Source organism: Meles meles, chromosome 18 (genome assembly GCF_922984935.1).
Source record: "Meles meles chromosome 18, mMelMel3.1 paternal haplotype, whole genome shotgun sequence".
NCBI lineage: Eukaryota > Metazoa > Chordata > Mammalia > Carnivora > Mustelidae > Meles > Meles meles.
Window position 1 is genome coordinate 14090562 of NC_060083.1, and position 139630 is coordinate 14230191.

Genomic DNA, 139630 nt, shown 5'->3' on the forward strand with positions numbered 1-139630 from the left:
TATTTGCCTTGCATTTTTTAAAGACTCACACTCACTTTCTTCAACTTGCTTTAGAAACTTTATATTCTACCGTATAAGTAGCAAATGCAGCACAAACAACCATTAAAATCTGGAGACCTCCAGCTGGCTGGCAGAGGCTGGGTGGGAGGTCCAGCTGGTCTGAGGAGGTTGGCACGATCAGAGAGGTATGACAGATGCACTCGCACCGCACAGATGCTTTTCGGCCTCAGAAACTAGGGAGAGGACTGAGGGCCAGTGACCTCAGTGCTCCTTAAAGTCCACGTGGCCATTGGGCCTCCTGTCACGCCGGGCAGGCAAAGGTGGGGCTTACTGGGCCTGCTGGAGCGGGAGCTCCGTGGACTGGGAGGGCAGCCGCAGCCCTTCCCTGAGGGTGAGCCTCCCCCTCCCCAACACTGTGCCCTGGCCAGGACCCACTCTTGCTTTCAAAGCAGTGTTTGGATACATCTGCCACCAGGGGCAGTGGTGGTCCTGCTGTTCCAGATTCTCTGTCCTGTCCTCAAGGGTTTCTTTTCCCCCATCTCTCTCCTCCGCGGAGTGGGGATAGGTCAGAAAGCCGCACTCTGGATGGGTTCTGCCTGCAGATACAGTTCAAAGGCACTTCATGCTTTGCTCCGTAGGCCTCCTGGAGCTTTCCCCAGCCCCAGCGCAGAAGCAGGCGCACTTGTGCTGTGAGCCCACACCAGAGTCAGGAAAGCGTAACCGAGTGAGTTTCCAGACAGCAGCGCTGCACATCTGGCCGCTGCGGAGTGGCTCGCGAGTGATTAGATGGACCAGTGAGTGCACAGCTGCCTGGGCACACTGCCCGGCACCCAGCAGGCTCCAAGGACAGTTTCCCTTCCCTTCTTCATGGGGGACAACAGCTGCAGAACCAGATGTGAACACTTTGGAGGGAGCTCATAGGCCAAGGAGAGAGACAGTCCATGTTTGCTGGGGTCTGTTCCTCTCCATTTGTCGATGAGCTGACCTTTCCGAAGGCTCTTTGCTCTTCTCTGAAATTGGGGCGAGAGCGGGCAGTTCAAACAAGACTGCTGTGATTAGGGGGCTGGCATGATGCACAGACGGACGTGGACACACACAGGACTCACATGTGTGTGGACTTCGCAGGCAAGGGCCCAGCTGACTTGGCCTTTGTTTTGACTGTTCTTCGAGGCTCTTCTTTCGGGAGCACTGTGGCCCGTCACCGAGGAGCATAACCCGCTAGTCAGTAACGTCTAAGTACGAAGGCGGCAGAAACAGGAGCCAGGGCCAAGAGAGGGGAAGACCTTCCAGGCACAGGAGGTGCAGTCCTGCCTTTCCCCTTCCTGGCCAATTTGGGGCGCAGGTCACGCAGAGAGGCCTAGAACACCCAAGTCCTGCCCTGCACTCCACGGCAGGCCAGAGTCCTCACCTTGGCCAGGGCCATGCAACTGAGGCGGCACCGCAGAATCTGGGCTAGTCCACCTGACAAGAATCGCTTTGTTTAGCGCAGCTGGAGCCAGCCTGTTTGCACTTGGCTTCTATTTCTGGTGAGGACTTCAGCTCAGCTGACCCGACGGAGACGGCTACTGCTTGTCAGCTTCCAGCCACCTCCCCTGTGAAATCTGATTTGCAAGCAGAGAGCATGGGGCTCCGTTCCCAAATCTGCACCGTTTATTACGAAGACACCTACCATTCATGGCAGCCAGCCTCGCAGCCGGCAGTCAAGACACCCACAGGCTTGTGGGCCCTGCACGTCGAGACCCGCTCTGTGTCTGGGATCACTACCAATCGACCACGGTTGCAGATGGCCAGGCTGCTGCGTAAACTCTAGTGTGCCCCCACCATCTTGCCACCCAGTCTTCAACTGAGTCATGAGTATTTCTAGGCCCCTGAAATTAAAGTTATTCCAACTCTTTGTGGACCAGAGTCCACTTTGAAGTCCTTTAAAAACTCTGGATCTCCCCTTATAATAAACGGACCAGTGGCCCACTTGAGCTCCTCGACGCCTTCCCACATACCCCTTCATTATTCTCTGGTATCAGATCTTCCTGATGTGGCCTTTAAAACTAGTTTGCTTCTTAAAGACAGACCCTTCAGGAGGAAGTGTCATGTAGCTCTTCAGGGAGGACTGAGGGCAGGTCTCAGGAAGGTTGTGGAAGAAAAGAACTTTCATTTATCCAACACCTTAGGGGGATGTGAAGGACGGCGTGCGATAGGCCTTCTGCTGGGAGGAAGGGGCGCGGGACAGGCTCATGTGGAAGGGGAGCGGTGGGAGGGGCACTGGGCTTGAACTCAGGGTCCACATCAGAACAGCTTCGATGCTTTGAAAAAAATGCGGCTGTTCCCCTGTGGGGCCTTCTAAATCCAAATCTGCACAGGAGGTTCCAGGCCCGAGTCTTCCACGTGGCCTCACACGGAAACCCAATGACCTCTAGGCCTCATCACGGGATCCTACCATGGCCCCAAACGGCATTTAGCAGTGCTAGCCTTGAAAACGAGGCCAGAGTGACTGCTCTGGTGGTGGTGGTGGGGGGTGTTCGTGCCGACCTCACTCAAAGGCCTGCTCCTGCTGCAGGCAGTCACGGAAAGAGAAGACACCTGAGGTTGAAATTCTCATAATTTTAATGGTCAATAGCTGTGGTTGGCTCTGGATGGTACAGTTAAACAACAGACTTAAAGATCTCCCCCCCCCCAACCCCGCAAGCGCATTCATACCCCCTCCGGAGCGTTGCTGCCATCAACATTCCGCCGCCTGCTCAGACTCCCACAGCTCAGACCCCCTGAGGGTTACGGGAATCCACATCTTAGTGTAATGAGCTGAAAACCCTTGGTACGCCTGTGATCTGTGTTATTTATTTTTTTTTTTTTTAAATAACAACTATTAAACCAAACCCCTTCCCAGGCTCCGCCGCCTCACAGAGCAAAAACTATTACTGTGGCCATCTGACTCCTCGGGTCGTCTCTCGTGGGCTGGGTCGTTTGCTTCTCTCCCCATCCTACCGCAATCATACGGCGTAGAGTTCGTAAATCTTCTTTACACAGTACACCAGGGCGGCCAGTGCTATCGTGTTGTGCAGTCTCTTTCTGTGCAAGTCGTCCTTCCGGACCAGCACCACCGGGGTGGAGGAAGTGAGTGTGTGCAGGGGCAGGCGGGACAGTTTGTAGGCGTCGTACTCCACCTGGTACTTGCAGCAGGGGTCAAACTGCCAGGAGATGCCGTAGAGGGTGCAGCAGGCCAGGCTGAGCACACCGGCGGGCAGCGAGATGTAGTGGGAGTAATCCAAGGGCAGGGCCAGTGGGGTGAAGAGGCAGGCAGTGCCCGCCAGCACGGTGGTCTTGTGCAGGCAGTTGCCCACGGTGATCCAGCGGGCCGTCTCGTCGCCGATGCGCGTGGGCTCGATCACGATGTACTTGTACTGCGCTTCCAGCGCCTGCTCCAGCTCGTACTCGAACTGGTCTTGGGCGTTCTCCCCGTTGTAGATCTCATGCACGATGTAACAGTCTGTGGCCGACAAGCTCACCCTTGGGGAAGAGGGGGAAAGAGGAGACAGTGAAACTGCTGAGAAGCACGTGCCCTGCTTCCGTGCCGAGACACTGGGGACAAGTCTGTGGCCAGAGCCTGGGCGCCCGGCTCAGCAGACAGCCCGAGCTCTCGAGGCCACCACATCTCGCTTATGGTCTTATCGTCCCTGGAACCCAATATACAAGGTAGTCACTGAAGAATTTTTTTTCTCCTGAGAGAAAATGGCAAAATGTAGAGAGACACAGGAGGAGGAGTACCCAGATCTCTAAGGGGATGGCCGCCGGCGACATGCACCGGGCCTGGCAGGCAGCCCAACACAGTGGACTGAGTGGACAGAGCTAAGTCTGCACAGAAGCCCCAAGGAAGAAAGAGTGTTTTGGCCCAAAATCACATGCACGCAGAGGCCCAAGGCCAGCAGGATGAAACGTGCTCTTGGTTAACCAGAGCAATGGAGGGAGGAGGCTTCTTCAACGGAAACCAACAGACCCGAGGCCAACAGTGCCAAACACCCTGCCCTCTGCAAGGTTCAAAAGCAGTCATCCCTGCCCCACAGAACAAAAGACCGATAGGGTCGTCCTTGCCTCAGATGACTGAGAACAAAACAACTCTGGCTGTCACGGGAGGACAAGCTGCACAAAGCACCGCCGGCCAGCAGCCCCAAGAACACCAGCACACAGCTTAGAAAAAGCAGCCCTCTGATCTCATCAGGAAAAAACAAGGCCTCAAGAAGAGTGATAATGAAATTCAGTGTAAGGGGGACACACGAAGGACCCCCAGAGGTTCCTGGCCATTCTGACCCTGTGCCTCCAGGACTCTGTATTTATCACCAGGAAACGCTCCTCCCACTCACATAAGAAATACTGTTCACAGGGTACCTGGGTGGCTCAGTGGTTAAGCCTCTGCCTTCAGCTCAGGTCATGGTCTCAGGGTCCTGGGATCGAGCCACACATCGGGCTCTCTGCTCAGTAGGGAGCCTTCTTCCCCCCCTCCTCTGCCTATTGGTGATCTCTCTGTCAAATAAATAAAATCTTAAGAATGAAAGAAACACTGTTCACAAAGACCCACATCGAGTGGCTGAGCTGATCCAACTTCCCCCCCTGGGACTCGGGATGGGTGACCTTACCCTCACTGGTGGAAGACAAATCTGGAGGCTCAGGGACGACTCGGCTGTGAATCAAGGCCACAGAGCTGGCCCGTGGGCCACGGGGGGCATTTGAGGTGGTTTCGGGATTCTGTCTGACGTCTCTCCAGTGCAAACTTTGCATCCAAAGCAGAATCTTTCCACACCCCTGATGGGCTAACCTAAATATAGACCCGTACACGCCTTGTCATTTCCATTTGGCTTGTTTCAGCCTGCCCAGATCTTTCTGAATTTCCATACCACCTTCCAGTGTATACCGTTTCTCTTAGTTTTCTGTTCTCAGTTCATCTAGTAAAAAGCCTTCTTTATATCAGCCTCCGGGGGACACTGGTAGACACATCTCTGGAAGCTGGATCAAGTCACTTAACCCTGTTACTAGGCAGCACAGAGCATCTTTCACGTGCTTCAGCAAAAGCAGCTCCTTGTCCCTGGGCTGGTCAGACCATCACAAACAAGAGAAGGTCCAGGGACCCCCATCTGGTTCCTGTTCCCCCAACCTGAGCCCATGCCCTTCTAATTGGGGCTCTGGACCAGTGTACTGAGCCCATCTTCCTGAGCTCTACTTGTCCAATGAGTCGCACAGCCCTACGTGCTCAAGGACACAAGGTCCACCGGCCCCCACATCCCGGAGCGCACACCCAACGGCCACTCTGAGGAAAGCAACAGGGGAGCCAAGCTCATAGCGTTGTCAGGGACCGGGCACATTAAGAACAAGTGAAGGCTTTTAAAACAAGGTCACCCCCAGAACCTCTAGGTCCCAGTCCTCCTTCAGAGATGACATGTTAAGTGTGGTGAAAACTGGATTGTCAGGGGTACACTTCAAGAAAAAAGGACAGGTGATGAGAGAGTGGGACTATTGAGCACACCCTCTCCTTACTCCCAGGCAGGATTCAGCACAATAAAAACTAATTTTAGCCAACAAATAAGCAAACCTAAGAGGCAAAGAGTGTCACCCTGTTAGAAAAACAAGTGCTCAGTACTCTCCTGCGGTCCCATCAGAAATGAAAAGTCACTGGTAATGGCCTGATCACCCCCGAGTGCAGGGGGAGGGGCATCCTCCAGGAGGGGCCTCCACTCCCAGGTGGGAACCACTTTAGCAAAAGGCACTGGCTGGGACTTGGGCAGAGGGAACTCTTTATTCTGAAAAAGTAACTGTAATTAAGTTGGGCTCAGGGGAGCCTCCTAATTAAATCATAGGCCCTAATTAAACAGTGCGCACTGGGGAGAAGTTGTGCACTGAGGGGGTCAGACAAGCAGCCTCCTAAACATGGGCCATTGCCGGAGCAGCTCACTGTGGCGAGCCAGTACTTGGGGCTGCCTCTCTGGGAGGAGTTAATGAGCTGTTTCGGAAGAATCCACCGGAAGTAGATGAGACGGGAAAAGGAGGGTTTCCCTGTTCAAGGCCTCCATTTGGTTTGAATTCAGGGAGGGGAGACGGAGCTCGTTTCAGTTCTTACTCCCAGGCAGGATTCCGCACTTTAGAATTCACCTGGAGCAAACACGCACACCTAAGAGGCAGAGTCTCACGCTGGCTGGAGACATCCCAGCAGAAATGGAAGTCACTGGTCACGGGATGACTGGCCCCGTGTGCGCAGGACCCAGGAGAGAGGCTCCCAGGCAGCCCCAACTTCCCTTGTGTTCTCAAGCTGTGAAGAGGAGGCACTTCAACTCACTGTGCATCCCACTATCAAAGCGAGGCCGGGGATGCCTTTCCGGCCCCAAAATCCTTCCAGAACGTTTAAGGCAAAACGTGGGTGTCAAGGTTGGGACTATAGAATGTTCCTGCCCAAACCGCAAATCTACCTTAGCATACAGTGCCCTCTCTGCCCAGCAGACCGTAGCCATCCTGAACAAGCCAAGCGCAGAACAGTGATTATAGTATGTGATCTTTAGTGTACTTTAAAGAAGGTATACGTTTTTTTAGGGGCTTTTAGGTGGCTCAGTTGGTTAAGCATCTGCCTTGGGCTCAGGTCATGATCCCAGGGTCCTGGGATCCAGTCCTGCATTGAACCCCTGCTCAGTGGGGAGCCTGCTTCTCCCTTTGCCCCTCACCCCGCTTGTGTTCTCTCACTCTCTCTCAAATAAATAAAATCTTAAAAAAAAAAAAAAAAGTGTATGTTTGCTTTTAAACACGCAGAACCTTTCTGGATACACAAAGACCTGGGTTGTACGACCATCACTGGGGAGAGGAATGGAGTGGCTCCAGAGAGAAAAGAGGAGCCCTTTTACCAAGTAACTTTAGAACCTTTTGCGTCTAACACAATCCATGGTACTTAGGGTACATGGTCGTGCTCCTAAACCCCCTGTGCCAGTGCTGACATCAGTTTGCTCGGTGAGCCCTAAACTGGCAGGCAGAGCAGAGCATGAATCTGTCCAAGCTGGAAGGGCTGCTGTGGGCGCTGCCCCAGGGTCATGGGCCCTTGTGCCTGGGGCTCTCCAATCAGCCTCCCTCACTCTCCCTTCACCCAGTGTGGGCCTGAGACCCTCCCCTCTCCTCCTCTGAATGTGCCCTGGCGGTGGTCAAGATAGGGTCTTCAGCAGAATTCCCAGAGAACACTGACTTTCCAGTGAGAAGGGGGCCATAATGAAGAACCAGGCCACCGAACTCCACTACCCGGACGTGGGCACCCTCTCTGCACCTGGCAGCCTGCCCAGCATGCGGCCCCACGGTCCCCTCCACTGTCAGGAAGCCGGTCTCGGAGGACTCTGGAATTATCAGAGTAGTCTCAAACCCAGGATCCCCAAAGTCTGGAGATACCTCCCCAAAAGTCAGAGCTGTGCAAAAATGTTCCAAGCAGCACCGTGTGGGGAGAGCAGCACTGCTGCGAAGAGACCGCTAATCGGGCTGCTCCTCCACCGGGAGGGGAACGTACAGCCGAATGCCTCACTGGTCAGGTGGGGGAGAAAGCAGGGACACATGCGGACATTCAGAACGCGCACAGGGCTGCCGGAGATGCTGCTGCTGAGGAGGGTCCTCATGTGTGCTAACTGCGAAGCAAAGCAAGGAAACATCATGAGCGAGGGGCCCTCTGCCTGCGGCAAGGGACACATGGGCCAGGATGACGCTAGTTTTCTACTTAAGCTGAGCGCTGAGCACATGGGTTTACTGTCTCCAAATCACGGTGGGACACACATGTAAAATATACCGTCCTGACCATTTGTAAGCGTACAGTTCAGTAGCGTTCAGTACCTTCCTGCTGTGGTGCAAACAAGCTCCAGTATGGTTTCTGCCTGCACGACAACTCTGCCCCCGCGAAACAACAGCTCCCACCTCCACCCCCACCGTTTGACTTTGTGTCCCTCTGAGCCAGACAACGTCGGGTACCACACGCAAGTCAAATCATACAGTAGCTGTCCTTCTGCAACCGGCTTACTCAACTTGACACCACGTTTTCAAGGGTCACTCATGTTATACGCCGTGAGTCAGGAGTTCCTTTCCCTTTAAGGATGAATAAAGAATATTCCATCAAGTGTCTATACACCTGTTCATCCCCCGCTCACGCCTGGGCTACTTCCTCCACCTCCCAGCTATTGGGAATAATGCTTCTGTGAATACAGTATAAAACAATGTGCTCAAGTCTCCGCTTTTCATTCTTTTGGATCTATGCCTGGAGGCCAAATTGTTTTCCTGAGGAACCGCTGCACTGCCCCCCACCACAGCTGCATCCCTTTACGTTGCCCCCAAAAGGGCATGAGGGGTCCAACTGCTCCACATCCTCACCAACGCTTAACACCTCTCTGTTTTGTTTTTAACAGCAGGCATCCCGATGGGTGGTTTTGATTTATACTTTTTAAATAACAGCTTTATTGAGACAGAAGCCACCCATTTGGAGTGTACAATCCGGTGGCTTACCGCCTTCACTGTGTTGTGCAACAGACACCATGATCAATTCTGGAGTATTTCCATCACCCCAAAAAGAAATTCCATCGTTCCCCCTTTCCTCCAACCCTCCCCAGCCCCTGGCAAGCACCAATCCACTCACTGACTGGATGGACTCACTTGTTCTGGACGTTCTGTATAAACCCCATCGTGCCTGTGGCCGCCTGGGCCTGCCTGCTTTTGTTTAGAACAATATTTTCAAGGGTCAGACATACGGTAGCAAGTTTATGACTTTCACATGTTAGAAACATACTTTTGATGTGTTTAACATACAGTTTTTAAAAATCCAAGATAAAATATCTGGAGGGAAGTATCAAAGATGCTGGACATGAAGAAAAGTCAACAGGGGTTTTCTTTGGAGGGTGGCCTAACAGGTGACTGACATTTTCCTTCATAGGTTTCTGTACTTTTCAAAAACAGAAAACAAATACACATGTGCTTCTTTTATAATGTGGAAATGAATCGCCAGCTTTCTGTCAAAAAGAAAACTCTTGTTTGACAGCCCTGTATCCCTCGGGGTAACGAGACTGCACAGCCGAGGCGAGCGGAAGGGGCCCAGTCCAGCCCCAGCAGTGACCCCGTGCAGGCAGAGGAGTGTGTGCTGCCGGGGAACAAGCCCACCACCACGGGTCTGAGAACAGGCAGCATCTCATGGCTGGGGTATCCTGCTGGTCTCAGCCCTCTGCAGTCCTGCCAGTGAGCAGGAGGAAAATTCCATTTCCGTCGCCTCAAGAGAGCACTGGCCAAGGCGCCGTGCAGGCCACCATCACTTGCTGGTCCTGGCAGAACCGGAAGAGGCTAATCTAACAGCAGCGGAAGCGCTTGCTTTGGGCTCACTTCCTGGGGCAGGCCCTGGGCTCCAGGAGGGCCTGGGCTGGGAGCTCTGGTCTGAAACACAAAGGATGTCACCTCAGAGCTCTGGGAGGCAGACTGTGTCTTCACCTGGCCCAGTGTGACAGGTCACCAACACACAGTAGTGGAAGCGCATTTGAAATGAGGGGCAGGAGAAGAACAATTACAGTAATTAAGACAACGCATGGGGGGGAAATTAAACTAGGTCCATATGTCAGGTTGCTTTCCACCCAGTAAGCATGTGGCCACTTCATTACCTGAGCTCTGGGAGGTGCTGGACTTTACCTCGACCCCCAGATCTAGAATGCACTTCTGGCTAACCAAAAAGTGCCTCCTTGGGAGCCAAAGAAAGTGGCAGGATTCTGTGTTGTGGCTTTAAAGGCCAATCTGGACAGCAAGGCACAGGCATGTAGCCCCGAATGTTGAGGATGATTCCAAACAGGCTGAGGAACGTGCACAGGCACCCGACATGTTCATGTGGTTCAGAGAGAGCCCTGCGCACGGACATACGTTCCTCCCCGGAGCTCGGGGAGCCACGCAGCGCTCTGCTGCGGGAGTAAGAGCACCGTACACCGAGGCGGGGGTGTCCGGAGACCTGGATTCTAGTTCCCGCGTGGTAACTCGCTGGCTCTGTCACCAAGCGCAAAAGCCCTTGCTGCTCTAAGCCACGCTGCCTGGGGTCAAACAGGGCAAAGGCTCTAGCTCTTCCCAAGTGAGTGCCACAGCGAGGGCGGAATGGGGTCGGCTCTGCCAACCCAGGTGACAGCTGCAAAACACCCCCCAGTGTAAGGCCCACGCAGCTGTTTGTAAATTTAAATTGACTACAACTGTCAAGTACAAAATGCACTTCCTTAGATGCAGTGGCCATACCTCGAACCATCCGTGGCCACCTGTGGCTAATGGCTACAGCACAGAGCCAGGACATTTCTGTTATGGCAGAAAATCCTATGGATCAGCCTTGAGCTAAAGGACTCCTGTGACTCTACTAAGCTTACTGGCTCTCCCCAGAACTCCGTGGCCCATAACGCCACTGCTGGCGGCAGGGACAGAACACAGTGGCAGCTGGGAGGTGCCCGAGGGTTTGCTCTGTGGAGGACCTCCCACCTCCTCCCACTGCCCCCACTCACCAAGGCCCTGGACAGAGAGGCCTGGCCTCGGCCTCACCCCCCCATACAAAAGCATCCTGCCCTTTGCAAAGCTGGGCCCGGGCCGGAATGGGACCTAAAGCACGGAATCCCTGAGGCGCAAGGTATTTCTGCTGGAACCAGACCCTCCAGTCAATCCAGGAAGATGGGAAGTTGTGCCTTAAGAGGATGAACCCAGCAGATGTCTTTAACTTGAAATATCCAATTTCTGGGATCAGAACCTGTGGCCGAATGCGCTGACTCCACCTTCTGGTAGGCAGCTGGGGAGGACCCACACACTCAGACTCGGGCGTGGATGCCTACCTGTGCGCCTCGGCCACGGCCAGAAGAAACAAACATTTTTTACCACACACTGGAGCAAGAGAGGCAGTTTTCCAAGAGAAAAAAAAAAAAAGGACCCCAGGCCACTAAGGGTCCTCAGCTCTAGAAGGAAAAGCTCAGATCAGAATGAGGAGAATGTCACTCCCAGAAAGTGAGCCACCTGCCCTCATGGCTTGTGGCCCATCTGTTCAACTGGACCAGGACTAAACCCTCCACCAGCCATCCAGGACCACAACTCTCCGACTCACATATTAAAGCCACGCTGTCAGAACAGCACGACCGAGTCCTGGGAAAGAAGGTATCTGGTACAGAAAGAGGAAGACACAATCCCACAGACCTGGCTGCCTAAAAACACGGGCAGGCAGCCACACAAGCCAGGGGTTCCCCCGAACACCTGAGCATCTAGTCCAGTATGCCGGCCCTCTGGACACCCCAGGTCTCTGAGCAGCACTGCTGCCTTGCATCACGAGGAGTATCAGATCAAGCACATGTTCACGATGGGAAGAGCGGGAGCTGAGAGTACGTGGCTATACTCACATTCCAACCATCACGGAGAGCTCAGGGACGCTCAGAGGCCCTGAGGGAGTGAAGACAAACGGCCCAAGTAGGACAGGCAGGACCGTCTGGGAGCTGGTCCGGGACGGCACCCAAGTGGCAGAATACACAGATACCTGCACTGTGCCTTCCTAGATGGGCAAGTGTGTCTCAAAGACGCCGACAGGCCAAGTGGCAATCTGTTTCGTGTGCTCGCTGCCAGTGTGCTGAATTCTGGACAAGAATTCAGGTTACAGCTCAGAGTCTGATGTTCTTCATTACAAACACTGTTGAGTCCCTGGATTTAATGGAGTGGAGAGAAAAATCAACAGGCGAGCAGCTAGCATTTTGCTATTTCCACCCCTCTCCTCTTTTAGTCTAGACCAGTGCTGTCGCATCAGTAGAACTTTCTGCAGTGACGGAGGTGTTCTAAATCTGCCCTACCCAATGTGGTAGCCACCCAATCCCCATGTGGCTACTGAGCACTTGAAATGGGACTGACTCGTATGATTGAGAAGCTGAATTTTTTCATCTTATTTTTATTTAATTAATTTTTTAAGATTTTTTTAAAGTAATCTCTATACCAATGTGGGGCTCAAACTCACAACCCCAAGGTCAAGAGTCACATGCTCTACTGACTGAACCAGCCAGGCGCCCCTATTTTTAATTAATTCAAATTTAACTGTCACATGTGACTAGTGGCTACTGAATGAACACAGCTCTTGACTCAAGAACCAGGTAAAGAATTCACACATCGTGTATTCTGAAGCGGACCACCATTAATACACAGCTGATGTCAGAAACTGTGGTGGACGGTACAGTCCTGGGCAGAGCCTTTAAATACAAGTCATGCTTGGGAGTTTGCAGCCACTTGGCAAATCTGGAAAGTGTGCCCAAAGTGCTGCTCTGCTCCAGTTCCTGCCCCAAACCAGGCAAAGTGTCCTTTGCTTTCAGCATAAAGCAGACTCCAACTGGGTGTGTCAAGTAATTCTGGAAAGTGGTCTTCCAATGTGAAGCTGAGATTTGGGTCAGCACAGATGTGACATGGAACAAACTCATTTAAGAGAGCCATAAACACCCTATTTCAGTCCTAAGAGCCAATAATATGCTTGGGCCTCTTAATCTACGGTGCTGGGCAATCAATTAATCCAGCCCGCCCCTCCCGAACAGTCTTTCCACCCACTGAGCAGGAATGGAGGTGTGCCCAGAAGTTAGCTAGCTGGCCTGGCAGCGGGTTATGTTTCCATCCCCTGCTCAGCGTGGGAGGATCTTAGGGAAACTGGGCTCCTGACGAACGACTCCTGCAACAGAGCCAGGCTAGGGCCTCCCAACAAAGGCAACTAGAAAAGTTCCCCAGCCACACACCATGATATCTGAAGGAAGAGAGATGGGGCCACCCGAACCATAAAATCTGCTGCCCCATTCCTGGGGCATCTGCATGTGCGAGCAGAGCCTTCGGCTCCAGGCCAAAGGTTGCAACCTGCACGCCTAGGAGACTAGGCAGGTAACTGCAGTGAGTCAAGCTGTCAGGTGAGTAATGAACTAGAGAGCACTTGCCCTGACCAAAAGCAGTCCGCCACCACTCAGCTTTTCAAGGAGAGTTTTACGCAAAATCTTCCAACTTTTAAGTATTGGCAATTGATTTAAATTCTTTTTAAAACCTGAGGATCGACAGTCAAGGGCTGCATTCAGCCGATGGGCTGCTAGTCTGCAAACTCAGTTTTGAATTAATGTCTGTCTCCAACCAAGGAGATAAGATCCCCAGTATCTGATTTCTTAGATCAATAAAAGCTTAACTTGTGTTGGCACAGCCCTTGTATGGTGTCTGGGGCATTCCCATTTGGCCCTTCCAGCTGTTTTTATCCCGTAAGGAGAAATGCTTTTCTCTCAACTACTCTGGCTTTTCTAAGCAGGATTAATGGTCGCATTTAAGATCCCGAAAACATCTGCCAGGTTTAAAGGCCATCGAGGTCACTTCTTTAACTTCTTCCTATGGTCTGATCTAAGAAATACCACATGGGAGTCGGAAAAACAAAAATATCTGCTTGCCATTCACTGCTTTTCCACGGAAGAGGAAATGCAGAGCAGACAACACTGGATAACTCCGAGCTTAAGATAGCTGGCCTACCACAACTACCGAACAGGAAGACTCTTCCAAGCTGAGAAAACCATCTGCAGGCAACAGCAATGCATACGTGATGGAATCAACGAAAAGGAATAATGAGGAAAGCTGGGCGGGGGGGGGGGGGGGGGGGGGGGGGGGGGGACTATTCTGTTTAATAAGCCTCTCCAAAGAGACAAAACACACAAACACAAAACTTTCTTGCTGACCTCGGCTATACCAAGCAAGCCATAACAAAATGGACAGAGCAGCTGAATTCAGGCGACTCCACCAATACATATCCTTCCCCAAATTTCTAGTAGCTGAACAGCTTCTAGTGGCTTCTAGCTGAAACTGCTTTCTCGAAGAACTGTTAACTTCAACCCGAAACACAGAAACTCTAACAATCTCATCTTCTAGAAATCAGTTCTCCAAATCGAGATCCACTTCGGAAGAAACAAGCCCCTAGCTCCCTACCCACTCATCATTCATTAAGAAAGGTCACTTTAAAGGACTTCCACGGCAGGAGCGCTTGCAGAGAACCCTCGAAAAGTCGCAAGAATCGGAGGGTTCGAGGAAGCGCCCGGCTCTCGGCCCGGGAGACACACCGGGGAAGATTAAAGCTATCCTGATAAACGTGCAGACCGCACTACCCTCCCGCAGCTGGCCCACTCCGTGCAGGCTTCCCTTCCTTTTCCTTCCTGGGAGCCATCCCTCATCACGTCAGGGGTCGCGGCCGAAATGGCCACGCTCGTGGCCAGGCAGGACGGGAGCTTCGGACGCTGCCCGACCGCGGGATGCTAGGCGGGTCCCTTGGGCCTGCGCGGGGCTCTCGGTCCTTCCCGCGTGGCCCCGCCCCGGCCCCTGTATGGCCGCGGCCCACTTCTCCCGGCCCCGCATCGTCACCTCCGCGGAGGTCGCTTCAGCCGGGCTAGAGCGGGCGCCGGATCCCACCCAGAGCCTGGATCGGCCAGAGCAGGAACCCCGCGTGCCTCGCAGGAGTACGAGGAGGGCGGGTGGGCGAGAAAGGGGAGCCCGGGGACGAAGGCAGGAACAGCGGTGCAGCCCCAGGAGACCTCCCTGGCTTCCAGGCACCTGACCCACTCGCCCTGGGAAAACAACAGGCCCCCGGATCTCACCTCTCTCGGGCGCTGCCGCCACTGCTGCCCGGGCCAAGACGCCTCCTTCCCCAAGCGGCCATCTTGGAGACACTCAGCTCGCAAATGTCTCGCGCCAAGGCGGCCTCGGGATCGTGGGCGGACTGAAGGGAAATGTAGTCCGGGCCAACAGCCCCAGACTGCACAGAAGGCAGAAATCGAGCCCCCTCAGGACTACAATGTCCACAATGCGCCGCGCGCGCCGGAAGCCCCGCCTCTTTGAGGTTGCCTGGGAAGTGTAGTCCTCAAGCCAGGCGGAGTGGAAGGAAGTACCCTGGGAAGGGTCCTATTCAGGGCACCCTTTTAGAGTTTAAGTTTCCAGAGTTCACAGCTTAGGAGTCACAGGCGCCCGCCCGCTTGTACGGCCTTGGGCTTCAAGAGCAAAGAGCTGAAGGAGAATAGAAAGAAAGTGCCTACAACTCCCAGACCTCCGCGCGGGAGGCGTCCGGCGGCTGCCCGCTGCAGTGGCCGAGGGGAGCCGCGTTTTCTGCGGGGCCTGCCCTCCGCTTCCCTGTCCTACCTGCGCTCGCCGCCCTCGTGCCCGCCCAGCTGCCGGCGTCTCCTGCCGGCACCTTTGTCTCGCCTTCCGCGAAGGCGGCCCGATGTGCCCTTCACAGCGGCCTCTGCCCCCTAAGGTCACCGAGGGGCCGGAGGCGCCACGGGCCTTTCTCAGAGGCCCTCGCTACTCCCGCTCCATTCCCCCGAGTTCCCTGGACTCCGAGGATGCTTTGGGGACCAGACAGACGCGGTCCATTCGGGAACTCACGAAAGTTCCCGCTTATACCCTGTTGGATTCGAGAGTCTCAACGCAAAGAAGAGAAAGAACTACAACAGAACTACAACATGTGATCATTGCTACGAAAGAAACGGTCCTGTGTAGAGAACCCCCCCTTTTTTTATATTTTATTTATTTGACAGAGAGAAATCATAACTAGGCAGAGAGGCAGGCAGAGAGAGGAGAAAGCAGGCTCCCTGCGGACCAGAGAACCCGATGCAGGGCTCAATCCCAGAACCCCGGGATCATGACCCGAGCCGAAGGCAGAGGCTTTAACCCACTGAGCCACCCAGGCGCCCTGAGAAAAACCCATTTTAGATGCGGCCCATGAGACCCTTGAGTCTCCACCCCACAGCCCACTCCTGTCTTGGTGCGGGGACGTGAACATCATCTCCTAATTCGGTGTCTTTGAGGGTATATGGTGGGCCAATCACCCCGCCTGAGCCTGGCTCAGAACCTGGCATTTCCCTGCCTGGACCCTGCCGGGGACCCAGTGATTTGTAGTTGCTGCTCCCACAGACCTTCGGGCTATTTGGAGGAGGAGCGTTTCGCAGTGTTGGAGCTTGTAGTCCCTCTCCTGCTTTCCACAGACAACGTTACAACACGTTAGTTGGTTCCATAAATATTTGAGCAACTCTTCTATGGCAAAATCGGCTCCAGATTCCCAGACAGGAAAAAGCACGGCGCCTGCTGTCAGCATCCAGGCCTGGCGGAACTCAGCACGCCCGGGCACAGGGCTGTCAGGTGTTGATGGCACTCTTAGCATCAAGGAGAGGATTCATCTGTATCTTCTTCCAGCTCACGGTCCACAGTAGATTTAAATGCTTGAACTCTCACAGCCCCTCATTACCTGTATGATGAAATTCAAGCTCCTTAGCACAATCTAGAGGCCCCTCCGTGGTTTGGAGTTTGCCCAGCTTGCCAGCTTCAACTGCCTCTCCTTCCTGCCTGGAAACTGCCAGGCTAGCGAATCCAGAGCAAATCCATGTTTTCCCGAAAATATCTTTCTCTCCCAGCCAACTAGCCTTTAGACTTTGGGCCTGACTGGTACCTCGGAAGTGCCCGCTCAGGTCACACAACCCTGCCTCGTGGTGCCAGTGTGCATGCAACGTGTCGGTAGAGACCGTTGGACAAGTACCATGCTGCTTGGTCACTACCTACAGACGGGCCCATTTTCTCTGGACCAGTGTGGGGATGCAGAGGGTCTCTCGGGATTTTAGAGCAGCTGGGTGTGAAGCCTGGCGCCACACTCTGCTTCTAGGGCTGCTTCTACAACTACTTGCTCAGTTTCCTTGTTTGTCAAGCGGGAGCGATATTAGTGCCTTGCCTCACAGGACTGCTCTGAGCATTACATATGATACACGTATAGAACTTGTACATACGTGTTACACCGGTACCAGTAACAACGGGTGGTGAGGTCCCGCCAAGACCTGTTCTAAACATGTTAAGTGATTTAACTATTGATCTTTACACCAACCCAGTGAAAGCGATGCTCTTATCAATGTTCTCATTGTGTAAATGAGGAAACTGAGTCGCAGAGGACCTGAGTGACTTTCTGAGTCACCCTGTCGGTCGGGAATGGTGCCAGGAGTTGAACCGGAGCTGTCTGGTTGCGGAGATTACACTGTGCTGTGGTGCCCCTCAGGAGGAGCTCTGGAAATGTCATTGTCTTTGTCAATGAGGACAGGTCTCACACCCATGTCAACTGCACAGAGGAGATGTAAGGCCTCCAATGACTGTTGCAGGCCATCTGCTTCCAGTCTGCTGACTTGAGCTGAGACACAGCCCCCTCACCCACCAGGGTTGCCTCTTGATCCCTCTTAGTGCTCACACGCCTTCTGGAAGCTTCACAGTTCATAGGCAGGTTAGTTCCCTGGGAATGTAGTAACTGAGCACCCGCTGAGGGCACAGGCCGGATGGTGGAAACCGGAATTCCTGTGGTCTCCCAGGCAGTGGGACGCCCCCTGAAAGACTCCTGGGCGGCTAGCGGCCAGCCAGCCAGTAGGACAGGCCGGTCCTAGCTGGGGCTCACAAGTAATTGAGCACCCTTTCCGTTCATTCATTCTTAGAGCAAATAAGTATGGCGTGCACTCTGTGTCCCACTCTTGGCCCCAAAGACACAGCATTTAGTAAGACGAACACTGTGCCTGGCCTCGTGGGCTTTTCAGTCCTAGTGAGATAACAACCAAGTAAATGCTTGCAGAGGTTTTCTAAGAAGAAATGAAGCAGGATGATGTAGTAGAGTGACTTGGAGACTATGGGGGGCTAGAGGAGATGTCTTTCCAGAGGGAGCATTTGCACGGGCCCCGAGTGGAGAGTGTGCACAGGCAGAGCTGGAGGCGGAATGTTCTGCAGAGAGAATCCCAGTGAAGGCTCCGGAGCGTGCGTGAGCTCGAGGTGCTCCAGAAATGGGACTGGGGTGACTAGCACATGGTGAGGGAGGAGAGGTGGTGGCTTTGCCTTTGGTTAAGTCACTTCCTCGCTCCGAGTTTCAACTCTCTCATCTGTAAAAGGGGTAAGTTTCTCTGCGTGTCAGTCAGTGTCTGTTGGGGGGAAAAGCCCCCGTAGGTATTTCAAGCAGAAGGAGTTTACTACAGAGCATTGTTGACAGAGGTGTTGGGAGGACAGGAGAAGCAAGGGGACAATAAGGACAGCCACTCGATTCCCACTTGCTGGAGCAGGAGCTGAGCACCACAATGCTGGAGGTGTCTGCTGTCACCACTGCGGCCTGAGGTGCCACAGTACCCTGGCCTGGGATGACTCCTCCCTCCTTCCCGTCTCCAGGACACCTGCCGTGCCTCCCGTAGGCCCTGTCACCTGCCGGGGCGTCTGGGAAGTGTGCTTTGCAGGCTTCCAGTCCTGGCTGCTGGGAAGAGTAAAAAGGCACATGTGGGATGGAACGAGCGGACAACACTGACACATGGCTACGGCGCGTGGCTCCTGCGAGGAGGAGCGACGAGTGTGCGTCTGTCCAGCAAATTCGGCCAGCTCAGACCCCTCCCTGCACATCGTAGGCATCCGGGAGGCAAACAAAGACATCTTTGCGTGTTTTCATAGGAAGGTTTGGACTTACGACTAAAAGCATCAAAAGTGAGCACCTTAAAAATAGAACTTTGATTCTGAATGGCTAAAATATTCACGTGGCATCATGTTCAAATTACAAAACAATATGCAGGGACGGTGAGTTTCTCACATCCTGGTCTTCCCATTACTTCGTCCTTAACACCTTCTAGAACTATCGCTTGTGCCTTTCTGCTGTGTCCTTTGCGGCTGACCCAGACATAGGCAAATGTCCCCATCTGCTAACAGCTGTGTCCTTTCACCCCCACAGTGCATACTGGACACGGGCTGGTGGCTTGTCGGTGTCACCTTCAGCGTATCCTGGGGGTCACTCTGGGCACGCTCGGGATTCCACAGGACGCCGCATGCCATGGTTAGCTCTGCCCTGCTTTTCTTAGGCAGCCTCCCAGAAGTCTTTCACTGTTTCGAAGAGGGCTGCAATCCGTGTGCTTGCACCACTTCCTGGTGCCCGTGTGCACACCTTCCTGTGGGATAATTTCCCGAAGACAACTTGCGGGCTCAGAGGGCGTGAGCACTTGCCGTGTTGACAACCGTCACCCAAGCGTCCTCCACTCCCACCACCACCAGGGGCTGTTTCCCCACAGCTTCACCAGCACAGTCTTCTCGACATCCCCACTGAGGCCCCACACATCGAGAGTGAGCGATAAACCCTCCCTGCTGTGCCCCGTCTAGACTCCTGACCCATGGACTCCGTGAGCAGCCAGAAATGAGCCTTGTTTTCCGCGACCGTGTTTGGCGGTGGCTTGTTCCACAGGCGTAGATGCCTGAAACAAGCCCTTCCTGAAATCCTGTATTGGCAAATGCTTTCCAGTCGGAGGGACAAGGCTGGCCTCCCAGTGCTCCATGGCACCCAAGCCCAGTCATGAGACCAGCCACGAGCAGCCAGGTGTCCTTCCAGGATGTTCCTGGGGAGCCTCAATCCTTCCTCCTGGCAGCACCCCACCTCAGACATGGAAAAGGCCCGGGTGTGAGCACAAACCACGTTTCCGGGGAACCCCAAGCTCATGCCTGTGTAAAGATAAAGCAACTGGCCCAGTTTCACAGTGTGAGTGTGGGAAGGGCACAGATTGCCCTGACTGATCTCCGTGTACTCCTTGCTAGAGACTGGCGGCCATGGCGTGAGAGAGAGGCCGCTCAGCAGTCGTGGAGCTTTGGAGAAGGTGTGTGACTCGCTCATGTGCCACCAAACCCTGCTCTGTGCCAGGGTGTGGGAAAGCCCGGTGACAGAGGAGGACATGGACGAGGCCGCTGCCTTCCATTCGCGCCTGGCCAGCTCCTAAGTCAGGGCTGGGCCACACAGAGCCAGGGGCCTGGAGGGTGACATGGGAGTTCCGGTTTTAATATGAGGAGCTCCTGCCCAAACTGGGTCAGGACGGTTTGATGATAAAAGTGCCTTTTTATAGTTCGTGCTCGAGCAGGTGCCTCCCTTAGGAATGTCAAGTAGGTGAGACATCTACTCAGAGGCCAATCTCACGAACAAGGGCTGGGGGACCTCGGGGCCAGTGGGGCACGCTTCTGCCGTCACACACAAAGTGCTACAGACTGGGGGGCTGACACTACACACATTTTTATTTTCATGCCTCTGGGACCTAGAAGTTGAAGATGAAGAAACCAGGGCTGGTTTCTCCTGAGGCCTCTCTCCTCGGCTTATAGCAGCCACATTCTCGGGGTGCCCTCACATATCTCCCTGTGTGCGCGTGCGCACACACACACACACACACACACACACACACACACACCCGCCCAGGGTCTCCTTGTGTGTCCAGATTTCCTCTTCTTGTGAACTCACCAGTCAGACTAGATCAGGGCCCTCCCATCTGACCTCATTTCACCCTACTCACATTTTTTTTTTTTTTAAGTTTTATTTATTTATTTGTCAGAGCGAGCAGAAGCAGGGGGAATGGCAGGCAGAGGGAGAAGCAGGTTCCCCGCCGAGCAGGGAGCCTGCTGCTTGAGCTCGAGCGCAGGACCTCTCTCTGCATCCAGGCCGGCAAACACAGGCTTCTTGTTCGTAGGCCCACAACCTGCACACGGATGGGGCAACTCCCCCGACTTTCTGGCTTCCTCACACACAGGGTCCCAGGGACTCTCTGTGAAATGTCCAGGCCCATGAGCTGAGCAGTCTGATTTGGAGTCCTGACTCTGGCACCAAGCTAACTAGAGGACTCCAGTGTTCATTCATTCAATAAATATCCCTGTGTTTCTGGCACTGGGCCACAGCCGCGGATGAGCAATGAACATGATGGGTGTAGTCCTGCTTTTTGGGCTTCTGTTTCAGGGCAAGAGTGGATCAACCAGCAAGGAAACAAGAAGAGTCCAAGGAGTGATAGAGGATCAGAATAAGATGGGGTAGTGAGGTAAAGAGCGCCTGGGGAGACAATATTAGGCGGGACGGTCAGGAAAGGCAGTATCCACTTTTCCTCTTGCCTGGACTATGGCTGTGATACCTGGGGGCACAGGAGCCATTTTGTGACCATGAGGCAACAGCAGGAGGGGGAAAGCCAACATACTAAGGAGATGGAGAGGAGGATGAAAAGAGCTTGGGCCTTCAGTGACATCATAATACCTCAGCACCAGCCCTGGGCCTTCATCCTCCAGACTTCATAATACATAGAATAAAGGAAATGCTGCTGTGAGTTGGGTTTTCCTAGCAGCTGAACACGTGTCTAATTAAAACAGATCTAAATGACAAGGAAGGTGAAATTATGGTAATATTTGGAGGAAGACAACTTCAGGTAGAGGGGGCAGGAGTGCAAAGGCCCTGAGGCAGGAACAAGCTCAAAGAATTGGGAGAACAGAAACAAGGTCAGTTTTGGTGAAGTGTGATGAAGCCGAGGGACACAGGTGCTGCTTCAGGTCCCTTGGATTATACCCTCAGTTCAGTGGGAGGGCACTGCACATAGTCTGACCAAAGTTTTAGGCAGATTTTTCTGGCTACTGTGTGGAGAGCAGCCCACAGGGTATAAGAGATTGGTTGGGAGACCAGAAGGTCAGATGAGGGAGGGATATGGGGCCCTGGCCTGGGCTGGCTGTAGTGGAGATGGTAGCTGGGGCCGTATGTATACACACACACACACACACACACACACACACACACACACACACCCACACACCCACCTCCCTCAACTCATAGGGACATCTTCCACCCAGACAGACTCTGGGTTGTGTCCTGACCCTGCCACTTGTCAGCTGTGGACTCGGGGACACCTCAAACCTAACCCATTTCTCTATCTTACTCCCCGATTGTGGTCTAGGACTCTGGGGATCTGCCCTGACTTCCTAAGCTGCCTTCCTACCCCAAACCTTCACCTTGCAATCCTCTCTCCACACTCTAGCGGCCATAATTCCTTTAAAACAAATATGAACTTGGCACTTCCCTGCTTACAAGCCTTCAATGAGTCCCCAGAAGCCTCAGCAACAATCGAGATGTCTGACCAACCTGTGTGTTTGTTAAGTTATTGTTGGCCTGACAAATAGACTGAACAATGCTTCAGAGATCAGACGCAATGCTGGGCTCTCCCTCTCCAGGAGGCCACCACTTCCTGAAGGGGACAGAGACATGGGAGGAGGGGAGGCACCACTTTCAGAAAGCTTCTGTTCACTTCTGCTGCCAATTAACGACCAGGGAGGCTGGGAGATGCCATCTGTCTGTCCAGGAAGGACAGGACATGGAGTTTTGGTGACTTCCCGAGTCCCCGCGACAATCTCTCCTCTGGCCACCCAATGGTAGTGCTCCCCTTTCTTCACTGGCACCCTCTGCCGGAGGGACTGCCCACCCCACACCTCATTTCGGTTTGAGTCCTCCTGTCTCTCAGAGAGGGAGAATGTTCTCCACTAGCCTGTGATCTGGTAATAAAATCTAAGTTACTGCCCGTTCCCAACCAGCATGAGATGGTGGGATGGGGACAGGATCACCGCAGGTGCAACTCTCGTCTGACACAGGGAGGGCAGGAGACAGCCCACCTAGTGGCAGCACCAGGCCAGTGACAACGGGATCCTGAGGGGCAGGTGTCACGGGGTCCCCCTCCCTGACCAGGGCCCGACTCTGTTCTCTGGAAGGACCATCCCCATCCTGTTTTCTCCGTGGCTGCCTCTGAGGAGGGGTCTGCATGCTCTCTGCCACGTGCCCACATGGGCATGGCCTCGGGCCAAGCCGCGGGCCCCTTCTTCGTTGGCAGTACGGTTCCCTCCAAAACCGAGGGGAGGTCTCCTTTCGGGAAGTTCCGGAGGACTGCTCCCGTCACTCTGTCCTAATTGAGCTTTCAAGAAGCTCCATTTCATTGCTTTCTAATCACAGCATCTGTCTCTGCCTCAGTTTACCGAAGCTGAACCTCTGGAGCAGCTCAGACCCTGAGCTGGCGGGCCCAGGGGACACTGCCCCCGATCTCGCAGGTGCCAAAGCTTTGTCTACAGAAGCAGAGAAGCCGTGATGGGCCGCTGCTGTCTCGGGCACGGTCAGGTCGAGTCCCTGCTGTTCGCGGCCAGTAGCAGTGGCCTTGTCCAATCCCGCGGGCCTCCCGTCTTTCACCACCTGCCTTCCGGGGGCAGACGGCCATCTCACACACACCTGTTCCTCAGCTTCGTTGCAGACTGAAGGAACCGCTGGCACGCACTGTGGACTTCACTTGCCTCCGTGCCCCCCAAAAGCCCCAGGCCGGGTAGTGGCGGGCTCTGGCCTCCAGGGCCTGGCAGGGGTGGGGGTCCCGAACATTCAGCCCCTGTGCAACGTGAGTCTCCACCTTTCCGCTCTGCAGAGTCTGTGTCCATGGCCCTGCGCCTGACTGCTAAGCTGGCGCTCGCTGTGTCCTGTGTTCAGTAACGGAAGCGCGAGGCTCCAGGTAGAGTTAGCATCCTGTCTGGTGTAACCCACGCCCAGAGGCTGGATGCTGAAAACACTGCAGAGATGTATTTCTCAGTCATGGAGCAAGCCTAAAGGGGAGCTTGCTCTTGGCAGGGGCCTTGTGCCCAGGCAGCAGCCCGGGAACCTGCATTCTTTCCCAGGAGATTGACCAGCAGCATAGCCTTGCCGTCACCAGCAGCCGTGATGGAACGGGACAGACGGAGCCTGGAAGGAGCCCCCCGCACTTCCACACACAGTCTGTCGGCTGGAACTCAGACCCAGGGCACGTCAGCTATGGGGAGGCTGCCAGGAGGAGCTGTGTATCCCCACATTGTGAGCAAACGCTACTATGCCTCCTGGCTGTCCTTCATCCGGCTCCGCACTCCTCTCCAGGCTCATTTCCTGCCGCCCTCACTTCCAGACACAGGTAACCTCAAAAGATGCCGTCAGCTCCCTCTCGGCTGGGCCTTTGCTTGTGCCGTTGAGTCTACCCAGAGCTTTCGTTCCCTTCATTGCTCCATCCATTCATCTATCTGTCCGTTGGTCTGGCCATCCACCCAAGAAACACTGCTGAGCATGAAATCTGTGTTAGGCACTGCTCTGGTCTGGGGATATCAAAATGAGCAAAATGGAACATAAACAAACTACTGTCCTCATGGGGCTTGTATCCTAGGAGTGCGAGGCAGACAACAAATAATAAACAAGCTAAAATAAACCAGTTATATATAAAGTAAGAAGAAAGCAATGATTGGAAAAACTAGAGCAGAGTAAGGGAATCAGGAGGGGTGGGTCGAAACTTAAAGGCAGGGAAAGGAGGCCTCCCTGAGAAGGTGACAGCTGGGCACAGACCTGAAGGAGGCCAGGTAGGGAGACACAAGGATGGCTGGGAGAAGAGCATTCTGCGCAGATGGAGCTGCATGTGCGAAGGCCCTGAGGTGGGAGTGATTTTGCGGGTCTGAGGAACAGCAGGGAGGCCTGTGTGGCCGCAGCGTGGTGGGAGATGAAGTCAGAGACTATGGGGGCCACCTCCTATGGGGCCTGTAAGCTGACCCCTTCACAATGTCCACCTGTCTTTAGCTTTCCACTTAGATATTCCTTCTGCAAGAGAGCCTTCCAGGGCACTCTGCACTGGGTACGTGCCTTGCCCATGAACGCCAGCAGCCCTGTCCCAGCCTTCCTCCTGAGTGTGTGCTTTCCACTCCTGCCCTGCCCTGCCAGGTCCCCTGAAGATGGACTCCCTCTGCCTTGCTCACCCTCACATCCTCACTGGATACATACTGGGTACTCCACAGGGGAATGGGACTGGCTCCTGAACGCAGGGTCTCCACATGTGAAAGGAGGAAGGCTCTCCCTTCACAGGCAAATTCAGCTTGGGAGCTAGGAATGAAGGGACGTGATTCTCTGACCTAGTTCGTCCCTTTAGTTGGCCTTTTTGTCTTAACAGATAAAACACCCATAAATTCTTTTTTCCCTGACTCTCCTTATTCTAGATTCCAGAATGACCCTGCAGAGGCGTATACTCCTGTCCGGTCTCAGCGTCTTTCCTCATCTGACCTGTGACTTCATCATGAAGTGCCTTTAGAAAGAAGCCTCTTTTTTTTTTTTTTTAAGATTTTATTTATTTATTTGACAGAGAGACAGAGATCACAAGTAGGCAGAGAGGCAGGCAGAGAGAGTGGGGGAAGCAGGCTCCCTACTAAGCAGAGAGCCCGACGTGGGGCTTGATCCCAGGATCCTGGGACCATGACCTGAGCTGAAAGCAGAGGCTTAACCCACTGAGCCACCCAGACACCCCAAAAAGAAGCCTCTTGAAGGACCCTCCCCTGACCTCATGAGTTCGACCCTCTCCCAAATTCAGAGGATTGCTGAATCTCACTCATAGATCTCCCACCCAAACCCCTGACCCACAGCCTGCAAGGGCCCCGTCACCTACGACAAGCTCATGACACAGCAGCCCATGACGCACCTGCACCGTGGTGACTGAGCGCCTCCAAATGTCAGGGGCCATTCTGACAGCCACCGGGAGGCGGCCCGGCACTGGGAGCTGTCATTCTCCATCACGCCGGCTTCCGCCATTGGTGTAGATGGATTGGCATGGTATCAGATGCCCTGCCCCTCGCTGGCAAGGATATTCCATCCTGGCCACTCATCCGAGGGCATCCGCATCCCTTCCTCCCCTGGATCGCACCTGCACCCACACCTCCCAGAGCCCTCGGCAGCGGGCAGCCTGTTCACGTCTGCCCAAGGGAGCACTGGCACGAACCTAGAGGATAGTGAAGGCGAGTTTCTGGATCTGGGGTGTTTTTGGCAGTGGTGGCAGCAGGCACGGGTAGGCACCCACTCCGAGATTTGGTTCAGGTAGCGGAGTCCTGGCAGTGGGCCAGCGATCACGGCTTTCAGGAACACCTCGTGCCCCAGCTCATGGCCCCGCAGCCTCCCACAGGTACTACATCTGGGTCATCTCATACTTGCTCCTCTCATCCTTCCAACAGTGTGGTGGCCAGTCCCCCGCACTAAATCCCCTTGGTTTGCCGCACCTGAGGTGGTCTCTGTTCTCCTGCCTCTACACAGACTGCTGTCGTTCTCGGTCAGAGCCTCGGCCTCCGAGGAACGGTCCCTTGAACACAGGAACCCAAGCTCGCTTGTGTGACCAGATTGGACTGGGGCACAGCCATGACCTTGTTGCTCCTGGGGGGAAGGGGACCCCAGAAGGTGAAAACTGCTGTTTGACATCTCTGCTAGTTTCGGGGAGGGGTGGAGGTGCCTCCTGAAGGCGGGGCCTGGAGACCCACCGGCTGCGGTCCCCAGTCAGTGACGGGGATGACTGCGACAAACACTCCGGTGTGGGCTGGATGCTGGGGCTGCAGCGGGGTCAGCAGAGACAAAGCTGTAGATTCAGTTCCAAGCGCGGGCACAAGACTGCAGAGCGTCCTCGGCAGCTGGGAACAGTCCGGCAGCTGCGGGATGCGACAAAGGACCATGGAGCCTGGAGCTCGATCTGCTGGGGGAGCGGGACAATGAGCCTCCACAGCCCCACCAGACTCCAATGGGGAGCTTAGGCCACTGCTTTGGAAGGAGCAGGACCCTGACAATAGTTGGGGGGACATTTGTGTGGACTTGAGCAAATCTGAGAAGCCGGCCCCAAGGAAGGAATGATGTGAGCGAATGAGTGGTTGCACGCTCCTTCCTAAGCCCCACCGCGCTCCAGGTGCACACGCGCCATCATCCTCTCGTGCCCAGCAGGCCCCCCTGCTCAGCTGTGTATCTTGTAGCTCAAGACAGAACCTACCTAACCTTCCAAATGAGCAGAGAAGTTGCCAGAAGAGTTATGTATGTATTTTTCTTGGAGACCATCTGTCACGTAGGGTAGATAGTACGACCTAGAACCCTCCAGCCCAGCATCATCTTACAGAGAGAGCAGGGACTGGGTGTGGATCCTGGTGCTCTTGCTGTCCAACTCTGTGGGCTGTAGCCTAGTGACTCCCCCATTGTGGGCCTCAGTTTCCTCATCTGTAAAACAGGCCTAAGAACTGGGATCTCATGGCATGGCCACGGCAATCAAGCTAGACAAGATTCTGAAGGGCCTTCCTCTTCTTCAGGGTAGCCCTGTAATCCCGAGTGGGAACTAGGAAAACTCCCAATCAGGGATCCCTCCCTCCTGGGCCATAGGGTGGGGGGCAGGGAGCGGGACAGACACGAGGTGGCCACGTGGCCCTTGAGCGCAGCGCCTGGCTTCCCCCACGGGAGCATGCCTCCCTCCCCGGAACTAGAAACCCCAGGGGAAGGCTCTTCAGTGGGGACAGGGCCATGTCTAAGATCAGTAGCTGAGGAGACGTGACAGGACATCACAGTCTCTTCCCGGCAAACTCCGTCCCGCTGCTCCGCCGGCCCCATGCTGAGCGCATGGCCGTGGCCTCAGGAAGCAGGAGCTGTGACGTGGGAAAAGATGGCAAAGTCCCCAGATCCTGACGCCACTGAGCTCTTGCTGAGAGACCTCAGCTAGGCCCCGGGTGCCTGTCAGAGCCTCGCCTTCCCCACCAGAAAGTGGGGGCTTTGCTGCCCATTAAATAAGAGGCTGAACACCAGGGACCGGGACCGACTGGAGCACGCCTGCCAAGCCTGCCTCCTCCCCTCCTTCTCACACCCATGGCTCCTTAACCTGAACTTCTTTCCTCGTCAGTAAAATGGGGACCAATGATCTGACTGGAGCGGGACGGGGGCGGGGGGGGAACAGTTGCCCCCCGCCCCATCCCACCCAGGCCCAAGAGCCCGCTGCACAGCTTCTAGAAGCAGTCCTGGAGCCCGCACACTAGGTCACATCTTTTATTGAAATGTATGCCATGCAATCTGTTCAAGAGTTTGAAAAATAACAGAGGGAGCAGATGTGGAGACCGGCCTCGGCCCAGACACCCCCTGGAACAGGTCCTGAGTAGGAAAGGCACATGACTTACCACCTGGCTTGACTGGGCAAGAGAAAGAAAGCCCCCAAGCAAGACATGGCAGGAGAGCGCAGGGCCCGTGGGGCAATCTGCTTGCAGCGGGGCCGGGTGGCATTCCCACGCGTCCCCCTGCCCCTGCGGGTGGAAGCGGCCTACGTGACCTGCCTGCCGAGGAGGGGCTCCTGGAGCACCCAGGATGGGTGCGGGCAAGATGGGAGCGCCACAGAGTAGCACCGGGGTGAGGGGGGAGGCGGGACAGGCCGGTGGAGGTGGGCTGGGGGCCCTAGGGTCTGTGTCTGCTGCAGACCAGGGTCCCAGCCTTGGAGAGCAGGCTCTGCTGAACACTGGGGCCAGGCAGGCCGCTGCAGTGGGGCGGCGGGACTTAAGGCAGCCAGAGGTGAGGAGGCTCCAGGTGGCTCCTGCAGGAACTGGGGACAAGCTGTTCCCGGACCCAGGGCTGAGCCAGGTCCCCCAAGACCCTGCATGTCCCCTGGTTCAAGTACTGTTTTGTGTGCATGCTGGCCAGGTGTGGCATGTCACCTGTGGTTAAGAACACAGGTGCCGGCTGGGACCCATGGAGGACTGGGACAGGGCTGCTCTCTCTATGCCAGCTGGCTGTCTGCTCTGGTTGGCCCTGCTTGCCCTGGGGGCCTCCCTGGGGTCCCGTGTGCTACTGCTGTGGGGCACCCTCCTGTGGCCTGACCAGGAGCGCCCTGGGGCCAAGTGCCCTCCCGGAGCTGGTTTGTGTCACCCTATAGGCCATGGAAGGAAAAAGCACCGGTTTTCTCGGCTACTGGGCAGTTTTCATGACTGAGTCTATATTTGGCCTTGGGAAGGCTTGTGTGGATGGGGAGGGGGAGGGGAAGGGGCCCCATAAGACCTCTGCCCCAGGAGTCAGGGAGAGAAGGCCCGGGGCCACTCTTGGGCCTACAACCCACTCTTTCCTTGAGCTGCACCAGGGATGGGACACCCCCAGCCTTTTGGAGGGGACTCAGCAACTGAGTCCCAGAGTTCTTCCTGGCTGCTGGCTACCAGCACAGCAGAGGCCCAGGGACGTTTGTGGCTCCTCTCTGTAGTTCTGTGCAAACAGAACTGAGGAGCATGGTGGGCAAGGCGAGGCATGCCTTCAGCCCTTGGGGATGGGAATTCTTAGAGGCCAGAGTGGGGCTGGGAGCGAGCACACAGGAGGCCATGAGGGTGCTGAGGATACTGCCTCTCCAGGGCTCAGGGACCCCTGTGGGTGGGCTGCAGGCACAGCCTGATCCAGCTGTTCCTGCCACTGGGTGGGAAGGGCTCTGTGCAAATGTCTGCTGAGGGGCTGCCGAGCTGCTGCGGAGGTCACGGGGAGCTCGGTGCCGAGAGTGGGAGCGAAGAGGTGAACGAAAAGTCAGAAAGGGAGGGGTCACTGTGGCAACCAGTGCCCCCCAGCACACACACCTTCCCAAGCCCACCCCCAGCCAGAGGCCTGGAGGGGACACGGTACCCCTGGGGATATGCTGTGTACTGATGCCTCAGCCCCTAAGGGACTCTGATTCCAGGGTCGCCCTCCAGCCCCACTGAGAGGCAGGCATGGATTGGAAGGAGGGCACAGGAGGTCAGGACCCTGAGCCCTCACCAGCTCACAAAGCCTGCGGAAGGAGGGGTGCTGGTGTGCACCTCCCAGGCCATGGCCAGGAGAGCTGTCTGGGAGGGACCCTAGGATCCCAGCCAGGCAACAGAACATGTCGGGCCAGAAGCTAGCCACGAGAGAGAAAGGTGCTCCGACGTCCGATGTCTACAAAGGAAATCCCACCACATCACTGTTTCTTCCCCTTGGAGGTGAGGACGGTTTTGTGAGGACAAGATGCCTCCCTCCCACCTGAGCTCCAAAGGGACCTCTGTGAGAAAGCCCACCCTCGGGGGACCAAGAGGCTGGTAAAAGGTGGGGGGGGGGGGCGGGGCTTGGTGCTCCGGTCATGCCTGGGGCTGGCTCCAGGCAGACGGGGCAAACAGGGATGGCGGCCACAGGGCATGGGGACCTCGACTTCCTGCACAGCTGACAGACGAGGGGGCAAGGAATTAAGGGAACAGGTACTGAGGAGAGAACACCCAGTGCTCCCTCCACTGGCCCCTCCACTGATGCATAGACCTGCACCGTGTTCCGTGCATGTGCATGTGTGCGCGCACGTGTGCTCGTGTGTGCACGGGCGAGCCGCGGGGGTGCGCAGTCCACGCATTCCAGGCTTTGCCCCTGAAGGAGGGCTGCCCCTCACCTGGGCCCACCCCCCAGTGCCGGGGTGCAGGAGCTGGGGGAAGGGAAGGGGCTGGTGGCAGCCCTGGGAAGTTGGCACGCGAGGTTTCTTATTGCTCCTCTCCACTCAGGCAATCCCCTCCTCGCCTACACAAAGGACACAGCCCTAGGTGGTGGCAGAGGGGGCCCCAAATCAGCCCCCTGCCGATCACAGAGCTGGGAACAGCAGGCAGGATCCAGACCGGCCAGAGGGACAGCCCTGGCCACTCTCCGGTCCTGGCTGCTGGCCCCCGCTGGCCTGCCCACGAGAGGTGGGGGTGGCCCCGTGAGGAGCCAGCCAGTGTCTGCGGAGTGGGGTCCGCCGGGACCTCCGCTGCCCGGCTTCCCCTTCACCGCGGTAGCTGGACCACTGCCCGTCGTCGGCCGGCAGCCTCTGGGGGCCACTGAGGAGCGTCCTTACAAAAATAACTCTGAGTCCATCCCCGGTGGGGAGCAGGTTTCCTGAGAGCACACGGAGGGCCGGGGTGAAGGCCGCAAGGAGAGGTCCGGCATGGAGGGTCCTGCCCCGCAGGGCCAGGGCTACGGCTGGAGGCGCTCCAGGTACTGTGGCAGGGGGTTCTCCTTGACGTACTTCTGGATGTACCAGCACGTGAGATGCGCCTTCAGGTCCTCCTCCACTACAAAGTCCAGAGCAGCCTGGCGGCCGGGGCAGAGAGAACAGCGGTCAGTGCCTGCAGCCCGCAGCCTGGCCCCCACACTCTCCCTGGTGTTCCCCTCCAAGGGCGGGAGCTGGCGCCCGCAGGCCGAGGGACGTGCTGCCACCACCCTCCTTTTGCAGTGGGGGAAACCAAGGCACAAAGCTGGGATACATTGCCCGTGGCCACACGACACCGAAGTGGACCAGGGGTCTGGGGAGGGCAGTCTACACACAGGCAGCCCAGTGAACCCAGCAGCAGTGTGGGCTCTGTGCGTCTTGAAAGGCATCAAGCAGACACTAAACCAAAGAAGCCCCAGCCCTGCACCACATCTGGTCTGTCCTGCACCCCACCCGCGAGGCCTAGCAGCCAGCACTCCCGCCCCGTCCGATCTCAGGGCCTCTGTGCTCACAAGGCCTACAACTCCGTTGCCTTCACCCTCCCGTGGCCACTCCTTCGATGCCTTGTCCTGGAACCTTACCCTTTGGCTGGGTCAGGGGTGCCCCAGGGCTCCCCGCACCTAGCAGAGGTCACATTTGGGTATGACAGGGCTCGCACAGCCGCTCAGGGGCGGTGGGCCGCGAGGAGGGTGCCACTAAGTGGCCTTCATCATGCCTGTGGCTGTTCTCACCGTGGACAGCGAGGGCAAGCTCGGGGTACCCCCTGCCCCGGTGCCTTGCAGGATGCCCTGCACATAGTTGGCGTTTAGTAAGTGCTTACTGAAACAAAGTGGAGGATGGCCTGGGTGAGGTTGGCTGGTCTGATGAGAGGGAGCAGCATTTACTGAGCACCTACCGGGGACCCTGTGCTTACATGCCGGCCAGTTTGAACCTCCAGCTCCACACGCCCGAGCAGGCCTTGTTGCGTCTCACCATCCACACCCCAACTCAGGGCTCACAACCTGAGACCCTCAAAAGACAAGATTCCAGGCTATTCTCCCATTTTCACAGAAGAAATGGAAGGCCCCAGGAGGCAGCAGAGGCCACACGGTGAATGCCATCGCGCCCTCGGCAGGCAGGACTCAGGGGAGACATGGATGGGGTGTCTGGTAGATCCCACAGCTGACCAAGGCTCCCCAGAGTCAGGGAGGGGTGCACCCAGCTTCACGGCCCACCTCCCCTCTCCCCAGGTCAGTAACTCTCAGAGTTTCCTGAGGTACAATCCCCAGAGAGCAGCACAGAGGCTGGGCCCTGTTTCAAGGAAGAGGACAGCTATGTCTGCCATAGCCCCGCAGCCTGGGGGCACAGCTACAGGAGGGCAGAGGAGGGACGAGGCCCAAAGTGGGGGTGGAGGTGGGAAGAGCAGGCAGAGGGAAGAACAGGGGCCTGGAGCAGCCCTCAGAGCCATGCACGGAAGGCCATTCTCTGTCACCTTCCCCGCATGAAGCCCACATCTGTTCTCCAGCCAGCCTGGGTTTGGGGGATGGAGGGCTCAGGAGCGAGGAACGGGGCGCAAGCCACTGTACTCGGACATTCCCTTATGCGGTCGTTCTATTGGGGTTTACTGAGCACCTATTACTCACGTACCAAGGCCTGGCCAGTGAGCTCCTGATATCCAGCGGTGTCTGCAGCCCTGGAGGCTTAGCCCTATGGAACCCAAGGCCTGGGCCCACATGGGCTGCCCCCTGCCGCAGAGGAGCAGGGGTGGGGAGGGCAGAGTGTGCCGCCAGCAGCTCCCCATTCGCAGCTGTAACATATGGCTGAGCTGGCACCGTCGTCAGCACTCTGGCCATGACACAGACCCGGGTCAGCCCCCAGGGCCATGGTTTTGCCACGTGCAGGGGCAGCCCCCTCCCCCCAGCCTACCTTAGCCAGGTGCTTGGCGATGCCACGCCCGCGGTAGGCATCGGGGACCTCGGTGTGCTGCAGGTCCACGATCCGCTTGCCCACATACTCGTAGAGCAGGACGGCCCGGTCATGACATCCTGCGGGGGGGGGGACCGTGGTGAACAGGTGAGGCCCCGCACATGCTCGGGGCTTAAGGCAGGCAAATAGAGGGATGGGTGTTTGGGGCCAGGCTGCCAGTGTTGGACCTAGAATGACCTCTCTGTGCCTCAATTTCCTCATCTGTAAAGTGGGGGATATAATAATGCATCCTCCATTGTGTTTAGAACACTGAGGTCATCTCTGCACAATGTTAAGATTAGTGCCTGGAGCACGTTGGCCTTTCCCGTTGTAATTACCATCAGCACACATCACCCCCCCCAACCCTCTGGTTGTCCTATCTGTCCATCTGTCCCTTCACCCCTGTATCCAACCATTCCTTTCAACAGATGTTTACGGAGCCCCAGGCACTGTTTCTGATACTGGGACTCGGAGGCAAACAAGCCAGACAAAGAGCCTTGCTCTCATGGAACTGACTAGAAGGGGAGATAGAGGACAAACAAGAAAAGCAAGTTACTGTGCAGTGTGGCAAGGGGCGGGGCGGGGCGGAGGGAGTGCTGGCTGCAAACAGGAAGGAGCCGAGGGAGTCAGCCCTGGGATGTCTGGGAGAACCGTGTTTTGTCAGGGGAACAGCCAGTGCAAAGGCCCTGAGGCAGGAGTGGGTCAGATGTGTTTGAGGGACAGGGAGGAGGCTGGGGTGGCTGGAGAATCATGGGCAAAGGGGAAGGCGGGGGTGAGGAGGGCAGGGAGGTGATAGGAGCAGGTGCTGTAGAGATGGTAAGTCATTGTGAGCAGGGAGCCAGAGGAGGGCCCTGGGCAGGGGAGGGACAGAAGGTGACTCAGGATTTCATGGGATCCCTCTGGCTGCCCTGAGGGCAGACCCAGGGCAGGCACAGGAAGACCAATGAGACGGTTGCTACACTAGCCCAGGTGAGTGATGACAGGAACCCAGTCGCAGGCAGAAGCACTGGGGCTCAGGCAGGCATCAGACTCGGATGGTGCTGTGATGGTGTAGCTGGCAGGATCTGCCAGGGACCTGGACGTGGCAAATGAGAAAGAGCTCAGGACAACTCCCCGGTTTACCACTGTAGGCCACTATAAGTGTTGAAGGAAAAAGTAAAGTGGGTTGGGGGCGACACAGGGCCATTTAGCCAGAGGCAGTCCAGGGAGATCCCTCCAAGAAAACCTCGGAGTTGGGGGTGCCTGAGGGAGGGGCAGGCTGAGGACAGGGTTAGTGGAAAGGCCCTGAGGTTAGAAAACACAATTCACTGGCTCTAAAAGAAAACATGGCAATGCCAAGTATCTTTAATTTTTAAAAGCAAATAGTCTTTCAGGTGTTTTGACTTTAAAGCTTCCTAGAGTTTGCTCCTGAGTGCTGCCTGGGCTCCCAGCCTACAGCGAGCATGGAAGGCTGACAGGCCAAGAGAGATCAATGACCAGACCAGGGTCTTACAGCAAATCGGTCACGGCAACAGGCTCCCATCCCATGTGGGAGGCTTTCTGTCTCTCCCCAAAGCTCCAGGAACAGGCTACAATTCATCTTCCCATTTCCAGATGGGAAACTGAGCTCCAGAGATCCAAGGGCGACTACGAGTCCCAGGTGAAGCTGGTACCCAGGCCTCCCGACCCTCAGCCTGGTCCTTTCTGCCCCACTTCAACAAGCCTCCTCTCCCCTGCCTCCAGGCCTTTGCCTCCACGGTTTCTTCTGCCTGGGAGAAGGGAATGCCGTTTCCCTTCCTTGGCCCCAATCCTGCCTCCTCCCCACACCTCTGGATCCCCAACGTTTCCTCCAGACGTCCCCACTGTGGCTCTGCATTGGCCTCCGCAGCCACCTGTCCAGCTGTGTTGCATGGGACTTGGCTCCCGCATCTGTACCAGGGCACGAATTCAGCTCACCCAGCACAGGAGAGCAGAGATCAGGAGGCTATTTTGGGCCTGAGCTGGTCACCGGTCCCAGAAGGAGCTGCTGCATGACTGGCCTGGCCATTTAAGGACCCCCAAGCCCAGGGAGGGCCTACTGGGTGGCAGGCAGGGTTCAGAGTGCTGTGCCTGCAGTCCATGAAGAAAATGGCCTCCCCTTTCTTAATGGAGGAAGCCAGTTAAACAATACCCTCCTAATAACAGAACCTTGGAGGTGTTAGGCTGGAATAGAGCAGAGAAGGCAAATCCCATCTTCAATGGAGTCTACAGGGAGGCCTTTTTTGAGCAAAGACCTGGAGGAGGTGAATGAGCCGATCTCAAAGGAGATGTGGGGGATGACCTGTCCAGGTGCCAAGGACAGCATGTGCAAAGGCCCTGAGGTGGAATGTTGGAGGATCAGTGAATGGGTGGGGCTGAACCCAAATGAGGGCGGGAGAGCAGTAGGAAGCCACGCTGGGATCCTGGCTTTCCCGGGCTGGCCTTTGGGGAGATGACAGGCAGCTCACACCTGTGGGGTCCTGCCACACTGTCCTGTGCTCAGCTCTCTGCACACGTTATCTTCTCACCACAATCTTACAAAGTGGGTATGATTCTTACAGCCCTGTTTACAGATGGGGAAACTGAGGCCCTAAGAGGCAGTTGTACATCCTGGCAGCACGTGGGGCTGAGCTCACTTAGAGCTTTCTGGCCGAAAGAAAGACAAAAAGGCATCTGGGGTCACCGGGATGGACGTGGCCTATTTGTGAGGGGAAAAGCTCTCTAGTGAACCCTGCCAGTGGCCAGGTCACAGCACTCTACATGGGGAGACACCAGACCCTTAGTGGACTATCTTGGCGTACCTGGCCTATGGTCCCATACCCATTTCGGCCTTAGAAGGGTAGCAAAAGTCACCTTGCCCCAATCACCCACATCTGACATGGCCCAGTCCACCCCCATCCACATGCAAGGGGCCCGAGCCAGCACGGCTGGGAGGCACCGAGGGCAGAGCCTGGGGGTTTACCCGGGCAAGTCCATCCCCACATGGAGCGAGGCCCCTCACTGCACCATGCATCCTCTCCCACCCTCCCTGCTCAGGAACACTGCTCTAGGCAGGCATCATTGGGGCACTATGGGGTGGCGACATGGGGTCATGTAGGGGCGTTGTATCCAGGACTGGGATCTGAAAGCCACGAAATTGGTGCCTTGCTTTCAGTCCTGCTGCCTTTGGGGATGCCGAAGGAGGTCAGAAGTAACTACTAACTCTCTGGGGCCTCAGTCTTCCCATCTGCAACATGGGGACAGAGAGGATGCGGAAAGCACCCCTAGGACCTCCAGATGACCCTCCTCCCTGCAGCACATGGGACAGTCAGCCCTGGCTGGGAAGGGAGAGGAAAGGCCAAGGAAGGGCCCTCCCGGGGATGGGGGCTCAATTCTGGCTTAGATGCCTCCTGGCTGTGTGCCCTGCTTTCCCCACCTATGACATGGCAAGGCACAAGCTAGTGTTTTAGAATGTGGGTGTAGGCAACAAGCCTGGGCTCCAGCATTGTCTCACACTCCACGTCAGTAAAAGCCATCCACACTTCCTTCTCCATCTATCCAGGACTGGGACATTTCTCCCCAGCCCTGCTCACGATGTCCGGACTTCTGCAGTAGTTACCTCCCTGCTCTGTCTTGCCTCACACAGTCTGCTCCCCTGGGAGCAGTCAGAAGGACCCTGGGACATCCCCGTCCAGCCTCTGCTCAGGACCTTCCCAGGCACCCACCTCACTGGGAGTCAAAGCCAAGTCCTCACTACGGCTTTTGTGGCCCCATACCACCAGCCCCCCCATGACCTCTTAACCTTATCTGCTGCGATCGTTGGATCCTCTCTTCTCCATTACTCCACTCTCTGTTGCTCTGGATACACACCAGGCAATGGAGGGCCTTTGGTCCCACTGCTTCTTCCTCGTGGCATGCGCTTCCCGCTGGAGCCTCCCCTCCTTGCCTCTTTTAGGTCTTTACTTAACTGGCACCTTCCCAGAGTGACCCTCCCCAACACCTAATTCTAAATAGCAGCACTTTCCCGGCATGCTTTCTGCTGCCCTGCTTTATTCTCACCAGGCCCTGGCTTTCTAGGACACTTTACACTTTATTTAGTGTCTGTCACCCCTCTGGACTGTCAGTCCGAGTATTCAGCACCAAGGGCAATGCTTGGCACGTAGTAGGTGCTCAGTAAGGACTGGTGGCATGAACCCCAGTTCATGTACCTCCAAGGTACAAGACCCTGAGCAACTGGGTCACTTTCCTGTGTCTCAGTACCCTCATCTGTAGAACAGGAAGAACAGTTTCCCCTCACCCCACCCCACCCATATGCCCACAGCCTGCCTGGAACACAAGGACTTCAACCCAGCTGCTCCAACCCTGCCCTCACTCACAACCAGAACTTGCTGGAAGCTTATCAGCACAGCCCTGCCAGGGGGATGCCCCAGGGCCCACCCTGGGAGTCTTGGGGCTGCTCTGGCTCTTAGCTGAAGCATTTACCTCTCTCCATGGGTACAATGAGCCTGTCTTTAGGGCCTGCCCTGCGGTTCAGGAGACACTATGACACACTGTTCCCCTCTCCAGCTGAGGCAGAAGGGGGCCCAGACACCGATGAGCTCCCCCTGACTCCCCAAATACACATCCAGACCCCACCTTCCAGGCTGGAGAGAAGTTGGTGGCCTCCCACTCCTCCCTAGGCTTGGGTGGGGGATCCCCAGTCCATTTTATAGGTAGCCATTTGGGGAAGGGAAGGACACAAGTTTAGAAATATCGTGAGACAAGTCCAGCCTTGGCCACAGACAATTCCAGAGGGGGGCTGTCCTTTGGCTATACTGATTTGCCAAAAAAAAAAAAAAAAAAAGAAAAAAGAAAAAAAAAGGAAAACCCCAAACATTCCCATTTTCTTCTGTCTCTGTGAATGTATGGAGGAGCCTCTTGAGCCACGAAGGGAACCAGAGGCCTCTCTGGAACCTCAGAAAGTAAGATGGGAAAAACTACAAGGACCCTCCACACAAGAATGGCCAGCCCTGAGTGTTAAGGTCAGTAGTGCCACGGTGAGCACCACGGTGGTGGAAGGACTTTCGTTCACATGGAAGAACGCTGTGTAGGCTCTGTTGGGCCCAGGTTTGAGCTCTGGCACTTTGTGATACAGGGCAAGTCACTACTTCCCTCTGGTTCAAACCTCAGTTTGCTCATCTGTAATGGGGGGTGAAAATGCCCTCAATCACAGGGATGTTTTAAGAGGGAGATGGTGGGGCCTGAGAAACATCCGTGCCCCAAACCCAGCCCCTCCTGACTACGTCCAAGGGCAGGCTGGACAAGCCCAGTTCCAGGGGTCAGACCAGGTGGGATCCTGACCCACCTCTGTCCTAACTCACTGCCTGACCTCCCGCAAGCCCTTGCCTTTCCTGAGGCTCTGCTTTCCCTTCTCAGAAATGGGTACGATGGCCTCTAAGGGGACAGTCCGGCTTGGACACTGCCACTGGGGGCCCAGCTGGGAAGGAAGAAAAAGTTATTTATGTGGAGGGGGACGCACAGGGAGTTCTTGATCCTGGATTTTATAATTCTGTTTTTTTATCCCCCGGACCTCTTAGGGGGGAGGGGGTATGCGTTAGTAAGTGCTGGAAACTTTCTTTACAGGAAATGAAGACTTGACTCTGCTTTCTGGTTTTAAAAACAATCCCCGGTCCATGCTGAGTAGCACTTGCTGTGCGCCACCGCACTCTTCTAAGCCTTCTCTACTCTCACTTCGTCCCTACAACCGGGACAGGTGTGCACTACTCTCCCATTGCCGAGATGGAGAAACTGGGGCACACAGAGATGAGGCAACTTGTCCAACGGGGCTGATGGGGACACCTTCCCCTCCACAGTGCCCACCCACTGAGGCAGACACCCCTCTCTCCCTCTGCCCCAGGTCTGCCCAGAAGATTTCCCCAACCAGCTCGGCGCAGAAAAGCCAAAGTTCCCAGAGACGGCAAGAAGCCATTTAGCACCCGGGGAAAGGGAGGAGATCACCGTTGACCTACTCTCCAGGATCTCCCTCAGGGGATGTCCAACACCGGAAAACTGCCCCGCTTGAGCAGGTGCGGGTCCCCTGTGGCTTGAAGCCGGGAGCTGGAGGCAGAGGACCCGAGCTGGCCCCACTTCTACCTCCGCCTTCCCCGGGGGTCCCCTGCCCACCAGCCAGGGGTGCCCCGCGTGGGCGCGCCTCTCCCAGGCAGCCCGCTCCTCCCAGACCCTCCAGTCGGCCGCGCCCCCTCCTAGCCCGCAAGCGCAGCCCCGGGCCTGCTCCCGGAGCGCGGGGCAGAACAGCAGCGGAGCCGCGGCCGCTCGAGGCCACCCCGCGGCGCGCGCTCGCGACGCCCCTCCCGGGCTGCGGACCGGGGGCGCGCGCCCCAGCTAGGGGGCGGCCTCGGCGGGCCCGGCTCGCTCGCAGACAAAAGGCGGGGGCGGGCCGGACGCCGCGTTACCGTTGAGCCGGACGGTGAACTGGCGGCGCCGCCGGTCGTGTTCCACGCGGATGGGGCAGCCCTGCTCCAGCGCGCCCAGCGGCACGGCGGCCGCCGAGTGCGCCATCTGCGCGCCGGGCAGCGCCGGGCAGTGGCCGCTGGGACCCCCCGCCCGCGCCGGCTCGGCGGGGGCAGGGCGCGCGGAGAGGTGTTCGGGCCCGCGGCGGCTGCGGTGGCGGCGGCGGGGATGGGGGCGCGAGGCGGCGGGCAGCTGACCGCCGGGAGACCGCAGGCGGCGGCGCAGAAACTGACACTCGGCGGCGGCCTCGGCGGCGGCAGCAACAAAAAAAGGAGGGGGGCCAGGAAATCAGCTGTGAGGTCACGTGCAGCGCGCAGCCAGTGGGCGCGCGACCTTTTTGTTTTGATACATTCCATTCGACTCTTAAAGGGGCCGTGCGCCTCCCGGGCCGCGTTCCCCTCGTCGGCTCCAAACAAAACAACGCGAGCCGCTTCCGCGCCTGGGACAGTTTTCCCTCTTGTGTTTGACTCACAGGCAACTTTGCCCCCCCCCCCCCCGCCCCGACACGGAGCCGTTCTCAAAAAGATGTAACGACCTATAGGGAATTATAATCTTCCCCTCGAAGCCCGCATTTATTAAGCGCTTGCTGTGTGCACAGCGTGTGCAGAGCAAAGCCCTGGTAAGCTACCGGAGTGCTCAGTAACTCAGTGAAAATTCTTACCACGAACTTGAGAAATAGGTATGCTTGACTCCATTATACAGATGAGGAATAGAGGCCCAAAACGCACTGCTGTGATTCGTAAGCAGCGATAGGAGGATTGGTGCCGAGGATCCCACCCCTATGCAGGTGTGAGTGGTGAAGAGGAAAATTCCTGAGAAGCCTTGTTTGGGAGAGGGGTGAAATGCCAGCTCGCCCCAAAAGAGGTGGAAGTGTAGGAAGAAGCCTTGGAGATCCCTGGATCCATCCCACAGATGGCGAAACTGAGTCTCAGGAAACGGGCAGGGACTTAGTCTAGGACTCCCAGGACTGTGGTGGTGGTGGTGGGGGGGGGGTGGTTTGAAGGTTGTGGTGCTGCCTGACTTCTTTTTCTTTCGAAAGGGGACTTCCCTTCCCTCCAACCTCATCTGGTTCACACCTAAAGCAGCGCTCCCTCCCACCCATTTCTACTTATGAAACACATGACTACAGGTTACCATTTACAAGTTTGTTTCTTAAGATGTTAAGTTTGAAGTTCATTCCCACGTTGACCACCACTCAAGTCACAGTAGAGAACACTGTGGTGGTTTCCTCACTCCCTTCCAGTGCCCCACCCTTTGAGAGAACCACTGTCTTTGACTAATTTGATTTTCCTAGAAGTTCTCATAAACAGAATCATATAGTATGCACTTTTTAGTGTTCAGTTTCTTTTGTTCAACATTTTTATCTATAAGATTCATCCATCTTGTATCTTTTTCATTGCGGAATGGCATTGCATTGTATGCACGTACCATAATTATTTTTATTACTTTTATTTATTTAATTTGTTTAAGTAGGCTCCACACCTAACATGGGGCTTGAACTCAAGGCCCTGAGATCAAGAGTCACATGCTCTAGGGACTGAACCAGCCACCTGAACTAACTTGGGTTCTTTTAATGGACGATTTGAAGGAGGTAAGAAAGTGAGTCAGGGGATGTTGTAGGGAAAAGCAGTCCAGACAGAGACAACCACAGCCAGTGCAAAAGCCCTGTGGTGCGTTTAAAGAACACAGAGGCCAGTGGGACTGGCACAGCGTAAGCCGGGGAGAATGGTGAGCTGAGGGGTCTGGGGGATAGATTGAGGGTTATCGCTGGCCACAGTAGGGCTTTTGGCTTTTACTCTGAGCCAGGAGGGAGCTATGAGAAGGTTTTGAGCAGATCAGGGATGCAATGTTAGGGTTTTTTTTTTTCTTTTTAATACTGGAAAATTTCAAACATATAGTATGTGTAAATACATTAAATGTAAAATGAAGTCAACCTCATGGCTGAGGTTTTCATTTTTTTTAATTTAAAACATTTCAGTTCATGTTTACATACAGTAGAAATGACCTCTTTCAGCGTATAGCTTTGACAAATGTATACCTTCCTGTAGCTAGCACCACAACCAAGTTATGAAAATTTTATCATCCCTCCAAGTCACCTGAGCCCCTTTTAAGCTCTCCCCCCCCACCTCTGATTTGTTTTCCGCCTATTGTTGACATGTTGCCTTTTCCAGCATGTCATAGAAATGGAGTCATGCAGCATGTGGCTGTCTGTGTCTGCCTCCTTCATCCAGCACTGGGTCGTCGTGACGCGCCCGTCAGCAGTCTGCTCCTTTCCATGGTTCCATAGCATTCCATGGAACTATGTAATGACCTTGGCTATAGGCTCCCTCTGCCTCCTTAGATGGGTGGGGGGTGGGACCATGGAAAGGAAAGCCTAGAAGCAAGAGACCCGTGCGCTGCTCCAGACAAGCAGGGACATTAGTGGCCAGTGCCCATTCTCCCGGGCTCTGCGGCTGCCACACAAATGCAATGTGGAAGGTAGCTCGTGGGCATGGCCCCCACACTGCCACCACCTGAGATAGGAGAGGGGTACTGAAGCTTCATGAGGAGGATGTTCCCAGGGGAGGAAAGTGACGGATTTAGAATCTGTCTCCAGACCTGGGCTCCTCGCCCCTCTAGCTCTGTACCCCTGGGCCTCAGTTTCCTTATCTGTGAAATGGAGTTAAAGGATACGCATGACCTCATCAAGCACCCTAAGTTCCTGCTGCTGGAGGCTGAGATCCAAGCAGGCCTGGCTCGTCCATCCTGACTCTGCTGTGAAACCCCAAGCCAGTGACATGCCTTCTCCGGGCCTCGTCTTCCCTCCTGCAGCCCTGGCTTGCCCTCCAGGGTCTCAGCTCTGCCAGGCCCATGTGGGATGACTGCCCTGCTCACCAGCCCAACATTCTTCCAAGGGAGCCGCCACACCCTCACCTCATCTGGACCCGGGCCACCCCCACGCCCATGGACAGAGGCTTCGCTTTTCCTTTTAATGCCTTTACTGTTCTTCTGTCCCGTTACTCGATTAGATGCACAAGGGGTGCTCATTAAAAAGTTTCAGAACAAACAAGAAAATATCAACAGGACAAAAACCCTGCAGAGACCCACCTCCAAAGTCCAGCACTGTTCTCAGGTTGGCTGTGTGTCCTTCTAGATGGACACACTAGCCCTCACTCATTCCCTCACTCGTTCATTCAGTGTTTGTTGAGCCGCCGCTGTGTGTTCTGGTCCTGAGAACACAGCTGAGAATGAGGCAGACGGAGCTCCTGCTCGCCTGGAGCTCTCTACACAGACTGTTTTTTCTAGCACGAATGGAATCAAATCATATTCACTGTTTCGTAGTGGGTTTTTTTTTTTTTAACAATATACTGTGAGTATTTTCCCTTGTTAATATATGGAAATCACAGCTCATTCTTGAAGAGCTTTTTCCCCCCCGAATTTTATTTATTTATTTGAGAGAGAGAGTGTGGGAGAGAGAGCATGAGTGGCGGGGGAGGGGCAGAGGGAGAGGGAGAAGCAGGCTCCCCGCTGAGCAGGGAGACCCAGGCTGGACTCCAGGCAGACCCTGAACTGACTGAGCCACCCATGCACCTTGAGAACATTTTTACATCTACTTCTTGACAAGGCAATATGTTCACATGTGTGAAAAACTAAAGCAAAATATATCCAGGCACCCAGCAGCACCTACCTGCTGCCCGTGTCTTCCCGGCTCCCCGCCACACACGCGCAAGCAGTTTTACTTGTTTCTTATGAATCTGCCCAGACTTTCCACACATACACCTGGGTACATACAAGTAGATAATCCTTCCTCCCATTTTTAATCCAGGTTAGCATAGAACCCCCCAAGTGTGGCATAGCGCCTGCTGGGACGCCCCTGTGGGGAGCTCTGTTGGCCCCGCGTGGTGTCCCCACCACACAGCTGTGCGGTCTTTCATTGATGGAATCGCATGATGTCACTAACAGATGACAAGACCCTAACCATTCTCTTAGACACAGCCCTTTGCTGATGGCTATTTGGGTCATTTCTAAATATAGCATCTTTGTCTCTACCACAGATTCTCCCATCTTATGGATACAGTAACCAACCAGTTCTCTGTTGTTGGGCATTTAGGTCAACTTTGTACTTTTCACTGCATTGACGTGAATGTTCGCACAGATGTCTTTGCCCATCTTTCCAGTTGTCTTCACAAGAGCACACCAGCTACGAACGACTGCTCCCTAGTGCTCCTACGCCAGGCACCGCTGTGCTGAGTGCCTCACGTGTGTGATCCCATTAAATCGATTAAATCCTTACACTCACCGGAGGCAGCAGAGGTTATACAGGTGAGGGGACCAGACTTTGGAGAGGCTGAGAACTGTCCGTAGTCTCCTCGGTGGTAGGTATTGAGCTGGGATCCGAACCTGGGTAAGGCTGAGTCCAGCGTCTGACATCCCAAACAGGACAAGCCACCAGCTGGCCCAACAGATGGGACCTTCCCAAGGGCAAGGACGGCTCCCTCCTGACAAGACCCAGTCTCCCAGAGATCATCTGGAGTACATGAGGGGTCCAACATGTAGGGGCTGCGGGGCCCAGGCATTCTGTGATTCGGGGAGCCCGGGTGGGTGTCAGACAAAAGGGAGTGGTGTGGAGTACGGCAGAGTGCCGATCTCCTGCCCCGTGCAAAGGGGCAGGGACTGCTCACTCCAGCCGCACTGACTGTCCCACGTGGGAAACCTGTCTTGATTTTTCAACCGGAGTTGGAAATCAAATAATATAGTGAGGTCTTCTTACGTACCAGTGATGGCAGCTGATTAGAAAACACAATTGCGTGTGTCTGCTGCTAATACTTAAATGGTTGGTGAGGAGAGAGAGGATCTGGAGAGCTTAGCTAGCAATGTATCTGGGTGAAGGCCATGTGCACATTCATCGTGGAGCTCCGGCCACCTTTCTTCTGGAGATGTCAACTTTAAAAAAACAAACAAAAAACAGAAAACGGGGAAAAGAAGAGACAAAACCAAATAGAATAAGTGATTCTGGGCTAGATCCTGGTTCAAACAAAAAATCCAGCCATAAAAGATGCTTTGGAGACAATGGGGTGACATGGAATATGGATCATGGATCAGAGTTACAGCTTTTTCCTCTGATGGGAAAACCATCTTGCAGTTATAAGTGAGAATGCTCTTGTTCTTTGTCCCGAAGGGCTAGGAGCCAAAGGTTATGATGGCAGTAACTTACCCTCAAATGATTCAGAAAATAATGTATACCTACATGTGGGACAGCGAGAGAGGCGGAGAGAGAGGAAAACATGCGGGCTAAGCATCAGCAATGGCCATCCCAGCCTTCAAATTCTTGTGTCCTTGAAATTTTTCATAATTAAAAATTGTGTATGTGGGGGGCACCTGGATGGCTTAGTTGGTTAAACAACTGCCTTCAGCTCAGGTCATGATCCTGGAGTCCTTGGGTGGAGTCCCGCGTCGGGCTCCCTCTCAGCGGGGAGCCTGCTTCTCCCTCTGACCCCTTCCGTCATTCTCTCTCTCTCTCTCTCTCTCTCTCGCTCAAAGAAATAAAATCTTTAAAATAAAGTGTACATGGGTGATCGAAATGACCCCTTTTTGCCACCTATCATGTAGCTCAATTAACCCCTATGCCAAATGGGGAAACTGAGTTCCAGGGAGAAGGAAGAAGCCTCTTTTTTTTTTTTTTTTCTTTTTTACTGCTGATTTACCTTCCTAATTCATTTCCCTCATCCAGTGTGAGAGTGGGTGTTCGGGCTGATGGTGAGAGGGCACTTCCTGTCCCTTGGTCTTTTCTTTCTCCCCCACCAGAGCTCTACAAGAATGGTTCTGTTAGAGCCTCATTTTACAGAGGTGGAGACCTAGAGAAAGGAAGAGACTTGACTGAGTTGCACATCAAGTTGGGGAGGGAAAGGGGTCCTCAGGGATTCCTGTCTTCCTTTCTAAACCTAGAGAAAGAAGCTGGCTTTGGGGTCAATAAGCCAGGTCTGCCACCAGCTTTGCTGTGTGACCTGGGAGCCTGACCTAACCTCTCTGAGCTATAGTTTGCGGTGAGGAATTAATGAGGTGAGGTGTGAGAAAGCTCCTGACCCACTGCCTTGTGAACAGTTGGAACCGTCCCACATCCCTCTGTCCCAGCAGTCCCCGAAATCTCAGAAATCTCCAGCTCTTACACACACCCAGCCTGCCCCAAAGAGCCATGGCTCCGGCCTCCAGCCCTTCTCTTCTCTAATCCCAGACCCACCTGGCTGCTATTGGCCCCCAGTCTCGCCCTAGTCTCTGTGTGTCTCCTCCTATCAGGGTCGCCACAAGGCTTGGACCCGTGACATCACCCTTCTGAGCATCGGGTCCCCTGTACCCTCCCTCCATACTCTCCCCCCTCGTGCTGCTCAGGGCTTTTTTTCTCTTTATTGAACTGGCTTCCCTCCTCCTCCCCAAGCTTTTAAGATATAGTTTATATACAATAAAATTCACACAGTATGATTTTGATGACTTTGGACACAAATCTGCAGCCCCGTAACCACCATCACAAGCATCCTATAGAATATTTTTTTCGGGGCGCCTGGGTGGCTCAGTGGGTTAAAGCCTTTGCCTTCAGCTCAGGTCATGATCTCAGGGTCCTGGGATCGAGCCCCACATCGAGCTCTCTGCTCAGCAGGGGGCCTGCCCCCCTCCAGTCTCTGCCTGCCTCTCTGCCTACTTGTGATCTCTGTCAAATAAATAAATAAAATCTTTAAAAAAAAAAAAGAATATTTTCTTCACTCTCAAATTTTCCTTGTGCCCTGTTGCAGTTAAGCCTCCCACCCCAAGTCCCTGGCAACCACTGATCTCTTTGTGCCACTGTAGTTTTGCTTTTCCAGGTGGCATACAAAGGGAATCATATCTGATGTCACCTTTTTTAGTGTGGCTTCTGTGACTCAGCGTAAGGCACCTGAGAGTCATCCGTGGTGTTGCCTGGATCAGCAGCTCAGCCCTTTTTCATTGCCAAGTAGTAGTCCATGGACAGATATACCAAAATTTTTTTTCTATTCACAAGTTCATGGACATTTGCGTTCTTTCCTGGTTTTAGGTCTAATGAAAAAACCACTATTAATATTTGCATACAGGTTTTTTTTCTTTTTTTAAAGTAGGCTCCATTCCCAGCGTGGAGCCCAACATTGGGCTGAAACTCATGACCCCATGAGTTTCAGCCCAAGACCTGAGCTGAGATCAGCAGTCGGACACTTAACCAACTGAACCATCCAGGTGCCCCTACATAGAGGTTGTATATGTATGTGTGTGTGTGTGTGTGTGTGTGTGTGTGTGTGTGTGTAAACACAGGTTTTCACTTCTCTTGGGAGTGGAATGGATCATAGACAGGTGTATAATTTTATAAGAGACAGCCAAGCTCTTTCCCAGACTGGTCATACCATTTTGCATTCCCACCAGCAAGATTTCTCCACCTCTTGGCCAACACTTGGAATTGTCAGTCTTTGAAATTTTAGTCATCCTAATAGGTGTGTAGTAAACCTCGTTGTGGTTTTAATTTGCATTCCTCTAATGACTAATGATGCTGATTGTCTTTTCACGTGCTTATTTGCCATTTGTATATCTTCTTGATGAGCTGTCTGTTCAGATCTTTTGCACATTTTTTATTGGGTTGTTTGTTTTCTTATTTTTGCGTTGTAAGATTTCTGTGTATATTCTGGGTACAAGCCCTTTATCAGAGATGTGTTTTGCAAATATTTTCCTTTGGGCTTGTTTTGAGGATTCAATAACATCATAAACGTTCAAGAAGTGGGTGTTTTTATCGTTATTATTCTCATTACTGCTCTTGTGTTATTACTCTGTTTTGTCTTTGTGAGTTGAACAAAACTTCATGCCTCCTAGTGGCACCTGCTAACAGAGGCTCCCCTGGGCCTCCAAGCCTGGTACCCAGGTCCCTCCAGGCTGGAATTCTCTGAGGGAGACACAGCCTTCTCTGGAGCCCAGGATATCTCTGTGTTGTTTGTCATTTCTTTCTTTCTTTTTTTTTTTTATTTGACAGAGAGAAATCACAACTAGGCAGAGAGGCAGACAGAGAGAGAGGAGGAAGCAGGCTCCATGCGGAGCAGAGAGCCCGATGTGGGGCTCGATCCCAGGACCCTGGGATCATGACCTGAGCCGAAAGAAGAGGCTTTAACCCACTGAGCCACCCAGGTGCCCCTTGTCATTTCTAATATTCACTTATCAAAACCAACCAGCTGGCCCAGGCTGCTTGGCTGGGCTGCTGCTGGGAGGGAAGGCTAGCCCAGAGGAGACCTCGGAGATGAGCTCGCCCTCCCTGCCCTGCCCTGCCCTCCCCCCCCCCCCCCCCCCCCGCCCTGACTCTGGCTTGCTGGGCATGCATGGACGTGCTCTCTCCTTTAAACCTCACCACAGCACTCAGGATTTGATTGCTGTCTGCCCGAAGAGACTCCCGAGGTTTGGAGAGCCGATTTGGCTGCCCCAACTCTCACAATGGGTGGCTCTGAGGGAGAATGGCGGGTTTCTCCTTCGCGCCCTGGGCGCATGCGCACATGCTCATGGAGCACCGCCCAGCTGGTGCTCTAGGCCCGGCTGAAGGCAGGACAACAGAAGGCAAACAGCGGCTGTGTACAGAGCGCCTCCTCCGTGCAAGCACTGGGCCCGCAGGAATTATGCCACTCGGGGGAGTAGCTGTAAAATTGTCCCATTTTCCAGATGAGAAAACTGAGGCTTGCAGAGACCCATGCGGTAGTGACAGGGCAGGCTTTGCACGCCAGGCACGCCGTCTTCTCAGACCAGGTGCCTGACCGCCCTGACACACTGGACCCACAGCCTTTGTCCCTTCTGCGAGGCCTACCCAACCTGTGGGGCCAACTGTTGCGTGCTCCCAGGCACAGTGTGTGCGCAGCCTCACCGGCCACTGCAGTGCCGCTGGGACATCCGTCATGCCCTCCCCACTTCACCTGTCCCAGGCCCCTTCCCCTTTCCCTTCAAGCTCGCTGCCTCTCCATCTCTGCACCCTCTTCCATTCGCAGCTGCTTCTCTGACTGCCGTCTCGCTCCCAAGCATCGCCCTCCATCGATCCTTAAAGCCTGCCTGGGGGGATAGGCTGGCTCAGACAGCGTGGGGAGGGCCCTGTGGCGGGACCTGGCTACGTTAGGATGCGGGACCCCTTCACCCCGGCCCTCCCCTTTCTGGGACTCCCTTCTTCAAATCCCCCGGCATGGTGGGGAAGGAGTTTGCCCCGGAATATTCACTGTAGACGCGAAATACACGCAACTACCTCGCAACAGGGGACCTGCTAAATCCTGATGGCAGAGTCGCTCGGATTATTGTAGTTGCAGAAAGAATGCGGATGCCCTCCGCGTGCGGAGATGAGAGGGCTCGCAGGGTCTTACCGCGGTGTTTAGTGACGAAGATATGTGTAGGGCGGTGAGGAAAGAACAGGTGTGGCCTTGTCCTTCCTAGGACACTGGACGGGCTGAGTTCTGGGTGGGCACCAAGGTGGCAGGTGGAGTGGGGGGCGGGCGGTGGCGGCATAGAGACATTTTTCGCTCTCATACCTTGTCACTTTTCACTGTGGAACTGAAATTTCCTCCTCTGATTCTGCCACCCCAGGGGTTTCTCTAAGGAGTAATTGAGAGGTCAGGGAGAGGCCCGCCCTTCTCTACCACTGGCTCCCCACCAGCCCCTGGTAGGCACCTTCCACCTGCCATTGCTTGTCTGTCTTTGGGTCAGACTGGGCGCCCCTGAAGGAAGGGCCTGGGTGAGGCATCTCCTTCAGGGGAGCCCCCACATCAGCTCAAGACCTAGGAGGCCTCTGAGTTGGCCCAGATCCTGAGGCCTCCTCCTGCCCCAAGGCCTCAGGAGGGGGCTGATTTCACAACCAAGCCCTGGTTGAGCTCTGACTGTGTGCTAAGCACATCCTAGGCCTCCCTTTTTAAAGTACCAGTGAAACCTCGTCTTTATACAGGAGTAAACTGAGGCTCTTGGAGCAGTTAGGAAATCCTGTAACTTGCCTGGTGTCATGCACTAGTAAACAGAGGAGGCAGAATTCTATCCCAGAGGCTCTTGGCAGCCTTTTGAGGGATACGGGCCATCTGTGGTTTTCCCGCCCCCTGGAAGGCCGATCCGCCTGGAGGGGCCTTTGTCTTGCCCTTGGATGAGGCCGGGGACCCAGAGACGTGTTAGGTCGGGGCTTATGGGTTCCCATCTAGTTTGACGATGACAGCACAGAGCAGCAGGGAGAGCCTTTTAGGGGACGTGGTGTGGCACTCTGCCTTGAAAGATGAGGAGGGTGTCCAACCCTTCCACTCCACGCGTTCCCCAGCAAGCTCGCTATCTTCCCTCCCCACACCTACTGCCTTATCTTCGTGGTTGGCACTTTTCTCCTGAACCCATGGGAGACTTGAAGCCTCATCCCTCTGGCCTCCTCCCTTGGCCTCCACCCTCTCCCCTGCTCTAAGAGATGCTGACACCCTGGGAAGTAGGGGAGGTGGCTCTTCGAAGGGCCCCTGTCCCCGAGGAATTGCCGAAGGACTGTAGAGCTTTTAAAGAAATGGTTGCAAGTTCTCCAGTGTTCTTCCCGTTGTGAGGCAGAGTCTGTCTCCTGTCCTGAAAACTGGGTGGGTTGCACCCACTTCTGAGTAAGGCAGAAGTGATACTGTGTGACTTCTGACACAGCATCAGAAAAGGCCAGGGAGCTTCCACCCCGTTCTCCGCTTGCCAGACCGAGGAAGCCCAGGTCGCAGGCGGAGGCTGTGTGCGGGTGCCCCAGTCCACAGACCCAGCTGCGCCCAGCCCTGCGGTCCTCTGTGCCCCGGGACCCAACACTGAATGAGGGGGTCTCCAGGTGACTCCAACTGAGGCCGCAGATGTTCTGGGTCAGAGCCAGGCCGCCTCTGCTGCAAGCATGACGAAATAGTTACTTTACACTACTGAGTTTAGGGGGGTTCGAGACTCAGCAAGAAACAAGGTGTGTGGGGGGCTATTTTGTGACTTTCCCTGTTCTGACTATCGTTCTTTTCTCAACGTGTATCTGTTGGGACCTAGGAGGGGCGGGGAGCTGTGGAGGACCTCGGCCCAGGGTCAGACCCTAGAGGTGCTGTTTACCCCTCCTCTGTGAAACAGCCGTGCCAGGTTAGAACCAGGGAACTTGGGCTCCCTGCCTCCCCAAACCACCGTACACACCCCAGCCCCCGACACGCCTAGAGCCTGGAGTTTTGAGTCACTGGATGGTGTCAAGTCCCGTAAGTCTCACAGCTTGGATATTTGAGGAAGACTGCGCAGAAGAGGCAAGAATGAGATGTAAAGCAGAGGCTGAGTTAAAAATAATGATGACATTTTGTTTGTTTACATTAAAATGTCAAATAGGGGTGCTTGGGTGGCTCACTTGGTTAAGTGTTGGACGCTTGAGTCCGGCTCAGGTCGTGATCTCGGGGTGTGAGATCAAGCCACAGGTCAGGCTCCACTTAAGACTCTCCCTTCCTGGGGTACCTGCGTGGCTCAGTGGGTTAGAGCCTCTGCCTTCAGCTCAGGTCATGATCTCAGGGTCCTGGGATTGAGCCTTGCATCGGGCTCTCTGCTCAATGGGGACCCTGCTTCCTCCTCTCTCTCTGCCTGCTTCTCTGCCTACTTGTGATCTCTGTCTGTCAAATAAATAAATAAAATCTTAAAAAAAAAAAAGACTCTCCCTTCCTCTCTGTCTGCACCACCAGCCTCCCTTCTGCTCTCATGCTCTCTCTCTAAAATTTTTTTAAAAAATAAAATAAATAGTAATTATATTACTGGGATTTATTAACACACCAAACTACTACATATTTAATATATATTAAAAATAACACATGGTTCTTACAGAAAGAAACGTTTGACAGAAAAACCTAAAGAAGACAAACACATTCCTTGTGATCTCTTTGCCCAGAAATCACCCTGGCTGACCTGTTGGGAGTATGTCCTACATTCTCACCAAGCAACTTGGTCTAGGCAGCTACTTTTAGCAAAATTTCCCCATGGTTCAAGCAAGGCAGAGACCAGCTGGCTGAAGGGAGGTTCCTACCACAACAGAAGAGGCCATATTTGGAGCATGAAGCTCGGTGCCCTCCTTCCCCTCCCCTGCCCCTAAGGACAAGGTCATCACAGCAGCACCCCCTGCAGTGGCCCCAGATCTGAGTCATTGGTGGGGGGGCCCCTCTCAGTGTGCAAGACGGGAAGCTCCTTCCCACTACTTCTTGGCTCTCTGATCCCCAAGCACAAGCAGTATCCTCCGTGGCCAGGACAGTGGAAATCTCTTCCTAGGAGGGGGGCAGAGCCAGCCACTTGTCTAAGCAAGTCAGGGGCATCATGACTGCCTGCCCATCAGATGCCTGAATCAATCTCAGTTCTCCGCTGGGGCCTCCCCCAAGGATGGATTCTCTCCACCCAAGAACGTTTGCAACCCTCCAAATGACAGTTTCCCCAAGACGGATAACCTGAACACCTTTGTCCCCTTATAGCAGGAAAATCTGTGGTTGCTGGACAGGGTCTGCCCACAGAGCATTTCGAGGGATGGGATGGCTGAGCCTTTGACTCTGAGCAGGAGCAGACTGGGGGGGTGGTAGCCAAGGGCATTTCACTCAGGAGAGCTTCCCCAGGGCTGGGCTGTGGGTAGCGCGCTGGCTCTAGGCCTGGACAGGGCATACCTGGGCCAGAGGAGGCTTCCTCTGGGGCCTCTCTGTGGCGCGGTGGGCAATGCTCAGTGCCATGGGGGTGCTGGCTGGGACAGATCTCGGGCCTGCCTTTGGGCAGGATGGCTGTACTGCTCCAGTTTCCTCCTGGCAGGAGGCCCGCACATTGGTCTCTCCCACCCAGGGGACCCTGGGTGGGCACCTGTGTCCCTTTCTGGCCTCTCCTGCAGCTCACCATGGCCTGGAGTCTCTCCAATGCATCCCCTGCCTCCAGGGCAGAGCCACCTCCCCTGGAGATACCGGACACCAGCAGCCCCTGGTGCCCCGTGGCCCAGGGCACAGCCCCAGAAGACGGCCGGTGTGGACTCACTGAGCACAGGCAGCGGGAGAACGGTGGCGCTGAGCTCTTCAGTGGTGGGCATGGCTGCAGCATGGACCCAGCCCCCAAGGCCCCCGAGTTCCCCGTGGGGTCTGCAAGCACAGGGCTCTGGGGAGGGACCTGTGGCTTTTCTGGGGAGTGTGCGGTGGGCCAGCCAGAGTGTCCTGAAATGACTGAGGGTCCTCGACACCGTTTCCATCATGGCCTTCCACGACCTGGGCCTGCTGACAATCTAACCTCATGGCCCTCTTCTCCTCTCCGCCCCTCCTGCTGGAACAACGCTCTAGACGACCAGCCTGTTTATTTCCCCCTCAAGTCGACTTTTAGTTCTTCTTAAAGCAATGCACGTCCCCAGTGTGGAAAGGCAAACAGCACGACAAGTCCTGCAAGAAGTACAAGGATACTCCAGCAGCCCCCTGTTCCCAACCCCTGGGACAAACAGGAATGGAGCATCTGGTGTGTGCCGGGCTCTGTTCTGGGCACTGGGGACACCACAATGTCCTCAAAAGAGCAAGTCTCCCCCCGCTCCCACAATTGAGATTCTAGTGGGACTGACTGCAACCCCTTTAGCTTTTCCTTCCTTATTTCTCCATCACATGCTTTGATGGCCATTCCTGTCTTTCTTTTTGGTTTTAGACAGTATCTGATAGCTTCCTGGTTTGGAGGATGAGGGTTCAGTTCTCTTACACGTGGACCTCTGTGGCTCTCCTCCCCCAGGAGCCCAATCTCATGGCCCCAAACTGTGGGGCTACATCAGTCTTTGGTGTTTACAGTATTGTGATTATGGAAATGCTGTTTCCAGCTGAGCTGCGCAGTACTTTATGACTACGTTCTCTATTGTGTGTGTTTTGTTTTGCAGGAGCTTACCTACTGACTTTTGTCCTTTTGGTGTCAAGGTGGGCACTCAGGGGATCCTTTCAAGCTGGAGGCTCATGACCTTTGTGTCTGGGAAGTTTGGGAGGCATAGCTCACTGCTCCTTTTACAAACTATTAACTCATTTTGTTTCCATGCCCACCTGCCCCACCCTCCAGGGGGACCTGGTGCCTCCCAGCTGAGAGTTTCTAAGGGTCTGCCAGGTCGGTGGTCTGGCCTGGGGTTGACCCCTCCTCCTCCAGACCTGATTTCACCTTTCTCCACTCTCTAAGTTGGTCACTGTTTGTCTGTTGATTTGCTGGCTTATTGTGTTGTGGATTCATCTTATCCTGTCCTTGTCTTTTTGTCCTTGTGTGTGTCCTAAAGATTTATTTTATTTATGTCATTTTAGAGGGGTTTTGGGAGGGAAGGGAGAAAAATGTCCCCATTCAGTTCATGGTTAACTCCAAATCCCCTTTACCTTTTCCTCTGAGCATCTATTGTGTACCATGGACTATTTTAGTTCAGCTCCTACCCCCTTTCATCCAAATCTGAGCTCAGACGATACTTCCTCCAGGAAGGCCTCCTTGACTACCCTGTTTAATGATGCCTGTCTGCAACATCACCATACTTTACTTTTGTTCATAGCCCTGACATTTTTGAAATTATTCTATGGATTTACTTCGCGGATGTACTGCCTTCCTTCTCAACCTCCCCCAGAGCTTTGCTCCATGTTCCTCAGTACTTAACACAGAGTCAGGCCAAAGTAGATGCTCAGGAAATAAACGTTGAAGGACGGATGGATTTGAGCTTGGGATCTCTAAGAGGCAAGCTTCAGCATGACTTCAGGAAGAAGCTGGTAATGGTCAGAATTCCCTGGGAATGGAAGACTCTTCTAGTGAAGGAATGAGACCCTTATCATGGGATGGATGGAAGTTGAGGCTTGGGGATGGCTGAAAGGGTATAGAAGCACCGAAGAGAACGGATGCGGGAATTTCCGAGGCCTTGGCTCCAGGTCACTCAGCTACTTCCTAGGGAAGCCAGGTCGCCTTTCGATCCGAAAACAGCTCTGCAGGCGGGTATCAGGGTGAGCTCCGGTCACGGAGTCAGTGCGATCTTGACTCACTTCCGCCTCTTTTCTCTGTGGTCTGGCTGGCGACTTGTTTGTCTCCGTCATTGCACTTGGTGCAAACACCATATGACAGTGATAAGGACAAGTCTGAGGTCCTGGGTTCGTGATGACAAGCGTGAGCCCTATAGTGAAGTACTTGATACACCGTAGGCTGTTCTGATGATGTGGGTTAACACTCTGGTTTCATTCTTCCCGGCAGTGAGAACTTGGCTTGGGCCTCAGTTTCCTTGTCCGTGAGATGAGGGTCTGACCATGCTGACCTGACTGGGTCATGTGAAGTCTCAGCCTTGGAGTGTGACAGGTGTCAATCAACACCCATCCCTGCCTCTCTGGCAGGCAGGACCATGTGTGAGGACCTGGAGACAGACAGCCTCTGGACTGGGCCCTAGACGTGTTCCTGGGGCAGCCTAGGGTTTCTGAGCATATCCTTGCAGAATATTGGGCTGGACAGACCCAGGGGCTCTGTCCAAAACAAGGGCTTGGCATTGTTCCAGAAAGCAGTGGAGGGAGCGCAAGGACAGCTTGTTCTGCTCCGGGAAAGGATGTTGCAGACCATTTAATGGAAGCTCGGCAGAAAAAGGCAGGGAAAACTCTGTCTCCATCTGACAGTTTCAACAATAGTTCTGCCATGATTCGCTGCTTTAGACATCTTTTTGGGCCTCAGTTTTCTTCTCTGTTAAATGGACACGGTAATATTGTTATGCCTCTTGCTGGGCTGCCGTGAGCCTTTCTCCACTCCACAACTGTGGAGTGCTGGGGACACTGCAGGGACAAAGTGGTTACCTTCCTCATGCACCTTGTATCACAGGGAATCCCCAAGATGATGTGTTTAGAGTAGGTGCCCTGCTTTGCTGGCAGAGTCATCAAGCTTGTATGAATTCACCCTTTGATACTTGAGAATGGTGGCAATTTAAGTAAGGCAGGCAAGCCCCTGCCTTCCCTCTCGGTTTTCACCTCTGCACACCATGCCCTTGGAGCCAGAGCCCTAGGAGGAGGCGCCCACTGGCTGCCATACTCTTCCCCGCGTGCCCTCCTGTAGCCTTGGTCCATGGCTTCCTGCTGGTCCAGTGCTGGGCCCGAAGAAACCAGCTCCAGCTCTGGCTTTGCAGGAGTACAAGTTAGACGGAGAGGCAGATGGGGGTGCAGCCGCCGGCAGAGCCGGGGTCCTTGATGTGAGGGCTGGGGTGAAGGAGCTGAGATTGTTTGTCACGGAAAGACTCCCCATTTTATTTTAGAACCGGGCCTTGAAGGAGGATAGGACTGAGTCAGGTGGAGAAGGCAGGGAGGGCATTTCCAGTTAAGGGAATGGCCTTTGCAAACAAAGGTTCAGGGAGGAAAGCTTGGGCTGGGAGTGGCTGCAGTGGGATGACGCCTGGGGAAGTTTCCCGCTTAGGGAGCCCTGGCAGGGTTTGGAGTGTGGCCAGTGCTGTATTTTGGAAGGCTCTCTCTGGCTGCAGTGTGGAGGAACTGGGGGCAGGAAGCAGAGAGAGGAGGGGGAAGGAGTAGAGAGAGGATGGCTGATTCTGCCCGGCCCTAAAGTGTCCCGCTCACGTCCAGCCACCATGCCAGAGATGGTCACCAGAGGGCGTTGTGTGTCAGCAAGCCACGGAGGTCCCTGCCGGTGTCAGGGTGGTGCCGGACACAGTGTGCACGTGGATTGAATCTGTGAATGTGTCTACACCATCTGCCCATTCCACGTGCGTGTTCACACTTGTGAACCCTGCTGTGTTCCTGTGCACATATGTGTTTGGGCTCTGTGGACTTACAATGGTGTGAAAGGGGGCTTGTGGGGTTTTGATCGTGAAGGTGGGTGTGCTGGAGATGTGCCAGAGGTACATATAGGTGAGAACAGCACCCCCCCCCACCATCTCCCATTACTCCAGCCACAGTTATTCCACTAGAAGCCACCTACCTCAGGGCCTTTGCACATGCTGTTCCCTCTGTCTTCATGCTCTTCCACCACATATCTTCTTGACTCCTTCCTCACCTCCCCAGCTCTGCTTAAGTCACCTTCCAGTGAGCCTTTTCTTGACCTCCATCTTTAAAAGTATAGTCCCCACACCCAGTCACACTCCCAGTCCCATCCTTTGTCCCATAGCACTTGCCATCTGACAGAGTATAATGATGTAACCTACACATTTTGTTTGCCTGGCTTGCTCACCAGACCATCATCTCCCTGAGGGAGTTGTGTCTGTCTTGTTCAGTCTTGCACTCTCAGTACTAGGTACACAGTAAGTGCTCAACAAATAGTTGTTGAATGAATGAATGAATGAATGAGCTTCCCCAATCCTGGGTTCTGACCATCCTCTCTTTCCAGTTTCCTGGCTCCCTCCCACCTCCTCTCATGCCCATATCCAAACTTTGGCCACACCCTCTTCCTTCTTGTGTCTCAGTTTCCCCAAGTCTACAGAGAGTGGTGTTACGAATGTTCCTTCTCAGAGTCCGGGCAAGCTGCTGGTACCCTGTCAAACTCCCCTTCTGGTTTCTGAGTGATGATGGAGTTGCTCAGCTGTCCCGTGCTCCAGAGAGGCAGAAGGTGGCCAGCAGATGCTGCTGCACCTCGCTCGGGGGAGAAAGAGAAGCTCCGGGGTGGGGCTTCCTCCCCGGGCAGCAAGGCAGCCCTTCATCCCAGACTGGCCCTCACACGGGGCCCCTTTCCCAACTCCAGCCCTTTGCAGGGAGACTCTCTCTGCTTTTCTACTGACCAGCTCCTACTGATTCTTCAAGGGCCAATCTCAAAGTCACTTCCTCCGAGGAGCCTTCCCTGAGCTCATGCAGGTGGTGTCTGGTTCCTTCCTGAGGCTCTTGCTCATGAATCTATTTATAGCACCCCACATGGAGTTTTGTGATTCTTGGGCTGTCTGTCAGGCTGCCTGCCTAACCGTCAACTCCTCCAACTGAAGGGCCTTGTCTGAGTCACGGGGGTGCCTGGGAGATTGGCACGAGACTAGAGTCACTCCATCGATGTCTGTGGCATGCTTTTCATGCTTCCTTTGTTCATTCCTCACGTACTTACGAGGCACCTACTATGCACCAGGCCCCGGGCTGTGCATCAGGACTGTAGCAGGGACTGAGCTGGCAAGATTCCTGCCCGGGAAGGGCTGACGGTGTAGAGAGAGAGCTGGATAAAAAAACAGAACAGATAGGAAAGGCATCGGTGGCATGAGTTCTGTGCAGAGAATTAAAACTGATTTGGGGACATGACCAGGAAGGCCTTTTAGAAGAGTTCATTTAAGTGGAGGCCTGCAGGCTGGAAGGGAACCGCCACAGGAATCCTGGGAGGAAAGGGGTTCCAGGCAGAGGAAACAGGGCGGAGGGCCCAAGGCAGGATGGGTATTGACAATGTTCAAGGGGCAGCACTGAGACCCTCAAACATAGCAAGGAACAGAGAAGGGGAGGGGGTGCGTGGGAAGTGTGGAAGTCTGAGCGGATGGCAGGAGTCTGAGCCTAGAAAACCTGTAGGATCAGGATTACATTCCTGGTTGGGAGGTAGCTGCTGCTGGGTGCCCATTTTACAGATGGGTAAGCAGCAGGTCCTGAGGTGAAATGACTAGCCCATGGTCACATGTCCCATTGGGAACAGAGCATTCCACCCACCCAAGGAGTGGTAAGGCTGAGATGGCTTCCTGGAGGAGGGGGCCTGCAGCGTATTTGCAAATATTTCCTGGGCATTTAGGAAGTGCCAGGCCCTAAGCCGGGGACTCCCAAGCCCGAGCTCACGAGCTAATTTCAGAGAGGCCTCACAGTCCCCATGGGACAGGTCAATAAACTGAGGCATGGAGCTGCTCCATGACTGCTAGTAAGTGGCAAGCTGGCATTTAAATCCATACCTGTCTGAGTCCATAGATCATGACTTTCCACTCACTGCCTGGAAAGGGTGAGCCAGAGACGCAGGAAGAGAAAAATGATGATATAAATAACATATCCCCCTTCCTTATCTCATCAGGCCCTCTCCATCATCGCGTGGGTGGGGCCCTGCAGGGATCACCTCCTTTTACGAATGGGCAAGCAGAGGTCAGCACCCCGCTCCAAGCATTTCTAGCAGGAGGTAGAATCTGCTTCCCTCATGTGAGGTCCCTGGCAGACCGCACACTCATGCCTGCCCAGAGGGGAAGGGTTGACCCCTTGACCTTTGCCAGGCCCCTTCCCGCCCTCCCTAGCCCGGAGCTTTCCATCTGAGTCACCTGATCGCAGGGCCAGATTGGTCAGAGGCTCCTAAAATCCCCCTACCTCCACATGGGAGCAGAAGAGAGGACTGGCCTATGTGGCCATTATATACTCTAGACAGTGCGTACACAGACGGAGGCCCCAAGAGCAGAGGAGAAGATAACCAACGGCCCACCTTACTCCCTCCGAGACTGTTTCACCGTGTGGGGAAGGAGAGGCAGTGAAGACACCCCCACGAACAGGAGCCACAAAGCTCACCACCGTGACCCAACGGGTTCCCGGTGCCCTACACTCGGCGGTGGGCGCTCAGTGGATGTTGCAGAGCCGGGAAAAAATGTGCGCACGCTGGGCATTGTGCTTAAGGCTTGTACAACGTTTGGTCAGCCAGGATGGACCATCTGCTAAAGCCCGGGAGGCAGGGCTCTTGCGCAGCGCCGGGAGGCAGGGCTGTCAGGGTCGCTTTTTCACAGAGGCGAAAACTGAGGCTCAGGGGTCACCAGACTTGTCCAAGGTCACCGCCTCTGGAAAGTAGCCACATAGAGGTCTGAACCCCCGTCTCGGCCCGGGGGCGCACTGTAACCCCTCCACAGCACCCCGCCTTCCCGCTCCCGCCATCCCAGGATACCTGGGGTTTTCCCAGGTTACGCACTCCAGGCGGGTGCAAGGAGCGCACTGGAGGGGGGCGCCGCCGGGCTGGGAGAGTGCGGGGGCGGGGCCTAGTGCCTGACAGGCGCGAGGCGGGCTCCGCGAGTCCCGGGCAGGGGGCGGGGCTTGCGTCTGGACAGGCGGCGGGAGGGACCCGGCTCTCGCCAGGGGGGGACCGAGCCGGAGTGGGCCCGGGTTTCCCGGGTGGAAGGCGGGGCTTGACAGACACGGGAGGAGCCGGATTTGGGGCCAGCAGGGGCGAGGCTTGTGCTTGACAGGCAGGGCAGGTCGGTGTTTGATAGGCAGGGGACGGGCCCCGGAGACTGACGGGCCAGTCGGCGTGCAGGGGCGGGGCTTACGTCGGCGCCGTCCGGCCGGGGCCCCCGCGGCGCTGCCCAGTCTGGCTCCGGCACCGCCCGTCCTGGACGCGTATTTGCCGCCGCCGCCGCCGCCTCAGCTCCGCCGCCGCGCCCAGGCCCCCTGCCCGCAGCCATGAGCGCTCTCCGCCCGGGTAGAGCCCGCCGACCTCTAGATTAGTTCTGCCGCCGCCCCTGGACCCGCCTGCACCATGGAATCGCCCGCCTCCAGTCAGCCCGCCAGCATGCCCCAGACCAAAGGTAGGAACGCCTGATAGGGAGCGCAGCTTGATCCCCCACCCCCTACCGCCCCGCGCCCATTCGGGCCCGGACTGCGGACCCCGACCTCGGTCTGTGTGATCCCATTCCAGCCCGTCCCGGACGGAGGCAGCATTCCGGTCCAGAATCCTTCCCTCTTCGGGTCTCCGTCTCAGCCCAGACCTCACCTGGACCCTAGTTTAGGCCTTGGAACTGCTCTCGGCCCGAATTCAGGCTAGGATCTCGTTGTGATCACCCCGCTCCAGATCAGAAACCTCACTCTGACCTCCTCATTTAGGCCTTAACTGCCCCTAGAACAGGAATTCTCCCAACCTGAGTCCCTCAGGTGGATGCAGGTGGGATTCACTCTGATCTGCACCCCGCCCCCACTTCCACTCCCTAGTCTCAGGGCTGTGTCCACACTGGGATTTAAAGGACTCCCCATCAGAGCCCCAGCAGTGCTGCCCTGCTGGGGAATCTCACTGTAACCCCCACCTCCCCCCCATGTGGGTGCCCTGGCTATACTCCAGCTAAGAACTCGCTCCTCTCCCCCAACTCTGTCCATCCTTGTAGGCCCCTCATTGCTCCTTCCCTGTCAGGCCTGCAGCCCTGCAGCCTGGTCCCCCAGGAACCTCTCTTGGCCTCCCACCCCGCCCTAACACACGGCCCCCCTCTCCATCAGCTCCTCCTTGTCTTGACTTGCAAGCTTCTCTCTGCAGTTGGAGAGCTCACCGCCTTTTGCTCCTCGGTATCTCCAGGATTGATCCGTACGGGGCTTGTGCCTGCTGCCTCTGGGTTCAGGGCCAGCCGCTAGGCCAGGGTGCTGGCTGTGCAATGGGCTCACTCTTGTCTTCTCCAAGTAGCCAGCCTTCCTGGAAATTTTTGTGAGGTGGCGGCTGCGGCGGCAAGGCGGCAGGATTTGTCATGCGGGGCGGGGGTGGGGGGGTGAAACTTGGAGGGTGAAAGGGGGATTTTGTGTGTGTGTGTGTGTGTGTGTGTGTGTGCGCGCGCGCACGGAAGAGGGAAGGATGTTTTTGGCATGTTCAAGCCTCAGCAGGCTAGGCTGTGTGAGGTTTCCAAACCGGACATAGCTGTAATGAATGGGCTGCCTCCTTGCTCTCCAAACCTGCTGCTGCCTCGTGCCAGCAGCAGGAGTATCTCTGGACCTCAGTTTCCTTGTCTGTAAAATGGGAGTAATCACACACAGCTTGTGTGGTTTTCTGGGTGTGATACGAGGCAGCAAATCCTGAAGAGTTTCCAGCAGGCTTGGGTGAGGAGGGGAGCGCGGCAGGGTGCCTAGCACACAGTAGGTGCTGAGGCAGGCACAGTTGCCCACACCTTGTTACCGTTTTCCTTGTTCGGAAGGCCTTAGCATGTGGGGTCAAGGCCTTGCCTCTGTCTGGGTTGCAGCTGCATAGTGAGGTGGAGAAAGGTAACAGATGTCACTCAGTGGGCCTCTGCTCAGGGGCTGATCCTACCTCTCTTTCTCAGGAGGGGCCCAGGCACCAGAAGGGCCTGTGGGGTCCTGGGGAGGGTGTGGGTCCATCTCCGCCCCTGCGGCCAGCAGCTGCGGTGGCTGGGGGCCAGAGCCCGGCTGGCCCGGTGGGCAGGGTAATTACGTCTTACGTAAGTGGGAGGCCGGATCCCTGACCATTGCCCAACCACTGTGAGTAACTCAGGAGGCACTCAAGGGGGGAGGCGGCTGGGGAGGGACTTGCACTGCACAGACCTCGTGGAGCTTGGGAGCTGGGAAATCATATGCTTCTCCATTCTGGAGAACCAGGAAATCAGACCCTTCTTTTCTCTAGCTTGGGGTCTGTGCCTGGCTTGGTCAGTGCTGTGGGACTTAGGGCAGGTCCCTCGGCTTCCCTGGGCCACAGTGTTTTCACAGGCAGAAGGAAGAGGATGGAAGTGATGTTTGTCTTCAAATGCTCTTTCAGCTTTTCCAGGCAGGCAATACCTCATCCCAATAAAAGTTTGAGTTGTAGAGTTGTGAAGGGAGAGGGGTCCTAGGTGTGAAGGGAAAAGGGAATTTGGGGAGGCACTGTTTGATTCCCATGTGCTGTGTGATTTGAATCCTGGTATTGCCCTCTCTGAGCCTCTCTGCAGAGAGAGAACCAAGGTGAATTTCCAGTTTGTGGGTCCAGGTAATAGATGGTGCTGGGTGGGTTAGATGGAGGTTCAGGAGGTTCAGGCAAGGCTCAGGGACCTCGTCTGCCTCTTTGGGGTCTGTGGAAGGATATGGTGGGGAACCATAATACCCCCTCACCAAAATCCTGAGACTTGCCACTTATCAAGCTTTTTTTCATGTTCTATGTTCTCTCCCATTCATTCCTCCCAGCCCCATTTCTAGATGTGGAAATTGAGGCTTGGAGGTGGTTAGTGCCTTGCGTAGGGGTCATACAGTTGTAACAGGTGTAGCTGGGGCTCTGTCAACGACTGTATATCTCCAAAGGTCTCCCCAGTGCTCCTTTATGTTCCATTTCTGTGCTGAGCTGGTGGGACCCACCCTCCCCGCACCCCATCATCCTAGCCATTGGGATGCTCTGTTATGCCTTGAATCTGGGTCCTCTCCAGGGCCAGCCTGACCTGGAGCAGGGCCTGAGCTGGAGGTGATGCCTCTTGCGTGCACAGCCCTTTAGAGTTCGGACATTTTCTATTCACTCAGCCTGACCCATTTGACAGATGAAAACCTGGGGCCAGACAGGGCGAGTGGCTGGACTGAGTCCACAGAGCTGGGATTCTCAGCAGGGCCCTCCCCATCCTGGGCATCGGGCCTTCCAGCATTGTGCTCTTCTCCACCTTCTCAGAGGAATCTGAACAAAACAGGGCGTGGTTGGTACTTGACCTTAAGGGAGATTTACCTTTGAGCTTCACCTTTGAGCTTCCTGCCTCGCAGCTGGTGTCCTGCTCTGTGCTCTATGCCACAGGCCTGGGGAGTTTTCCATGAGTGCATGAGGCCCCAGGTCCCACAGCCCTGCGGGTTTTCCCCCAGACTCCTTGCCCACATGCCATCTTTGGCTGGAGTCAGAGGCCAACGGCAGCTGGCCCTGGGGCCAGTGGTCAGGGGCACATTTGCGTGGCGTGGTTTGGGTCTGCTGCTTCAAGCCACATGTGTCCTTGGGGGTACCATATGCTTTCTGTCACCGCCCGCACTGCACTATGAGTGCCGCCCGTGCAAGCGCATCATGGTTGATCTTTGCATGGCTCCCCAGTGGGGACACTGAGGCTTCAGGAGCACTGTCTGTGTCCTGGCCCTGCCTGCCGTGGCCACTGTTCCCCCCTCAACCCCCCGTCCAGTCCTGTTCCTGCTGTCGGAAAGACTGGAGGGTGACACCTTGGGGACTTCCCCCACCCCTGGTGTGACGCACAGGAAACTCTCTATCAGCCAGCCCATGGCTCCAGGCCTGAAAGGAGCAAAGTTCTCAGTTGCCTGTGTGGGGAGAAGGCTCGGGCAGCGGGAGGCTTCCGGTGGGTGAGTCAGCGGGCACTGGGTGCTGACTCACCCGCTGGGCATGCCAGCCCAACTGGCTGCTGCTTAAAGGGGCGATGCCTGCTGGCTGGTGGGTTGGGAGGGGGGGCTCACAGCTGACCTTGCAGGTCAGCATCGAGTCCTCAGATGGGCATCAGAGGTGGGCCCCTTCCTGGACCTCAGACTAGGTTGGGACCTCTGGGCAGGCCCTCCCGGCTCTGCTCCCGCCCCGCCCAGGAACTTCCTCTGTTAGGCAAGAGCCCTGCTTCCTCTTGTTCACAGAACAGAAGCAGGTGGCGGTGGCCGTGCACTGCCTTTGCCCAGGGAATCCTCTGGTCTGCCGGGGGCTCTGGGAGGCTGGGGAGGAGAGGTGGTATGGGGTCGGCCTGAGCTCCTGGGATGGAGAGGTGACCGTGGTCCAATTTCAGGGCAGGCTCGTTTGCTGTGTGATGTTGGCAAAGTTACATTCACTGCGCTCTGTGAATGATTGCAGTGCCCTGGGCATGGCCCACCTTTCCCGTGAGAGGCCTCAGCTTCCTCACCTGCAGACTGGGAATAAGAACTTTTCCTGCCTGGTTGGCTGGCTGGCAGCCACAAGGATGGATGCAGACAGCCTCCTTCCAGTCTTGCTAAGTGTTAGGTAGTGGGCTGGCCAGACTGGCCTCAGTCCCCAAAGAACCTCAACTAGACAGGACGGAGGTGCAGAGCTTGGCTCAGGGAGTAGACAGGCCTGTGTTCAAATTTTTTTTTTTTTTTTAAAGATTTTGTTTATTTATTTGTCAGAGAGAGAGAGGGAGAAAGAGTGAGCAAGCACTGGCAGGCAGAGGCAGAGGGAGAAGCAGGCTCCCTGCTGAGCAAAGAGCCCGATGTGGGACTCGATCCCAGGACCCTGGGATCATGACCTGAGCCGAAGGCAGCCGCTTAACCAACTGAGCCACCCAGGCGTCCCCCTGTGCTCAAATTTTGACTCACTTCACTGCATCCTGACTTCCTCTTGTGCCCTCTCTGACCTTCGGTCTCCTTTTCTGTAACGTGGGAGTAAACACTCTTCCCTTGGAGGATGGTGGTAGAGATTGGAGACAGTGTCTGTCTAATGTGTGGCATCTGTTATTATGTTCTTATTGTTATGGTCATGGCTGGTATTTGGTGATGGGTGAGTAAACAGAACCCTGGACTCTGGAGATGGGCTCGTAAGTCCTGTGACATGAGGAGTCTGACGCTGGCTGCAGGGGCCTGTAATGCCAGCTACAAGGTACCAGGCTCTTTCCCCACTGGTCCACAGGCTGGAGCTGGGGCCTCCCATTGCCTCTTGGGCCTTCCTGGGGAGGGCCTGTGGGGAACAGAGGGGACTGGGGCAGGCTTCTTTGCAGGTCTGCCTCTCCTGAGTACAGGGAAGTGTGGGATGGGGAATCAGGGGATGGGCCAGCCCCTCAGTTGGTAGAACTTCATGTGCCAGGTACAGTGCTGGCTGTGGGGATATTGGGGGTGAGCAAGGAGCACCCTGACTCTCAAAGAGCTCTGCCTAAGGAGCAGGAAGAAGCCTTGGAATCCAGATCCAAGGTCAGGTGTGTCTGTGGATGGGGGTCAGGGTGAGAGGGAGCAGTTGAGCCATGGGGCTAGGTGCAGGGTCTTAGTGGCCATGCAGAGTATTGTCAGGGTCTCAGGAGGGGTGCTGTGTGTCCCTGTTTGTCCCAGAGAAAGAACGCTGGGGGGGGGGGGGTGGCACAGAAAACGCTGTGCAGAGAGCCCTACCCCGGCCAGATGGGGTGATGAGGCAGGCCTGCCTTGAGCTCAGCTCTTGAGATTGGGGCTTACAGCCCTCTGGGGACCATCCTTCTCCACATAGCCCACATGAGTCAGGGTTGCTTGCCCGGCTGCTTCTGTCGATGCCCTCCCTAGTACTGAGCATGGAAACCCCAAAAAGCTTCATATAAAAGGCATGAAAAACTTACAGGGCTGGGCAGTGGCAGCCTGGTAGGTCGTCTGCAGCTCACAGACAGCAAGCCTGGGGGCTGTGTCCAACTCGGGAGAGGGTCACCAGGCTCACCCTGAAGGGCTTTTGTCCCCCTTTCCCTCCTGAGAGGTCCCTGTTACCCTCTCCCTTCCCCAAGGGTCCCTTTCTGGGGTGTCTTGGCTGAGCTGGCATTCCAGGGATTGTCCTGGCTTCTCTGCCCTTCTCCCAACTGGTGCCCTGCTCCTGGGTGGCTCAGCATTAACCCTGTTGACGTCTCCGGGCTGAACCCCAACCTGGCAGATGGGGTCTTCCATTCCTTTTAAACTTTTAAATTGAACTATATCACAGACACCAAAAGGATATATAAAATGTACTTCTGTATTTTAATGAGTAAAAGTAAAATGAAATCTGTGTACCTAATACCCAGCTAAAGAAATCAAACATTACTGTACCCCAAAACCCCCCCCAGAATTGTGCCTCCCTAACAACTGCCCTGACTTTTGTATTGAACTTTTTAAAAAGATTTTATTTGAAAGAGAGAGGGTAGGGAGAGTGAGAGAGCACAAGCAAAGGGAAGGAGCAAAGGGAGAGGAAGAGGCTGACTCCCCGCTGGGCAGGGAACCCGATGTGGGATTCGACTCCAGGACCCTGGGACCATGACCTGATCCGAAGGCAGATGCTTCACCGACTGAGCCACCCAGGCGCCCCTGTATTAATCACTTCTTTATTGTTTTTTGAAATTGAGTTCTAGTGTACGAGGGGCATAGTGACGCTCACCATCCTTCAGAAGGGGGCCTACACTGCCTTGGTGGTGGGGAGAGGCTGCAGCCTGCTGGCTGGGTTCACCGCCATCTTCTGCACTCATGAGCTGTGGGGTCTCAATCTGTATCATGGGGACGATCCTAGAACCTAAATGGCAGGGTCACAGCGAGGCCTCAATGCACTGGTGTATGCAAGTGCTGAGTACGGGGCTGGCTCAGAGCTAGTGTGGCTGAGTGTGGACAGCTGTCCTTGTTGCTTCAAGTGGGTCTGAAACTCCTGGGCCGACTGTGCGGGGCTCAGCCTGTGTAACAGGAACCTGGCAGCTCTTGACTTTCCTCCTCCGCGTCACTGTGCTATTGCCACCAGCTTCCATGGTGCGTCCTCAGGATCGTGCAAGCCAGTGGGTGGGAGGTGACCCGTGAGGGGCCTTGGGTGTCAGGGGAGATGTGGAGAGCTGAGGAGCGTTTCTGTGCACCACTAAGTAGGGGCTGGTGGTCAGAGACCTGCACAAGACTGCTGTGGGTGTGGGGTTGGGGAGATGTTCCCTGACCTCCCTGTCCTTCAGCGTGTCTTCCACTTCACCTCCTGCCTCCATACTAGTGGCACAGCCTGCTCTGGCCCATTGCCTGGGGCAGACCCCAGGATGGTGCGGGGGGGGGGGGGGGGGCCCTCGCTGGGTGAGCCTGTGTGTACTTCCAGGTGGGAGGGGCTGCTTCGAGGCCCAGCTCTGTGCCACCTCCCTCTGTGACCTCCTGGGCCAGTGTTCTCATCTGAACGGAGGGAATGAAACACCTCTGCTGTTGAGAGTGGGGACTGATGAGATCTCTCCAGTTCAGGGACGCCTTGGGTGCTCATTTAATGCTGAATTGGAACCTGAGCTACGTATTGGCCTTTTTACTATCAAGAATACATTTTAGGTCTTCTACACATCGAACCCAGGTTTCATAAGATTTTGTTTCAATGCAAATGATGATAAAAGCAAGAATGGCCTTGGTTAAGGAAAGGGGCTTTTACCATTTTGCAGGAGCAGGAGCATGGGGCCCAGCAGTGCCTCCTGGTGGCCTGGGTGACCTCCCAGTGGCCCCAAGTGGAGACCTGTGAGAGCTCAGCCCACTAGCCAGAGCAAGAGGAGTGCCCCGTCTCCCCGAGGCCCTGGGAAGGTCAGATGTCGCTCTGGGAATGTCCCTCCCTAGTCATAGGCTCTTGAAGCCCGGGATCTGCAGTCTGGGGGTTCACTCGGCAGTCTGGGGCCCACCTTGGCAATGGAAGGCCTTGCAGCCAGGGTGGCCACTGATCCGACCCGTTTTGTGCCAGACATTTCATGCGCAGTGTCTCATTCAGCTGTTGTGGTTACCCAGCAACATGGGGTGTTGTCAGCTCTAAGTCTGACAAGTATACCAGCCTCAAGGGGGGGAGTGACTTGCCCAAGGTCACACAGGTCTGTCTTAGGTCTGTCTTAACAACTCCTGACTCGGGCTCACCTGTCCTGAAGATCAAGGCCATTGGACTCCCCAGGACATCTGGGAGGAAACAGGCTCAGGGAGGAGGTGTGCTTGCCGGTGGTCACACAGCAGCTCAGCAGCTCAGGTCTCCTGGTGCCACAGCCTGTCCTTCTGCACTCACTGCCTATTGGCCTTTGCCACTGGGGCGTGGCAGATGGTCTCGTGGGTGCAGATGAGAGGTATGTGGAGCCAGGATCAGGGGGCCTGTGAGGTTGGGGTCTGTGTTTGAGTGCTGGCATGGGACCCTGCTCAAGTCTCCAGGCCCCTGGCCCCCAAGTCTGCAGTGGCTGGCCTCTGGGGCACCATCCAGGGCTGAGCAAGTCTTGCTGAGCGCCCCCAGGAGGGATGCCAGCGAGCCTGGCTCCCCATTTCTCCCCCAAGGCCCAAACCTGCAGCGGCCCCAGGCACAAGTTTCCACAGGGCTTCTTTCTTCCTTGTTCTTCAATTTAAATTCCTTCCGTGGACCCAGCTGACACTGCATGTGGTTAGGAAAATCTCAAAGGTGCAGGAAGGCGGTCTGTTGCTCCTTGGACTCCTCTGTGAAGAGACCGTCGCTCTCTCTCTCTTAAAATCTGCACGCCGCCTCCTGCATGGAGAGTGCTCAGCACATCATCCTGCCCAGGGGCCCGCTGGACCCTTGCCGGTTCCCTGGGCCAGTCTCTTCATTTTACAAACCCCGCCTCAGTGCTGTCTTCTGGAGAGTGGAGAGCCTGTTCGTCCCCGTGGCTTGGGGCTGCTGCAGGGGTCCACCGAGACGGGATCCGAGGCTTAGCACTGGCCAGGCACACGACAGGTGCGCACAGATGTTGGCGGTGCTGTGTTCTCTCTCTCTGGTGGGAGTTCCCCGAGGTGGGCTTCCGGGTCAGTGGGTGCTTCGATAGGGCCGAGTTGCCTTCACACTGTGAGCTCACGCAAGCACCGGCCCCACAGGGCCAGACTCTGTGCCCTCAGGGTCTTGCCCCCCAACTAGGAGCGGGCCTCCCGCCCCACACCCTCTAGTCGCGCACCACCCCCCACCACCCCACCAGTGCGCTTCTCCCCTGCGCCTGACCCTCTTGGCACTAGAACTTTCCTCCTCCTCGCCCGCTGTGTGTCAGCCTCAGCTCAAATCCCACCTCAGAAAGGTCCCCATCCCTGGCTTGTAAACAATACACACACTGGCTTTGTCTGTTAGTTGCTGTTGCCTGTGGTCCTGGCTCTCCCGTCAGCCCTGGGTTTGGCCCTGGCGCAGCTGCCATCTTGGGAAGGCACGTTCTCGGCCGTTGGGGCTGTGGAGTAGCGTCTCCGGCCCGGGCCTCCTGGGTACCAGCGGCACTGCCAGCAGTCACTGCCGCTTGTCCACGGTTGGAGCCTAACGGTGGGGCAGGGGGCAGCGGCCCGGCTGCTCATTGCCGAAGGGGTGGGCGCTGGGAGGGGGGCAGGCGCAGAGTCCTCCCCACCTGCTCTGTGGATGAGGAAGGCCCTGAGAGGTGGAGGGAAGGGGGTTGCCAAGGGCCTCAGATGCCAGGGCCTGCTCGGGGGCCAGCACTCAGCCAGAGAGAGGGCAGGGCCAGGGGGCTGAGGGGCTCACCTGTCGCTCACCTGTGGGGTGGAGCCCACAGCGCCCTTGGCAGGTGCCACATATATGGTGTTCAGTAAATGACAGAGCCCTTCATCTGCTCTAGGACCTTGCGGACAGGGTGCCGCAGTGCTAGGGATCCAGCTGGCCCCCTGCCTGGGGGAGCCAGGTCTGTCCTCGCTCCCCGCCAACACTTGGTGGCGGTAGCCCCTGAAAACTGCCCAGGGGCCTCCTGTGGGAGGGATGCCACGGGGTAGAGACTCCAGCCTCAGACATATGTGGGCCTGAGTGCCCGGCCCTGCCGTTCGGTTTACCATCTCTGAGCCTCAGTGGTACTGTCTGTGAACTGGGTGCGCTGAGCGCTTCACCCGGACTCGCGCACAGAGCAGTAGCTGGGGCTGGTGTGAGGTCTGCAGTGAGCGGAGATCACTGGGGTCAAAGTGGGGGTGTGGGCTTTGGCTCACGAGAGCCCCTGACACCAGCCGTTTGTTAGCTGCCTGTGTGGCGGGAGCAGGTTGGCCCAGTTGATCTTTCTCTGAGGGACCCGCATAGGATAGAGGTGACGAGCCAAGTGCGGCAGGGGCTGGGAGGAGGCATGGCGGCCTCGAGCCATCAGGCCTCCCACCTCTGCAGGGCGGGCCCGGACACTCAGGGCCTAGGACTTCTCCAGTGGACAGCTCAGGAAGCACCCAAAATACCCCAAAGGTGTGTGGGGGGGTAATACATTGGGAGCAGTCGGTGTTGCTTTTGTCATTGGAAATCAGGGGTTGCAACCCAACATGACGATGTATGGGGGGCTCCCTGTGTGTGTGGAGGCCCCTGCAGCATCCATGGTGAGGGACGCTCCACCCCTCCCCCTCCCACCGTGGATGGACCCTGAGAGCAGGTGGTACCATCCAGCCTATTTCCGCTCTCCCAAGGCCTCAGGGCAGGGGTGACACAGGGGGTGGGGAGACCCCTCTCTCAGGCTTTCTGTTGATGTTTGATCTTTGGAGCTACACAGACCTGTCTTTGTGTCTGCTCCCTACCAGACACTAACTGTCACCTTGGTCAAGCCACATCTCTTCTCTGATCCCCTTGGTATCACAGGTATAAGAAAACATTTTCCTGTACAGAGCAGCTGTCTGGGGCCGAGGGCCTAGTGTTATTTGGGGTCCTGTTGGTTTCCAGATGGCTCCGTCTAATCTTTGCCTGTCAGGCACCACTGCAGTGTGGCCCTGATAACTTCGGAGGACACGCCTGGTAACCCCGAGGCTCACCATGGGTCATTATCCCCATTGCACAGTTGATCTCCGATGTCCAGAGAAGTTAAGGCACTTGCTTGAGGGCATACGGCTAGGAAGAGGCAGAGCTGCAATTTAAACCCAGGCTGCCTGATTCGAGTCAGTGCCCATAAGCGTTTTCCTAGTTGCCCCTGAAGTAGTAACTGTAGAACCATGACTTGTGAGACGTGACAGGAGCGAAGCCAGCAGGACACAGGGAGAAGCAGGGACAAGGGAGCTTAGCTGGAGTGATCAGAAAAGCCGCTTTGACTAGGCGAAAGGTGAGGATCATATACCAGCCAGGACAGAGCTGCAGGGAAGAGTGCTCTAGGCGGAGGGAACAGAATGTGCAAAGGCACTGCGATGGAAAAGAAGGGGCTTATTTAAGGAATGGTGAGTGGGAGGAGATGAGAGCAGGGCCAGGCAGAGGTAGGAGTTGTGGGAGTCCGGGGTGTCTCTCTTTGTGGTCTTGTCCTATCAGCCAGTGGCCGAATTCCTTATTCTCTGCCTGCGGGGGTGCTGAGAGGCTGGAGAGGGCTGAGGACACACTGAAGCCTGGCACTGTGCCCACCGGTGCCAGAGGCCCCGCAGGCTGAGGCTGGCAGGCTTGTTGTGGTTTGCTGGTGCCCGCCCGTCAACCTCTGTTTGTTGTGGTGACGGTCGTCATATTGGGCCCACACCTGGGCAGCCCTGGGCCGCCTGGCCATCTGGGCCCGGCACTGACGTGAATGGCAGACAGTGGTGGTGGCTGGTGGCCTGTGGCCTCTTTCTGAGCTGTCTCCAAGGTGGCCTCACCCACTCCCTCTGACAGCTGGGGAGCTGCTGCACAGAGCCCGTGTCCCTGGTGGGCAGATAGGTGAGAAGGCCAGGACCCTACTCCTTCTTCCCACCCGGCCCATGTGCTTGGAGCAGCCTGTGTCCCGCCCCAAGCCCAGAAGGAGGGGCATGTGGGAGCTCTCATATACTGAGGGCCTCTTTCCTCTTTCACCCACCCGGCCTGTCCACAGGCATAGAGGCTCCCTTGACTGCTAGGGAAACTGAGGCCTGGTGAAGAGGGGCCTGTCTCATGACATTTGCAGATCCCAGGGTGGGAGATGGGTGTGCAGGTTAGGGCCAGAGGAAGGTTAGGTAAGGCCAAGAGCCGGTAGTACAGGGGGGATCTGCTGTGAGCCCCAGGAGACCCCCTAGTGGGTTGTTCTTTTTTTTTTTTTTTAGGGTTTTATTTATTTATTTGACAGAGAGAAGGAGAGAGATCACATGACCGCACAAGCAGGGGGAGCAGCACAGGGAGAGAGAGAAGCAGGCTGCCTGCTGAGCAGGGAGCCCGATGTGGGGCTCCGTCCCAGGACCGAGCTCCTGCCCACGCCACCAGAGGTCAGTGATGACTTAGTCTGACCCAGGGGGAGCACGGATGTGGCCTCAGGAGCCCGCGAGCCTGGATACCTTGCCTTTTCTGTTTTACTCTTTCCATGTAGAATATGCTGGGCCTTGGGAAACTCAGGGAAGCGTCTGGGTCCCTGTTACAGATGTCACAGAGCTCTCTGTGGGGAGTACAGCAGGCCGGTCCCTCCCCCTACAGGGAGAAGCTCCCAGCAGGAGAGGGTGCTGGGAGCGGCTGGCCTGGCCAGTGTGGTCTCGGAGTCACCAGATCTGGGAGCAGCTCCCCCTGAGTCACTGTGCAGCATCTTAGTTCCCTCCAGTAAAGTAAGGCTAAGAACTCCTCCCTCCAGGGTTGTTGGAACAGCTGAAATAGAGGGGAAGGGCCATTTGTGTGGCCAGCAGGCCGTTGCTGGATGAGAGAGAGACCCACTCGGCCTCTGACAGCTGGCCATGTTGTCTCATCTGTAAAATGGGATGAAAACACCTCACACGAGGGCACCTGAGTGGTGTGGTTGGTTAAGCGCACCCTCTCTCTCTTTCAAATAAATGAATAACTCTTTAAAAAATCCAAACAATGGCCACATGCCTCACACGGGAGCTCATGATTAGGCAGCTGGTCTGCCCCGGCGCCGGGCAAGCGATGGTGGCACCCAGTGGGTATTATGTGTGGAAACTTGTTTCGTGCGGCCCCTGGGTTGTTCCCGGACAGGCCTGGGCTTGGGGCAAGTCGCGCTGATGCAGCAGGGTGCTGTTCTAAGTTCTCTAATGATCACTACCATGTAGGTGCTGTTTCGATCCGCTTTGTCTGGTTGAGGATACGGGGGTTTAGAGAAGAATGGGGACTTGCTGAAGGGCACCCGGCCTCTAAGGGGCAAAGGTGGGATTTGAATTTGGGGCAGAGAAAGCACATGATTCGTCTGGGGCCGGCGTGGAGAGAGCAGGGCTCCCACTGGCTCTGGGGTCGAGGACGGTGCCGTCGTGGCCCTGACTTGGCAGTGGGCATGGGGCCAAGTGGGTCAGGCCAGTCCTGAACCCGGGGGCTAGGCAGACCTCCCTCAGAGCAGGCATCTGGGGCCTTGGGTGGCTTCCGTGGGGAGGCTGCAGGTGCCCGGCTGCACCAACCCCGATGCAGATCCGGGACTCTCTTCCCACCAGGGCTCTTCCATTCTGTGGCAAGTCATCTAGCTCTGAGGACAGCTGGGGCCAGGCCTCATCTCCCCAGCAGCAATAACAACCCTATCCCATCCCCTGACGGTGGTGTCAGGCCCTGCCTGGCTGCTGGGTCCAAGTACGTGGGCCTCCCGGCCAGGGACACATGGGGCACTGAGGCCACACAGCGGGATGTGGTGGAAGCTGGATCTGAACCCAGTTCAGAGGTGGCTTCCGGGGCTCGTGTCTCCCAGTGTGCTGTGTACACCCATGGCTGGTGGTGCGGGGCCCCGGGCAGCTCCCACTTCCCCGGGTAGCCGGTGCTTCATCAGGGGCGGCGTGTGAGGTGGCCGGGGAGGGCAGAGCACATAGCGGGGCTATGCCTGGGAGGTGGGAAGGACACTCCCGCAGGGGCTGGCAAGTGGTCTGCATGACTTTGGGGACTCAGGGTCAAGTCCCACCTCTGCCATCTGCATTCTCAGTGACCTGGGAAAATCATGTCCTCTGGACATTGGAGCTCCAGTCCCGGTGGCTAGGAGCGGGGGCCATGGACTCAAGCCGGCCTTGGTCTTCCCCCGTGGGCCCAGATGTGTCCTGCTCTTGCTCTCCTGCCTGTGAGGTGCCGTGGTGGCCTCTCCGGAGGGCATCCCCCATGGAAGCTCCCTCCGCCGTGCCCAGCGCCACCGTGTCCAGCGCTCTGGGACATGCACTCTCTGCTAGCATGGGCCGCACGCTGGGCTCCTGGCCGCCGCTCTCAGCCAGCCCAGGAGCTGTGGTCTTGGAGAGGCGCAGCCCCTCTCCCGTCCTTAGGAGACTGTCTGGTGCCCTGGGGAGGGAAGTGCCTTCCCATGGTGCTCCTGGAAGGGGCGGCAAAGGCGAGAACTTTGCTGGTGGTGGTCCGGGGGCGGGGGGGGGGGGCGAGCAATAGGCAGTTCGCTTCGGTCAGCAGCTCCGCAACCTGCATCTGGTCCAGACTTCCCAGCCGCCCCTGAGAGGGGCCTCTGTGGTCCCAGTGACAGATGGGGAAAGGGAAGCTCAGAAGAGGGGCGGGCAGCAGAGCTGGGACCTGAGAGGAGCTCTGTCTGCCACCGAGGCCCCCCAGGTAGGTTAGCGCCACAAGTGGGAGCAGGAGCTGGGTCAGTTTGCTAGCACTGTGGGCTGGGGGCTCACAGACGCTTCCTGCCTGATGGTCCCAGAGTTCCCTCAAGGTGCTAGTGGGCTGGTTCCCTCTGAGGCTGTGACGGAGGGGCCCCTTCCAGGCCTTTCTCCTAGCTTCTGGATTCCTTAGGGACTCCCTGGCTTCCAGATGGCCTGGCCATCTTCCCCTGTTCTTCTCACATTCTCCTCCATCTGTGCGTATCTGTGTCTGTGTCCAGCTTTCTCCTTTTCTAAAGTCGCCAGTCCTGCTGGACTAGAGCCCACCCTCATGACCTCACTTTAACTTGATCGTCTCTGTAAAGAACCCATCTCCAAACAGGGTAACACTCTGCGGTACCGGGGCTTAGGACTTTAACACGTGGGTTTTTTAGGGGCACAGTTCAGCCCTTACCAGGCACTTAGGACACAGGGCTTCTGCAGGGGGTGGGAGCAGAGGCCCTGGTGAGCACTTTGGCTGCTGGGATGTGGCCCTACTCCCTCGGGGGGTGTCCAGTGGTAGCCTGATGTGTGCCCCGTGGGGGCAGATCTGTGACGGAGTGACCTTCCTTGGAGGTGTGCTCTGGAGGCATCTTGGGTAGCTGTGGGGTGACTGCCTGAGGCCAGCTGCCGGGAGGCCCTGTGGGGCTGGAGCAGGAGATGTCCCTGTGCCCAGAGGCACCAGGACCCCTCAGAGCATTGCCCACCCTGACTGACCCTCAGCATCTGTAACTGTGCTTGGGGCCCCTGATGGCAGGGGGCCCGAGTCATCTCTGTCCCCAGGTCTGTCCCCAAGGGGTGTTGACAGACTGAGCGTTGACCAGGTGCCTCACCTCTTTGTTTTAGGGAAAGCCAAAAGGAAGAAGGACTTACGGATATCCTGCATGTCCAAGCCGCTCGTGCCCAACCCCACGTGAGTCTCAGTTTCTCCCCTGGCTCGGCCTGGAGAGGCTTCCTGGAGGGGGTCGAAAGGAGGGGAGCAGGCAGGGGATGGCGTGTCCCGGAGAGCACCTCGTATGAACTGGGAGCTGGGGGCGTGGTCACAGGGGCTCACAGGCGTCACACCTCCATTCTCCCTTCTCGCCCATCTTGGAGATGGAAGGGTGAGCTCTGGCCATGTCTGTGTGACCGCACCTTGTATGTGACACCGCGGGTGCTTGATGACAGACTGGGTGCCGTGAGGAACACCATTGCCCGCAGGCTGCCTCCCGGGGACAGGACGCGTCTTGGGCTCCTGGGCCAGGCTGGTTTGCTCCTTCTCTCGGGCAAGGATATGCTGCTTTCTGAGGCTCACGGGGTCCTGCTTTTTCCCCCACAGACCCCCCCGGAACCTTGACTCCCGGACCTTCATTACCATCGGAGACAGGGTAGGTGCCGGCTGCACACCTGGGGCGGGGCCTTCATGGGTTGGAACCTCAGCGTTTTCATCTGACAAGTGGGCCCAAGCTGACCCTGTAGGGCCACTGGGAGGAGGCTGTGGGCGATGGGAAGAACTGGGCTTTGGAGAGGAACCTCGCTCCCCAGACGTTAGCTGTGTGGCCCTGGGCTGCCCACCCTTAGACCCTCTCACCTGGAATGGGGAGAGTTGGCCTGCCTCATGGGGCTGGAGAGCCAGAGCTGGCATGAAGTTTCCTGATCTCAGAGTTTGGGTCCTGGGGCTGCCAGTGCCCATGTCACCTGTGGGAATGGTGCATCAAACATGGGGACTCCTGGCTCTAGCCTCAGAAGCGGCATCTGGGAACCTGCCTTGCACACGTACCTGCTGATGGCTTGCTCACCAGCGATTGGGATCCTGTCTGGGGACTGTGCTTCCCCCACAGGCAGAGACCCACTGTGGAGGCCTCTCCGTGGCTGACCGCCCCTCCCAGGCTCATTCCCTCCTGACACTTGTCAGTGGGCGGCGTCCAGCTTTCTTGTCTGCCGGACAGCAGAGGGCATGAGGGAGAGCAGGAGGCCCAGGGCCATACTGCCCGCTGTGAAAGCAAGAGCTTCATTCTGTTCTGTCTGTCTCTAGTGCCTGAAACAGGAACGCGCACGTAGTGGGGACTCCACAAATACCGGGTGAATGAATGATTCTGTCCCAACCCCTGAATGGGGTGGGAGGCAAGAGGGAAGGGGCCTCTCTGGAGTTCCCTGCGCCACCTGGGGGTGTTTTGTAGGCGGTCATATTTAGCCGTGCAATAGTCCTGAACGCCGGGCTGTGCCCGTTTTACGGAGAGTGGTGTGAGTCTGAGAGGTGGCGTGACTTGGCCCAGGTCACACCGCAGAGGGTGGTTGGTGTAAGATTTGAGCTCAGATCCAACTGACTGACTGTTTCCTCTCTGCTGCCCCTGCGCTCTCCTGACTTGTGGCCTCTCTTTCTTCTGTCCCCAAGAACTTCGAGGTGGAGGCCGATGACCTGGTGACCATCTCGGAGCTGGGCCGCGGAGCCTATGGGGTGGTGGAGAAGGTGCGGCACGCCCAGAGTGGCACCATCATGGCCGTCAAGGTACACAAGGGCTCCACACCGTCCTGCCCCACGCAGCCCGGGAGCTTGGGGACACTTGGGAGGCTTCCTGGAGGAGGCACGGGGGCTGAGCCTGTAGTACAGCCTGTGGGTACCCCTTGGAGCTCCTAGTCCTCCTGCGAGGGATGGGGGGTGGTCGCCCTCTGCCGCGTGGCCCCTGACCGTAGCCCTCTGTCCTGCAGCGGATCCGGGCCACCGTGAACTCACAGGAGCAGAAGCGTCTGCTCATGGACTTGGACATCAATATGCGCACAGTTGACTGCTTCTACACTGTCACCTTCTACGGGGCCCTCTTCAGAGAGGTGCGGCCCTGGTGGGTGGGTGGGAGGTGGGGGCTGGGCTGCAGGGAGGAGCACAGGCTGCCCCACCCCACCTTCCTTCTGCACACCTGCCCCCCCCAGTCTGGCTGCCCCGCCGTCTGCCGTTGCTCACTCGGGGCCCCCAGCAGATATTTGCTGAGCGCCGCTGTGTGCCAGGTGCTGGGCACCGAGGGAGTGAGACCACATGTGCAGGGTTCTTGGGAGCTTTTCCCAGGACCCAGGCTGCCTGGTGCCCCTGCTTCCTGCCTCGGTTTCCTTGTCTATGAAATGAGGCCAGTGATCATATCCACCTCCCAAGGTCACGTGAAGATACAATAATGTGACCCAGGGCCTGGCACCCAGTTGGTCTCGGGGGTCACCTGCTTGCTTCCCTGGCGTCCAGGCTGGCACGGTGGGGTTCTGAGCAGGGGCAGCCAAGGAGGCGTGCGAGGGTCTGGTTCTTGGTCTGTGGGCAGCACTGGTTGTGGGATGAGAGAGCAATCGGGGTGATGCCAGGGAGTGCGGCTTGCTGCAGCTGAAGGATGGCCTTCTGCTGAATGCTCCCTGAGCATCTACCAGGTCCCCAAGTGTGCCTGGCCAGCGCCTCCTCACCCTTGGCTCATGTGCTAAGCACCTGCTGTGTGCCAGGGGCAGCCTGCTGGTCCCCTTGCTGCAGGGGGTGGGGGGCAAGACACACACCTGCGCTGGGTCAGAGTCAGCAGGGAGGCACGTGGGCCCACAGGTACCCCACGGAGACGCTGTACCCAGCCTTCATAGAAGACTGTCCTGAAGGATAAGCGTTTGTGGCGGAGCTGGCAGTGGGGGAGGCTGGGCTTTGCAGGAGAAGAAGGGAAGCATCCTTCAAGGCTAGAGCTAGGATGACCTGTGCGTGTTGGGGGCCATAGCAGCTGAGGTCAGATGGGTCTGCAGGGCTGGGGTGTGGAGCTGAGCTGCAGCTGGGCCTGAGAGCCCCCATGCAGAGGGACACAACTGGGTGTGTGTTTTAGTTACTTCTTTCTGGAAATTGCCATGGACTTTAGGATCAGAGGGAGGAGACCGGAGGCAGCAGAGCTCATCAGAGTGAGGCTGGCTGGCGTACCACCCACTAGGGGAGACAAGCAGGGCAGGCGGAGAAGCAGAAGTTGAAAGATTGCAGAATAGGAAGAGCTGGGAGCAGGCAGGTGTGTCTTTGGGGAGGCCTGAGCAGCGCCAGAGGGTCAGGCCTGTGCTGACATGGCCCTAGCACAGGCTGTCCAGACACCGGCACCACCTCGCGCTGACCCGGGCTCACCTCCAGCTGTCCTTCCACAGGGAGATGTGTGGATCTGCATGGAGCTCATGGACACATCCCTGGACAAGTTCTACCGGAAGGTGCTCGAAAAAAACATGACCATTCCAGAGGACATTCTGGGGGAAATTGCTGTGTCTGTAAGTGACCTTGGTCTTGGGAGGGGTTGGGGGATTCAGGTCCATAGGCAGGGGCCCCAGCCCCGTGCCAGCAGGCACAAAGCCCAGCCTCATGGTGAGAGCTTGGGCAGAGCTGGGTCCCCAGTGGGGCCCTGAACCTGGGCGACTGCCCTCCGGGGACCCAGTTCTCCCAGAGCTTTCTTGCTGAGGAAACCCCGAGCCTGGGGCTCCCAGAACCACACGGATTTGGCAGATCTTAGGTTTTTAGTTGTTGTTGTTGTTGTTTTTAAAGATTTTATTTATTTGAGAGAGAGAAAGAATGAGAGAGAGCAAGCATGAGAGGGGCAAGGTTGAGGGAGAAGCAGACCCCATACTGAGCAGGGAGCCCAATGCGGGACTTGATCCCGGGACTCCAGGATCATGACTTGAGCGGAAGGCACTCGCTCAACCAACTGAGCCATCCACGCGCCCGGGTTTCTAGTTTTTGTGCGCCCAGTCCAGAGCTTTCTACACCATTTAAAAAAAAAACAACTTAGTACTTAAAGCTTCCTTATGCCAGAAATGCCCTGAGACAGCTCACAGAGGTACAAGCTAAACTGGGGGGAAGCTTAGCATCCACAGCTTGAGGTCAGGTGTGTCTGGAGGAAAGTAGCTATGCTGGGCTTGAGCATCTGGCAGCCAAAGGGAAAAAGGAAATGGAATCAGTTATAGTGGTGCCTCTCAATCCTCACTGCACGTGGGAGCACTGAAAACACACCATGCCAGAGTATCGAGTCAGGGTATTTGGGATAATTGTCTAGGGTTCCCCACTGCGTGTTCCGGAGGGGAATGGCTCAAGCAGACGGGCCTCTGGCTCTGCTGAAGGAGAGGAAGCAGGGATGCTGCGGAAGGGCTGGGGATTACCCAAGAGCCTGCTAGGGGTAGGGATAGCCCCTTGGAGGGGGTCACGAGCCTGGGACTCTGCAAGATCTTGGGTACATCATTTCCCTGGTTAAAGGCTTGGGCCTGAGATTCTGGCCCACTAGGGCGGGAGGGAGAAAAGCAGGAGGCCAGGTATGTCTGCACCGGGATGGCCACAACACCAGGGTCAAAGCTGGGATGCGGGCAAGAGCCTGGGACAGTGGGCGGGGGAGGGCTGGGGTGCATCTATGGCAGAGGGAGACAGATGGACACGGGTAGGGGATCTTACTGCTGTGTCGTGGTTGACAGAACCGGGAATAACAGCAGCCTTGTCTTTCCTCCTCCTGCCCCCAGATCGTGAGGGCGCTGGAGCATCTGCACAGCAAGCTGTCCGTGATCCACAGAGGTCAGTCTCTGCTGCCGCCCCATTGGGGTGGGGTGGGGGGGCGCCTGCGCACTGCTCAGACGCATGGGCTCGCCCAGTCCTGCAAGGAGCGGGGACCTCTCCCCTTTCTCCAGATGAGCTGCCTGAGGTGATAGGTAGCGAGGTGCCCTTTGGGGTCCCGATTGAGCCTGCTTCCCAGTCCAGGCCACTGTCACTTCTCCAAGCCATTGTCTTCCGGTCCCACCACACTGGGCCCAGCTGTACGGCGCCCCCCCCCCCCCCCCGTCCCCTCCTCAAGGCCTTTAGCTTTGCTGGTGCTCGGAGCAAGAATTGGACTTCGGTCCTGGGAACACTGACAGGATCTGTTTTGACATAGCGTTGACATATCGTGAAATGCACAGATCCGTAGTTAACATCTGATGAGTCTCTTCAGAATTTACGTCCACATAACCCGGCCCCTTTCCAGATGCAGGATGTTTGCACCTTCTACCCTTCTACCCCGTTCCAGAAAGTTCTCTGGGCCTTTCTTGGTCAGTCCCTGCCCCTACATCCCCCTTTTGCCTCTCATCTGGTTTTTCCCCACAGTACATGGGTTTTACTTGTTCTTGAACTTCATGTAAATGGATTCGTGTGGCCTTTCTCCAGCCTCTGACACTCAGCCTAATGTTTGTGAGGCTCAGCGGGGCTGTGTAGGTCGTAGTTCCTTCTTTTGCGTTCTGAGTAGTTCACTTACTGGATGTCCCGCTTCTCTCAAAGCTCATTAGACCAAGCCCGCTTTGACTCCTCAGCGGCTCCCCCAGCCCCTGCCCCCCATACCCCCCCCAACTGTTGGCAGCTCAGTGTGGCACTGGCTGGTCCTTTCCCTGTGCGTTTCTGTGCTTCTGCACGTCCCTGTAGGAAAGCATGGAGGTTGCACGTGTGCTGCGTGTGCTTTGCTGGAAGACTCCCTGCTGTGTGGCCTGTGTCCTACTCAGTATGACCCTTAGTTATAGCCTGGTCTCCCCTTTCCTGTGTTTATGCTTCCACCCTGTGCCTCCTGGCCGAACCTCTTGTTCTTTCAGCGTGGATGCTGGCGGGTTCTCCACCAGTCAGTGGCACCATCCCCCGCCAGAGCCCCACATGGGAGCACCCTGGAGCTATAGGTTCTGCCAGGAAACAGGCCAGGTGCCCCCTCTGGACCTTGTGTTCCGAGTGCTGATGGTGGGTGCAAAAATGAGGTCCTGGTAGAAACTCACTTTCTTCCCCACTTGTGGCCGGTGGCCAGGGTGTGTTCTGGCTGTGCTGCTCCCATCTTTGTGGCCTTGGGCTGGAACAGCACCTCTTGGAGCCTCGTCCCTCATCCACTCCCTGGGCCCTGGTATCATCTGCCCCATCGGTGGTTGGGCGTTGGAGGAGCCTGTTGGCCTCTGGCATTGCCCCACAACCCCAGAAGATGAAAAAGTGGTGTTCTATCCCTGGCAGATGTGAAGCCGTCCAATGTCCTCATCAACAAGGAGGGTCACGTGAAGATGTGTGACTTTGGGATTAGTGGCTACTTGGTGGATTCTGTGGCCAAGACGCTGGACGCGGGCTGCAAACCCTACATGGCCGTGAGTGCTCCCCCTAGAGGTTCAGGAGGGAGGTGCCTGCAAGATCAGGGTTGGGTCCTGTCCTCTGTCTGCTGGGGACAGAGCCTTCGTGAGGCCCAGCATTTCCCGCCACAGCAGGGGTGATCTGTTACCCAGCCTGGCCAGCAGCCCTGCTTTACCCCTGGTATTAGCGGTGTCCCGGATGCCCATTTAGATGATAAGTTTCAGTGACCTGTGGGATTTGTGTAGGTCCCAGCCCTGTCCCACAGGCCTGAGGGTGCCCCCCCTTTCCCGGGGCAGGGGTGGCTGTGAGGCATAAGGTTTAGGCCTTTGCCATAGGACCCTAGCCCTCGCTGGCCTCAATTTTCTCCCCTGCTCGGTGGGGGGTGGGAGGGAAGGATTAGCACTGACCCTTCTGGTTGGGGTGGGGGAGGGAGGACTAGCTGAGGGAGCCTTGGGTGTCCCCTACTCTGGCCCCTCACCGGGAGGTGGGTGTTCAGGCCTCACTGGTCCCTTACAGCCTGAGAGAATCAATCCGGAGCTGAACCAGAAGGGCTACAATGTCAAGTCCGATGTCTGGAGCCTCGGGATCACCATGGTAAGTGCTTGCAGCTGGACCCCACCTTTGCTGGTCTGGGGGTGGGCTGGGGGTGCCATGGCAGTCCGGGAGCTTTTGGTGAGCCCTTCCAGTAGTTTAGGCCTGGGAAAAAGGGTTGGCTTCACAATCTGAGAAGAGAACATGCCAGCAAAAATTACCGTTTATCTGAGGGAATATCTGCAGTGATGTTAGCCCTTCCCAGTGGGGAGCTGTGTTTTTCATGAAAGTTCTTGACAGCTCATGGTAACCTGTCTATCAGACTTTCCCCAGAGCTCATGGCGCTTGTTGAGAAATCACAGCCAATTCCAAATTAAGTGAGCTCCTGGTATGCAAAAGATTTAAAAAGCAAAATGGCAAAATTCTTAAGAAGATTGTGTTTTCTCACAGCAAGAAGTTTGTTGCTTGTGAAGTCCTGGTGCATTTCCTTGAGTGTGGTGGGATGGGGTGGGTGGGTTGTGGGGATCGGAGGGTGAGGGCAGGTCCCCACCCTTAGCTTAGCTGGGATGGCTACATCTGAGGTCCAGGAGGAGGGTTGAGCCATTGTCACTCTTGTTCTTTCTAGAACTGCCCAGTGAATGCCTGTTCCTGCCTGAGTCAGGGCTTGGCTTAGGTCTGGCTCAAGGTTTATTTCAATACCAATACAGAAAGCCTATTCTGGTACCCATGTGGAGACCAGAATGTGGGTTCCCCCCACCCGGGTACATGGGAAAACATTGCTGTCATAGTGGCCCCAGTGTACACTGAGCTGGCCGGGGCGTCATCAGCCTCCATCCCCATCCCAACCATTGGCGCTAATGGGAAGTGTCCACAGCGTGGTTGTTTCTCTGGTCATCACCCTCCCTGTCCCAGGCCCACTGGGTCTCCAGGTGTTGGGGACGGGGCACAATCAGTAATCCAAAACAAAACCAGTACAACACCTAGTGGGAAGGGGTGTGGAGGGGAGAGACTCAGGGGCGACAGGAGAGCAGCACAAGCTTCTGAAGCAGTAGGGGAGGGCCCTGCACGACTTTGGGGACAAAGGCCCTGAGGTGGGGGGTGCTGCCTAGAGTGAGTCTGGAGGGTCAGATTCAAGAGGAGGTCAGAGAAGGGCGTGGCAGTTTAGGGTCAACGTAGATGTTTTGGATCTTACTGATAATGGGTTTCATTATCCTCACTGCCCTCCTCATTGTGTGACTGTCACCCTGTAAGCAGTGTCTGTACACACTGACTGGGAAAGGACCAAAAGCAAAATCATATGGTCAGAGACAAGGAATTAGGAGATACCTTCCATTTTTCTTAATACTGCGGACTCAGTCCTTTCTCAAGTAAATGGTTTTCTTTTTGAAACGGAGAGGAATGTTCAAAGGCTCGAAGTGCACAGTCTACCTGCAGATAAGGGTCTCCTAACTCCTCAGTTAAAAAATTAGAGCAAATTCTGGCTGGATTTCCAGACGACACAGGGCTGGTTGGATGTTAGACACATACACACCCCTGCACCTCTCCATCCCTTCCTCCCATCCGTCCATCCATCCGTCATGATTGCCACCTGGCTCTGGCTGGGGTCGGGGCTGGCTGGAAGGTCCGGGAAGGCTTAATTGACATAGGGCCACTATGTGACTGCCTCCGGCCATTTGCTCGCTGAGTTCCAGGGTAGCTGATGTCTTCTGCAGTGGCCAGCTTCCATGAGAGAGAGACTCTGTCCTGCCTGTCCCAGGATGGGTACCATGTCACTTTTGCCTCATTCTGTTGCTCAGAGTGTCCCAGGCCAGGCCAGAGTCAAGGGGAAGTAGGGTCTGTGTCTGGAGAGGGGACTAGCTTGCACACATGGGAGAAGCTGCACTGGTAGCTTAGGAACCTGGCTGCCCCAGTAGAGGTTAGGTTTGTCCTCAGAAGCTATGAAAGTCATAGAAACGACATCTAAAAATAGTAAAAACAAAAACAAAAAAATGAAAAATAAAAAAAGATGAGAGGTAAAAAAAGACAAAGTAAAAAACTGCAAAACAAAACAAAAAAGACCAAAAAAAAAAAAAAAGATGAAAAGTAAAAAATCATTAAGGAGACATAATCCTTCTCCCTGCTGTCCACTGCCAACATTGTGCATTTTCTTCTAGATGTTTTCTCTGGTTTTTATTTTGGTTTTTCCCCTTAGCACGACATCACTCATGTTTCCCGGGGTTGTGAGGACCACTGTGGGCATCCCCTTGAGAGACCCCACACGATCTTCCCCCATCTCCCCAGCCAGTGTCTAATGGGCGCGGTTTCACTGGTTTCTGGATTTCTCTTTCCTTTCAAAGTCCCTGCGTGACCCTGGGGAGGGACTGCAAAACCCTGGGTGCCGGGCCTGCTCCGTAGGGGGGTTCTCTCCAGGCCTCGGAGCCCGCCCTGGGTAGCCATCTGCAGGCACGTGGGCACAGCCATGGAACATACAGACCTGGGATGAGATTGGGAAGGCTCTTGGCCATAACAGGTGTTGAGCAGGTGAACAGTGAATGGGGTATCACAGAGCGTGGCCCTCATGGTCAGGGTCATGGTTAGGGTCAGCCGCCTTGCGGCAGGCCAGTCCCCGGTGCTGTTTTGACTGCCTCTTAATACTCTGTTACAAATCACACCACACCATGCATTTTATGCCCAGAGGCTGTTTTGTTTTGCATATTTTGAACTCTTTAGAAAAAATTACAGTGGGGGGGGGGAAGAGTTAGGAGGTGAAGAGTCTGGACAGTTTTCTGTTTTTCTAATTGTAACTCTGGCAGACCACTGGATCCTTCCGTGGAAAACCACACAGGACCCTCACTTCTGCTATTTGGAATCAGTGAACATTCTAGGAAAAAGCATCCTGAATTAGTCCTGTGAAAGTACACACCGGCTCACAACCCTGCCCGTTGCGGTTTGCAGACCCTCCATCTGTGGGGTGTGTTTATGTCTTGGCTGGAAAGGGGCCTTTAGCCTAATGGGAAGGCCCTTTCTTAGCACAATAATTAGTGAGCTGTTCAGGCGGCAGTTGCCAACACGAAGCATTTGTTTGAGCTGAGGTCTCTTGTGTTCATTATGGTGATTATGGCCTGTCAGTGAGAAGTCTCTGTGCTATTCCAGGCGGGGGCCTGGGCTGACCTGATTTTTTTTTTTTTTAATTCGGCAGTCAAAATCAGAAGCCAGAGTTTGTCTCAAGATAGCTGGTCTTTTCCACAAATGACTTCCCACCAACTGCAGGCGAGGCATGTGGCGAGGGGCCTGGCGCGGGTACTGAGGCCAGGTGGCCTCTGCGTCACCTGCAGGGAGCTCCAGGTTCAGTAGGACTGATAAGGCCTCGGTGGTGGCTGTGTGTTCAGGAGGTCAGCAGGGAGGGGGAAGTCTTCCTGGAGGAGGAGGCCTTGCAGATGGGTCCTGCAGGATGTCGCTGGTGGGTGGGGGTGGAGAGAAGAGGAAGGAGCAGCTGCAAACTTCAGTTGCTGATGGGCCCCGGGGGCTGTGGCGAGAGCTGACCGATCGCAGGCCTCTCCGTCTACAGCTTCAGGGAGAGACGGGCTTGGGAGGATAATTTCATTTCCCATTTGCCTGCTCTCTCATAGCAACAACTGCCCAAATAAAGGGCAGCAGATCCTTAAGACCCCGTGGAGACTGTCGGGGGGTGGCCTGTGGCGAGCGGGGAGGCCAGTGCCTACCCCATGTGCCTTCACCAACGGCTGCCTTGTGGGAAGCTGTCCCAGGACTACAGCTGATTCTTCCAGATGAGCTGGAACTTGGGTCTTTACGTAAAGCCTTCTGAATTTGGGTGGTTTCAAAGCCCGATGACAGTCCACCAGTAACCACCCCGGGCTTGATTTGCTTCTTGAGCCGCAGTCTGTGCCGACTGGGTCAGAGGAACCGACTACTGCTGTTCCCCCAGCTTTGATCTTTGTTCTGATGTCATGCGTTGGCCCCTCAACCCTCCTGTGGCCCAGCTTTGAGCGGCAGGCCAGGCCAGGCAGGTTCCCCGCATGCCCTGCCTCCAGGGGCCGGGTGTGTGCACCTCTGACCCACGCTCCTGCCTCCCTGCAGATCGAGATGGCCATCCTCCGCTTTCCGTACGAATCCTGGGGGACTCCTTTCCAGCAGCTGAAGCAGGTGGTGGAAGAGCCGTCTCCCCAGCTCCCAGCTGACCGTTTCTCTCCCGAGTTTGTGGACTTCACTGCGCAGTGGTGAGTCTGCAGCCTCCCAAGCCCTGCCCTGGCCTGACTCCAGTTTCGCCCCGTGTCTGGTCCCTTTCTCCTTGAGCAAATAAAGGCCCACATGACATAGCATCAAAATATGCAGGGCAGAAAGAGAGCACAAGGGAGAGCTGGCAAATGATAGTCTTTGGATTTTGAAAGAGATCTGAAAGATCACAAAGTATTCAGAAGTGAAAGAACATATGGGCATATCTTTGTATTGTGGGCAAAGAGATACTCCGAGGAAAATTTGTATCCTTTATTTCGTTTATGGGAAAATAAGAAAGACTGCAGACAAATGAGCTTGGCAGGCAGGGGTCACTGGTCACCTTGCCCTTTACACCCGGGTGTCCCTGGTCCCTGGAGCCGGGATGAGGAGTTTCCCTCCTGAAGGACACTGTGTCTGCGATTGTTAACGACTGCGTTTCACTGTCGTTTGTTACTGGATCATTGAGAACTCTCTGGATCACTCTGGAGATAAGAAAACAAATATCCCAAAAGGCAAAGCAACTTGGTCTAAGTCTCTGTAATGTGTACCCCCAGATCCCACTCCATCCTCAGGAGCCCCCCAGCATAGTCCCAGCCCTTCCTCCCAGGGCCCCAGGAGGACATGTGTGTCCTCGCTGCCCACTTAGGGGTGAGCCCACCCTGGCTTGGCTGGCCTGGACCTCCCTCCTCTATGCCAGCCTGGCTTCAGCCTGCCCCGTTTTCTCCTAGCTTGAGGAAGAACCCCGCAGAGCGCATGAGCTACTTGGAGCTGATGGTGAGTGCCGGTCAAGCCGTGGTGGGACTCTGGGGGGAGGGCCTCTCTGGCTTGCCTCTGTCCTGAATCATTCAGCTTCTCAGTTGCGCTTCAGGGTGTGTTCAGACATACCCCGGCCCCCTCCCCCTCCTCCATACCAGCCCCTTGGAGGGGCTCCAGCGCTGCTCTGACAGCTGGTGCTGAGGGCTGGGGTGGGAGATGGTAGGGGGAGGGAAGCCATTTCCTCCGAAGCCATGATATTTGACGTGGGCTTGGAAGGATGAATAAGGACTTCGGTGCTGATAGGAAGGGCATTCCACTTGGCCCGAGGCCTGGTAGGGGTGAGGTGGAGGGAGTTCAGTGTGGCCAGAGGGTGACTGCAGGAGGGCAGGGGGAGGATGCCAACCCGCTGTCTCTTAGCTAGGAGGGCTTCCTGGAGAGGGAGGTTCTAGAAGGAGACATAGAAGATCACCAAGCAGAGAGACAGGGGCCCTGGGAGGCGGGGGCATCTCTGCCTGGCCTCCGAGCTCTTACCCAAGGTGACTGGCTTCTCTTGTCCCGTCAGGAGCACCCGTTCTTCACATTGCACAAAACCAAGAAGACCGACATTGCTGCCTTCGTGAAGGAGATCCTGGGGGAGGACTCGTAGGGGGCGGGGCCGTGGATTCCCTCTGGCCCTCCAGCGCCCCACACCCCCTCCGCTGGGGCACTGCTCGCCCACACCCATGAGCTACTGCCACCACAGCCTTGGGTGTTTGGGGGAAGAATCAATGGGGGCTGCTCTTGCTGGACTTGGCAGCAAGCCGTTGGCCCCAAGTGCCAAAGAACCAGACCACCGGGGCCTTCAGCCAGGCCCATGTGGGCCCCGCCAGTGCCTCTGCCCCCCTGCTGCTCCACGGACCCCAAGTCTCCAGCCCCTAAGATCCTGGACCTGGACGGGCCTAGATGGCCTCCGCGAGACCCTACTGCCCCTTGCAGAGAGGGCAGCCAGTGCCTGAGTACGGGAAACTGCCTGGGCCCAGCCCTAGATGCCACCCAAGTTGTATATTTTTTTTTAATCTCTTGACTGAATGGACTTTGCACACTTTGGCCTAGGTTGGCCACACCTCTGTCCTGGCAGCGGTGTTGGGGGACACGGTCGGGGGATGAGCCACGTGAATCCTCCTGCACCCCCACGAGTGAGACGACAGAGCCATGCGAGCCTTCAGCCCAGCACTGGCAAATGGGGCCTCTAAGGGCACATGGGCTCAACCCAGCCCCTGGCCACTGCCTCGGGAGGGTTGTTTCACTTTTTTTTAATTTATCCTCTTGATTTTTTTTTTTTCTTTTGCTTTGTGGGTTTGGCTGGTTTTTGTTCTTGCATGGTGTGGAGCCGATCACTTTCTCCCACCCCCTAGGGACCAGCAGGTGGAGACCCCCTCTCTGCTCAGTCTGGGGTCTAGGGGGATGGGCCCAAGGTCTCTGCTCAGAGAGGTGCTAGGGGAGCTGTCCAGCTCACTCTCCTTGGGGACCGGCTCAACAGGGGCTATGGATTTGCTTTTGGTGTTGTTAAAAAAAAAAAAAACACAAAAAAACGGGAAAAAGAAAATATATTTTTTTGAAGAAAGGACTGTGCCCAGGGTCTTATCCCTGATGGGTTGGGGCAGTTACCTGATTGTTGTTTTAATTTAAAAAAAAAAAAGAAAAAGTGGGACAAAGATTGTGTGAGACTGTGTGTCAGAGCGGCGAGCCCCACTCCTTGGTGAAGTCTGTGGCCTGTAGGACGTGCTCTTACCCCTGGGCCAAGGCCAGAGCAGCATGATCAGGGGAGGCGGGGATGTGGGGGGGCTGCTGCTGAACCCCTCAGGCCCTGCCCTGAACAGACCCTCACACATGTGAGGGCACCGCAGCTCTCAGCTGAGGCTGCAGGCCCGGTGCTGGACACTGGGCAGTGTAGCAGACACAGGCCCAGCCCATTGGAGGGCGGCCTGCCCAGCGCCGGTGAAGATTGCACTGCCGAGTGCAGAGGGATGAACACGTGCCAAACACTGGCCCCCAGCCTCACCACACTGCCTTATCCAGGCTATTACATAATTGTCTCTGGTTATGTTGTCATCCCCACTTTACAGATGGAAAAACAGGCCAGAAAGCTGAAGTAACTTGCTCAAAGCCACACACCTTGGAAGGTGGAGAAACTGAGGCCTGGGTCCCCTGGAGAGAGCTTTGAGGAGAGTCGTGGGGGCCCTCAAGGAAGGTTCCTTGCCACGGTCCAGAGTGGCTCTATGATCCTGTGATCTGTGAGGCCTGGGCTAGGGCTGACACCCTCCTCTAACAGATGGAAGCAGAAGGGAATTTTTTTGCTCATGTAAGTACTGGCTTCAGGCATAGTTTGATCCAGGAGTCTGGCTAATATCCTGAAGAACTTGTGTCCAGCTTAGCTCTGTGTCCTCTGTCTCGGTTTCACACCTCCCTCATGGGGACAAGTCAGCAGCCAGTGGCTCCCACCAGCTTAGAGCTGCAGCAGAAGTCTTGGGGCTGACTCTCCTAGCTAGGAAGGGGTCACATGCTCATCCTGCCAGGAGGATCAAACTTCGGAGAGTCAGCCTACTACATCTTGAGGTCTGAGAGCAGGGCCTACCTAGTCCTTCATGGGAAATTGGGTCATGTTCCCAGAAGGAGGCACTGATCCCTTTGGGGTCCATCTCTCTGTGCACGCTCCTCGCAGCCTCAGTTCAGCCAGAAGTGAAGTCTGTTTTTTACCCCAAGTTGGTCCTCAGTCTGGGACAGGCTTCTGCCTATTAACCCTTCCCCAGCACAGCACTTAATCATTTCGAGGCACTATGTGCCCCTCCCTCCTTCCCTCATGAAGGCAGCTTCTCACCTCTGGCCTCTGCCCCGACTGTGGCCTCTGCCTGGCGTGCCCCTCCCCATCTTCCTGAAGCTGCGTTCCGGGTCTGCTGTGTCCACCTGCACCCCCACCGCCTTGGGGGTCTGCGGTGTCCCTGCTTCAGAGAGCCCTCCCCCATCTGGTCCAACCAGGCTAGCTCATCTTTATCTGCGTTGTCTGGGTAGATCTGCCGCTGCTGTGTCCCCATGCTGACATCTAGCAAGCATTCAGTCAACGTTCGTTGAATGAAAACGCGAATGAATGAATACACGAAGGGAAGGATGAAGGCGTGAATGAATTCCGAAGCCCTGTGTGTAGGTGCGCGCGTGGCCGTATGCGCGTGCGCGGATCGGCCCGCAGGCGCGTGCGCGCTCGTGTATGTATGTGTGCGCGCACAGGACGGGCAGGACCCGAGTCCCAGGGGCGCGGCCCCAGTCGTTCCTCCTGCCGCCACTAGGAGGCGGCAGAGCCCCGACTTTGACCTCGTGTCCCCAGAGCCCCGCCCAGCCTCTGAGCTCCCTGCCCACCCACTCTGCTCCCCACCCCTCATCCGCACTCGATGTTCTAGAGCGGAGCTACCGGGTTGGTCGGGGCCGGCGAGGGGCCCAGGCTGGGCCTCCGAACCTCTCCGCCCAGTTCTCGGTCTCTGCATCCTAGGCCCGCCTGTGCTCAGCCAGCCCTCTCCCTGTGTGCAAGGGCCGAGTTGGGAGCTCGGGCTGATGCAGAGTGACAGGGCAAAGGCCTGACTCATCCACAGAACCTCATGGGTGCACAGCGCCTAACCTGAGAGCTGGCAGATCGCTCCCCAGTTTACAAAGAGCAACACAGTTTACAAAGGACTTTGCCCTTTGCAAAGCTCGGGGCTCTTTACAGCACAGTGTGCAAAGTAATTTACGTTTGCAGAACCCTGTACTAAATTATAAAGCACTTTGTAGTTTCCCAAGTAGTTTACAGTTTGCCAAGTGCTGGCCCCATTAGGAAGCACTTTAGGGTTTGCAGGCAGATTCCTCTGCACATAGTTCAAACAGAGGTTGTTTACAGGTTCCTTTACTATTTATAGAACCCTTCAGATTTTACAAAGGGTGTCCAGGCATCCAAGTGGGGGTGCCAGTGTGCAGATAATTTGACATTTACAAAGGACATGCTCAGGCCCCAGGCCGTTGACAGTTTATATAACCTATGACCTCTGTGAAGGCTTCCTGCATGCTCCTCACTGGAAGTGGCAGGGTCTCCTCTTCCCTGTCCCCAGGCTGTGAAGTAGAGGTCAGAGGCCCTTTGCGAGTGCTGATGTCTCCATTCCTCTCCAGGCAGCACAGTCTGGTTTGGGGGGGAGGCAGTGCCTATCCCTGGGGCCAAGGAGTCTCTCTGGACTGATGGATGGATGGCAGAGGCACGTGGACTTTCTGTTGCAATGACAGTAGTGAGCATCCTCATCAGGCAGCATTCAGGCCTGGTCAGGAGTGGGAAGGCAGCCTTAGAGGGAAGGTGAGGCGACTTCCCCTCTGGAGGCCAGGGAAAGGCCAGGGAAGGTAGCCTCCCTTGTTAAATATCAGCCCAGTCCCTTGTCTCCTCAGAACCACGCTGTGGATCCCACCTCCGCTCGTCCAAGCCTCCTGATGGCCCACAGCGCCCACACCAGCTGGCTGGCCGTCTCACCACTCTCCCACATCTTATCTGCGCTTTAGACACATGGTGCCGGACCACGCTGAGCCTAGACCCACCTCAGGGCCTTTGCACTGGCTGTTGTCTTTACCCAGAAAACTCTCCCAAGATGTCCTCCTGGCTGGCTCAGATGTCTCTGTTTACATGCAGCCTCATGACAGAGGCCTCCCCGACTCCCCTCTATCCCTCACCCTAGCGTATTTTCTTTCCACTACACCAGGAGCTCTCATACGGGTGCCCAGAATGGAGGGGGCTCTGGCACTGACAGGAGGTGACATGTGCAGGGAAGGTGCCCTCTGGCTTCAAGGCTGAACCTAGAACCAAGGCAGTGGGGCCCCGGGAGCCCAGCCCTGTCAGAACTGTGCCAAGGTTTGGGCGGCGGCTGGGGGAGGTGCTGCAGTTCTATTTATTTTGGGGCATCAGTCCTGGGAGGGCTCTCCAGGAGCAAGGTAACCTTTCAGTGCACTGCGTGGGGCGGTGCACCTCCGAGAATGGGAGCAAACAGCTCAAGGCCACACAGCGAGCAGCACCAAAGCTGGGCGCTGAGTGCTCGGTTGGCGTGTCCCGCGCATCAGCCATCCACTGCCTGGCTGGGGCTCTGAGGGCAGGGCTCCCTGCGATGCTGCGGACTTGAGCACAGCCCTCCCGGAGAACTGAGAGCCGTGATTAAGGCTTACTCCCCCGCTCCAGTTCTGAAGCCTGTTTGGGTAACTCTGGCCCCGGGGAAGGGCGGGGAGGGGGTGGCTGGCAAATGGTTCCCAGCCCCCTGCTTTATCTTGGGCCTGCTCCACCGTTGCCTGTGGCAGGGGTGGTGACTGAGCCTGCAGGGCAGCTCTCTTTCCTCTCCTGGCAGGGACTTAGCATCTGGCCTGGCCCTCCTGGGATGGACTGATCCCTTCCCTGCCAAGCCCTCCCACCCGGAGTCTGTGGCCTCTGCTTGGACACCTCCCCCGACGGGGAGCTCATTGTCCTTTAGACTTCCTGGAGGGATCAGAGGTTCTCCTTGTCCTGGTTCTACTCCCTGAGGCCTGTGACGTGAGGGCCTCATGTGTAAACCCTGGCACGCTCTTAGTGTTCATTTCTTTGCCTCTGTGAAAGCCATTCGGAATCCTTTTGGAAACCAGGTGGGAGGGTCTATATATACATCCGCTGTGCTATGTTTATCGTGGCTCGTGCATCCTCACGCCTGGGGACTCGGGGTCTCCTGGAGGTTACAAAGGCCTAGGGAGGGTCTGGCCCTGCCCGCGGCACCCCCCCCCCATAGTGAAGCAAAGCTGGGTGAACCCAGAAATCCCGGCGTCCTTCCCCGCCCCCCACCCCCAGCCCAAGCTTTGCCCTACCCCGAGTGAGCCACCTGCCAAGCCAGGTTTAGCTGCCTCCACCCCCCTCCAGGCTAGCCGAAGCTGTGGGCTGCTCTATTCTTGTTCTGGGCCAGCCTTGCCGCGAGACTGGGGTGGAAAGATGCTTGGGGTGTACCAGCCTAGGACGTTCTTCCTTTTTGTGGCTCCCCGTTGCCCCGGGGGTGGGCAGGCAAAGGACACCGAGTGAGTACTCTCCATGGCAAAGCCTTGTCTGGATTGCTCACTGTGGGGCTTGGCCACGGAAGGTGTTATCTGAGCGCCCACTGTGTGCCAGGGAGCCTTCCAGAGCTAGAGCTCCGGCGGGGCCGAGGCCAACCGGGGCCCGCCCTCAGTGAGCTCAGCGAGGGCACCGGAGCGGGAAGGAGAGAACTCACAGATGCTTAAAGCAGCATTTTCCACTTCTTTTCCATTATTGCTCCCTGAGGAGAAACACCACAATAAATTAATTAATTACATAATTTATGTTCATTAAACTTAATTATAATTAAGTAATTTGATTCATGAGGTGAATTATTTAAATTTACTTTCTCCTGAATGAGAGATATGGTACTAAGGAATATGATTTTGTCAAGTGGGGTCACAGATTATTGTACCATTGAAACTCTTTTTTACTCCCCCAAGAGCCAACTTTTGCCAAATGTATGGCTAAGAGTACTATAAACCACACTCAGTGTTATGACAGAAAAGGGGATAGGTGGGAGTGGGACCCTTATGGGTCCTGGCCATGGGAGAACCCACAGCCTCAGAAGACTCCATGTAAGGGGACTAGCAGGAGGAGGAGGAAAGAAGTAGGTGAGGAGAGGAGAGGATGCCAGGAACAGCCTGTGCAAAGGTCCTGAGACGAGAGGGGACTTGGTGCCACTGAAGAGAATCAAGGGTTGGGGGGAGACCTGTAGGACATGTCAAAGACTCCAGATTTCATTTTCACAGCATACTGGGAGTCGCTGGAGGGTTTTAAGCAGAGGAGAGATGCGGTCAGCTTACACTGAGCACAATAGTAACACCTTTCTGAGGTGTCATCATCTTGGCTATGTAATGCCTTTTGATATCCAAGCCCTGCTCCATGCCCCGACCTCCCTGAAGGTTTATCTACCCTCCATCCCCACTCTTGGGTCAGACAGCCCTCCCTTGACTCTCTCACCTCAGGCTGTGTGACCTTGAACATGTCACGGTACCTCTCTGAGACTCAGTGTCCTTCTCTGGCTGCTGTTCTTGCTGACATGGTTTCCGTGAGACCCTGGAGGCCCATTACGGGCCTGGCGCACAGTGGGTGCTCAGGTCAAGAACCCGACCCTCTGGTTCCTGTTCTTAGCCGCCCCTCTTGTGCTGCTCCAGGTCCAGCCAGGGAATGCTGAGCACAGGGCACTGTGCTCCTTGGGCTCCAGATTCATTCTCCTTCTCGTAGTTGCCTTAAAACTCAAACCTCATTCCCCGTAGTCCCACCAGGATGGCAGAGGTAGGGTTGCGTTTTAAGCCTTGGTCTCATCCTCTGTCCTGGGTCTGGAACATATCACAGGCTGCGATGGTGGATGGGGACAGACCTCCGCTCTGGGCTTCCGGGGCCCTCCTGAGTGCAGCAGCGCAGAGCCTGGCTAGGTGTCTGACCTGATGTCAGAGCCTCCTTGGTCCCTCCCGTCTATGGATAACTTGCAGCAAATCACCACTTCTCAGGGCTGTGTTGTTGGTTGCGCGATGGAGCGGAGAGGCGGCCTGTCTCCTTGTATGATCTCCGTGAGTGTTGAAGAGAAAAGCGCGGGGGAGGGGCAGGCTTCTGTGCTGGGCCTTTTGGGTGGGAGGCAAGGGCCAGGATCACTGGAACAGGCCCTCCCTTGCATTTCCTGCTCATTCTGGTCTTTGTGCCGGAAATTCCCTACAGAATTCTTGGTTGCAAGCAACAGAAATGTGATTGTTCACCTGAGGTAAAGGGGGGATTCTTGGCTCAGTCTTAGGGCTTACAGAGTGGAAGGGAGAAGATACAGGGGCCCAGGCCTTCATGCCAGCCTGGCCAGGACTCTGCGGTGACCCTTGTCCAATATTAAGCTTCCAAATCCCAGGCAGGTGTGGTCTAATGACCAAACCAAAGTCTGGTCCTTTCAGACTCTGCAGGAGGACAAAGGACACTGCTGGCCTGGGATGCTCTGCAGGAGCTGCTCCCATTTGGAAGAGGTTTGGATGCCGGACGGCCAGCCCACCCAGATGCAGATTCTCACTACGCCTTACCTCTTCAGCCTGTGAACTCCTATTCATCTATCAAAACCTACTTCCTCCAGCTCTGCCTTTGGGTGGTTTTCCTGTATTTGTCACTCATTTCTCGGGGTTCCCATTGCCTCTTGCTTCCCTCTACCCAAACCCAATCACACTGGGTGACCGTGTCCATGTCCACGCCTGCTTACGGCGCCAGACTTCACTCCCTTGAAACAGAGGCTGACCTGGCAGTTAGTGACCACTTACCCTCTGCCACACACTGTTCCATGCACTGTGCGCAGGTTACCGCATTGAATTTTCACAACAGCCCTTGGAAGTGAGTTCTGTTGCCTTTCCCATTCTATAGAGGATGACACCAAGGCACAGAAGATGCTAGGCAATTTGTTCAAGATCACACGGTGGGTGAAAGGCGGGCTTGGGATCCCAATCCAGGTAGCCCGGGTCTAAGGGCTGGTGAGTGAGGGAGGGTCCGGCCCTCATTCAGGATGGGGTCTGGCCGCCACTCGGCTACTCTTCCCCTCTCAGGCATTTGAGGACCTCCCTTCCCCCCAGACTGGGTTAATGGAGCCCAGTAAATATAATGCCAATGTCTAAATGAAAAGCTCCATGTCATTCAAGTCTTGAAGTTGTAAGAATAAAGAAAGCACACAGTTCTCCAAACATTGGCAAGCACTATTTTCAGAACTAAGAGGGAGAAAGAGCTGGAAAGAGTGGGAAGATCCTGCAGCTTGGGTCACAGGGACCTGGGTGGCAGTGCCTCCCAACAGCACGGCCAGGAGCAGCCCCTCACGTCTCCATGGGATGAGGCGGTCACCTGCCTGCAGCCAGGGCTGTTGTGCCCGCCCTCGCCCCTGGCTCTGCAGCTCTGCTCAGGGCACGATACGGGCCAGTGCTGTCTCGGGCCTTCCCAGCTGGATAGAGCTCCAGGAGCCCCCCGGGGCACTGTGGTGAGAACACACCCCGTAGTGGCTCCTTCTGGCTTGGGTCTCATTTCCCTGTGGCTATTTCCCAGGATTCCTTGGGAATCCTTGCTCCCAAGGAATTCCTTGCTCCGTGTCTGCTACTGGGTAGACCTAAGGAAAGGGTGCCCCCGTGGAGTACACTGAGGGACACAGAAGCTAACAGAGGCCGGGGTTTTAGTCCATAGAAGTGCTCAGTGAATGAAACCCCAAGTCCTTCCAAGCATTGTCCCTACCTGCTGTGAGGCCATCCTGCCCCCAGAAGCTCTCGTGGCTGCCCACAGAGCCTGGAGTCTACTTCTCCAGGTTCTCACAGCTTTGGGCTTTTCTGTAGCATTGCTCCTCCCTTCACCCACCCACCTCAGCGCCTGCATTTCAGCTGGGTGGCCTCGGGCAAGTCGCTGCCCCTCTCAGATTCGCCACATTCTGAGGCCCACATGCTGGCACCTGCTGCTTTCTCTGGGAAAAATGCTGGCATGGTTTCCTGGGCAACCGAATTATGTGGCTCCCGTCATCTGCCGGCACCCCCGGCGAGGGGTCCCAGGGGAGTATCTTTGGGGTTGTTGGTGTTCATCTCTGCTGGGGCCACTGGATGAGGAGGCGGGGGGGAAGAGGTCAACAGGGTGGGAATCACAGAGGTTCTGGAAGGCTTCACCTCCCCATGCATGGAGCACACTGTTGGCTTCTGACCAGAGCCTGCAGACCTCCTTATGGGAACCATATACCTGATCCCCTCTGCGGGCTCTGTGCTCTCTGGCTGACCACTCACATCTCTGGCCTGTTCCAGAGAATGGCCCGTGGGCCTTCTTTGCCCCATATGGCGAAGTGGAAGTATGTGAGAGTCGATGCCCTCCTCCCTGGGTCCCCTCAGCCAATCTCCTGCAGCAGGAAAGCCCAACCCCGGAAGGCAGCACAGGCTTATAGGTATAATGGGCACTCTCGAGCTCCCTGGGATCAGGCTCTGGCCAGGATGGAAATGCACCCTTGCTGGGCTTCTCCTGCTTGTTCCTGTTTCCCTCACTCCGTTCCTGGCTTTTCAGAGCACTTCCTTCATGGAGCACCTGCCACGGGTCCTAGTCTCAGACTCCGTTTCCGGGAGAAGCTGACATAAGAGAGCTTGCTGGCCTGGTTGTCTTGGGAGCACATAATAGAGCAAGTGTATCAGCAGGATCCAGGTTTGGCTGCTTATTAACAACAACAGCAGCAAAACCAAACTGATGGTGGTTGAAACCAGATGATCACCTTCCTCTCCTATAACAGCTCGGGGGACAGTGAACTGTGGCAACAGAAGCGGCTTCATGGTATCAGGGCCTGGGTTCCTTCCATCTTGTTGCTCTGCTCTTTCAATGGTGTTTGCTGCCTTTGTCCTTATGACCCAGGATGGTAACTGTTCTCCAAGCCCACGTTCTGGGTGGTAGGGATGGGGAAGAGATGAAGAGGCAGCAAATCCCTTCCCTGGAAGGGCATAACCTGGAAACAGTACTGCATTGATTCACATCCCATTGGCCATCTTTCAGTCACGTGGTCATCTGTAGTTGCAAGGGATGCTGGGAAATGTAGTTTTTGTACAGGCAACCAGGGCCCTACCTAGACCCCCAGGGATCTATGACTGTAGAAGGAGGAGGAGTAGAGATGGGGGAAATCTCTCAAGTCCCACCACAAATAAGGGCACAAATAATACTTTGAAGCTGGCACAACATTCATCTTTCAGTGAGAATGGCCTTGAAGAAAATATGCTGAGGATTGTGCGGATGTGCAAACGGGACCTGCCAGGGAAGGCGGCATGGCCCTGGGGGGTGGGCTGTAGGATGCGTTCAGGTTTTCTGGAGATGTGCGGTGCACCACGGCCTCCTGGGGGCGGGAGTTGTGGAGGAAGAGACAAGAAGTGGCCGGAGGGGAGCTGCCAGTAGTGAGGAAACCCTCAAGCTTCTCCACTTTTCAGTTATGCTGTGACACACACAAGAGCCTGGCGGGGGTGGGGGGGTTGCTGATGGAGGGAAAGGAAATGGTGTCCACGAAAGTCTCACCAGATAGGCAGTGGGAATGGTTGCAAGAGACAAAGCTAGACTGGTAGTGTGAGAGACACAGGGCACTGGAACAAGTGGGGTCTAAGAGAGCCATCAGCTTCGGAAGGGTTTCCAGAGGAGCTCCGAGACAACCAAGTCTCCCTTATCAGGAGCAAAGGCATTTAAAATAAAAATATGATGGGCTGTTCTGTGAGGCTGATCGCTGGGTTCTATTCATTTTCCATGAATGTTTGCAAAACCAGAATCGCGACAGACTTACCCACGTGCATCCTTGGTTCACGCAGCCTTCAGTCCAAGACTTTCAGACCAATAATCACCATTTTGAGGGCTTCCTAGCATTCCATCGTCATGATGTACTGTCCTTTCCTGAGACAATCCCCTGTCGTTGGACGTGGCCTCTGACTCCAAGAGTCTGCTCCAAGAGACTAACGCCGGTGTGGACATCCTTGAGCCGGCAGCTTGGTTGGCAGTTCAGAGTTGAGATGATTTCCCTGGGCACGATTCCCAGAAGAGAAGTGGGGCAAAGGGAAGCATATTTGCCTGTAAGGGCCCCGGTGTGTGCAGCCAAATGGCTTCCTGGCCTGGTTCTGCCAAGTTACCCGCACACCTGCGGAGCCTGAGAGAAAGCTTCGCCCCCTGGGAAGGGTGTGCTGCTTTGGTTTAATTTTCCTTTCCCGGATTTTTGAAGTGCTGTGTGTTCATTGTATACATTTTAGAAGCTATTGAACAATTTTAAAAGAAAACTTGCCTATAATCCTGTCTGCCAGAACAATTTATGATTCGTATTTTTTAGAATTTATTTCTATTGAGACATACTTGACACAGAACACTGTGTGAGTTTCCGTATACAGTTAGCATTTTGATGTATATCTTTCCAGCCTTTTTTTCTATATAAAATTTTTTATGGCACAAAACTTTGCACACATAAGCCTCCTATTTTAAAAAAGATTTTATTTATTTGTTTGAGAGAGAGTGAGAGAGCACAAGCAGGGGGAATAGCAGAAGAAGAGGGAGAAGCAGGCTCCCCGTTGAGCAGAGAGCCTGATCCCAGGACCCCGGGATCATGACCTGAGCCAAAGGCAGACGCTTCGCTGACAGCTACCCAGGCGCCCCCACGCAGAGCCTTTTATTATGAAAAGTTCAAACATAGATAAAATTAGAGCAAGTAATGAGCAACCGAGTACTGAGCACCCAGTTTCAAGAGTGCTTAGTGAACGCCGGTCTTGTCTCTAACGTCGTACCTCTTTACCTCCCAAATTATTGGGGCGGTCACCCCATTCATCCCAGACATCATATAATTTCATCCCCAAATATTCCAGAGTGTCCTTATGAACAATTAGTCCCTAAATAATAGTATTAATATCATTATTTAATACCTCACCTGCAACAATCATTGGTTAATATCAGCACATGTCCAGTCTCTGTTCAAACTTAGAATCATCTCAGACATGTCAAAATGCATCAAAACCTGGTTGAATCAGGATCTGAATGAGACCCCCATGTCACACGGCTGACGGATCTCCCAAGTCTGTTTCATCCCCAGCTTGCCCTGCCGTGTGTTTTTCCTGGTAATTCATTTGTCGAAGAACCTGGATTGAAAAGCCTGCAGAGTGTCCTGTGGTTTGTGTACTTCCTGCAGGTTGGGAGTTGGGTCTGGACACTCAGTCAGACTCAGGTTGGATTTTTTTGGGGAAGAACTCTTGGTAGAGAGCTCTGTGTTCCTCTCGCAGGAGGCATTGAGTCCTGCTGGCTCTGGGCTGTGAGCAGCTGCTGACGGTCAGTGACGGATTGCTCACGGATTAGTGTTGCTAACTGGTGAGCTCTCACTCCGCTGTGACTACTTCATCTATTTCTATGTTACTATGGAGAGAAACTCAGCTTCCTCTAGTATTTGACTCCCTGGTGGTATGGTTTATAAAGGAAAGGTAGAGTACATGCTTGCATATTCCCTGCCATAGTTAATCACTCTGGTCTTCTAATGGTGGTCCAGTGGGGATTAAAAACATAATTATGAGCTCATGGGTTCAAAGATACTTCATATGTTTCAGTAGATTGTGAAAATGACCCTTACTAGGGGTTTCTCCCCTGTAAGTCATCATTAAAACAATATACGGTTTCATCTCAGTGGCAGTTGGAAAACATGGCCAGAAATTTTGGGACATTTGTGCCATTGAGAGGTGTGGTCTCTGTGTTCCCCCTTGGCTCTGGGTGACTCGCGACTGCTTCAGACCCCAGCAGAGTGGGGCACAAGTGATGTTCAGACCTTCTGAGCTGGGTTGTACAAGGCCACAGAGCCTAATCCCAACTCACTCAACACCCTGTTGCTTGGATCCCTCGCTGCTCCCAGACCCTTGGCTGGAGAGGCCATGTGTAGCCCAGCGACGCACAGTCCTGCCACGCTCAGCCTCCCGGCTGCCCCACCAAACCCCAGTCACGTGGGCGAAGGCGTCCTGGGTCTTCCCGACCAGCTCCCCTCCAACTGGATGCCAGTGAGAGAGCTGCACCAGTCCCAGCGGAAAAAGCACGAGCCACGCAGCCCACCCGCCCTCAATTCCTGACCCACGAGATCATATAATAATAAAACGACTGTCTAGGCCTGACGTAGGGGTGGTCATGGAACAACGGATAATCAGAACACTCTTCCTTTTGTCTCTCTCACATAAGACTATACGCGTATAGTCTTCTGGATTAGATCAATGGCACGTACCACACTCTCCCCCCCTCACAGGCTCTCACTAGACGACATGTTCTGGCCAGCACTTCAGAGAGATTTCGAGCATAGTATTGGAGTTTCCTTTCTTAGCCAACCTAGAAACCTTTTTTGTATTAATAGGTGAGCTAAGACCATATAATCAATACGTTTAGCCTCAGTTCTGTCATATTGTTTTATGATACATTTAGACCTATGTGATTTTTTTTTTAAAACAAATTGTCTTTCAGTATGGTTTTTATTTTCTGCCTCTCTTTGGTTTTGTCTTTTCTGTCCTTAGGAAAGTTCCCATAACTGCTCCTGTTGTTACCTTTATTACTCAACTCTGTTTGAAATACTTTCCACCCCCTCTATTTTGTCTCTTGGTTCTCCACTACGAGCAATACTGAAACCTGCTCTGATCCTTCTCCCACAGCATCTGATCTGAACTACTACCTTTTACAGGCTGACATGAACCGCAGGACAGTCAGCGAGCTCATGCCCACTTTTGCGCGCTCTTCTTGTGCTCCCTCAAGTATCTGCTGGCTGCAATGCTTCATACCATCCTGGAGCTCTTAGAACCATTTTTCGGTCTTCGCTGTCCAAGGAACCACGTGGTCTGTCCGTGTACCACTCGCCCGACTTTTGTTCGTGTCTGTCTGGTCATTTCAGTTGTCAGAGCTTCTTTCCTGGGAGCGTCCTCAGAAGGTGTCCACAGGAACAGTAGCCTTGGGTCCTTGCTTGTTGGTGACCGTTTCTAATCTTTATATTTGGGAATCAGTTTACCTGGATCTACCCTCCTTAACTAATGCTGTGCTCCCTTCCTTGTAAACAAGCCTTCTAGTTGCTTCTGGCAGGAAGTGTTGATGGAGGTCAGTCTGATGACCTGAACTTCCTGCCAAGTGACTGTGTCTTCCTTTAGCCTGGATTCCCAAAGGCATCGTAGAGTATGTCTCTCCGGTGGATACTCTGGGCCAATCTTCCTAGGTATCCAGTGTTGTTTCAAGGTAATTATTTCAGGAAAAGGATTTTGTTGCTGTTGTTGGTTTATTCTTTTGTTTTTGTTTTTTAAATTATATTGTGTGTACTTTGAGTCTTCAGCTTTGATTACTTTCTTCAGCGACTTCTATTATACATATGTTAGCTCTCTCTGCCTATTCTCCACATACACACTTTTTCTTGAATCCCAGTTATTGCTCCCCTTTTTCCTGACACCCCACAACTTATCTTCCTTAGGTGAATCTGATGTGCTTCTTTGCTCTCGTCTTCTTTTCAATTTGGGCTTTATTCTCTAATGAGGACTTCCTTTTACTTGTAATTTCTCCTCAGTTCTAGCACATCTTTTCTGAGGTCTTTGCATTTTGATTTGTTATTCTTTTGTGTCTTTATTCCTTTGAAAATTTCTTTTGACTCCTTTTTAAATGTTAGGATACGGTTTTTATGTTCTCGAGTGTGTGTTCTATGGGCACACATTTTGGGGGTGCCCTCATTATTTGTGGTGACATTGACCGTTATTCCATTTTCACGAAGATAACTTTGTATGGAATTTAATAACAATCTTTTTCTGATTTTCATTTTTATATGAAAGGAATTTTCTGAACTTTCCAGAAGAGGGAGGGGTTAGAATCTGTTTTTAAGCTTCGTAGCTCTAGAGTTCCCCCTTTTGTAGCCCCCCTTTGCTTCTATGTAGACCTTCTCTTCCCTCTTTCTGTCTCTCTCTCTCTCTCTTTCGCTTGTTTCTATTTTGTGGTTCCTGTTGTCACTCTTATGCCCAGTGTGGCTTCCCCTTTCAGCAGATCCTTCTCAGTGTGGTCCTACCCTGAAAGGGACTTTTAGCTTATCAGTACTGGGAGTTCACAGGGCCTGCTCTGCTCCCTTCAGATCTTTCTGTGGGCCACTTGTGCTCACCCAGTCTAGGGAGTGCGTGGAGAGTCCTCCCAGCTTCCACAAGGCATGGGTCACTTCCGATCACTTCCCAACTGAAGCAGCCAAGACCTTCTGTCTCTTTCATTCACTGCTGTGGTCATCTTGGAAGACACGGCTGCAGCGAAGATGGAAGGGGCTGGACCCCTGAGTTCCAGATTTCCCCATCCGTCCATATCAGACCAACCGTGAGCAAAGAGTAACCTTTATAGCGGTAAGCCATTAGACTTTTGGGGGTTAGTAACACAGCCTCTCTTAATCTGACTCACACAGAAATTGATATGAGGGAGAAATGTCGCCATTGCAAAGCCCTGAAAGAGGGGGTTCTGGGGGGGCAGTGAGTAAGGGGTCTGATATGGGAGACTGGAAAGATGGAGATCTGTGTTAAGCATGTCACAAACCTGTCTCCAATGACAATTTGGAAGGGACAAGGAACTCCTGGATTTATGGTTCTAGGGGAAGAGGTTGGAACAGAAGATGCAGGTAATGTTTCTTTGCTATTGTTGGCTACATTTGGCAAGGATGACGAGGAAGAGATCAGCCTAAGAGGAGTGGACAGAAGTCAGGATAAATCCGAAGTTCAGGACAGAGTCGGGCTGATGTAACACTCTGGGCGCTTCTCCAGGCCCAAAAACCAGAGGTGGTGTTTAAAGGGCTTTGGACCCGAAAACCCGCAACACCTCTCCTTTGCTTAAGGTGACAGAGGGGAAATATTACAGTAGGATGTGGCCTTCCCACCTCTTGTGCCTGATAGAGTCAACCATCCCGTTGAGAGAAATAAGGCCAGAGGTAATAAAGCAAAGGCATATAGGTCAGAATTATTTCTTGTCAAGAAGTTCAGCACATAGAACACGCCTGAGGCAGATAGATCAGATGCCTGCTGGGGTTTTAATTAATTAATTAATTTTAAGAATTAATTAATTTTTTTAAAAGAGATTATTTATTCATTTGCCAGACAGAGACAGAGAGCACAAACAGGGGGTACGGAAAGCACACACAGTGTCCCCACTGTACAGGGAACAAGATGTGGGGCTCGATCCCAGGACCCTAGAATCATAACCTGAGCTGAAGGGAGATTCTTAACTGACTGAGACACCCTGGTGCCTCAAGAAATAATTTTTTGAGAGAGAGAGAGAGAGCACAAGCGAGGGAGAGGAGAGGCAGAGAGAGAACTTCAAGCAGGTTCCGTGCCCAGCATGGATCCCGACATGGGCTTGGTCCTGGGACCTTGGGATCATGACCTGAGCTGAAATCAAGATTCAGATGCTTAACCGACTGAGTCACCCACCCAGGTGTGCCCCACCTGCTAGGCTTTTAAAGGGAATATAATTTCAGTGAAATACCAGGCCTGGCCTAAAAGCCTTTGATGATCTGATGCTTCAGATGGAATGAAATAACGTTTGAGTTTTCACCCCTTCTAGGAGAAAGGAAGTAGACAAGAAAGTGAGAAAGCTCACTCCGGATATGGCCAAGAAGGAAGATAAAATAGAGTGAGGGGGGTGGGGGGACGAAGAGCCCCAAGAGGTACAGTGAGAGGCTGTGGAGGACCCTGGACGTGGAGATTTTGTCAGAGAGAGGACTCAGGGCTTAATTCGAGAATCTTCTCACTCGCAAAGTAGGGGCTGCACAGTGCCTGGCAGGTTCTCAAGGTTGCCATGCTTCTGAAATTCTCAAAGTTTTTTTTTTTCTTAGATGTATTCTAAATGAATTTTGAAATGTCTTGATGGACTCCAAATGGGAATGCTTATTGTGATTATCTGATCCCTATTGCACTGGGAGGATATTGGGTATATGTGGAAAGGGGTATATGACTTGTGGTTTTAGTTCAAAAGGCTCTGGACAAAGAGGAGCCCCACAGAGAGGATGGCCAGTGCATGTTGCCCACAGCTGGAGGCAATGGTGGGGTGGGACATCGGTGTTTTCCCTTAAAGAAGGGGTGTGTGTTCTATGTAGGGAGGAGAGAAAAAGGGGTAATTGGAATATTAGGGCAGAAACAACTAGCACTCACTGAAGATACACGTTTCCAGTCTTCCTTGCCATTGAGGTGGGATCATGTGACTGGTCTGGCCTCAGACTACTAGCAGATGTGACCTGGGTTAATTTCAGGGTGACACAGATAAGAACTGCAACTCTCTTTCGACCTCTTTCCCTTGTTGATGGTAGTTGTGGAAGTCATGTGTCCTGATGATGAAGCCACAGGATGGCTGCGGGCTGGATGCTGGGTGCACCATGTGGAGGAGACTTGCACAGTCCTCCAATGTATCTGACACTGGGACAGGAGAATGAGACAAACCTCAGTTTGGTTACGATTGTGGGGAGCTCTTACCACGGTGTATCTTAGTCTCTCCTGAGACTAAGGAGAAGTGTACTATTTTTTTTACACAAAATTGAAACCCTACCAACCATGTTATTAACAGCACGCTCAGAAAAACTGGTAAACATCAGCTTTGTTGAGGTATAATTTATAGACAATAAAATATTTGTTTCTAAATATAATAGCTTATAGACAATAAAATCCACCAATTTTAAGTGACATTTTGATGAGTTTGATAAACATAGACAGCTGTGTAACCACCACCACAATCAAGATGTAGGACACTTCCTTCATTCCCCCAGTTTGCTCTTACTAATTTGCAATTGACCTCCATGCTCACCCCCAGCTCCTGACAAACACCGATTTGTTTTCCGTCACTGTAGTTGTGCCTGTCCCAGTCTGCCGTAGAGATGCAATTATACTGTAGCTAGCCTTTGGTGTCTCAACTTACTCATTTAACGTGAGGTCTCTGAGATTCAGCCAAAAGTCTGTTCCTTGTTACTGTGCACCAGTACTCCATTGTACGGGTACACTGCGTTTACCTGTGCATCACGTGATGGACATTTGGGTTAGTTCCAGTTTTTGACTGTCGAAAATAAAACTCATGAACACGTGTACCCAAGCTTTTGTGATCATGTTTTCATTTCTCTTGGGTAGATGTCTAAGAGTATAATTTCCGTGTTGGATAGAAGACATCGTCCACCGTGTTCCTACTTGGGTGTCCCATTTTGCATTCCAGTCATCCGTCTATCAGAGCGTAACCTGCTTTTTATCTCAACTGGTATCGCCCTGCCGAAGGGATACATTTTTCCGAGACACGACTTCAGTGGTTTTGATAGTTCAAACCGTTCCCTGTTGTTTGACATTTAGGTCACTTGAATTTTCCCCTGATTGTAGAAATGATTGTGAAGGACATCTCGTACATGAATTGTGCTGTACATTTCTGCCTGTTCCCTCTGGTGGAACTCCTACCGCGGCTACTCCAGGGTAAAGGGTACACACTCATCTTTAGACTTTGGGTACGTACTGCCATATGTCGCCCCCTCACCAACTCCCATTCGCACCAGCAGTGTGGGAGCGTGTTTAGCCCTTTCTTATGTAATCTGAAAGACCCCTTCGCGTGATGGGGATATTGGTCTTTTCTGTGTCTTCCGTATTGTTAATAGTGTTCACAGTTTGTGTTTTGCCTTTGTAACTCTGCTCAGGGCATTTTTATCCACAGACATTTTAAACTGTTTTGTCATCCTACACGTCAACTGATTCTTTTGTGATTTCTGTCTTTGGTGTTATGCTTGGAAAGGCCTTCCTCATCTGAAGATGACAAAAATAGTCACCTAGATTTCTTTATCTTTTAAAGAACTTCAATCTTTACATTTAGCGCTTTGTGTTTGTATTTTGTAACTGTGAAATTTATGAGGCGTACCAAAGAGTCTGTGATACATATGCAAGCTTAACAAATCGTAACAGTAAAAATCCTCACCCCAGGAATCATCTGGGGGAAGAGGAAGTGACAGAAGAGATACAGCACTTGCTTTTTTGTTTCATTTATGTAGACGTTAAAATTGAGCAAACCCAAACTCTATATTGTTTAAGCAAAACAATAAGGGAAAGCAAGGAAATGAATAGCGTTCTAAAGGGCCATTTCTTCTACAGGGGAGAGCGGAGAGACACCAGGCAGGGACACCCAGGGCATCAGAGGTTCTCAGGTGAGGTTTCTTCAGATGGCTGGTGCTCCCACTGGTTCATCTTAGGATTCTGATTTAAACTGGACACATTCATTTTATATACCCTTTCGGGTATATATTCCATGTCATTTAAACATTTTTTAATCGTGGCACAATTTACCAAAAATTTAAGTACACAGTTCTGTAGAGTTAGGTATATTCACACTGTTGTGCAGCCGATCTCCAGAACTCTTTTCATCCTGCAAAACTGAAACTCTGTCCCCATTAGACACCTCCCCACCCCCTCCCCCCCCCAGCCCCTGGCAACAGCCATTCTATTTTCTGTCTCTATGACTTTGACTACTCTAGGTGCTTTATATAAGTGGAATCATATAATTTGTCTTTTCGTGACTGCCTTATTCCATTTAGTACAATATGTCCTCAAGGTTCACCATGTTGTAGCCTGCATCAGAAGTTGCTTCCTTTCTAAGGTGAAATAATATTCTATCGTATGAATACACCACATTTTATTTATCCATTCATCTGTCGATGGACTCTATGTAGAATTTTAAAGAAATAAATACAAATGTCAACTCTTTGCTTCTGCATTTGACTATCATTTACTAGGAATGTGTTTGGGTGTATGGTGTGAGGTAGGGATAGGCAGCCTGCTCTGAAGTTCTCAAGTTCTGAGAACTGTGAGAAATGCACTCCTTCATTTTGCAAGCTTTAGTGTAAACTTCACCATGTAGGGATGCTAAAATAAAGCATCTGTTCTTTTATTCATCAAGTATGAATCAAGTACCTGCTACTTGCCAGGAATTCTTGTAGGGCCTGGTGGTACCGCTCCGTGAAGACGGCTATAGACCCTGCCCTCACTCTGCCAGTGACTGGTGCCAAGGGCTGGCAAATAGGGACCAGTGTGGGATCAGAGGAGAGAGTGGTCACTTCCAGCTTCATGACGGATGTGAAGAGAGGCGTAAGAGGGAACAACTTAGCCAGAGGCCTGAAAATATAATGCAACTATCATTTCCTACTTTGCCACTTAGAAAGCGTTTAGTGGCAGGTGACAGGAATCCCCAACGACAGTGGCTCGAATGTTCATATAAAGGAAAGTTCAGAGGCAGCTGGTTCCAGAGCTCAGTGGAGCCCCATGTCCTTCCATCCCTCAGTTCAGCCCCGGTCAGTGTGCTGGCTTGTGTTCTCAGGCTTATTGTCTGACAGCTGCAAGACGGTCACCTCGGCTTTGGCCACCGCAGCCTTTCACACTAGCCTATGAAGGCTGGAGGCAAATGGGTGGCGACCATCTGAAGAGTCTGCTCCTCTTGGGTCTCTCCCTTTGTACCCAGAGGCCCATCTTGCCCAGGCTGCACGCTCACCTCACTGTTGAGAAGTCACGTGACAGCCACAGCCCAACCACTGGCGATGGGGAGCGGGATTCCGTGGCTGGTTCAGGCCAATCACGATTCGTCCTCTAGAGAGCCCTGCCGTACAAGATGGGAGTCACTAGGCACGCGTGGCTCCCCAACACTGGAACTGATGCAGCTGGGGAGACTGAGGAAATGCATTTTTATTAAATTCAATTTCAGTTAATTGAAATGTAAATGGCTATTATAATATGAGGACAGCAGAGCCCTGGAGTCTGGGCACTTTGCCCTTGGCTGAATAAGGTCTGGGTTGGTTTATCCAGGGAGGAGGGAGGCAGCTGATGAGAGGGTCACCAAGGGAGGGTGTGTGTGTTGGGAGAGGCGGGGTAGAGGCATTATGGAGGCTGGCGTGGCCTCACACACTTCCGATTATTTTCTCAGGACGGGAGTGAGGGGGACACCCACCTCATGCATTGGCGGGCACGCTGGCCTCACATTTCCAAGACCTTCAGCCCCGCCTGAGCGCTATAGAAAGCACAATTTCCTCTCCAGCGCCTCCGGCTGTGACTTACTGCTTCTACTAAATGTTGCAACTCCTCTTCGGGGCTCTCCAGCTGAGGCCCTGAAGAATACCGAGGAAGTGACAAAGAGGCAGAATTCCTAATGTCCTTTATCCTGTCCTGAGTCACACTTCGTAACTTGCCTTTGCCTGGTGGACCAGACAGGACCCGAGGAGCCAACTGCAGACGCGTCATCCAGAGACACGCAGACGTGAGCCGCCTTCGGGGAGGGGCGTCGCTAGCCCATTTCACAGGTAGGAAAGCTGAGGTCGTCCCCATGGGCTGGTCGGGCTCACTCAGGCTGTGCACAGTCTCCTCTGTGGCCTTTGGAGTCAGAGCCAGAGGCAGCCACAGGCCTTAGCCCATAACTCAGGGTAAAGTCTATGGAAGCATCGTTTGGGTGTATTTTTAACTTCACTGGCTGTGAGCGGAGAGGACGGCGCTGCTCCATGACATCAGGGAGGATAAATGGGTGAGGTGGTGGGCAGAGGCCGCTGGCTGACCACGCCTTCCCAGGGAGTCAGTGCAGGGCAGCGAGCCATGACTTGATGACGGAAAATCGAGGCTTGGAAGTTGATGACACGGCCAAAGTCCCACGGTGCGTATGTGGGGGTGCGTGTGTGCACCCGAGCTGAAAATCCGCCAGACTCCAGGGCCCTCCTGCCTCGCAGGGGGGAAGCACTCTGGCTCCACCTCTGGCCCGAGATGGGACTCTGACCAATTACTTTACTTCTTGGTGCCTGAGTCTCCTCAGCTCCAAAATGGTGCTGTAGCACCACGTCTGGGGGTGGGGGTGAGCTTGCCACGGCGCGTGGCCACCACTCACACCCACTGTGACCTGTGTGCGGCCAGATGCGCGCCGAGCGCCCTCCACAACGGGCCGCAGTTCCAGAACCACAGCCCAGGCCACCGCTGTCGGGAGGTGAGACCCTGGTCTGATGCCTCCGACACCGGGATGGCATGGGGTAAAGATCCAAGCCCGGGCGGTTTTGCATCACCACCCGAGCTCCTAACCATGGCCCTTCAGGTCAGGCTGGTTCTAGAGCAACTTGCCTGGCACTGCTGTTTCCCTGGGGTCTGGCTCCTGGTTCCTGCTGAGCACACCCCCTCGCCCCCCAAATCTCACTGGTGTCAGGCTCTGCTCCATGGCCTCCACTCCTGCTTGCAATCTTGGGGGCTTCTCAGTTCAGCTGTCCAGTCACTGATTCACTCACTCCTTCAGCACATCCCCTCCGACCCTGCTGCGAGCAGACTGTGGACACAGCACTGAGCCCCGCCTGCCCCGGGGAGGGGACAGACATCAAAGACATAAATAGTCATCATGTCACAGCCCTACAGACATGCACAGGGGGTGGGAAGTGGGTCTCTGGCCTGCGGCCGAGCTGTGCAGGAGGTCTCTCGGGGGAGGCAACCCTGGGTCCGAGCTTCAGGAATGAGAAGGAGTGGGGCACGCACCGAGCTCGGGGCCGGTGATCCTGGAAGGGCCGTGGGCACTGGCCTGCGGGGAGGTGAGGTACAAGCAGGGTATCCTGGAGGCCCGGAGAGAGAGACGAGTGTGGCTGAATGAGACAGGCCACCCTTGTTCCAGCCCAGCCAGTCCCAGCCCTGGCCAGGTGTGGGGGTCATGGGTGTGGGGAGAGGGCAAGGCTTGTTACAGTATACATTCCAGAGCCCCATCCCGGTGGAGGTGGATTTGGGGTCCGAGTTGGGGCCCACGGTCCATGAGTTTTTACGACTCCCATCCCCCTGGACTCAACCAGTGACTCCCACCCACAGCGGGGTTTGAGAGGGTGGGAAGAGGCACTGTGCCTCAGAAACACGTTTTCGGGGATGAGTGCCATGAGAGATGGTACCTGAATTTGATTTCCTAGTGACCGAGTTTAATTTGGGTCCAGGCAGATCTAGCTGTGGTCAAGGAGCACGGGTCCTGCCCTCCAGAGACTCCCACAGTGGCAGGAGGTGGTGCTGGACTGATGGTTTTAGGTCAGCGCTGGAGACCAGGGGGTCACAGAGAGGTGGATCCTACCAGAAACCACAGGCTGGTGAGACACGTGCATTTCTGTCTGGGCCTTGAGGACTACACACGATCGGGCACGTTCCAGCAAGGAAAGAGGAAAGGGCGTACCAGGCAGAAGGAAGGGCAGTTGCAAAGGTGTGCTGGGTGCAGCCACTGCTGACCGTGTCCCCAGGCTGCCGGCATGCAGGGCAGTCCCTGCCAGGCAGTGGGAAGCCACGCCGTTCCCGGGTCCTTCTCCTCTCCTCCCGTCTGCCACCATTCAGAGCACAGCTGACTTCCCAGAGGAGAAGCCCCCTCCTTGTGGCCCCCAAGTCAATAGGGAGGAGGCTGATGCTAGCTCTTTTGTTCTCTCTGGCGGGGGCCGCTACCCACTCAGTCAATGAGCAGCCGGTGCAAAATTGTCAGGAGCAATTAGAAGGCACGAGCTTTATCTTCCACAATGCATCTTTATTAATGATGCTTTTAATGATGCAACCCAAACGGCTGGCAGGAGCGGTCGTGGCCGCCCGTCCCCTGGGCGTGCTTTCTCACTCACTCCTGCTGTCTCCCTTCTTCTCCAGAGGAGAGTGGGCAGTGCGTCCCTTTGCAGACGGAGGGCAGGCCTGCAGCTGTGGCCCAGTAGACCACGATAAAGCGGGGCTGAGGAGTGTCGCCACCAGCTGGGACACCCTGACAAAAGCCTCTTACACTCACAGGTGCAAAACAACCATCATTTTATTTAGCTGACAATTCTGTGGACTGGTGGTCGGGTTGGGCTCCATTGTGCTCCACTGGGTTTGCTCACTGCATGCGACCTCACCTGGGACAGCTAGGCCTCCCTTCCCAAAAGGTCCCGGCCTCCAGCTGGCCGGCCCCGCCTCGCCCTCATGGCAGAAGGGTCTCCAGTCCAGCCTGGAAGCTGCAGGGCTTCCTGAGACCTCGGCCAAGACCAGGTCTAGCCTCAAGTCTGCCTTACCTTACTGGCACTGCAGCTGCCATGATGCAAGGGGACAGGAGATGGATTCTTTCTCTCCACAGAAGTGGCTGCAGATAATTTGGATTTGCAATTCACACCAGCGAGCAGGAGTCAGGCATTCGATCCATCAAGATGGGAGCTTATGGTGGGTGTCGCTGGAGCCACAGAAAGAAACCGGACTCAGTTTCTGTTCTGCAGCTGCCTCTGGTTTGTCGGAAGTCTACATAGTCAGATTGGGTGGGTGGGGGGGGCATCCAAGGTGCTGGAAGTCAGTGGAAGGTTTAGCCTAACACAGAAATGAGATCATGGAGGTGGGACATGGGGAAGGAATTCTGATGGCTTCTGGCAACTATGCAGCGCCCTGTGGTGTGGGGACCGGAGCTGCCGTTGGTTTTGCCTTGATTTACCAGGGATGCTCACGGGGACCTCCGGGTTGTTTGACGTTGCGTTACTGCTGAGGCCCACAGCAAGTGAGGTACGTAGGCTGAGGTTGGTCTGGGATCGGAATCAAAGTGTGCCTGGCTTTTTGCATGTGTCCCGGCCCAACTGGCTTTGTTTGACCCAGAGATCTGGTGGCTGAGACATTCCCGGGTAAGCCGGCAAGGCTGGTGTAGATGCAGGTGTGGCTGGAGGCAGGAGGCTGGGGGTTTGGACACAGAGGCTGGACGGGAAGAGAGCGTCCAGGAGTCACACCCTGGGGCCCCAGGCAAGCCCTGCTTTGGGAGCTACCTTCTTCCTCACCCCTGCTCTGCCCCATTTCACCACTAAGCTCTCTGCCTGTCTCATGACCCTCCTTTCCTTTCTGATGTGTTTGTCACGTGCCCAGGGGCATAGGCGGCGATGTGATGTATTGCTCCTTTTCACCTGGGGAGGAAGCTTCCGTCTGAGGAGAACTCCAAGGTCCTGTGTGGCTCAGGCTGGGGCCTACCCCAGAGAGAGGCTTGGATGGGCTGCCGGTGTCTGCTGGGTGGTGGACAGTGGGGACAGTGACAGCGGCAGCAATATTAGTCACGAGCATTGTCTGCTGAGTGCTGTCTTGGGCTGACCTCATCTCATTCTCCTGACAACATCCCGGCTAAGTGTCATGAAATGTGTTTTGCGGATGAGGAAAGCAAGGCACAGAGAGAAGTGGCTTGCCTAAGGTCACAGAGTGAGTCAAGGTGGGGACTGGGGAACATCCAGCTCCAGGGTCCGGGCTCATTCCCACGAAGCTGACTGGTTGCAGGAGCCGGGACGTTGGGCCCAGGGGGTCCCAGCGGCTCTGTGTGTGTCGCGGCCCTGGGCTTCCGAAACCAGCTCTGAAATGGGGGCAGTGACTGGCCCAAGGTGACACAGCTGCGAAGTGGCAGAGCCAGGCATCAGACCGGAGCAGGTGGCCCTCGGAGTCCTGGACCGGAGCCCCGCACTAGGAGCGCCCCAGGCTTCAGGGCACAGGGCCAGCTGCTTCTCGGGGAGCAGAGCACCAAAGAACTGGTGAGGCCACCGTTCCCTTTGGGGAAAATTCGCTCCTTAATTTTTGCTTCCTTGGGGTCCTCCCTGACCTGGCGGTAGGGAAGAGAAAAGCTCACATGAGGTAGAGCGCTGGCAGACAGGAGGCAGACAGACAGACTCCTGTCTACTCCGAGGGGCCCCATCTGCCTGGAACCCCCCTGTCCTCTTGTCTGGGGTCTCCAGGCAAGGAGGGGTCTTAGAGACCCTTTGTCACAGCCACGAACCAAAATTAATAGCATGCCGGTCATGTCCCGAGCACATCCCGAGTGCCTGCTGCTGTGCCGAGAGCTGGGTACCATGGGCCTCCCTGAGGCACGACCGGCCTCCGCTCCCATTTTACTGACAAGAGAACAGAGGCAGAGCGTGTCAAGGACTCACCTCCCCAGGTAGCTAGGGGCTGGCCGGGGATCGCATGAGGATCTTGTTCTCTTTACCTCAGGCCCATTATTGCTGGGGAAACTGAGGCCTGAGAAGAAGCGAGGTCTCACCCTTGTCTCTTGGCGCTCGAGTGGAAGAGACAGGACCAAAACTCCAGGTGCCGATGGTGATGGAGAGACAAGGATGAGGCCCCACATCCTGAGCAAGTTCCTTCACCTCCCCAGGCCTCAGTTTTCCAGTCTGTAAAATGGGACGCACCTGCCTCCGAGGATGACCTTGAGGACTGAGTGAACACAGGTGAAGTATTTAGAACAGTATGTGCCCAGCACATGGTCAGTGCTCAGTCAAGCTGGCTGTCACGGCTGCAGTTATAACTGTCAGGGATGCGTTCTTGCTACAGCCCAATGACACGCCTGCTAGGCTCTTCTCCACTCTCTTCGGTTCACAGACCAGCACCAAGGCACAGGGTTAAAGAGGTGGCCTGAGCTCCCCCCAGCCCCTCCAGCCCCAGGAGGACGTGGCCTAGTCGGCCTCCCTCCCCCATGTCAGAGGAGGCAGCTGAGATCGAGTGCCTGGCACTCACCCACTGGGGCCGGTACCAGCAGGGGAATGTCCTTTCCTAGCAACAGGCGGGGACTGCCCTCGTGCCTTGGACACTTAGCGACTTTATCTTTGTGGGTGAGGGGTCTTCCCTGTTTCACGGACCAAAACTTCACAATGGGGATGAAGGCTTGCGTGGCCCTTGGGCTGTGTCAGGCTTGTTCTAAGTGCTGTGTACACTCACCCAGCGCTCTCCCAACCACACAGGGAAAGGACCGGCATCAGCCCACTCTGCAGATGGGAAAACTGACCTGGGAGACAAAGTTCCACAGCTGGTCAGCAGCAGGGTTTGGCCTTGAACTCATGTGGAGGGGCTCAGAGGCCACATCTTAAACCCCTAAGCTATGAGGTGTTTTTTTCTATTTTTTTTTTTTTAAGATTTTATTTATTCACTTGAGAGGGAGAAAGAGAGAGGGAGAACAAGCAGGGGGAGCAGCAGGTAGAGGGAGAGGAAGAAGCAGGCTCCCCACTGAGCAGGAAGTCCGATGCGGGACTCGATCCCAGGACCCTGGGATCATGACCTGAGCCAAAGGCAGACGCTTAACCATCTGAGCCACCCAGGCGCCCCCTCTATTATGTTATTATACATTTATTGTTGGGGAAGCAGGCACAGAGCAGTGTGGGGGGTGTGTGTCTTACACAAGGCCACCCAGCCAGGAAGGGCTGAAGATGACATGTGAACCCAGGCTCTCTGGCCACAGAGGCTGTTGAAGTCACTATGACACCCTCAGCCTCGTCATGGCTCCCCAAGTCCCCTCTCTGCACCCCTCTGGCCCTCACTCCCTGGGGCCCAGCCTGGGTCCCTCTAGTTGATCTAATTATTCCTTCCTCTGAGTTCCGCTGACCACTTCACACGTTCACCTCAGGCCCAGGCCAATGTGTGTGAACTTTGATGGAGGGTGACCTCCCCCGGCCTTGTGGCACCTTTCTGAGAAATGGCCTTGCAGCCTCGCAGGGCTGGAGGAGGCTGGGGAAATCTCGAGGTGGACTCAGGTACCCCTCCAGGCTCTGGGCCTCCTCCCTGCCCCCTGCCATACCCTCCTGGGTCCAGACTTGGAAGCCTTCAAGGGGCTGCCAGGGCTCCGGGGGCACCTGTGGGTGGCCTCAGCTGCTGTACTTGGAAACCCACCTGACCCCTGTGGGATGTGGTGGGAGACCTTGCCCATCCTCTGACACCCTTGTCTGGGCCTTCCTGTCCTCCAGTTCTCCGGAACCAGAGTTAGGGATTTGGGGTGCTTCTTACCCCTCCCCCACCCTGCCTCAGGCCCTTCTTTTCCCTTTGAACTGTCTGTCTTGCTGTGGAGGAAGCTATTCATAGCCCAGATGATGCAAAATTTATAAAGTGTGGCTGGTAGGCTGAATCTGCGCTCGGCGCAGGCCCCCCCTGCCCCCCTCCCCACTCCCCTCTCCCGTCTTCCTGTGTGGTGGGAGGGCAGCTCCCTCCCAGGCTCGCTCCCTCAGCCCCCTTTCCTCCTGGCCCTGCTGGCCTGACTTTCCACTCCTGGGGACCCCGGGCTGAGCACAGTTGGCTTGTGGTCTGTGCTATCCACCCCCAGCCCCTTCCACATTCCAGCCAGTCCTTCTGTTTCCTCACCTGAGGAATGGGTTGTTGTAAGAAGCAGACACAGCAGGGATCTGCACGTGCAGGGCCGGGCACTGCTCTAATGGACTTATTCAGTCACAACACTCCACAAAAGAGTTGCAATGATTATTTGAGTTTCATAGATGGGGAGACTGAGGCACAGAGAGGCTGGCTGGCTGAGGCAACCAGGGCCTGAGGGGTGGAGGGCTGCCAAGTGGCAGAGTGGGGATCCAAACCCTCGCCTACTCCCTCATCACCGCCTCGACCCAGTGCATGAGCCTGCCTCCCTCTCCATCTGAGGGGAGGCAGAGTCCCACAGCTGGAGAGCCACAGGCCTGGAAACTGAACCGCAGGCAGGGGGGGACCAGCAGCCACCCCTTAACCTCCGGTCTCTGTCCACGTTGATTATCGCTTTCCCCTGGAGATTCTAGGGCTAGAAGCTTCCTAGAACACCGATGCCTATCCCCCTCCCCGATTGGTGGGCAAGGCCCAAGGAGGAGACGTGAGCCGACCATGGACACAGGCAGGGGCCTGCTCTGGCTCTGCTCCTGTCCACTGGGAGTGGATGTGTGGCCCCTGACACAGCCAGGCACAACCCCGGAGCCTCGCCCACCCTGGGCAGCCAGGCTTGTCACTTAGACCCCTTGACGACATCGTGGCCCCCACCGGTGGCGTCTCTGGGTGTTCAAGGCAAGAAGGATAATGCACGAAGCTTTGGGCAGGGCCCGTCTGCTGCTCTCCCACATTCACACTCTCAGTCCTCCCAGCAGCCTCAGAGTGGACACTGCTCTCATGTCCACCCGTGGATCCAGAAACACGAGTTCAGGGAGGTCAAGAGATGTACCCAAGGTCACACAGCCGGCAGGCGGCCGGGGAGCCACTAGCAGTTGAGCAGTGTCAGCTGCTGGTCCTGCCACAGTCCTGCTGTGTCCCTAGTGGTCCCACACACCCGCACCCTTTTATTGCGATAAAAGTAATCTTCCGTCAAACTATCCAGCTTAAAATGTGCTGCTCAGGGGCAAGGAATACATTTCCAGTGTTGTGCAACCATGTCCACTGTTTAGTTCCAGAACATTTTCCTTACCCTGAGAGAACACCTTGTTCCCGTTAGCAGGTTCTCCCCAGCCCCCTCCGCTCCGCCCGTGGCAACCTCGAGCCTGCTTTCTGCCCCAGTGACTCTGTCTCATCTGGGCATTTCGTACAAGCGGAATCACACGGTGTGGGTCTGGCTTGCTCTGCTCAGCATAATGTCCTCAAGACCCAGCTGCGCTGTGGCAGGTGTCAGAACATCATCCTTTCTTGTGGCCACGTACTGTTCCAGTGCGGGGAGAGTCTGCTCCCATTTTGTTTCTCTGTTCGTCTGTTGCTGGGCGTTTGGGTCATGCCACAGTGTGGCCCCTGGGGATTGTGCCATTAGCAACACTCACGTACCAGTTTCGTGTGAACACAGCCTTCAGTTTTCTGGAGGAGAGACCTCCAGTGGGAGTGACTGGCTCGTCATCTTGGACTTGCTGGCTCCTGCTATGACAGTCATCCTCAGCAGCAACACTGGCCCTTAGCTCAGCCTGAAGTGCTTGTCACTCCTCCAGTCGCCTGCTGAGCTGACCGGGGCGCATCTGCCCCTGCGGGCATGAACCGTCGCTATGTCCCCACCAAGTGTGCGCTTTGCTCCTTCCCTCCCTGATCGCCAGGGGCTCCGAGGGACCGGGTTTCGGACAGGAAATTCATAGCCCACAGAGGAAAGGGGTCTAGCCCAGGGAGAACGAGATGGGCTGGGATCTGACCCCAGGCCAGCTGGAGGCCCCCTGCCCCCTCTACGCTGTCCTGGCTCTCCAAGTTACAGCGTGTCACTGCAATGGGGACTTGACTCCTGGAGACGACCAAGCCACAGGACGCTCACATCCCATCTTCTTGGGGCATCACTTTTCTCGAAGAGCTGAGGCAGGACGGGACACTCTCGTGCGCAGAGAAACCCCGGCTGGATTCGGCAGTGCAATGTCTACCTCCCGTGGATTTTTCATCCTGGCCGGAGGCGTCTGAGAAATGTCCAGCTTGAATGGGCTGACACGTGCTGGGGACCCACCCCTGCAGTCCCCGGGTGCTCAATGTGAGGGATGTGATCGAAACTGACAGACGGTGCCCACTTCAGCCCCACATTGGCTAAAGTTGGAACAAAACTCTCAGACGGCCTCCTCAGGATATGCGTTTCGGTGGCATCTTTGCCATCCCCTTCTTCTCCCAAAGACAGATGGCAAACTCCAGCCCTGTCTGGCTGCCTCAGGCTCGCTCGAGACTCTCTGAAGCCCAAGATGGCGAGGAAGGAGACCCACCATGCACGAGCACAGCCCTCCCACCACCGGCTTTGGCACCAGTTGGGACAGTGGCTTTATGTTCCTTTCTCCAGGGTCCCTAGCTGCCCTCCCTGTCCCTCCCGTCCCTTCTGAGCAGTTGTGGACACCCCATAAATACTGAGCTGATGAAAGGATCTGTCTCTCTGGCCTGACCAAGGCAGCTGGTAATGGTGGCCATCTTGGGATTCTGTGAGTGCCCTTCAAGTTTCTGGTATTTGCCACTCGCTCACTGCAGGTCGGGAAACTGAGGCCTCGAGTGGGGTTGGGCCTTTCCAAAAGTACCTACCAAGACTGTGGGTGTGGGGCCGGTTCATGTGGGAACCGGCTCATGTGGCTTCTGCCCTTGGCATTAGTTGGGCTCCTTTGAGTAGGCTGTGGGCCCAGTGCTGCTATGTCCCTGAGTCCCGGATCACTGGCATCCTGTTGGCCATGACCACCAGTTCCTGTGTTAGAACCCCACGAGTGCCTCCGGGTTTTGGGGAGGAGATGAACCGCCCATGTGGCCAGCATTCACTGTTAACCAGTTTTAACCCTGGGCTAGCTAGCCCTTCCATCCATGGTGTGCCTGAGACAGGGGTCCTGGCCACAGGGAGCAGAGGTTCTCATCCGGGGAAGAGACAACCCTAAAATGCCCATGGGGTAAGAGCTGTGGAGAAAAGCAATGCAGAGAAATGGATGGAAAAAGTCGGGGGAGGCCACTTGGAGAAGATAACATCTGAACAGAGACACCAGAAGACTTCTACTTCTGAAGGAAGAACTTTCCAGGTAGGAAAGTGGGAAGTTAGCAAGTGCAAAGGCCTAGAGGTTGGCAGGTGCTGGGCATGTTTGAGGAAGTTGCCTAAGAACTGGCCGAGATCACGGACACGGTCCAGCCAGCAGACACATTCCGTCTGGCCTTTGGAGAGTTAGCTCTCGTGATGACTTTAAAATTTTGATTTAATGGCCAACATTTTAAAGCCTGAGATTTCTTTTCCCCATCAAAACTCCAGATTCCCAGCCTCTCCAAAGAAATGAAAGCTCTGATGAGCCCAGCCCTTGTTTTGGAAATCTGGGTCCCCCTGCATCCAGCTTGGACGCTTGGACCCTCCCCTGCTTTGTCCATCCACTGGAGCTCACAGGATGTGCATCTGTGCCCCCAACCCCACCTCCCTGCAAGGGTCTCTTGCGTGTCCTGGGGGACGCTGCTTGGGTGCCCTCACTGGTCTCGCTTGCTCCCCTATATTCCATCTGGCAGGAAATTGGTAGCTGGAGCGTCGAAGCTCTGTTGTCACCAAACGAGGCAGGACTGAAAGGGTACTGAATGTCATTTCCATTGGTGTCTCCAGCTCCTGGCAGTTCAGGGCAATTTTTCTGCCTCTGGAAAGGGCACAGGGGGCCCCACTTGCCTTTTCCTGAGCCTGTGCTGCCCCTACCCTAAAATCATGGGCAGGTTGCCTTGTCTGTGCCTCAGTTTCCTTGTTTGGAAAATGGGAGTAAACAAACATGGACCTATCTAGCTCAGGATGGAAAGGGGAGGAGTCAGGGACCTTGATGCTTTAGGGCTAAAAATCTTATTCATTTTCAATTTAGGGTAAAAAAAAAAAGAAGATTTGGGACACGCCAGCCTTTGGGTTGAAGCCAGACCCAACGTGGCATTCAGGGCCCCAGGATCTGGGATCCAGCGCGTTCCGTCTTCTCCCCTTCCTTCTTCCTTTCCTACCTGGCCTTTATCTCCTCTTCATGATTCAACCCATATCTTTGAGCACCTGTCATGTGTCAGGGGCCTAGGGGTCGGAGCCTTACTGCAGCCCCCTGCCCTTGCCCACTGGTACTTTGAGGGTGGGCAGGGGATGCTTCCCGCCCTGGCTCTCTGCAGGCATGTCTGGCAGCTCCTCCTCTCCTGGGGCTCCAACTTCTGCTGCGTGAATGTGCCCTGGACTTGCTTCCTTTATCTCTCGTCTCTATCCTCTTGCCTCCAGCCTCGGAGTGGACAGCTTTCTGCTTTGCACATAGCTGGTGATTGTCCCGGGCCCTGTTCAGCTTCTTGGAGCCTTTGCCACCCGCAGATTCAGTTCCCAAGAAGCAATCTCTCTGTCCGGGAGACCTGGAGGGATTTCTGTATCCTGGATTCATCCTGCCTGCTCCCCCTGGCCCAAATCCCCGCTGCCCAATGGTCTGGCTCTGAGTCTTTTTCCTCTTTTTCAGCACTGGAAGCACCCCGAGGACGGGGGTGGCCCGCTTCCTTCCTGGGTTGGCAGCATCCAGGAATGACACGGAGCAACATTTAACGTGTCCTATTCATTTCCAACTCGCCATCATCCCATGTGTCTGGCACTCTAGAAGTGCTCACCGTGTTTTAATAGGTAGGTAAACTGAGGCACAAGGAGGCCGAACCATGTGCCAGGGGTCACACGGCTACATGGTGACAAGTGGCCTGCTGGCCCAGCTGAGCTTGGAGGAGGTGCCGGCACAGACTTTCTTCGAGGGTGAACGAATGAATGAACGAGAGAAGCAGGGCTCTGAGCATGTTTCGGGGGGTGACCACCAGGCTTCTGTCCCACGTCTGCTGGGGATTTGCCCCCTGTCGTCTGGCCCCCAGTCCACTGGCAGAGCCTCCTGTGTGGCCCACATTCAGCCGGAGCCTTCGGTTTGGAACAGAGACAGCCAGAGAACCGAGCAGGGACCAGATGGGCTCAACCTCCTCCTTCCAGCCCCCGCCCCCACCCCCGCAGCTGAGGACAAGACATGGACACAAGCAGGTTCTGCAGCATGACAGTGACAGGGCCGGGACAAGGACCTGAGGCACCACCGCTTTTCCATCCACCTGCTAGGATGGGCTTGTCGCTGTTCCAGAGATAAAGGGTCCTTGTCCCCCAGACTGCTGGTGCCTGCCACCTCTCCAGCCTTGCTGCACCATGACCTTCTCTCCTCCTTGAACACCCCAAGCTCATTCCAGCAGCCCTTACCCTCCCCCAGGCTTGGAACACCCCTCTGCCAACTCCGACTCAGGCTTCGGGTTTCAGGACAGATGTCACCTCCTCAGGGAGGCCCTCCCAGTCCTCCGGGGTGCTTTAGGCGCTCACATTCAGGAGCTTTCCGGTTGGAGTTCTGCAACCCACCTTCCTCCCCACCAGTGCCAAGCTGCAGGGACAGGGCCCCTTGCTGCCTGCCCCCGGGGCCCTGGCATACAGCAGGCCCTCGTGAGTGCTGAGGAATGAGTAGCACATCTTGTGTACAGGACGCATCCTGCCTAAGAAGATGGGGCTCCCTTTTCCATAGGCCTAGCCAACATCTCTTTGGGGCCCAGTGCCTGGGACAGGAGCGTGTGCTCCCCTAGCAACACAGGAGTCTGGGTGGGAGACCTCCCACCCTCCAGGGTTGAGGGCAGGGAGGACTGGTCGAGACACCAAGGTCTGCCTTGACCTCCCGCCCCTCCACCCCCACAGGGGACTCCGGGCCTCAGACCTAGGACTCTTTTTCATTCTTGTTCTTACAGACTCAGAACCCTCGTGCCTGTCAGGCCTGACTTTTTCCTTACACAGTCTGTTCTTAAGACCAGGTGTTCAGGGATGCTCTAGAGGCTGGTTCTGTGGCTTCCACTCTGCATCCCAGGGCCCACGGTGGAATCTGGCAGGGCCTTGTCACACACCCGGCTCCAAGGATCTTGAAGAGTCCTGGGGCGTCAGCCTGTGAGGTGTGCTATACACTCGGGGAAAGGCCACCTGTAGAAATGGAGCCACTTGCCTGTGGTCCTGGAGAAGCTGCCTGCACTGTGAACGGTTTCCAGATGCTTCCAAGGCCCTCCGTCCTTCCCGTGTCTCTTCTTTCCCTAGAAACTCGGATTTGGAGCCAAGGGAGGCCGGAAGGCTCAAAAGGGAAGTGCCCGTTCTGCCTGTGGTCACAGCAGCCTGTGTCCCAGGTCGCACAGCAGTAAGCCAGCAGCAGGTGGGGTTTCAAGCCAGCGAGGGTCTGCTGGCTCTGTGGGGCCAAATTCTCAGAGGGTGCTGTGTGGGGCCCTGTCTGTGGAAAGAGGGGGTCCAGTGCAGTGTGGGGGGGGAGACTAGCCATTCAAAGCTGCTCCTGCGCATGGCTTCTCCCCCTCCTGGATTTCTCAGTGTGGGTCTCGGTGAGACTAGGAAGCACGATGGGCCATTGTCACCCTGGGTCAGGGAGCCAGTTCAGTTGTGTGGGGGCTGGAGGTGGGGCCCCTGTCTCTGTGCCCAGAAAGGGGCAGCTGGTGGGAGTTGACTGGCAGACTCTAGGGATGGCCGCCGGAAGGATGGGCTGGTAGTTGACCTGAGCTGGGTCCTTGTCTGATGCCCAGTCCCGTGGTGGGGACAGTGATGATCAGGTGTGACCTTGTCCTTGGGGAGCCAGGAGGGAGGACACACACAGGGGGGCACACATAGGACTGCTCAGGGATGTCATGGGGTCCCTGCCTCAGCCTGGGCGGGACAGAGAGCCTAGGGCAGGTCTCTTTACTCCGCCAGCATTATATAGTCTCAAAAACATGGAAAAAGCAAAAAAGAAGAGCCCAAAAACCTGGGACAGTCCTCGCTGCTATCCGGATGTTGCTCTCTGGATACTTCTGTTTGCATGAAACACGCGTCCTCATTCTGTACTACCTGCCGCTCGCCTTCCTGATTGCCGGCTGCAGGGCGCCCTCCGTGCGGGCTGCTGCAGGCTCTGCCCCACGTGTGCTGGACAGCAGCCCTTCCCGCTGGGCTCGGGCCCTTTCCACCGTTCAGCATCAGAGCGATGCCGCTGCCGTGCCCCCGAGAACTGCCTCATGTCCTGATGACTTCCAGAGGCTGTGGGCACTGCTGAGGCTTCCCGGTCAATGGGCACAGGGGTGTCATGTGTATATACAGTTTGTACTACACACACGGTGCACAGAGCAGAGGGTGTAGTGTGGCCATCCCCTGCGCTCCTCTGTCCCCCTGCCTCTCACTTCCCCTCTCGCAAGGCAACCGCTGGATTTCTTGTGTGTCTTTCCAGAGGCTTCCACACATGCACAGCACCAAGATGAAATCTTTCTGGCAGTTCTTATTTTTCACAGGAAATGTAGCATGTGTGAGTGCTGCTCTGTCCCTTGCTTTTCTTTTAACGTGATGTATCTTAGAAGCATCTCATGTCAGGAACAATCAAGCCACCTTGTGCTTCTTCCTGGCTCTATAGCATTCTGTGGTCTGATGTTGCTGATGCTGGTCCCATCCGGGGCCCGTGCTGGGCCTCCCGGGGTCTGGCCCAGCGCTCGTGTAAACAGGCTGTTGTAAGCAGCCTTGCGTGGGTGTCGCTTCCCACATGTGGGAGGACACCGTGAGCTGTGTCTGTGGGCCCGGGGCCAGTGGTTTCAGGCAAACTTGCCTACATGGCCCTCACGGCAGCCATCTGGCCAGTGATGAATCTGGTGCACACGTTCCTGGGCCACGCCGAGGTCTTTGCCAATCTGATGGCGAAATGGCACTGCCGGGTCGCTTGCGTTTCCCACAGGTAGGACGGCACTGTCTGCGCTTGGGGTGGCTAAGGGTCCTGCATGTCCAGGGCACGTGTCGGGGACAGACAAACTTCCTGAAAGATTTACTGTGGGAGGGCCTCGCAGAGCGAGAAGGATTCCCTCGAGTGGGAAAGCCCGGGAAAGGTGCCCAGGCCGGTGAAGGAGCACAGGCAGGGAGGGTGGCCACCAGGACGGGATCCGGGAGCAGGGCGGCTGGTTGGCCAGGATAACAATAGGCCTTCTTCTCAAGCCTAGTTTATCCCTTGGGCACTAAGGAGCCAAGTCAGGAGAGGGAGAAGGGAGAACCCGGGGGGAGGCGAGCAGGGGCGACCCTAACACACCAGGCCTGTCCCCCTTAGCAAATAATGAACCCGGAATGGAGCGGAGGCTGATGTTTTATTCATGGCTGGCACGGAACCATCAATCACCAGCTCCTGCCACGCGGCCCGGCACTGCCTCCATCATCCTGCCATCCCGGGCTATTTTGGGCTTGGGCTTGGCCTCGCCTCCCCCATCATCCAGGCCCCTCTCCCTTCCTGGGCTGGGGGGCGCTTGTCCAGGCTCCAAATGACAGGCCAGAAGCCACAGGTCCATTCTTGCTGAGCATTTGGGTAAACTGAGGGCCAGAGAAGGGCAAGGGTGCTATCAGACTCCCACACTGAGGAGGCGGGGAAGATGATTCTTCCCATCTGGCAGAAGGGGAGTGGAGGGCCGTGGACACCAGGCAGGGTCGAGTAGAGAGGAACCAAAGCTGGAGCTGTTTTCATCTGTCATCACTTGTCCCAGGTTCTTTGCAGCCACCAACCTGCTTCAGGGAAAGGGGCTTCTGGGCCCCCAGTGAGCCCAATGCCAGTGCTGCCCCCAATTCACTCCACAAACACCCCGACGGTCTCGTCTGTGCCAGGCCTGTGTCAGCTTCTAGGGCCACGGCAGGGGGAGCCCCAGGGCACTGCTGGGCCTAAGCACAGCACCCCCTCTCTGCTCACCACAGCCAGCACAGTGCAGGCCCCCAGCAGGAAGAGGAGCCCCTCAATCCCAGAACCTCGGGGATCCTGGCAGAGCTCCTTCAGAGGACCCAGTAGGAAGCCCGGGCTCAGAGGGGAAGGCCGCCCAGAGGCACATGGCATGGCACCCGCGGGGACAGGAGAGAGCAAAGGGAGGAACATGTACTTAGTATCATTCTGGGCCCGTGGTGGTCGGCTGCTGGACTTGTGCACCTCGGTTAGTCCTCAGCACAACCGCATGAGGCCTCAGTGATGAGCCGAAGCAGTGGGCAACCCCCTGAGGGCTCCTTCCCCCAGACCAGGGCACAGCAGCCGCCGGGCCTCGGGGTGGGGGAGGGGAGAGAGCAGGAGACCACTGCAGGGCCACATGGAGCCCACCGTGGATGCCTGATGCTGGGAGGGGAAATGAGCGGCAGAGCAGCACGAGGCCTTGGAGCTGCCGCATTGCTGGGGCCTGTTGGTTTCTCAAAGTAGGGTTCCCCCAGCCTGCCAGGGTGGCTGGGGTGCTGACTGTGTGCCGGGCCTGGGCCCATGCCATCCCCACGTCTCTGAGGCTCGAGCTGTGGGGCTCCACAGTGAGCTCTCTACCACCGAGTCTTAGAGAGATGGCAGCGTCTCCGACATGGCTTGTTGATCCGGGACCTGGGTCTTGTTGGGGTGCTCCAGGGGTTCCGTGTGGCCAGAGTTGAGCGGATGGCCAGTAGGGAGGTTGCTTGGGGCCATATCGGGAGGGTCTTGCCGCCAGGCCCTCACTTGCACTCTTGTGTGATCCCAGGCAGAGGGCAGGCAGGGTCTGCCCAACACGGGTCCCCACAGTCCTGCTGGTTTAGAGCTGGTGGGAGCTGGCTGGGGGCTGGATTCTGTGGCCTCTGAACTTGTTCTATGAGGATAGGTCACTGTTTCATTTGGGTGAGTAGCACCAAAACTGCTAGGTTCTGAGGGGTACTCTGAGTACCCAGTGGGCTCCTTCCTACTTCCAGTCCCAGAACCTTGGAGGAGACCCAGGGTGTGCATGGGATGATGGGGGTGTAGCTTCCTCTCTGTTCTAGCCATGAAAAGTCTTCCCTAAAGGGCTTCAGGGAAGGACCCCATGGGATGCCCCTGCCTCCATGCCCCCCACCAAAGCCCCCCACCAAAGCAGCCTCTGCTTCCTGCGCTCTGGCTCATTCCATGTGCCACCTTGGGTCCTGGTGCTGCCCTGCCTCTGACTTGTCCCTCGGGGCCAGGGGAGTGCGGGAGCCGGTAGGAGCCGTCCTACCTCCTTCCGCCCACCTCCTGCTCCAGAAGGTCACGAAGCAGCCCGCCAACCAGAGGTAAGAGCTGGAGTCAGGTCTGGCTCCTTGTTTTGGCTCTGTTGCCTGGTAGCCACTGGACAGCCTCCAGACCTGTGTCTTCCTCTGTATGTGGAGCTGGGGCAGTGAGCAACGTGAAAGGTCGTGCAGGGCCCCCGTGCCCCTCTGCCAGGTTCCATCTGCCAGAGCCCTGCCCTGCTTGGCAAGGCTCGCATTTCTTGACCTGTCCTGACTGGAAGCCTCAGCCTCCACCACACCCTTCCTGATTCCTGCCCACCTGGCCTGGCTGGCGACCTGGTGTCTAGCCCAGGTTGCAAACAGCCTGGGCCCCACCGCCTTCTGTGGAGATCCTCTTGGATTTGCAGGCACTGTCTGTTCCCCTAGACGCACTTCCAAGACTAGGTGTGGAAGAGCCAGATCCTGCCCCGTGGGATGCTTGGATCCCTTTGGGGACCCTAGTGGGCTTTTGTCATGTTCGGGCTTGCACACCTCACCTCTGCCGATGGGGAGCTCACTGCCACGAAGAAGACCAGCCACACGTTTCAGGGCCAACCTCTGTTCTAAGCCCTCTGGTCACAACTAGCCTTGTGCCAGGGAGGTCTCCAAAGCTGAGGAGTGTCTTTAGATCCTTGTGTACAGCTGGTCCCTCCTCCACCGGCTCCCTCCCCTAACCACGACCTGTTGCGAGCCCCTGCTCCCACAGGAGGCGCCCTTGGTGTGGTCTTGGTCTATCACCCTGTTCACAGCAACCCCCACAGCGCAACCTCTTACCCCCATTTGCCAGATGTAAGCACGGAGGGTGACACCTGGCCTAAAGTCTTCCAAGTGGGTGCTTGGGTCCAGGACCAGGAGACTCCAGAGTCTACTCTGAGCCCTTTGGGGGCTGTCCAGTCCTGTGACCCCAACCCTCTGCAACTCAGCCACATCACCACATTTATAGATGAGCAAGCCGTGGCTGGGAAAGCGAGGTGGTGACCAGAGGGCCAAACGGACAAGGGGCCAGGCTCGGGGAGAGGCTGCTCGTCCTCCCTGGCAGTCCTGGGACCCGGGCTATGCCTCCTGCCTGAATCATCCTCCCCGTGTTTCTGCAAGCAGGCCTGGCTGCTCAGGGCAGCAGGGACCGGAGGTCTCACAGGGGCTGCTGAGAAAGCTGGGTGTCCTCTGGAGAGAGGAGACCACAGGCCCGGCATATGGGTGAGCTGATCGGCCCCACTGCCTGGGAGAAGCTGAGGGACGAGGTCATGGTCTCCACCATTCCCACTAACCAGGAAAGAGGAGAGGTCATGGGGGCCAGGCTAGGGGGCAGGAGGTCAGCACTGATGCCGAGGCTCTGCCCCAGAAAGCTAAGAGGGTGTAGACAAGGGGCTTCCCCTCTTGAAGTGTCCATCTCCCCGTCTGTGAAAGGAGCTCGCTCTCACAGCTGGTGTGGGTGATGATGCCGGGCCTGGCTGGTGCCTGGGGTCAGGCCCTTTGTGTCCTGCTTCTTTTCCTTTGGGCCCTGAGTGCTGCTGGGCCATCCTGGTTTTCACAGATGTGCTGGCAGCTTTATCCCTGGGCTTCCCTGTTAGAATGTCCCTCTGGGAGGAAGGAACGTTGTCTGACCCGTTCACCCCCTGCGGCCAGAACAGTGCCCGGCACGCAGGAGGTGCTTAATAAACATTGTCAGATGAATGAATGATCGTCAGTTCTCCACTCCCTGACTTGTGGTCCCCCCAAATCCGCTCCCTGTCAGTCTTTTCTATCCTGTGGCACTCACAGGGCACCTACTGTGTGCCAGTCCCCACGCAGGGGACTCAGGGATGACAAAACGATGGTTCTGCCCTGTGGAGTTGACGTTCCTGTCTGTGCGTTGATACATATCAGTTGGCGACGGTGCCTTGGAAAACTAAGGCGGGGGAAAAGGGCCCATCCTGCCAGGGTCGGGGTGTGGGGGGGCAGGGACTGCAGTGTTAGATCCAGTGGTCCCCGAAGGCCTCTGGGAGGAGTCTGGCTGAGCAGACTTGCCCAAGTGAAGGACTAAACAAGAACCTGCCTGGGGAAGACGATTCATGGTAGAGGGAACAGCCAGAAGAAAGGCCCTGAGGTGGCCCATTTCTGGCATTTTCAGTTCAGGAAGGGCAGTTCCTCAGTTTCCCCAGCCCCACACCTGGCGCCTCAGTGAATGCTCCAGGTCTAGCTGCTGAATGTCCTTGCCTCCGCGGCTGCTGTCCTGCCTCCCTGGGCCTGAGCAGTATCTGCCCCCTGGGCCCTCCCACACCCCCACTCCAGGCCATGCTGGCCCTGCTCAGCTCCTCCTCTCACAGCAACTGGGAGATCATTTAAAGCGTGAAGCAGACCATCCCCGTAGACCTCCTGTGGGAAAGAGTGTGGCGGGTAAACACGGAATTCCTCTCGGATGCAGCGAGCCCGCCCTCGGTGTGCAGAGGCCCACGCGTTCACACAGCGCCATTAACTGTCAGCAGGAGGCGGAAACCACTGCGGTGTCCATCAGCGGAGGCAGGGATCAAAAAACCTGGGTCTAGCCACAGGCCGGCATACTATTCAGCCATGAAAAGGAATGAAGGCCTGAGACAAACTGCTACACGGATGGCCCCCGGAGACCTGATATGAAGCAAATCCAGCCAGACACAGAAGCTCCCGAGTCCTATGACTCCGTTGATACGGAATTTGCAGGACAGGCAGAGTCCCAGGTAGGAAGGAGATGAGTGGCTGGCTCTTCCCAGCCCCTACCACGGCCTAAAAGCATCGCCCTGAGGTCTACTCATTTCCATCTTTATTGTCTGTTTCCTGCACCAGAGCATCAGATCCAGGAGGCCAGGACATTTTGTCTCCAGGGCCCAGGAGAGGGCCTGGCACACAGTGGGTGCACAACACCGGAAGGAAGGAAGGAATGCCGGTCATCCTGCCTTTCTCCCCTTCCTCCAACAAGCTCCTGTGAGCTGCTTGCTGAACCCCACTGGGTCTGCATTTGGTGGAGGAGTGCTGGTGTGTCTTGCCCTGCCTGCCCTCGTTGTGACTTCCCGTCCCCATGAATGGAGGCCATACCATTTGGCACGACATTCAAGGCCTTTCCATGGCCCTAGCTGGCCCTTCCCTCCACCGTCCCTACTCGGAACCTCTTCCCCACCCCTTTTCCCACACTCACTACAATGGGTCCTGCCTCCAGGCCCCTACCCAGGCAGGTCCCTCTGTCTTCCCTAGGCCACATAGCTGCTGGCTGCTTCAGCTGAGACTGACACCAGGTTGGTTCAACCTTGGATCATCTGACCAACACTGCTGCCCGGGTTTGGGAGGAGCCGAGAAGCCGACCTGGGGGATATGGTGGTCACAATTATGAGTGTTCCCATGAGCCCCCAGACATCCATGAATCATGATCCCCCTGGTCCTCTGGGCATTAATTTCCAGGTGAAAAAACTGAGGCCCAGAGAGGTTAAGCAAATTCTCCAAGGTCACAGAGGAAGGAAGGGATAGAGCAGATGTGACTATAGAAGCGGCATTTTTCTTTCTGTTGCTCTTTTATTACTGGCCCTGGGCTTTGTCTTCAAGAACCTTTCCCCTCTGCCCCTCTGCTCCCCAGGGCCTCAGGCCCACTCCCTCTGAGCAGGGGTTCAGACCTGGGGTAAGGCGCCAGCAACTTACTGAGCTGGAGCCGGTCACCTGGCTGTGCCTCGGTCTCATCATCAGGAAAGTGGGGACAGTGCCAGGGTCTTCCTCCCCAGGATGATAAGAGGCCATTATAAGGACCTGCAGGTGGTCAGGGTCTGAGAACCATCAGGGTGACCAGAGCTGTTTCCCCAGTTCCCGAGGGCTGCAGTCCCTATGGAGAGGTGATTATGCGCAGGGCACACATCTGGGTGAAGACTGTCTCAAACACAAGACCGAAGGCCTGCAGGAGCCCAGATGAGGCCCAAAGCCAGCCCTGAAGAACCCTCGGGGGAGGATGCGGACAGTGTGGGCTCTGGAATATCCCTGGCAGAAGAAACAGCCTGAGCTTGGACCTGGAGGTGGGGGACGTGAGACCTCCGAGAGGCTGAGCCAGGCTGGAGGGAGGAGAATGGGAAAACAGGGCCCCTAGCACGTCATCAGGCCTTCCCCAGGGACACGCGGTGACTGTCAAGCACCAAGGGTAACCTTGCCTCCATGAACTCTTTCTTCCATGAAAAATCATAAAAATTGCATTCTGACTGCACTGGTATGAAGATGAATATTAGTCTGTTCTTTATCCACTCCCCACTTGTGGGGAGCCACAAGTCCAGCCGAGTCCACCTTCTCACCTACCCACCTCTCCGCCCACCCACTGGTGAACCCACCCACCCATCCGCCCAGCCAGCCAGCCCTCCCAGTCCACCTGCTCCCGACTGACCGCCGGTCTTCTGTCCATCCGCCCATATGTCGATCTGTTTTCTTTCTCATCACGTACTGCATCACTCTCTGCACTCATCTCTTGTCTCCAGAGACTTTTCTAGCATCTGACTCCAATTCCCAGCACAAACGACAGATCCAACCCAAACTTCAAACTCAGCGGGGCTTCCAGGCCCTGCCAACCTGTCTTGTCTCTCCACTCACGGCTTCCGCCATTGATCCTAGAAGCTTGGGGACTCTAGGAATGTGCCTACCACGCCCAGTGGGTGACTTGTGTCTCTGCGTTGGGTTGGGAGCTATTTCCAACAGTCTGTGACTGATGTTCTGCAGCCTGGAGGAGAGAGGCAAGCCATGATCATGGGGCTGATCATGAGGGCGTGAATGGGAACAGATTCGCATTCTGAGCCTCAGTTTGCCCACCTGTGATGCCCTTCCCCCATATTCTAATCCAGTTTCTAGGCTCCCTAAGCTTCCCAAGTGCCAGGGTGGAGGAGGGGTGCTTGCTTTTCCCTTTCCTCCCTGCCACTTAGGCACTTAACAGCCATGATGACCTTGGACCAGGAGGGGAGGGTCTGTCCCTCAGCCCCATTACCACTATGATAGCCCTTAGGGGACCAGGGGTCACCAGCTGTGAGGCCCATTAGCAGCCTATTAGCTCCATCTCCCCCCACCCCAACCCCCTCCACCTCCGGCCTCAGAACCTTCCTGGTGCTTCCTGGCAAGCTTCTGGGACCTCACCTCACACCAACAGGTCTCAGAGGTCCCATTCAAGGTCAAGGTCCGGTCAGCCCGTGCAAGGTTGTAGCTGGCCCTTGCAGATCCGTGGGGGGTCAATGACAAGGAAGAGCCTGGCAGGGGTGAGCTGGTGGCTGGACCCACGGAGCAGGTGGTGATGGTCAGTGAGAGGTGTGGGCCACGGGCCTGCCCCTTGGCACGAAGTCCCCTCTGCCCCTTGCCCAATAGGAGCTGTGTGCTGTGTTCTGCTTTCTCCCTCCCAGCGTATGTGAAGTGACTTTTACTCAGGAGATGTGTCCGGTCAGTCATTCGATCAACAAACATCGACTGAGCTTACAAAACATCAGACCTTGGCCGGGAGGGCAAAGATTTAGCCTCTCCTAATTACAGAATTCATTCACTCCCCAACATATATTGATTGAGCATTCACTGTACGCCAGGCCCTGAGACAGCAGCGAGAGAGACCAACATTCCAGTGGAGGAGATGGAAAAGGAACACTCGAAGGAACAAATGGGACAAGTTCCCAGAAGGAAAGGGCCTCAGGGGAGACAGAACATGATGTCACATGAAACAAGGTTGGAGTGGCTGCTGTAGTCGGAAGATTTGGGGGGCCTCCTTGAGGAAGGGGCCTTGGGGCTGGGGCCTGGGTGATGAGAAGTAGCCTGGGAAGTGGAGAGGAAGGGGAAGAATGTTCTGGGCAGCAGGAGCAACACATGCAAAGTTCCTGTGGGGAGGAAGAGGAAGCCAGCGGTGCTGGAGGAAAGAGGTAGGATCCCAAGGGGAGGCCGAAAGGGGAGCCCAGCAGTTTGGATTCCTCTTGTGCAAAGGACAGCTGTTGGAGGATGCAGGGCAGGAAGGGACGTGATCCAGCCCCAGCTTCTGAGGGTCCCATGGCTGTGGTGAGCTGTGACTGCGCTCCAGCCGGCACAGGCACGGGGCGGGCGGGGACACTGAGGGGAGGGATGGACACGGATCTGCTTGCAGTCTGAGTCACCAGGAATTAGAAGCCTCATGAATCTTAGAATTAGACTCTCCTAATTAGAACTAGAATTAGGAGCCTCAGAGACTCTTGGCATTCGAAGCTGGCAGGAAGCTCACGGGGACCTGATCCCTCTTGGGCAGCCTCAGCCCCCAGGGCCCCACCCCTGCCACCCCCCTCACCCCCCAACCCCAGTCTCCCTGTGCTCCAGCTTCAACAGTCTGAGCTGATCTGTCCCCCAAACGATCCTGCTTCTGCCACCCTTCCCCTGCCCCAGATGTCTCGGTGGCCATACAAACAGCCAGCTGCTAAAAGACAGGATCACCCAGTGTCCCTCGAAGAAAGCGGGGAGCCTGTGACTCAGAGTGTCCTCTGCAAAGTACTTCATGGTATGACTCTATTTGCTTCTGATGAGGACCTGAGGAGATGCATGACATTGTTCTTCCCATTTCATGGATGAAGAAACTGAGGCTTAGCGAGGCAACCTTCATCCCCTCAGGGCCCAAGTCGGGGCGGGCAGGGCGGTAGAGGAGGGGTGGAGAGGCGGAGAGAGCAGCGCTTGGCACAGTATTTTTAGCCGCTGCCTGCCCGGCCTGCGAGGGGAGGGGAGCCGAAGACGGTCTTCAAGGGAGGAAGAGCGTAAAGTGATGTCTTAATTGGGATCCTCGAGGAGAAAAACTGTTACAAGTGCTCAATTATTTTATAATGAGCCCGCCAGTGTGAGGAGAGAGCCACAAACATTTGCAAAGCTGCAAGATGTGAGGGGTGCTGCTGCGGGGGGCGGGAGGGACGGAGGTCCTCTCTCCTGGCTGTGAGGAGCCGGCTGCGCCCCAGGTCCCCCTGCCCCCCACTCACTCCCGTGATGGGCCACCAAGGAGGAATCCAGGCCCCGGGGGACGTTTTGGTGAGCCTCCAGGAGCGGACAGGCCCTCCCACCTTGGCCCTGATAGGGGGAAGAGAGGGACGAACTCCAGGGATTTGGGGTGCTGAGGGCAGGGAAAGACGGGTGCCCTGGGAAGCACAGGGCCACGTCTGTCTCTGTCTGGGCCTCCCTCCATGGCTCCCCATCGCTGTCCCGAAGAAAGTCCCAGCTCCGTGGGCCTCAGTGGTCCTCTGAGACTTGCCCTGCTGACCCTCCACGGGCCCTCCCAGTGCCCCCATCAGAGCTTCTCACCTGACAGGGCCTGGGAGGTTTCTGCCTCCAGGCCTTGGCCTTTGCCATTCTGGCTGCCTGGATCCTTGCCTTTCTTTTGTTTATAGCTGAAAAGCTTCAGTCATCTTTCAAGGTGTGCCTCAGCTGTTTTCTCCTCGCTGACCATCTTGTGTGTTTTGTCTGCCTGGCCGGCAGGCAGTGCCTATGAGTCCTTGGGTAAATCAGTCCCAGCCGGGGCCTCGGGTAACTCATGTAGCCAGTGTGGGGGGGTTGGACTGAAGCTTGGGGATTCTGAAATGCTCAAGCTCTGGGGTCCAGGATCTGCAGTGCCCAGAGACGAGCCACAGGCCCAGAGAAGCTTTCCAAGCTGTTGGCCAGAGATCAGATAACCTGCCAGGGCTCCACCTCCAGCAAGGCCTGGCCAGGGGCAGGTGGTCAGGGCGAGTGACAGAAAGCAGATACTGTTGCTTCCATTTTACAGTAAAAATTTTAAATTTCAAGCTACTTTAAAAAATACAGTTTGCCCTCACAAGTATGTCTGGGGATAGAACAGGGGCTGGGAAATGGAAACCTGAGGCCAAATCATGGCTCAGGGCTCTGGAGAGCAGGCCCCAGGGGCCTCCACTTCCCCATCTCTGAAATGGACATGTTAATTGCCTCCATGGTCCTGGAGCCAAGGTGAGGCCCCCAGGGAGATGAGTCCCCATTACAGAGGCTCAGGGATACTGAGAGTGGCTGGACGGACCAATGGAGATGTGTGTGTGTGTGTGTGTGTGTGTGTGTGTACAGCACAGTTTCTCAGAGGCAGGAGTGGGCTCCCTGGAGTTCTTCCCAGCATCCCCCCTGGTCTAGGATCAGGATTCTAGAAGAAGCTGCTGCAGCGGCAAGAAAGGAGCAGGAACAGGACTTGACAGAGGAAGGGTGTGATGTCCTCAGAGGCCCATGAAAGCCAAGGGCTACAGCTTGAGGCGGCGAGACACCCCACAGCCTGCAGCCCTGGGTTGATGGCACCATCCAACTGTATAGGTGGGCAGGGGTGCCTGAGAGGTCAGGGACCCCCCTGGTCCAAACCTTCCCATGGCTTCCCCTCTCTAAGAGAAAAAGACAAAGTCTTCCAAGGGCCTCAAGTCTCCCCATGACCCCCTGACACAAGCCTCCATGACTCTTGCCTTTGCTCTCTCAGCTCAACTAAATGGGCTTCTCCTGGAACTCACTAGATAAGTCCTACTTCAGGGCCTTTGCACATGCTGTGTTGCTGCTTGGACCACTCTTTCTCTAGATATCCTCATGGCTCCTTCTTTACCTGCCTCAGGTCTTTTCTCAGTAAAATTTTTGTGGCCCAACCAAAAATTGCACCCCCACCAGCCCACCCCCGTCACTCTGGTTTATTTTTCTCCATAATACCTAATATTCTAATCCCTCACTTAGCTTATTTATTCTGTCTCCTGCATTAGGGCCCCAGCTGCCCAAGGGCAAGGATTCTGTCTGTTTTGCTGACTACTCCGTCTCAGCAGCTGGCGCAGTGACTGGCACACAGCGGGGCCCAACACATCCTACCTGAATGAATGAGCGACTGACTCGGTGCCCGCGGAGCTGCTCTAGTGTTGCCAGGCTAGGCTTGGCTGGAGAGGCGTGGGAAGGCTGAGCGTGGGCAGCTGTCCTTCTCTTCCAGCACACTAGCCCCACGGACTCTGCTGGGTCCAGTGGTGAGGCTGAAGACCCAGGTAAGTTTGAGGTGAGTGTCTGTGGATGAACGGACAGATGGGTGGCTAGGTGGGAAACGAGTTGATGCAGGAATGGGTGGACGGGTCAGTCATTGGGGGCGGGCGGCTAGCATGATGGTGCTGCTGCTGCCGCCGAGGAACAAGGAGCATGTCCTTTGTGTTTCTGGAGTGCTCCTCCCACACATCACATAATCCATCTCTTTCATTCCCATCACCACCGTATGAAGGGAGCATTTATGTCCCCATTTTACAGATGGAAAAACTGAGTTTAAGGGATGCGAAATGACTTGCTATGGCTTCCCTGCTGAGGAGAGGTTGAAGCCAGATTTGTCCCCAGATCAGCTTGGCCTTCAGGGCACCCTTGCTGTTCAGGACAAGGTTCCTACCACATAAGTGGGTACCCTCGGGGAGTGGGCAACCCACCCGGGGCTCTCTGAGATCCCACCAGCTTGCCTCTGGAGAAGGAGGTCTGTGCAGACCTGTTGGGTCCCACCTGATGTTGAGAGATTTATTGGACCTCAGAGAAGTGAGGACAAGAGCAGCTCACCCCCAGTCCTCCACGCACTGCTGGCACCCGGCAGCCCCGCTATGGGGCAGGGGGTGTGGGTGGGAGGAAGGCTGGCATGACTCATTGCAGACGAAGAGAGCCCATTCCAGCCAACAGCACGAACCCCAGGCCTAAGGCCCAGCCAGCCCTGCAGACCCAGGCCCCGCTGCTCTGGGTCTTGGTTCCTGATAAGGGAAATTGGGTGTCCTCATACCTATTGAGATGATGAATGTGAAGAGCTTGGCACATGGTAGGGTAGGGAGCTTCTTTTGACGATAATTCCAACCAGCTCTGCCTTGTCCCTCCAGGGGACCCTAGGCAGGTCACTGCTCTGAGCCTCAGTTCCCTTCTCTTTAAGTAGGCTTCACACCCAGTGCGGAGCCCAACCTGGGGCCCGAACTCACAACCCTGAGATCAAGATCTGAGCCAAGACTGAGAGTCAGACACCTAACGGGCTGAGCCACCCAGGCGCACCAGTTCCCTTCTCTTTGAAATGGGAAAGCAGATGCCTACCTCGCAGCTTTGCTAGAAAGATTCTGTTTTTCAAACAAAGATTTATTTTCCCCGCCAGCATTCTGCGCACTGTTTCAGCCGTGCATGAAACAGACAAACATTCCTGTCTTCAGGGAGAGACAATTAACATAACAAATAAGTAAATTACAGACAAATAAGTAAATTACAGAGGATAAGTGTTAGAAAAGTAAATCTGGGGAAGGATGGACTGGAGAGGTGGTATAATTTAAAATAAGTGTACAGAAAATTGTAACCCTAAGAAGAGATCTTGGAACAAAGACCCGAGGTTAGTGAAAAAGTGAGACTTGTTGAGATTTGGGGGAGAGCATTCTGGCAAAGGGAGAGGGAAGGGGAAGCAGCCTGGGGTGGACAGGCCCTGGTGTGTGGGGGGAACAGCGAGGAGGCTGAGGAGAGGAACGGGAGATAAGATGAAGGGTAATGGGGGGCCTTAAGGCTCTGGATCAGCGGGGAGGCCCGGGAGGGTTTAGAGCAGAGGGCTTTAACCGCTTCCAAAACTGTTGTGTGAAGAAGGGCACATTTGTTTTTCTCCCCAGGGGAGCAGGCCCTCTCCTGGGAACCTTTAGTGACTGAGTCCTACACCCCCCCAACTCCATAGCAGCCCTGGTGGCCCCTGGGAAGACTGCAGGGATCCCGTGACTTCCCTGCACCAGACCTCAGGCCAGAGCTGGCATTAGGAGCCCAGGAGCACGTAGAGGGCAAGCTGGCAGACAGCTCCCCCGTCAGCACCCAGCTTGGGACCTGACACCCCAAACCTGGGCTCCCAGTTCCAAAGCCAGAGCGCCACTGAGGATGTGTACAAAGGCAAGTGCCCAGAAAAGGTTACATGGCCGCACCAAGCCCACAGCATGGCCAACGTCACATGTAGAAACTTCATCATTCCCACTCGGAAGCAGGGTGCGGTCCAAGTTGTTCCCAAGGCAGAAAGCCCTAAGGATGTGCACTGTATACCCTGGGATCAACCGGAATTGTTTCATAAGCAAAATGATAAAAATCCTTTCTCAACCTTCCACTGCCCTCCCCCAGTAATGCTGGGGGGTAGCAGTGTGTCTAACCTTCTGAGTCCCCGAGACGGGAGAGGCTGAGAGGGGCCGGCCCTGGGATGGGGGGCCTGGGCAGGAGGGGCGGCGACTGCCTCACCCAGCAAGAGCTATGTGCTGACACGAAGCCCTGAATTCCCCATCTTGCTTCCCTCACTGCACCCATTTTGTGCCTAAGCCCTGGCTAGGCCGAAGGCCCGGGAGGGATCCCGGGACAATGGTGCCCCAGCTCCGGGCACTGACCTCGGGGCAATGGCTGGGCGGGCCTGATCTCCGGCAACCCCCCACCCTGCCTCCCCACCACCTCATGCACCCAGGACAAGCTGACCAGAGCCCCTGCCCTGTCATCCAGGCCTGTTAGGCAGAGACAGAAGCCCTCTGGTACTTGGACACCTCTTGTGATGTGGTGCTCACTACCTTCCAGGGCAGCTGTGTTTGGCTTCCTCCCACCAGCCCTTTGTCCTCACGGCTCTCCCTGCCCTGCACACCCTCTCTGCCCCCATGCTTACTGTACTATGGGCCGTCAGGCACCAGAGATCTAGGAGGAACTTGAAATCATAAACTACTCTCCCCTAGAAGGGAGCACAGCACAGCAGTTATGACCATTTAGCCCGGAGTCAGCCACTTCATGGCTGTTCATGGCTGCGTGACATTGAGCTCTGTGACTCAGTTTCCTTCATCCATAAAATGGCAAAAATGCTCTACCTCGCAGCTTTGCTAGAAAGATTCCGTTTTTCAAACAGAATCTAATGGGTATGGAGACGTAGGTAGAGAAGATGCCTGGAGATATCAGTGCATCGGTCCTGGGGATGAGCTGAAACACACTGATGTCTTTGGTCCTCCCCAAGATCCTGGGGGTTCCCTGCCACCGTGTTCAGCCGAGCGGCCAGCTTCGGGGACGTGAGAAATGGCCGCTTTCTCCACAAGACCTCCGTTGCCAGTGTGAGAGCCCGTGCTGTGCACAGCCTCGCCCTGCCCAGCCCTGCCCTTCCAGCCTCCTCCTGGCCAGCTCTTCTGGTCACCTCCTCCTTGTCTTAGTGACAGTTTCAGAGATCGGAGGTGGTGGGCCTGTAAGGGTCTCTGGGCCAGAGGCAGTGGAAGGCTGAGCCAGGATTCTGGGCAGGGACTGAGGCCTGCGGACGGCAGAGACAGGACCCTGCAGGCAGATGAGGAAATCAAGGCTCCAGGGGTGAATGTATGCAGCCTCTCAGGGCACACAGAGGTGAAGCTCCCCTCAACTACAATACCCTTTTTCAGACCCCTTGCCCAGAGCTGACACATCCCTTTCTTGGTCTGAACCCCCAAAGGGTTGTAAGACCCTTTCTCCAAATTCTGGTCTTCCATGGATCCAATATCACACGGGACCCCAAAGGAGTAAGTCGTCACAATAGTTAAAATGCACTTACGCGCTTTGGTAAATATGTCCTTCTTTCGGAACGCACTGATGGTAAAGTTGAATGGCTCCTTTAATCCCAACCATACTTTCAGGCCAGAAATGAGCATTAGTGATGTTCAGAAAGTGAACATTCGTGATGTCCTGCAAACCCAGGAGAGGGATTTGACCACATCTGTGACCTTCCTTGGGGGCACAAATCCCCACCAGCGCAGATACCATGGTTTGCCGCCTCATCGTAGTTGAAGGAAACACCACATTTCACCTGGAGGTTGGTAAAAATAGTGGTATTTCCCCCCATTCCCATACATGGACAGGGAGTTCCTTCTCATCTCATCTGCTCCTGTGCTGGGGGAGGGTCACAGCGGCCACCCCAATAATGCCGCATTCGGTGAATGGGGGGACACGTGATCATCAAGGCTCTTCATGAGGCCGGGCGCTGCACTCAACACTGGGTGAGAGCTTGCCCCACAACCGATCCTTCTTACAGCCCTGCAAGGCAGCCACTCGTGTGGTCCCCATGTGGCAGGGAGTAAACTGAGGCACAGAGAAGTTAAGTTGTTGGCTCAAAGTCATATGGCGAGTGAGTGTTGGCATCAGGATTTGAACCAAGTCAGTCTGACCCCAGAGCTTGGGCTGCCCACCTCCTAACCCCGAAGAAGGCCTGGCCTACGCTTGGGGGTTCGTAGATGTTTGGCTCACTTGAAGGGTCGTTGTTGAATCCTCTGTGATCAGGAGGGATGTTCCCTGGGGCCAGGCTGGGCTCTCTGGGTTTACAATTGGCTCTATATTTATCATCCCCATGACTGGGCAGGTTAATGGATTTTAAATGGAGTCGATGCTAATTGCTCCGTGCTGTGGATATGCCTGCCCAGGGGGAGAGTTTCCTCCAGCTCTAGGACCAGATTCCTTAACACAGAAAGCACCAGACCTATGGTGAAGATTTAAATGGGCCAAAATGGGAGGAAGGAAGGCACTCAGGGCCAAGGAAACGGCGTGGGCAAAGGCGTGATAACAGGACCCGCTATGCCTCCTGGGGGGGAACCAGGCAGGCCTCTCATTCCAGCAAGTCCTCCCGGTGCATAGGCACAAGGCAAGGCTGTCTCTGAGGAGTTTCTGTGAGATTCAGGTCATCACGGAGTGTTCATTAATCACTACAGACAGGACGGGGTCGGGCAGCTCCATGGGGAGTCCGGAGCAAGAAGGAACTGGTCAGCATGGAAAAATGGAAGGGAGTCATTTGGGACAGCTTTCTGGACCAGCCTCCTAGGGCCATGGGGAGCCCCAGGAGGAGGAAGTCTCCCTTTACCCTCAGCTTTGGGCTATTTTAAAAATTAATGACTCTAGGGAGGCACATTGGAATCCTTGAACATGGTACAAAGATACAACAGACTTACAGAGAACAGTTTGCCTCCTTCCTGCTCCCCCAACCCTGAGGTCTCCTCCCAATAGCCAGTTTCTGATGTCCCTTTCCAGAACATTCTACCAAACACCTGTGTGTGTGTGTGTGTGTGTGTGTGTGTGTGTGTGTGTGTGTGTGTCTGTATTGACAAAAAAAAAAAAAAAAATCCCGGTGATGGCATCCATCCCCTCTTCCACATCATGCTTTCCCACTCCATCTTACAGAACTTTCCCCATTAGATTCATTCAACAAATATTTCAGAAGCTAAGTGCTGCCTCTGGTCAACCAGGCCAGACCTCTGTCCTCGTGGAGTCTGGGTCCTTGCTCTCCCATAGCCGTGCACTGCCCTGCTACACTCGTGCTGTGTTGGGTTTTCCTTCCCTGGTAATGCCATGCAGCCTGTCCCTACTGCAAGGGGCGAACTGGATGTCCTTTTGGTACCCGGTGTAAGCAGATCAGTGGGATAAATTCCATGATGTGGAATTCCTGGGATAAAGGGATGTATCTTCTTGATTTGGCCAGCTGTCACCGGATTGTGGGCGAAATATCAGGGTTTTGCTTGCCGGCAGGGCAGTGTGCTGATGCAGATAGAGAGGGAGACTTGGGAGCCAGAAGTGTGACGTGCATGGGGAGGGAGAGGAGAGAAGCCCCCTCTGTCCTCAAGGACCCCCAGTTTGAGGGAGAGGCCGGATTGGTAGGGCACAAGGGTCCAGGAGAGCGATGGGGAATCCAGGGAGGCTGTGGGCGCCTAGAGGAGGCGTGGGACCCGGCCGCAGAGCATGGGGCACCTGGGGAGGAGGTCTTTTCACTAAGCACCTGCTGTGTGTCCGTTGCTGTGCTGGACCC

At 55.4% G+C, this 139630-nt stretch overlaps 3 protein-coding genes across 4 annotated transcripts; 1 reads left to right on the plus strand and 2 right to left on the minus strand.

Annotated features, from left to right (window-relative positions):
• Positions 1 to 2698: 2698 nt before the first annotated feature.
• Positions 2699 to 14700, minus strand: TMEM11 (transmembrane protein 11). Of its 2 annotated transcripts, XM_045984331.1 has the most exons (3): positions 14616 to 14677; positions 11379 to 11673; positions 2699 to 3501 (listed from the first exon to the last, which is right to left on the minus strand). In XM_045984331.1, the coding sequence occupies exons 2-3, from the start codon at positions 11387 to 11389 to the stop codon at positions 2985 to 2987; spliced, it is 528 nt and encodes a 175-aa protein (XP_045840287.1). In that variant the 5' UTR covers positions 11390 to 11673; positions 14616 to 14677; the 3' UTR covers positions 2699 to 2984. The 2 variants fall into 2 exon arrangements, with proteins under 2 accessions (XP_045840287.1, XP_045840286.1); XM_045984330.1 differs by lacking the exon at positions 11379 to 11673 and having other exon boundaries at positions 14616 to 14700.
• Positions 14701 to 27638: 12938 nt separating this feature from the next.
• NATD1 (N-acetyltransferase domain containing 1) lies at positions 27639 to 39269 on the minus strand. Its single transcript, XM_045984338.1, has 3 exons — positions 38966 to 39269; positions 32499 to 32617; positions 27639 to 30694 (listed from the first exon to the last, which is right to left on the minus strand). Exons 1-3 carry the CDS (start codon positions 39069 to 39071, stop codon positions 30578 to 30580), a joined length of 342 nt encoding a protein of 113 aa, XP_045840294.1. The 5' UTR covers positions 39072 to 39269; the 3' UTR covers positions 27639 to 30577.
• Positions 39270 to 59148: 19879 nt separating this feature from the next.
• MAP2K3 (mitogen-activated protein kinase kinase 3) lies at positions 59149 to 87873 on the plus strand. The gene is made up of 12 exons (XM_045984323.1): positions 59149 to 59436; positions 74453 to 74519; positions 74925 to 74973; positions 75981 to 76094; positions 76295 to 76414; positions 77723 to 77839; positions 79073 to 79124; positions 80565 to 80692; positions 81192 to 81269; positions 85284 to 85423; positions 86150 to 86195; positions 86740 to 87873. The coding sequence occupies exons 1-12, from the start codon at positions 59388 to 59390 to the stop codon at positions 86821 to 86823; spliced, it is 1044 nt and encodes a 347-aa protein (XP_045840279.1). The 5' UTR covers positions 59149 to 59387; the 3' UTR covers positions 86824 to 87873.
• Positions 87874 to 139630: the final 51757 nt, after the last annotated feature.

Bases quoted from the DNA above. Each gene is read 5' to 3' on its own strand.
- TMEM11 (XM_045984330.1), bottom strand. From the start codon at position 14,677: ATGGCCGCTTGGGGAAGGAGGCGTCTTGGCCCGGGCAGCAGTGGCGGC. The intron at 3,502-14,615 runs GTGAGATCCGGG...CTCTTCCCCAAG, and splicing joins GGCGGCAGCGCCCGAGAGAG to GGTGAGCTTGTCGGCCACAG.
- NATD1 (XM_045984338.1), bottom strand. From the start codon at position 39,071: ATGGCGCACTCGGCGGCCGCCGTGCCGCTGGGCGCGCTGGAGCAGGGC. The intron at 32,618-38,965 runs GTAACGCGGCGT...CCCCCCCCGCAG, and splicing joins GTTCACCGTCCGGCTCAACG to GATGTCATGACCGGGCCGTC. The intron at 30,695-32,498 runs GTAGGCTGGGGG...CCCGGCCGCCAG, and splicing joins TCGCCAAGCACCTGGCTAAG to GCTGCTCTGGACTTTGTAGT.
- MAP2K3 (XM_045984323.1), top strand. From the start codon at position 59,388: ATGGAATCGCCCGCCTCCAGTCAGCCCGCCAGCATGCCCCAGACCAAA. The intron at 79,125-80,564 runs GTCAGTCTCTGC...TATCCCTGGCAG, and splicing joins GCTGTCCGTGATCCACAGAG to ATGTGAAGCCGTCCAATGTC. The intron at 81,270-85,283 runs GTAAGTGCTTGC...GCCTCCCTGCAG, and splicing joins GGAGCCTCGGGATCACCATG to ATCGAGATGGCCATCCTCCG.